Raw genomic sequence first — 135,714 nt, forward strand, 5'->3', positions numbered from 1 at the left:
AATTATATTTATTCATTCCTCTATCAATGAACATTTTAATGTTGCAATACAGGCAATAATACCTAGAACAATATCGAATATACAACAGAAACCCAAAAAATATTTGTTGAATGGAGGCAAGCTTTTAATTCAAGAAAAGCGTATATCTCAGGCTGACTGTTTTTTGCTTCAATTCTCCAGTTATTTGTTGTTATTATCCACCCTATCTGCATGCGTGGCAGGAGACATTTCCTGAAATTTTCTAACGGCTTTTTACTCAATACACTGAAAAAGGCTCCGATGTGGTATGCGCATGGGGGCTGGGGTGTGTGGATAGAGTGGGTAGAGAATGGACACAAAGAAACTTCAATGTCAAAATATGAGACAGTGGTTTCTATGGTCTGGAGTAGGGGAAGGTGGCAGTAGCAAGCATTTTAAATCCCGGGCAGGTCTGAGACTTTACAATGCAGGGCATGTCCGGTGCTACCATATCCGAATAACGAGACAGAGGAATATAAAGGTCTTTCTTCCCTTGTACGTTCTGAAAACTATAACCATCAAACGCCAGACGGTTGCCATGGGAACCAGCAGGGGGAGGCGGAGAGAAGATCCGCCAGAATTCTTGATGCGCTTAGAATGTTTCTTCTTCCGGTCCTCTGCTCTTCGCAACCGCCACCTCTCTCCTCGGTTCCCGCCCCCCGCCCCATTCTGTGGGCTCTCATCATTCTCTTCCTTCCTTGATCCCTTCCCATTCTAGGTCGCCATCTTGAGCCATGCGTCAAGATGGCGTCCCTGCTCCCAAGGAACAGCCCTGGCGCCCCACCGAGGCTGCGCACGCACGTGCTCAGGAGCGGGAGGGTGAGGCGGTGACGTCCAGACGCTGCCCCGCCCCCGGTAGACGCCCCGCCCCTGGTCCCACTCCTCCTTCCTCCCACCGGGCGAACCCGGAAGTGGAGGAGGAGGCGCGGCGGCGGCGGCGGTGGCCGAGCGGGCAGGCGCTGGCGGAGCCCAACCCGGGAGCGCGTCTGGGGTTGGGGGCGGGGGGCGTGGCTGAGCGCCCTGGGCAGTCAGGCCCGGACTGGGCGGGGGAGGCCATGGCCTCCGCAGAGTTGCAGGGGAAGTACCAGAAGCTGGCTCAGGAGTACTCGAAGGTACCCATCGTGGGCGGGGAGTAGGGGGTCCCCGGCCCTGCGGCCTCGGGTTGCCTTGGCAGCTACTCGTCGGGATGGAGGGGAACGGCGAAGGGGGCACGCGAGCGTGCCCCTCCTTTCTGCCTTCTCTGTCCACCATTACCATGCCTCCACCTGCAACTCCCAGGAGATGGGGCCCGGCAGTGTCTAGGTCCCTGTGCGTGTCTGCGGGAAGGAGCAGGAGTTTGATTCCTCCTTCTCACTAAACTAGCGGGCTTGGTACTGGGGTGTCCGAATGCTGGCTTCTGCCTCTGGTGCTGGTCGGGAGGGGAAGGGAATGGTAAGGACCAACCTCTCTACTGCTGCTTCCTCAATTTTCCTAGCCCAGTGATGGGAAAGATCAAGCTTTCTTCCTTCTCACAGGGACGAGATGAGGATGAAGAGATCTGTGTGTCCCCAGTCTGTCAGCTCGGGAGGGTAGAGAAACCATTCGTGTAAACAGTTTCACTGGGGATGGGTGGTTACGAATGTATTTAGTGCGTTGGCAAGATGTTGTCTGGAGATGATTTTGAAAGCTTGAGTGCTAGGGCTGTGTCCTCCAGGGTGCTGGGCAAGAACACCCAGGTGCTCAATACATGTTGAATTAAGCAAATAGGGACCTGCCCCTTTGTCCTATTCATGGCATTCTCTTTTGGAACCCTTTTCTTGGAAAAGGGCGGTGCTGCTTCTAAAGTGTTGCTGCCTTAATATTCTAATGAAGTTATAAAAGAATCTCACAGCCTTGTAAATTGATTCAACAGTCATTAAGCTTAGTTTTCAATGATCTGGCATCATGGGAGTGCTGGGAAGACTTAGCCTCCTTTTGACAATTTGGAAAAACAATTTGGACACATTTTTTTCCCTTAGGGTTTCATTTAACACATATTCAGCAAGGTAAAATGAACTGTTGTTTGAAAAATAAAACCTTTGCCTAAGCATATACACTTACGTCTTTTCACCATCAATTGGGAGCCTTTTGAGATACTATACTTATTCCCGCGCTGTGACCATTGGCAAAACTTCTTCTGTTTACTTTTGGAATTATCTTAAGAGCCTGTAGCACAATGTCAGTGATGGCAAGTTTTCAGCCTTTGAAGAAATATTTTCTTGTTTGAAAGGGTCAGAATGATGATGACCCTTATGATGAAGGAGAGTGGGTGGAGAATGGCAATACTCAAAGGTGGCTCCACTGTTTTGGGTGAAAATGTTTTATGAGTATAGAGTAAGGGGACTGATTTTCTTCTCCAGAGAACAAACAGTCTCAGAAGGCAATTCCAAATGGCAAAAGAAAGTTCTAAAAATGTTTTAAGCATGACTGCATTGCTGGAATAATTGTATAGCCTTCCAAAAGTATTAAAAACTTTGAAAGATTTTATTTATTTCTTTTTTGGGTATATGTGCTTTTTCGTTCAATAGACATTTATTATGTGCCTCCTGTGAATAGTCGGCCAGGGTCTGTTGAGTGAGGCAGAGTTCCAGGTTAAGGAGAATCCTTTCATAGAATGTTCAGATATTGTGCGTAAATATGATACAGTACGACAAGTGTTAGTTCAGTGGGAACACGAAAGAGATGGAGGTTAAGAGTAAAAGTTACTTAGGTTGGGAAATAGGGAAGAGAGAGGGTTAGTAGCATCCCAGGCAAAGGGAACAGTCCATGTTTCCAGTCATGAAAGCATAATAAGGTACATGGCAGAGAGGTGAAGTATGGTTGGAGAGTTCATTTTGACCTGATCATCATAAAGGGTTGTGGATGTCAAATAAGTTTGAACTTTATCTTTTGAATAATAGATGTCAGAAGTTTTTTTTTTTTTCAAGATTTTATTTATTTATTTGACAGACAGAGATCACAAGTAGGCAGAGAGGCAGGCAGAGAGAGAGGGGAAAGCAGGCCCCCTGCTGAGCAGAGAGCCCAATGCGGGGCTCGATCCTAGGACCCTGGGATTATGACCTGAGCCAAAGGCAGAGGCTTAACCCACTGAGCCACCCAGGTGCCCTGATGTCAGAAGTTTTTAATCAGGATAATGACATTACTTGTAGGAGGGGAACTGCTAACTACTTGGAGGATGGATTGAAATAGGGAAAGATGGGTGAAAAGAAGACCAGACCATAGGCTGTTGGAATAGTTTTGGGGAGTGTAATACAGGACTAAATAAAATTAGTGACTGTTAAGATGGAGGGGGGGACCTAGATTTAGGACCTAGGGTAAAAGTACCTTTTTAGTTACCTCTTTTAAAAAAAATTCATTTGTAAAGAATTTATTTATTTTTGAGAGCTAGAGTGTGTGCGAGAGTTGGGAGGGGCCCAGAGGATGGAAGAAAGAATCTGAAGCAGGCCGGCACTGAATGCAGAGCCCCAGGCGGCTTGATCCCATGACCGTGAGATCACGACCTGGGGAGAAACCAAGAGCCGATTGCTCAGCCAATAGGGCCACCAAGGCACCCCTAATTACCTCTGTTTTGAGTGCCTGCTTTGTACATAGCACTAAGCTTATGAAGAATATAGTGTATGAGGAACTCATCCTTGTGTCTTATTCTGTGGGATGTGGTGAGTGAAGGGAGACAGAAGAGTTGACCCTGCGGTTCTGAGATGAAGGAACAGGACTACCACTGACAGGAACATGAGCCAGTGTAGAGCAAAGGGATGTATTAAAGGTTAGATGCAATTATAGAATTATAGAATTTTAAGGTTGCAAGGCACATTAAAGTTACCTTGTTCATATAGTAGCCTGAGGTGGTGTTGGGGTAACTGCTGAACATTTTTAGTGGAGATGAACTGGCTAAAAGTCAGGACAAAGGCCAGAGCTTTTGGAATACTACCTGTGACAATAAGTAGTTGAACTACAGGAGTTAATCAGGGTGGAACCCTTTAGGTAGACTCTTTGGGGAACACCTGTGGAAAGGTGTGAAGGAAGGACGAGATGCTAAGGAGACTGTAGAAGGTCTGCCAGGCTTGAAGTTATTTATCTGTCAGATAGGGCTAGATCATTTTTCATCCTTTTAAATGCAATGGGATGGAAATTTCAGAACATAAGAGAACAGAGATTGGTCAAAAGATTTCATGTGCTTATTATTCTCTGTCAATTCTAGTGCTGAGCAATTTCTAGTTAAGATCTGTGCTACCTTCAGCCCTGAGCCTGTGGAAGGGACATACATTACCTTCCCTGGTGCAGAAATTGTGGGGTAATATTGAAATTTTCCTTATTTAAGATACAAAGACAGTAGAGTTCCTCCTAAACAGTAAAAGGAGGCTACATATCCAGACAGTAGCAAGCATGATCCCTAAACAAAGGATATTTGCAGACTTCTCTTGTTCTGATTTAATGCAGATCTCAGTCTGTTTTCCAGGAAGGAGCTCATTTCTTGCTTAAGAACTATGGTCATAATATTCTTTCCTCCCAAGAAGGAAAAAAATGGCCCGAGGAGCTCCCATTTAAGAGACTGAAAGTTTAGTTAGATAAAAGATGGGTCGTGGGAGTCCAGAGCAGATGAGAATTTCTGAGGCATACGTACTGGTAAAATGTAAAGCGTTATGGAAAAGCCAGGAAAAACAAGAGATTAAGTTTGGGCAATTTGGAAGTCATTGAAGGCTTTTGAAACTTCAGGTTTAATAAAGTTTAATAAAGTTAATAAAGGTGTATGTAGTTGGTTTTCAGAGGTTTATGAAGGTAATTGGTAAGCAATGCAAGCTGCTTCTTTGCGATGTGAGGGCAAGCTAATCGAGACCTCAGTTACTACACCGTAGATTAAGAATCAAAGATCGCTTCTTACATGCCGTCTCTTTCACAGTCTGGTCTTCTTCTGATGCTCTCATATATTTCATAGGGTGGAGAGGCTAAGAGCTCTGAGTCCTGGCTCTATTTGATTTCAGCCTGCTTTCATTGCAGTAGCTCCTGCACCCCTGCCTGGCATCATGTTATGTGTGTAAGCAGGTTTCAGGTTCTTTTTTCTTAGTGTTTGTTTTACTCTGGGCCAGTGGTTCTCAAAGTGTGTCCCCTGGATCAGCATCATCAGTATCTGGGAACTAGTTAGAAGTATACATTCTCAGGCCCACCTGGGAATCACTGAATCTGAAGCTGGTGGTCAAACCCAGCAATCTGTGTGTCACAAACCTCTGCAGTGATTTGGATGCACACCAAAGTTTGAGAACTGTTGCTGAAGGCATGTTATCAGTACATTAGCTTTTGCTCCGTTAATCTTTTCAAAGCTCTTTTGGAGGCAGTAAAAACAAGTGGGAAAGTCAGATATCCAGTGTTTCTCTGAACAGTTTACTTTGCAATTGATGCTTCTTTTAGTGATGATGGAGATTGCCTTTGGGAGCTTTTTAGATCTACACTCTTAGGAAATAGCTATTCATATTGGTGAAAGGTTGGTTTTGACTTGGTGTGTTTGCTTTCTAGATAATGAAGCTTGGTGGAACCTGGTTAATTGTCCCTTCCTGTAAGAGAAATTGACTCAGGAGCTGGATTAAAAAAGAGTATCATTCGGATTAAAATCTAGTATCAGCCTCCCCCCACTCTGTAATTTGTAGAGTTTAACTACTAAAGTTTGATTGGAAAATAGTATTGTGTTCAATGTTATTCAATGGAACTTCCCATGAGAATGAAAATGTTCTGTATCTATGCTGTCCTGTAGGACAAACCACTGGCTGTGCAGTACTATTGAGCACTTCCAATGTGGCTAGTGCAACTAGTGGACAGAATGTTAGATTTTATTTAAATTTAAATTTAAATAGGCACATGTGGCTTTTGGCTGCCCAGTTAGAAAGTGCTAGCTTAGCCCCTGGATCAGTGCATCACAGACACAAAGTGTCTCTGTGACTCACCTGAAGACCTTGTTGAACGGCAGATTCTGGTTCAGTAGGTCTGGGGTGGGGCCCGAGAGTCTGCTCCCAGGTGATGCTGTTGCAGCTGTCTGCAGACCACACTTTGATTAGTCAGGCCTTAGAAAAGCTAGGGGTGTCTGTCCTACTCTTCCTCTTAAGTCATCCAGTTACTGGTAAGGCACATAGACTGCAGGGGTTGGGGTGGGGTGTTGTCCTAATGAATTGCCCTGCATGGGAGCAGGAACAGGAGAAAGGGTTCCATTTGAGGGCAGGTCTGAGAGAAGAAGGTTTGCTTCCTGTCTCCCTGATGGAATAACTCCAGCCACAGCTGAGAGCCTACAGGTATTTATTTCTCCAAATGATTGGAACCATGTGGTCCTACTGGACACCAAGAATCCTCAAAAAACCTGAGCCTAAATCGCTGAAGACCACTCTATAGGCTACTCTACATAAGTCTGGTTCCAGAACAGTCAGGCTTATCGCAAAGCTATTGCTCTAGGGACAGAGAGTGGGGGCGAGTCACCTAGGATCTCTCCTGCCGCTTTGACAATCTGTGATGGGATAACGGGTCCAACATTAGAGATTTATTACCTTCAGTCACAGACTGTTGGAAGAGTTTGTAGTGAAAGAGAGATGAATCACATACACATATTTTCTCATCTAATCCCCAACGGTCTTCTGTGTTAGAACCAGTCTTACATGACTGTTTCCTACAATGGACATTTTGACATTTTACAGGTTTTACAACTCTATAAAACAAACTATTAAACATAGAAGCTTTTCTTCATTACAAAGTAATGTGTGCATTATACATCCCTAAGCCCATCCTAAACCTCACCCAAAGCCCAATTCGAAGCTTCAAAATAGTGAAATCATCTACAGATCTCCGCTTCAGAATCTCTGGCATGAAACTCCTTCCGATTCTACCATTTTCAGTATTCCAAAGTGCTGGGTATACTGCTTGGCCTTTCTACCTACTTGCTTGTACCTCCTCCTGGACAGGGGTAAATGACTTGTAAGCTCTATAGTACCAGGGAGTAGTGGCTGGAGTTAACCTGTCACTGATGCAGAAAAACCTTGGGGAAAGGTCAGAGAGGCACTGTTAGAGTAATGAAGCTTTATAGTTGTGTGATGCATTACCTTCACATGCCTGTTATATACAGTATGTAATTTGATTAGCATTTATTGAGTGCCTTCTCTGTCTGTGGCTTTGATCTTTCACTGTGGGCAGGAAATACAGGGAAGTGGGCGGTAGTGTCTGTCATGAGCTCCAGTTTTATTGGTAGATGGGAGATGAGCACAGAAGTGAAACATAAATTAGTAAATGTAAAATTTACTTTTTTTTCTGAACCTGTAGAACAGAGGTGCTCCAACTTTTTCTGTAAAGAGACTGTTAGTAAATACTTATGGCTTAGCCATACATTTTCTTTTGCAATTCCTTGTCTCTGTCATTGCAGCTTAAAAGCAGCCGTAGACAATATGGAAATGAGTGTGGTTTTGTTCCAGTAAAACTTTAAATTAGGTAGGGGTGCCTGGATGGCACAGTCAGGCGACTGACTCTTGGTTTTTGCTCAGGTGAAGTCATGATCTCAGGGTTGTGAGATCAAGCCCTGTGTCAGGCTCCAGGCCCAGCCCAGAGTCTGCTTGAGACTCTATCACTCTCTCCCTGCCACCCCCCGACCCCTGAGCGCTTTCTCTCAAATAAAGAAATCTTTAAAAAAAAATTTTTTTTTTAATTAGGTAGCAGGCCAGTATGGGCCATGGGCCCGCAGGGAATTTAAATAGTAGTAAGTACTGCTAGTTATCTTGTATTGTCCCTTTTAAATTTAAGCTCTTGGCACTTCTTTCACTTCTTTCTCTCCTCCAGATCCTTTAGTACAATGCCTTACCCCAGGCAAGTTATAATGTTATCTGTTATTCCTTTGATTCTAGTCTAGTAATAAAAGTTGTTTCCATTCCTGGGGCACTTTAAGATTTAGAAAGTGCTTGGACATGGGTTTCTTATCTGGTTCTCACAACAACGTCAGAAGAAGGAAGATAGGTTAGATGTATTCACCCGTGTTATAGACTATATAACTGAGGCTCAGAATGGTTAGTGAATTTTTCAAGTTTAAATTGTCTACTAAATGGCAGAGCAAGATTTGGGTCTTCTTTCTCTTGTGGTAGTGAACTGTATCTTTAACTTTCTAAAAATAGAAGAAGCTCACTTTTTTAATCTGTCTTTCGCTCAAGCTGTTGAATATTCTGCGGTATTCCTCCTTTTAGATTCTTAGCTAAATTTTCTATTGAGTTACACATACTCAGTTTAAGGTTTAGTATTTAAGTATTCCTATTCTTTTGGCACAGAGGAGGGTCATTTCTGTTCTCAGGAGACAGATCTGAGTTAGAATTAGAAGCAGATTTTTTTTTCTTTTAAGCTCACAGATAAAGTCATTCCCTTTGTTCAGTTTCTCAGAGCAGAACCTGGTCTTTCTTTCTTTTCTTTTCTTTTCTTTTTTTTTTTTTTTTTGAGATTTTATTTATTTGTTTGACAGAAAGAAAGAGACATCACAAGTAGGCAGAGCAGCAGACAGAGAGAGAGGGGGAGGCAGGCTCCCTGTTGAGCAGAGAGCCCGATGCAGGGCTCCCTCCCAGGACCCTGAGACCATGACCTGAGCCGAAGGCAGAGGCTTAACCCACTGAGCCACCCAGGCACTCCCCAGAACCTGGTCTTTCATGGTCTCTGTACTGAACCTTCAGAATATAAGTCTGTAGTATTGCTTTGGCTACATAGGACTTGTATATTTCTACTTGCATGCTCAGCGTTATCCTTGCAGAGAACTTTCTTCTTCCTACAGAAATGGATTTTATCTTTCGAAATCCTGCAAGTGGTAGTTGGATTCATATATACATACATACATTTCATGTAGCTGTAAAATTCTTGATTTGTATGCTTTATTTAAAATAAAGTTATACTTCAATTAAAAAAAAAAAAAAGCCCACATCCTACCTCTTCAAAGACTTTCCCAACCTCTCCAGCCTACTTCTTTTCTCATTTATACATAGCTTTAGAAAATAGTAACCAATATTGTCTAATGGCGCTATGACTTTGGAGTCAAATCTGCTGGGGTCTGAATCTCAGCATTGCCACTTAACTTCTCTGTACCTCAGTTTGTTCTTCTGTAAAGTGGACACAATTACAGTACCTACTTCCTAGCGTTGTGAAAATTAATGAGGTAATATATGGAAAGCACTTAGGACAGTGTGTGGTCTATGATGAGCTTTCAAATGTTAACTGCTATACCAACTTCTGGATTGAGTCTTCTTAATTGCTTTCATACACTGCCTTAGCTGATGCTTCATTACAAGTCTACCATTCCTGAGGCTATTGTGGGGGATGATACTTGCATGACTAATATTAGGTGCAGTGTCCTGCTGGGTATGTTTAATGCCCTACACTTTGATTCTCTATAGAGTTCTTATTTCATAATTAGTCTGATTATATGTATTTTACAAATAAATGTGTGCCAGAGTTTCAAGGAAAATGGCACACATGGTACCGTATTACTTATTATATTAGTTTTTATTAGTTTATTGTATTAATACTCAGTATTAGTTTATTGTACTAGTTTTTATTTAAGGAGGAGACTTGGTTTTACAGAAAGAACCATATTCTGGTTGGAAGTCAAGAGATCTGGATTTCAGTATTGATTTGGCCACTGATTATTATTATGTCATTGGGCAGCTCAGCCTCTGTGCTTATCTGGAAGATGGCAGAATGATGATATCTTCTATCCTCTTCCATGCTAATATTTTCATTCTCATACATATGTGAGAACATAGTTACTCAGTGTAATCATTCCTATGAAGTAACGATAAGTGATTTCCTTGCTACAGGTGATTGCTTTATATTAAAAATTAACTATTGCTTCTTCTGTTTTCAGCTTCGGGCTCAGAATCAGGTCCTGAAAAAAGGTGTTGTGGATGAACAAGCGAATTCAGCTGCTTTAAAGGTATGAAACAGGATATTTGTATTGTGAGGGTTAAGTTAGTGTTTGGTGATACTCAAAGCAAAGGATTCAGCTAGTTTTCTGTGTTAAAAAGTCCCAACCATGACACTGATTCACTAGGGTTAGGAGAAGGTAGTAAAGTTTTTTGTGTTTAACTTTTTTACTTCCTTAGATATGAATGTGATGCACTCTGATTTCCTTAGCTAAAAATCACAAAAAAGAATTATATGACTTTATCTCCTGCATTTCCTCACAGCCTCTCTTTAGCTAAATTCATGGGGATTAATGGAGTTTCTTATCTGTCTTCATCACTAGACAGCACTCTGAGGGGGCCTATGTCATATTCATATTTATATGCTCAGCATTCAGCAGATGGTTGTCCTCTAATGAGTGAATTTGAAAGTGGGAATCATTTAGTGCATTAATCTTGCTTTTGGATTGAGCTATTTAATAATAATAACCTGTGTAAATCAGGTTACTCTGAGTGATACATTTTATCATCATTTACTAACTGAGAGGAGAAATATGATAGGAATTGAAGAAATTTGTTTCTGCCTTATACTGGTAGGCATGTCATAAATACTGCTTGTGATATTTTTAATTAGATAAATTAACTCTAGGATACAGATTTTGTCTTGGCCTGTTTCCATTAAATATACTGTTTATGTCATTCTTCACCCTCTGCCTTGCTCCCTGTTGAGACAAAAGGGATTAGGATTCCCTTTAATCATACCTCTTTCTGGAATAGCCCCTAACCAGTGACCTATCCAGGGTGATTCCACTCAGGTAACCCAGAAATATGTCCTTTTACTTAGCCAGTGTTGCACCCCCACCCCCCAAAGAACTGTGTCTTGAAAGTGCCCCCCCACTCAGGTGCTCTTGCACATATTTGGGGCTGAGGCAGCTCAGAACAACATCCCATATTTCCAAAGCTCCTAGTGCCAAACCAAGATTATTAAAAATAAGCTTATTTAGAGTCAGGATTTGTTAGTCAAGTTATTATTTAGCCTAAATCATTGAAGAAATAATCATTATCTCTTAACGATGTTTAAAACCTATGACTGGGAAAGGTATTTCCTAGTGTGTCTTAGTAGCCCACTCTGGGCATGTGACAGCATCCCGTTGCTGGTTGTGTTTGATTAACTCTGCGATGGTGGCAATGGTGGTGACATTGGTGACGGCAGGTTCTATTTATTGAGTTCTCACTCTGTCAGGTATTGTGCCAAGCACAATTATATCCACTCTTGTCAGTTGGTCTTCACACGAGTCTGTGAGGGCAGATAACATTATCATCGTCCCTACTGCAGAAACTAGGTTTTACAGAGAGGTTGAGATAGCTGTCTTCTGAAAACGGTGATTGGTTAATGGACTTGGAGCATTAGTCAGCTGGGATGAATTATAAGGATGTAAAGAAATTACTCTTTGTTTTATTATTCATTGAAGTGGTCATTACAGTTCTAGTAAGAATGGCAATTCGCTGGTTTGGTCAATGGGAAGGTTGGTATATCTTCTGTTACAACAGGCTTTTGATGGATTGGGTTTGTCTCTTCAGTGAGTTGTTGGACATAGTAAGCATTCATTGATTTGGATTTCTTTAATTTGAAATACATGATGATTTGGATATGGGCTGGGTCTATATGGCTCAGCTCCAAGCAAAAATTAAGGGCTTACTAAAAAACAATAGAAAAGAAAACTGTTTCTCTACTTAATGGAAACATTTTTCTATCCTTCTGGCTGCTCTCAACATGTGGATAATGTCAGTGGCTTGCTGACACCAGTCTTTGCCTTTTGGGTTGCTTTTCAATATACTTCTATCACTTTGTCATTAAAGCTTGACCTCATCTTAGCTTTGCAGTGGTTTTTCAGTGAAAGTAATATAACTACAGTTCTTTAAATATACAGTAGTAAAAGTATATATATATATATATATATATATACAGCAGTATATAGTCATCTGGTTTGATTATCAGTGAACACAAAGTTGTCACAATATTGTAAGTAAAATATAGTAAGAATAATACATTTTTTAAAAATAGAGCAAAACTAAGTATTTCTTTAGTTTTCTACTTTCTTACCTCATTATAGTGTAAACGGTACAAAATGGGCAATAGAAGATACATTGTTTAGGTTTTAGATCTTGTTTCTATTTTTACTTTAAACTTTTAGGTGAATTGATGTAACATCTAAAAATATTTATTAGGATAATACTGATTTTTATCTTTGATAAATCAGAATAGTTTAAAGTAGAATTAAGTGTAGTGCAAGGGTTTCATTTGACTGACTTAAATTGAGGGAGGATTTATTGAAAAAAATGAATGTAAATAAATTGTTTCCCATTCTTACTGAAGGGCATCATCAATGAGTAGGAGTTTCTCTTTCATAATTGAAATTTATAAAATTATCGCCTTAGGCATTATGCCTCCTCACTGCCATACATCTATATAACAACATTATGGAACAACACAGAGTTGTAGATATTTTACTTTAGGTTGATGACTGTCTGTTGCTTCAATGTATATGCTTTTTAAATTTTATTTTTAAATTTACTTGGTTTGGTCAAAAAAAAATGCTTTTGTCACAAAACAGAGCTAAAGACATGGGAACTGGCATGATAAACATACAGTGTGAATTCCCTAAAGCAAGAGGTTTTATCATATTTTAGTGAAACAAAGATAATTTCTTTTCATTTTTTGAAACCTTAAGGCTAAATTATAAGGAGTGGTCTGTTTTCACTTTGATTTAGGAACAACTGAAAATGAAAGATCAATCATTGAGAAAACTGCAGCAGGAAATGGACAGTTTGACATTTCGAAATCTGCAGCTTGCCAAGAGGGTAGAACTACTTCAAGATGAATTGGCTCTAAGTGAACCCCGAGGCAAGAAAAACAAGGTAGGTCAAATAAAGGCAAGTTAGGGAGGCCTTGTCTGCTAGGAGCAGACATCTATAAGCCATCTGGGCTTTAACAGAACACTGCCCCTACACATTTCCTACTGTTCCATAACTGTGCCTGGATATTGGGTTAAGGAAGAAGACACTATTATCATACGTAGTAATATTAGGGCATTTTTATACGAAAGTGACTTTTGAATAATTTGTTAGGAGCAAACATGCAAGTATTAGATTTAGTGTCTGAGAAAAGTGAAAGGACTATCTCATTCTGGTCAAAATTACTGGTATCTTTCAGTTATACTGAGTTGCCCTTAACTCAAGGTAGGGCAAATAAAATGAGAAACAGTATTGAAGTGTAACAGCTCATGTGAAAATAGCAATTGAAATACTCATTCCTTAGGCTTTGTAAGTTTCCTGCAAATATTTCTTAGTATTTATTTCTATGAGGCTGATTTAGTATTCTTATCAGGTCATGTAAAAATAACTTTTCCCATTATGGTTGATATAGAGAGACATGATTCTCACTCCATAAGATGGATGGTTTGGTACTTTAGAACATTCTGTGATTAAGAATTTGTGTTTTTTTTTAAATGTGGGGGTAGTGATTGAATCTTAAGTCTCGTGTGTATATAGAGCAGCACCCAGCAAATGTGTGGATTGAAGTAGTAAAGTAGAAGGTAGGAGGGAAGAAGAAGGCATGTAGTAACTCTGAAGCAGCACGGTATGGAGGGAAGAGCACAGGCCTTGGGGTTAAGCCCAGGCTTGAATTCTTCGTCTGCCATTTTAGCCTCAGTTTCTTCATCAGCAACATGGGGATGATACTCTCAGTTTTTCTGAGTATTAAATGGGATCCTATAAAGGTGGCTAGGACAGTATTTGCCATATAATAGGCAATCAATGTAATTCTGTGTTAGTACCTTTTCATATACATGTCCCCTGTATGAAAGAGTTCTCTCTAGAGTGGTAATTTTCAAAGAAGTGGAGAACAGAGAGGGCAAAAACAGGTATGTATTAGAATCAGTTGGGGAATTTTGTCAAAATACATGTGCTCTGGAAAGTCTGAGACCCCAAGGAATGAATAGCCATACGTACTTCAGACATGCTCCCCAGGTTAGTGAGATCCTCCCCCACTGCTGTTTTCACAGAGGCTTGGGTATATCACTTCTGAATTAATGCTAATTAAAGTTTTCCAAATTTGAAAGCTCTAATGACCCAAAATGCCCAGAATATGCCATTTGGCTGTCTTCCTTGTGCAGCTCTCTTGTCCCAAACATGTTGGAGATTTAATGTTTTTATTTATTTATTTACTTAATTACTTATTTATTATTTATTTATTTACTTATTTTAAAGATTTTATTTATTTATTTGATAGAGAGATCACAAGTAGGCAGAGCAGCAGGCGGGGTGGGGGGAAGCAGGCTCCCTGCTGAGCAGAGAGCCTGATGAGGGGCTGGCTCCCAGGACCCTGAGACCGTGACCTGAGCCGAAGGCAGAGGCCCAACCCACTGAGTCACCCAGGTGCCCCTATTTTTTATTTTTTAAAGATTTATTTGAGAGAGAGAACACTCATACAACCCGGGGAAGGGGGAAGGGGCAAAGGGAGAGGGTGAGAGAGAATCTCAAGCAGACTCTGCTGAGCACAGTGCCCGTCGTGGACTTTGATCTCATGACCTGATATCATGGTCTGAATTGAAGTCAGGAGTCGGCTGCTTAACTGATTGAGCCACCCAGGCACCCCTGTTTTGTTTCATTTTTAATATAGCTACTCCATTTTCAGAGGGTTTTCTAATCATTGGTTCATCCTGTATCAGTAAGTAACTTCATTTTAAGTGAGGATTGAGGGCACAGGAAAGGCAGAGAAGGGTGGTGACTGATGTCTGAACACAGTTTCATTGTTAGTCCATCCTTGGAATAGTCTCAGCTCTTGTATTCTATGAAAACAAATGTTCATTATTGGCTCTCTAAAATAGTGCTATTCTTCTATGTAGAAAAAAATTAATATTGGTAAAAAAGTAAAAGGAAGGTTCTTTTCATTATTTTGAGCTTTTTCCTTCTGTTTATTTATAGTATCTTTTTTTAATATGCTTACCTTTTTTTTAAATTAGAAATTTATGTCAACTTTTGCATGAATTTATCATTGTGAATTCTAATTAATTTGTTACAATTTCTTAAAGGAGTTTAACAACTCAGACTCATGGAATTGCTTAAACTGATTTCCCAAACCAAAAGGTCAACTTGAAACAATATATTTTTTTATTTTTCTAAATTTAAATTCAATTGATTAATATATAATGTATTTTTTTAAATTTAATTTAAATTTTTCTCAGTGTTCCAAAATTCATTGTTTATGCACCACACCCAGTGTTCCATGTAATCCATGCCCTCCTTTTTACCTACCACCAGGCTCACCCAATCCCCTACACCCCTTACCTGCAAAACCCTCAGTTTGTTTCTCAGAGTCCACAGTCTCTCATGGTTTGTCTCCCCCTCCAATTTCCCCCAACTCACTTCTCCTCTCCATCTCCCAATGTAACATATAATGTATTATTAGTTTCAGAGGTAGAGGTCAGTGATTTATCAGTATTATGTAATACCCACTGCTCATTATATCATATGTCCTTAATTTCCATCTCCCAGTTATCCCATCCTCCAGCCCCTTCCTCTCCAGCAACCCTCAGTTTGTTCCTTATGATTAAGAGTGTCTTATGGCTTGTCTCTCTCTCTGATTGAAATGATATTTTTTAGCATATTTTCATGGCTAGCTTTCTGGGCCTGCAGTGTCTTCCAATAGAACTACTCCTGAATTCATCTGCAAAGATTAATGAGCCTTATCTGTTTATTCTCTCTCTCTTTTTTAAGCTTTTCTGCCCATTCCAATAGTTGCAGTTCTTACTTGTGTCAAATGGGAGAAGTTAAATGATGGATTGTATACCTTTTGCAGGATTGTTTGAGAATGGTGCACACGTAGAAGAGACAAGCTACTAAGGTGATAGAGAATCTGTGTACCTTAGGATGTTTCTCTAAAGGATGAAAATTATGTGGACATAACTTATTCTTTCCATCAGAAAAGTGGTGAATCTTCTTCTCAGTTGAGTCAAGAGCAGAAGAGTGTCTTTGATGAAGATCTGCAAAAGAAGATAGAAGAGAATGAACGGTTGCATATACAAGTGAGAACATCTTTCTGTTTTCCCCATGAATTAAAAATGGGTCGTATGATCTAGAATGTGGAAAAACCAATGCAGGATAGAATGTTTTGTGTATGTATTGCAGTGTCTCCTGTGGTTGTTAGGTATATATGTCACTGTTATTGATTCATTTCTTAAATCTCATTCATATCTGAATCTGGATGTGTATTTTGAAGTATGCATTTGTTTAGAGGACTACAGAATAACTCAGCTAACAGTACAGAAATATAGTAGGCACTGTTCATTTTATCTAGAAAATGATTAGTTGGATCATTTAGATAGGGGCTTATCAATAAGTAGTGTTTGTTTTTAAAATTCTTACTGTTCAGTTGGTTTGTATTTGTTCACCTATGTGTTCGTGTGCACACCGTGTCAGTTTGTATGCCTTCCCCCAGGACAGGTTCTTACTCATGGCAGGAGTTCAGATATTTATGAAATGTTGAATAATCAGTGTTTGCCTCCCAACATCTAGCATATTTAAGAGTCATAGTGTAAGATCTTGGACTGTGCCTCCTAAATTTTTTGTGAAATGGTGAGCATAGTCAAATGGTAGAATATAAATACACATTAATTCTCAGTTTAACATTTTACAAATGTTAAAAAAGTGAAAAAAAAACTTTTGAGCTGCATTTTGTGTTAAGTATTCATAATTCTTTTCTTTTTAAAGATTTTATTTACTTATTTGACAGAGAGATCACAAGTAAGCAGAGAGGCAGGCAGAGAGAGAGGGGGGAAACAGGCTCATTGCTGAGCAGAGAGCCCGATGTGGGGCTCAATCCCACGATCCTGGGATCATGACCTGAGCTGAAGGCAGAGGCTTAACGCACTGAGCCACCCAGGTGCCCCAAGCATTCATAATTCTTAATTAGCACTGGATTCTTTTTTTTTTTTAATTTTTAAAAATATTTTATGTATTTATTTGACAGACAGAGATCACAAATAGGCAGAGAGGCAGGCAGAGAGAGAGGAACGGAAGTAGGTTCCCCACTGAGCAGAGAACCCGGTGCGAGGCTGATCCCAGGACCTGAGATCATGACCTGAGCTAAAGGCAGTGGCTTTAACCCACTGAGCCACCCAGGCGCCCCAGCACTGGATTCTTATTAAGGAAAAGAGTTTTACCTGTTTTAGGGATAACATTTATTTGAATTTTGATTATTTAATTATGGAAGTTCGCATAGCAGAAGAATTATGCCCTGGTCAGTTGAATTCTCTGTGTGCTAGAAGTTGTTTGAAAGAAATCCTTGAGCCTGAGAGGAAGGAAGTGTAGGCTTCGGCATCGATCTCCTGTGTTCATATCTCGTTTCTACAACGGGCAGGTTGAAGCTTTGGTTTCCCATGTGGAAAGGAGGATAACAATAACACCGCCTCTGACATACTGTGAGGATTCTGTGAGATCATGCCTGTGCAGTGGGTGTTGCGTAGTGAACATATGGAACCATGTCAAAATTGCTCAATGAGCAGTCACTGCTATTGTTTTTCTCTCCATTTGTGTATATTTGGATATTGTGAGCAGAGGAAATGATATTTTCTTTTCAGTTTTTTGAAGCCGACGAGCAGCACAAGCATGTGGAAGCAGAGCTGAGGAGTCGGCTGGCCACCCTGGAGATGGAGGCGGCCCAGCACCAAGCTGTGGTTGATGGCCTGACACGGAAGTACATGGAAACTATCGAGAAACTGCAGAATGACAAGGCCAAACTAGAAGTAAGCCCCACTGTTGGGGAGAGCATGTTAGGAGATAGGGTTCTTGTGAATCTTCTGTGTACTTTATGGAATGCACAGTTAGTCGTTCAGGGGGAGGCTGTTGCCTGTGGTGTCTCCTAAGTGTGCCCTCATCTATCGCCTGAGCCATCTGCTTTTCTTTTTCTTCTAAAATTCAGGTAAAATCTCAGACTCTAGAAAAGGAGGCCAAGGAATGTCGGCTTCGAACAGAAGAATGGTATGTGGAAACATGAATTCCAAGGGGCCCCAAAGTAAGAATCAGAAGACCTGAGTTTTGGTCTAGCGACTCCTCCCTCTTAATCTCACACTTGAAGTGAGCAAGGAGCATATCATCTCCAGGGTCCTCCTCAGTTCTGTTATCTCTAAGGCCTGACACACTCTTGGTCAGATGGCTTGTGCATGAGTCCTCAGCCTGGAGATGGTGTCCTGGGGCTCGAATACTGAGGACTGGGTGCTTTCTGTTTCAGGCTACCCTGAAGAGAGCTTTCTGAGAGTTCCAGGCAGGAAAACTGACTCCTTTTCACTGTGCCAGACTTTTAGTGGTATATTTTGAATAAAATGGAGGCTATGGGATCTAATTTGGAGATACCTAAATCTTAAAATTCAAATATGATAAATCGATGGGTGGTAAAAGCATACTCCAGCATTTAGTTGATAAATTGTCATAATATTTTAGGTTTCAGTAGAATCAGTCACGTGAATTTTTTCAGTTTAGTTGCATTGGTAGAATTACATGGCATGGTTTAGATGTATACCCATGCTCATAATTGAATTAAAACAGAAAAATTACCAGATTTCATCTGATATAATACTTAAAAAAGAACTTTGCTGTGATACTTGAACAAACACTTATGTCGGCACATAAGAAAGATAAAATTTATGATTTTGAAATGGCTTTGAGATTACTTTGTACTTGGGGAAATAAACTGACAGGATTGTATTAGATACTGGGACTGTGATAAATTCTGACAATCTGAACAGAAGTCTCAGGGGCTTCAGAATTGAGGATTACTATTTTCCTTATCTTCATCTTTTAATAACTATCCACCACCAAGAGTATCCCGGTGTCAGGCACAAGTCTCTGGAAGCTTAATACCAGCTGTTGTGGTAACAAGGAAGTGAGGATCCCCTGTCTGACTGGTGATCATGTGGTTTTTTTTTTTTTTTTTTTTCTTTCAGTCAATTACAGTTAAAGAATCTTCATGACGATTTGTCAGGTAGATTAGAGGAATCCTTATCAATCATCATGGAAAAAGTACCTTTTAATGATACAAGTAGGTATTCCATTATTTGCAACTTTGAACCTCTCTCTGTGGTAACGAACTAATTAAAAAAGTTTTTAATCTATTTGGCAAAAAACTTCATTGGCTCAAAAGGAGGTTGCTTTCTTTTTGTTCTTTTTGATTGGCTATGGCCCTCATATTTCATAGGGAGGCTGAGTCCAAAGTCAGCCTTCTTAGAAAAAGCTCAAATCCACATTTTTTTATTGCACGTATTGAGCATATCCCTAGGTTAAAAACCAACCTGCACATAAAGTACCTGAAAATTTGTATAAGAAAAGCTGTTCATGGTGGGGAGAGTGGGAAAAGGCGGTGGGAGATGGATCTTCTCAGCCTGGTATCTCCCGCATGGTTGGTGGTCCCCACTGATAGTTAGGGAGCTGACTTGGGTAAGTCCGGCTTCCTATTCATCCTGAGAACGGTCTGGTAATTTATGGACCCAAGAGCAAGAAAAAGAACTTAAAAAAAAATCAACTTACATGTATAATAGATGCCAGTTTTATAAATTTAGAGAAAAATAAATCTTGAACGTTGAAAACAAAGAATATGTTTTATTTTATTGGTTGGAATTTCAAAGCTTATATTCAGGTAAGTACAGATTTCCTTTTTTACATTCACATGATTAAAATTTTTTACTTCCTCTAAATTTTTCTTCCGGAAGACCTAAGAAAAGAGGAAAGAAAAGACACCAAAGAAAAACAGTTTAATCTAACACTGAAATCAGCATATGTCATTATTATATCAAAGCTTAAGTTCCTCTGAAAATAACACCTAGATTAATGTAATTAAGTTTCTAGATTAATGTAAAAAGAGCTAACATACTTTGATCTACTAGACTTGAAATCTTGGCATTTCGTTTTCCCTTTAATCCTTTTATCAATTAATCATCAGGTTCTAATAATTTCCTTCTGGATCTCTTTTGGATTTATCTTTCCTTTTCCAGTACTAGTTGTCACCCTGCCTTAGATCCTTATCATGTCAGTGTGGGTTACTTTTAGTTCTGCAAAATTTAGAGATCATGTGCTGAGTGCCTAGATGGATAGGGAGCACAAGGTATATAGAAATTTCTAAGACAAAAAGCTGTACCCTAAAGGAATTTCTAGTCCAGGAGGGGGAGAGATAATGTATAGAAACATCTAAAATGTAAGCTAACCTGTTCAATAAAGAGACTCTTGAGGTTTCAGAGGAAGGACAGTTTACTGCTGGAGGAGTTGTCTGGGGCAGTCTTTTGGAAGTGTGCTTTGAGCAGGGCCTGGATATAGGAGTAGGTTTTATTGGGCAGAGATTCAGGAAAACAAACCAGGGAATTAAGTGGAGTGTGGTACGTGGGATACAACGTACTGTTGTGGTCTGAAGAGCAGTAATTAGCTAAGTGTGACAGGAGGCTAGAATGGGTGGAGGTAGGCAAGTTCTCAAAGGGTGAGTGGGGCTAGACCCTAGAGTTGTGGGTCAAGGAGTTGGGACTCAATTCACAAGATGGTGGAGGGATTGAAGCCTTTGATCCAGGGAATGTCACGATGAGATCTGTGCACTCACAGAATTAGCCTGGCAAGAGTGTAGACTGTGCTAGAATGGGTAAAGGGGACCAAGACTGTTCTGATGCTAGTCCTGGTGTGCTGTTATGAAAGCTGGAGACTGAGCTGTCAAGGAGATAGATGTAAGCAGGCAAGAGAGCCGAGGAGGCAGTGTTGAGGGGGAAGATGTGGTGCTATTGACAGAAATCAGAGAGGCAGAGGAGGGGCAGGTTTATGGGAAAGATGATGAGGTTAACTTTGTTGTTTAATATTCTGACAGATACGTCAGTGTACATCTGTCTTTCTATTGGGGTACACATTTCTAAGTAAAAGCCTAGACCGTGGAGAGAGATTGGAGTTGACCCCGCTGGGATGGATGGGTGTTGAGAGTGGTGGGAATGAGGTACAAAGTGCAGAGAGGTCCGCACAGCATCCTTGGGGAGTTCTCCCTCACAGGCCTCAGGAAGGAGAGGGACTGACGTGGTGGGGGTGGTAAGGAGCCGGGGAAGTGAGGTGACGTGGAAGCCGGGGAAGGGAGTGTTCAGTCTGGGTGGGGCTGGACAGTTCTAGCAGTGCTGTGGGGAGCTCAGAGAGGGTGAGGTGACGGTAAAGGCAGCTGCTTTGGTGACTCCATGCATGGTAGAGGTGGATGGCAGATGGCTAGCACAAGGGTTAGAGGTGGATGGGTGCTGAGAAACAGGCAGAGACATGCTGGTATTTGAGCAGGTGGGAAAGGATGGGAGCTCAGCGGAGGATTCAGTGTGAAAAGGAGAAGAAGTTACTGTGGACGTAGAATTTTAAAAGCTGCAACAAATGCTTTTTTTGAAGGTAATTTTGAAGGTATAGGGAGAAGGAGGGGTGGTTGATGGATTAGGGCCTGAGAGACCAGAAGGAGCTATTGCTGGGGACCCAGGGGGAAGGTTAGCTGAGGACAGGATATGGGAAACCATGGATTCTGAGGTGGAGGGTAGGAAATTTAAGAAGCCCTTGTGCTTTGGCTCTGGTCTTCCTGGCATTGTAGGACGATGCCACCCTAACCGTGGGGCAGGAGAGGAGAGGAAGAATGGTATTAGGGGCTTAAAATGGAAAAGATTTGGAGCTGATGCCTTGGGAAGGGACACAGCAATGAAGTCATGTATTGTGGCATAGCCTTGAAGCCCCCTTAAGTTTGGTAAATTAGGTTGTCATGGACCTTGCTCTCCTTTTATGTTAGCAAGAGCATTCTTGGAAAAGATGGACTGGTCTGGGAATGATAACAAGTAAAGCCCAGAGAAGACTGATAGGCAAGTAGACTGACTGTGAATGGGAGACCAAGCCCTTGGTAGAAATGGGGCCATAAGAGAGAACTGGCTGAGAGCGGCATAGGGACTTTCAGAGTTGGATTTTGGCACCAGTTTCTTTCTGACTTAGGACCTGGCAGAAGAGGGGAGGTTTGAGTGGTTGAAGTGGTGTGCAGACATTAGTAGAGATGGAGGAGGGGACTGAAGTTTGAGGCCAGGTGTTGGGAAGCTATCAGAGCTTGGGGACAGAGTCTGGGGTAGAGAGGAGGACTGTGATAAAACAAGGAAGCCAACCCAGAAGAGTTAGAATTGAGTCATTGGGATCAGCAGTAGCAAGCCGTGGTAGACTGTCAAATATGGTAGTGTCATGAAAACCGTGGTATTTTTGGATGATTGTTATGGCAGCTGTGTGCAGGGATATTTTAGAAGGGAGCATGACTGAACATGGTAAGAACGTCATGGGCCTTTCTAAGTAATCCTGATAGGCCTCAAGTTTTCGAAATGGTTTCTTAGAAATAGAAACTCTGGGTTGGTTTGTTTGTCCTAAAAATTTGGGGGCCCCTGCCTAGCTCAGTGTGTAGAGCATGTGATTTGCTCTCTGTGTTGTGAGTTCAAGCCCCACGTTGGGCATGGAGCCTACTGAAAAAAAAAATTGTAAGTATTACTTTATCTGAGAAACAACTGGTTCTGTATAAATTCCATTATTCTCTCACACTATGCTTGTGGCTTTAATCATTTCAAATTCTTATGTAAAGCTGATTTTGCTTCAGGGCATTCATTATTTTTCAGTTACACTATTTTCCTGTAAATGTAAAATGACTTAATGTGGATCCATTTTTGTTTCGTAGAATATAGTCACTATAACGCTCTGAATGTTCCACTCCACAATAGGAGACATCAGGTAATGATGATGTTTTTATTTTCAGTGGTGTGTATGTCAGATTTCTCAGGTACAAGAATTTATTGTTTGGGCTTGTGTTTAGTGCACTAAACCATTGTGTTTAACTTTGGCTTCACTTTCTCATACATTTTTAAAAAAATTATGTAACTTGCTTTTTATTGAATTCGTAAGTCATACAGTTTTTTGCTTTCATCTGATACCATTAGAACTGAATTACGGGATGTACTTACTTTGTGAGCCGTATCTTTCTTCTAGGTTGGTGGGCCTTGCACTTACATGGTCTAGGTTAAGTGGAGGAGGTCTGCTTGCCCAAACTGGTGGTTTTCTCATTTCCTTAGATGGGAATATTAAAATCCAAGTGGGAGCAAATGAATTTAAAGTCAGGATTAATTATACTAGAATTGAAATGTTTTCTCTAAAACCAGACTTATGAAAGTTGCTTGAGAAGAGTAATTGGATAGTTGACTTGATATACTTTTCATTTAAAAGCTGAAGATGCGGGACATTGCTGGGCAGGCCCTGGCTTTTGTTCAAGATCTGGTGACGGCTCTTCTGAACTTTCACACCTATACAGAACAGAGGATTCAGATTTTTCCTATTGATTCTGCCATTGAGCCTATATCTCCTTTGAATCAGAAGGTAAATTTAACTCAGTATATTTGTTATCTGCCCTGAACAGGTAGGAAGACATGTTCTTTCTTTTCAGACCACTGCTATACATCAGCCAAGTGCTGTGGGGGACATGGAAGAAAACCAGAATTCACGAGTCTTTGACCTTAAGATAAAATGTGGCAAACATGGAGATTTTTAAGAAATTAAATACTGGAGAAATGTGGGTGGTAAGGCCAGTAGGGATATGAGGTTGTCAAGGAGGGGAGATTGCTGTTGGTGGTAGTGTCTGGGAAAGAGTCTTTGGGGATTTGAATGGGCTTTGACAAATGAGCAAGATTTGAAGAGGAGAGAAATAGGATAGGTGTTTTTTCCTCCAGAAGAGGGCAAGACATGAGCAAAGTCACAGAGTAGGAAGGTGTAACAAAGTAGGTGGGGGTGGGGAGGGAGTGGGAAGCAAACTGTTTTGGCAAGAGTGTGAAGTCTTTGAAGTGGAGCGATGAGAGGTCAAGTTGCAAAGGAAAAAACATGGCTCCAGGCTCTGGAAGCCCCCTAAGGTCGGTCCAAGGCGCAGACTCTAGCTTTGTATGTAGGATGGGGGTCTACTACAGTTTTTTGACCAGGGTGTGACATAATGGGAAGTGCCATTTTATTGTTGGAAAAGCTAATTTGCTGGCATTTTCTCCCTCCCTGTTTGTACTCACTGTATAACTTTTGTCATTGGGTATGTTTAAAAGCAAAAAAAAAAAAAAAAAAAAAAGTGTGGTATAGTTGACCTTTCCTGCTGGGGTATGGAGTGGGAGTGAAACTGCTTCTCTGGTTGAGCTTTGGGGCATTTTCAGGGTGTGTGAAGTTTAAATAAGGAATAAGAAGAGGGTTGGCTGTCATTCCCTTTAGTCCATGTGCTTTTTTGGGGCCTGGCAAATTTTGCTCCTTTCTTTCCTTTTTTCTCCCCAACTAGTTCTACAAAAGGATTTAAAGTAACTTGCAAGACCACGTTTAACTGAAAAGGCAAAAATAAATAGTGTATTAATTCTGTATTGCTGTGTAATAGATTACACTAAAACTTAGTCATTTAAAACAACAGACTTTTATTATCTCAAATAGTTTCTGTGGATCAAGAATTCAGGAGAAAAGTATCTGGGTATCTGGGGGACTTCTGGCTCATGATCTTTCATAAGCTTTCAGTCAAGAATCTGACTGAGGCTGTATTCATCTCAAGACTTGACTAGGGTGGGACATCTGCTTCCCAGGTGGCTCACTTACACAGCTGGTGAGTTAGTGTTGGTTGTTGGCTGGGAGCCTTGGTTTCTCATTGAGTACACTTCTCCATAGGACTGTTGGAGTGTCCTCAAGGCAGGGGTTAATGTCCCCTAGAACAAATGATCTAAGAGAGTAAAGCCACAATGCCTGTTATGACTTAGCCTGGGTACTGAATACCATCCCTGCTACCATGTTGTGTTGGTCACAGAGCCCAGCCCTGAAAGAGTGTGCAAGGGTACTACACAAAGCCAAGAACAGCCAAGGCAGGGATCATTGGGGCCATCTTGAAGGCTGGGTCCCACAGGGAAGAAATTGAGGGATCTTGCCATCGATTTATGCTCTAAGTGTCCCATAATGTGGCATTCTGAAATGAATATGCCACTTTTCCTACTTAGCTGATAGCTTGTTTTTGCGTTATCATGCAGTGTTTTCAAGGTTTGAATAGTGTTTATGTCCATGTATTCAGTAAGTACCTAGTAGAAGAGCAAAAGCTATGCTCTGGAGTCAGACTACTGGGGTCCAGCCACTTTCTGTGTCCCCTTGGGCAGTTTATTTAACCTTTCTGTGCTTCAGTTTCCTGATATTTAGAATGGAGGATAGAGTACATACCTCACAGGTATGTATGTTTGAGGATTAAGTAGATAATACATGTGAAGTACTAAGAATAGTGCCTGGCACATAGTAAGCACTCGATAAAGGTTAGTTCTTATTATCATTATACCTTACCCATAGGAAGCCCTCAGGAAGTGCTTGGTTTTCATCAGTTTTGATTGGACTCCCTGACTCTATTGAAATTCATAAACAAACTTTGGGCCTTTGAAATGCTTTTTAATTTCACTGTGGGGAAAAGTTTTCAGATGACTTGGGTAGGGAAAACAGTACTGCAGTGTTTTAATATAAAAGTTATATTTTCTTTTATACTTCCTATAATATCAAAAAATATATTTTACCCAATACTGGTTCTTTATCCCTTTTTGGAGTTTTATTTTAGCTTGTTGCCACATTATGCCCACACAGTGAGAATCAAATATGTTAATCTTGCCTGAAACACTTCATCACTTTGAAAAATTCATGTATTTCTCAATACTTTACCTTTGGCCTATGAAAGGTTCTGTGTGGTTTTTCTAATAAGTCTTATTATTGAATAGGTCTCTGTTATTCTGAGATTCAGAAACTACTTGTTAAAAGATGACCAGAACGTTTAGACTTGTTCATAGAATCACAAAGTAGACATCTATGATTGAAGGCCGGAGAGATCAAGTGAATTGCCCAGGGCCAGATACCTATAGTTTGTAGTATGGCCAGTTGAATCACGTTTCTGCATAATGAGATCTTATATTTCTATACTGAGAAATCAAAATTTGAGCCATTATACAGTACTTTGATAACTGAGATATTTCACAAGTGGAAAATAACTTTTTAATTTTAAATTGTCTAAATCCCTGTAGGATTTTTTTTCTGAATTTATTCTTCATACTGAATTAGTTCTTTATAAATACTAAGGTATTGGTGACAGTTATAAAAGTTTTTTACATCCTCATTTTGGTGGTAATTATATTCCTAGAATTTGTTAACCCTGAACATTGTACACAGTAAAAATAAGAAGCTGTCCTCAATAGACTTTTTTTTTTTTAAATGAAGCACATAATATAAAAATCTTTCATACAGTTCTGACTTTTCTTTTCTTTTCTCTTCTTTTCTTTTCTGAGACCTCTCTAGAGAAGCAGGTGTTTAGGGAAAGGCCTGTTGGTGCGGGTTGTAATGCAGTGTCCCCTTGGTGTGTCTTCCCACATTTGGTTGTTAATGATGTCACCCCTCTTCAAGTTACTTCTTTTGGAAGTAATTCTTTTGGAATGAGATGGGGACTTGGGGAATTGTATTTGGGACTGTTAGAGGTGAGCATCCCTGTTTTGTAAAGGCCAAACCTTTTCCTAAAAAAACTTTTTAGAAAAAGTTTCCAAGAGAATTTGCGTTTATAACTCAGTGAGTCCATTTATAAATCTGTGAATACTTGTTGTTTTTCAGTGATGTAACTCATAGTTCTTTCCCTTCTGTGTAGTTCTCACAATACCTTCATGAAAATGCGTCCTATGTCCGCCCTCTTGAGGAAGGAATGCTTCATTTATTTGAAAGTATTACTGAGGATACTGTGACTGTCCTGGTAATTTTCTTCTGTTTTACTTCTGAAAGTGGAAGCTCCTCTTTGTCAAATAACACTATTAACCATGAAATTATTTTTCTTTTCCAGGAGACAACTGTGAAATTGAAAACTTTTTCAGAGCATCTAACCTCTTATATATGTTTTCTTAGGAAGATTCTTCCTTATCAGTTGAAAAGGTACTTACCTTTGAGGCCAGGAAGCTTGGGGAGTTGTGGGGTGTCCCCTGACTTGTGCTGGTGTTGAAAGAGCGACGTGTGCCCCTTGTGAGCTGCCTGATCATTCTATACCACAACCAATTTGGACTTCTGTGAGAAAGGGTCATTTAATGGCTTGAGCAGCATAAACTTAAATTTAAGAAAATGGAATTGTAGTGCACCAGTTAGGATTTTTTGAGTAGTTCTATAGCGTGGTTACTGCTCTAACCACTTAATGCCGTGAATCAGTATTTTCAGTGATTGTCAATAACACATTTACTGAAAGAAATCTTTCAGTTTTATCCTTTTTGCCGTTAAACACCTAGACGGGGGTTATAGTAATTAGCTTCTACAATTGGATCAGTAATCATTAGGTTTCTTTGAAGTGGTATTTTCTTGTTTTTATTATTGGTGATTTATTTAAATAAGTTATAAGCTAAAAACTTTATCTGCTCCAGCCCTCATAGAAGGTATCATTTGGTAGCCTTAAATATTCTTTGTTAAGTATTTCTGGAAGGAAAAGAGAAAATAATCCATATAACTGGAAATTTGATAATATTGCTTATATGTTTTGATACTTTTGGTCTAAAATTATCAAGACCCCTAATTCATCTAAATCTTTTCATCCTAAGATTTAGCCTTTAAAAGAAATTTAAAAATAATACAACTGGAACGTAAGAGAAGAAAGAACATATATGTGTTATAATATATTGTAAGATAAGGTTTAGAAAATATGTAGATGAGTAACTTATAGACATTGAAAATGTACAAGTAATTGTGGTTCATAAATCTTGATAAAGCTAAAGTAATAGATTTTACCTTTTCAAAAATGTAAACTTTCATTATTTAAAAAATGTATTATGTGTTAAAAGCCATTTTATTTCCTAATTCTAACCTGACAAGGTATTTTGTTAACCAAATTTTATGATTTGTGGATATGACAGAATTTTAGGAATCAGGGAATTAGGACTTAAACTAATAATTATGAATTATAATTTCATTCGGATTAATACAGTTTATAGTTCAATGTAAAGTTTTTGAAAATTGACTTTAGAAGTTTAACCAATAAATTGAATATATCTTATTGATTTGGCTTATGTTTAAGAAGAATCTATTTGAGAACCATTGCAAAGGTAGTTTTTGCTACTTGAAACAGTTACGCATTTTTATTTTACCTTAATTTATTTTTTTCACTGTTACATTTTTAGAAACATTGGATAAGTCCTTTCTTAATTTTAGATTCCTATTCTTGGGATGTTTTGTCCTCTGCCTCATCACATATTTATGTTTTTAGGCAACTTTTCATCATTGGTTTAAAAACCACTTTAATTGACAAGGTGACATGTTCTTTTTAGTAGTAAGTGGGCTTAGTATTGAATGAATAGCTGTCTGCTCTAAAGTAGAGAAAGAGAAGGAACAGGATATGATTATCATTCCTGTGTTAATAACGTTCCTAGCTTTATATAAAAAGCAGTTTGCTTGATTTCCGGCACATTTTTAATAAACACTGTTAAGAGTCCACGTGTTTTTTTGACCTTATAATTGTTTTCCCAAGTAACCCTTTAAAATAGAAAATGAAACACTGTATTATATTATATGACTATTAGCCATTGATTTTTTTTTTAAAGATTTTATTTATTTATTTGACAGATGGAGATCACAAGTAGGCAGAGAAGCAGGCAGAGAGAGAGGAGGAAGCAGGCTCCGCACTGAGCAGAGAGCTCTATCCCAGGACCATGGGATCATGACCTGAGCTGAAGGCATAGGCTTTAACCCACTGAGCCACCCAGGCGCCCGTAGCCATTGATTTTTAGATTTGAGTGTATAGATTGTTTTTTTCCGTCTGTTTGGCTTTTACAAATATATATACTAAAAAGGTTTCTTTAGGAATTCAGTGTATGAAATATTTTTCTCTGCAAATTTTTTCTTCTTTCTTTCTTTTTTAAAGATTTTATTTATTTATTTGAGAGAGAGAGAGAGCACAAGTAGGCAGAGAGGCAGGCAGAGGGAGAAGGGGAAGCAGACTCCCTGCTGAGCAGAGAGCCCAAAGGGGGGCTTGATCCCAGAACCCTGAGATCATGACCTGAGCTGAAGGCAGAGGCCTAACCCACTGAGCCACCAGGCGTCCCTTTTTCTTTCTTTCTTTTTTAATAAAGTAAGTTCTATGTCTAGTGTGGGGTTTGAGCTCATGATCCTGAGATCAAGAGTCCCATCCTCTGTTTAGGCACCATTCCTCCAAAAAATTTATTTCCCTCAAAGTATTTTCAAGGGAAGTAGTTTTGTGCTGCTCTTAGGATGGAAAGACAATGGGCACCTGCCTTTGTTTGTTTGTTTGCTTTTTTTCTGTTTGGATCTCTGTTAGTCATTTGCAACAAACAGGTGTATATATTGTGGTCTAGAAAATGGAACCTTATAAATGAGATCAGTTTTATTTTTTTCCTGGAAAGTCTCACTTTGGATATAGTTGTTTGAGAATTCAGGTGATTTAGTACAGCTGTTTGAAAATCATTAGGATGCTCACTTTTGAAAAATCTGCTCATTCCTAGTTTAGAAGAAGAATGTGAATCTTCTCTTTGCACATCTGCATTGAGAGCCAGGAACCTAGAGCTGTCTCAGGACATGAAAAAGATGACAGCTGTGTTTGAGAAGCTGCAGACTTATATCCATCTTCTTGCCTTGCCAAGTAAGTTTTTGGTTGTTCATGGTTCAACTTGAAGAGCTTAGAGTAAAAGAAGCTGGAGAAGGGAGTTGTTCAGCTTCTTTGAATAGAAGAGTATAGGATCTGGAGTCAGAAAAACTTGAATTCAAATCTTCCAGCCCCTTTCACATTTATGATCTTCGGCAAATCACTTTACTTCTCTGTACCTGTTTTCCCCCATTTTTAAAATGGAGGTAAAATAATTATTAAGTTAAATTAAGAATATACAATATTAGGCATTGAAGACATGCATTAAATATTAATTCCCTTTCTCTCCATCTTCTTTTTTAAATGGAGAGGGACAAAGCATAAGAATTGTAGCAACTTTCCAGCAAGTAGCATAGGGTAAGGAGGTTTGGAAGTAAAAATGTCTTTTGTTTCGTTTTGCTGTAACTTAGAGAGAGTATTTTCAGGTAATAGAAAGGATCTTGGTTTTAAGAATGCTGTGATTTTTCTGGTACTGTCATTTGTTTTCTTGTAACAGCTTTAATGTGGTATAATTTATATACCATTTAATCTACATTTAAAGTATAATGTTCAATGGTTTTTAGTATATTCACAGATATGTGCACCATCACACATCAATGTTAATTTTAAAATATTTCCATCACCTTAAGAAGAAATCCTATATAGTTTAGCTATTACCTCATTCCCCTATTCTGTCCCTCCCTGGCACGAAGCAACTTCTGATGTACTTTCTGTCTATAAATTTGCCTATTCTGAACATTTTATATAAATGGAATCATATAATATGTGGTCTTTTATGACTGCTTTTTTTCACTCAGCCCAATGTTCTCAAGATTCATCCATTTCTTTTTATTGCAGAATAATACTCCATTATATATCCCACCACATTTTATTTATCTGTCAGTTGATGGATAGTTTGTGTTGTTTCAGCCTTTTGGCTGTTATGAATAATGATGCTATAGATAATTGTGAACAAATGTTTGAGTGAGCATAGCCTTAATTTCTCTTGTGTATATACTTAGGGGTGGAATTGCTGGCTTATATGACAACTATGTTTAACTATTGGTAGAACTGCCATACTGTTTTCCAAGGTGGCTTCCCACTAGCAGAGTATGAGTGTTCTGATTCTCCACATCCTCACCAGCATTTATTATTATCTCACTTTTTGGTTTTACCCATCCTAGTGTTATCTGACTTTCTAAAGTGGTATCTCATTGCAGTTTTGATTTGTATTTTCCTGATGTCTAATGATGTCAAGCATCTTTTCATGTCTTTATTGGCCTTTTTTTTTTTTTTTTAAGATTTTTATTTATTTATTTGACAGACAGAGATCACAAGTAGGCAGAGAGGCCGGCAGAGATTGGGGGGTGGAAACAGGCTCCCTACTGAGCAGAGAGCCCGATGTGGGGCTCGATCCCAGGATCCTGGGATCATGATCTGAGCTGAAGGCAGAGGCTTTAACCCACTGAGCCACCCAGGCACCCTTTATTGGCCTTTTGTATGTCTTCTTTGGAAATAGGTTTATTCAGATCCTTTCTCTATTTCTCAGTTGGGTTATCTCTTTATTATTGAGTTTTAAGTGTTCTTTATACATTCTAGATCAAATCCCTTTTTGGGTACATGATTGACAATATTTTCTTCCATTTTGTGGATTATCTTTTCACTTTTTTGATGGTGTTCATTCCATAACGAAAGTTTGTTATTTTGGTGAAGTCCAATTTGTCTTTATTTTATTGCTCATGCTTTTGGTATCATATCTAAGAATACGTTGTCAAATGTGGGGTCATAAAAACTATTCCCTATGTTTTCTTCTAAGAGTTGTATAGTTTTAACCCTATGTTTAGGCATTTGATCCATTCTGAGTTAATTTTTGTATCTGGTGTGAGGTATCTTTCGCATACGTTTATCCAATTTTCTCAGCATCATTTATTGAAAAGACTATTCTTTCCCTATTGAATGGCCTTGGCACACTTGTTAAGAATCAGTTGATCATAGATGTATGGATTTTTTTCTAGACTCTCAGATTTATTCCAGTGATCTATGTATCCTCTGTCAATACTCTACTGTCTTGATGACTTTTGCTTTGTAGTTAGTTTTGAGATCAAGAAGTGAAAGTTCTTCTACTTTGTTCTTCATTTTCAAGATTATTTGGCTGTTATTGTTCTCTTAACAATTCCATATGAATTTTAGAATCAGCTGGTTAGTTTCTACGAAAAAATCAGCTGGGATACTTTATTGAATCTGTAGATCAGCTTGGGGAGTTTCTGTGTCTCCCTAAAAGATACATGAAATTCCACCCCAGTATCTCTGTATGTAACTTTATTTGGAAATGGGATCTCTGCAGATATAATCAAAATAAGGTGGGGTTCTACTAGTTTAGGGAGAGCACTATTAGTCCAGTGACTGCCATCCTTCCATCATTGTAAGGAGAGATTTGGAGACAGATGGAGTCACAGGAGAGACTCAGGGAGGCCATATGAATATAGAGGCAAGAATTGGAATAATTCTGCCACAAGCCAGGGAATGTGTGGGGCCAATGGAACCTGGGAGAGGCAAGGAATTCTTATTATTTATTATTTTCCTTATTAATTATTATTATTACTCCTTATTAATTATTATTCTCCTCTGGAGTCTTTGGAGGAAGTGTGGCCCTGTCAGCACTTTGATTTCAGACTTTTGGCTTCCAGAACTGTGAGAGAAGTTATCTTCTGTTGTTTTAAACCACCACCTTTGTGGTCCTATGTTATAGCAGCCCTGGCAATGTGGGAGCATTGCCATCTTAACGATGTTAAATTTTCTAGTTCATGAACATGGTATATTTTTCCATCTAGGTAGACCTTCTTTAATTTTATTTTGTAGTTTTTCAGAGTAAGCACGCTGATGTTGTTTCTCGGGGCTCTTCAGCCTTCGGCATGAATGTAGTCGCCCTGGGGTGACAATGGTTTTGCCAGGGTCCTTTCCCTATTTTGTTTCTTGATCTCACCAGGGATAAGCTCCACTGACTGCTGGCTGACTGATGTCTTGTTTTTAACAATGCCTTGGGGGCGTAAATTGCTCCACTGTTGATCCAGTTGAATTTGGGCTTCTTTATGGCTATAGTTTTTGAGATCAGTGTTTGAGGTTTGTTTTGACCTCTGGAGGGCTCTTCTTAGCTGTTTTTTCCCCTCTGGTAAACCAGGCAGCCTATAGTTTAACTTATATCTTTAATGAATCTACCAGTTTCCTGTTAACTGCTTTCCCCACAAGCTCCGTTATTTTTGAGAACACGTTTAGACTTGAACTTCTCCATACTCTATTGAGAATGAAATCAATTCCTTTGGGAACAGATTCAGAGTTTTCTGTTTTAAGGCCTGTGCCTCCCTTGGGCTAAATCTGTGAGCCATGGTTGTGGTGCTGGAGATGGGGACAATGCTGCACTTCTGAGTAACACTCTTGATTTAGTGGCTGAGTGCTGGTGGAGCTGGGGTAGGGCCACAGCCTCCAGTCTCCCTGGCTTGCCCTTTCTTTGTGGATAAAATGAGCTGGGCAAGGGTATGGAGAACCCCAGTTTCTCAGCAGTGCTGGGCTCATGGTAGAGCCTCCATCCCATGAGTTGGGGCTGCGTGGAAGAACTCTCACCTCTCTGTCATACTCAGCCCGAACTTAGCTTTAACAGGTAGGTGGGGACAGGAGGAGAAATGCAGCCCTCCAGTTATGGGAGAGTTATATTCTTGGCCTCACCAGTCTGGAGTGGGATTTCCAGCTCACTGAGCTGGTGAGGGGATTGGGGGAATGGGTCTTTGTTCAAATACCACAGATTCTGGCTGTTCTTAGAGTTGTTAAAGATTTTTCCTTTTTTTTCCCTTTGTTTTTTAAAGATTTTCTTGATAAATGTTTCTTCATTTGCTGTATCTACTTAGGGTCATTTCCAGAGTCTTAAATGGTTGTTTTTAAACTAATTTTCAGGGGTGCCTGGTTGTCCAGTCAGTTATACGTCTGCCTTCTGCTCAGGTCAGGCTGGGATCGAGCCCCACATCTGATTCTCTGCTCAGCAGGGAGTCTTCTTCTTCCTACCCACCTCTCCCACTCCTCCACCCCTCTCATGCTCTCTTTCTCTCTCTCTCTCAAATAAATAAATAAAATCTTTTTAAATAAAATAAAATAAAATAATTTTCACCAGTTTTTTGGGAGGCATTGGTCTGTGGAGCTGCTCATGTGGTCATATCAGAAGTAGAAGTCTGAATAATGATGTTTTTAGTGAGGTTCAGCAAATAACATGTAGGGAAAGAAGAAATCGAGAAATGTGCTCTGTAGTAACAAGGTTGAAATTCACTAACTTTTTTTTTTTTTTAAGATTATTTATTTATTTATTTGACACAGAGAGAGAGAGAGAGAGATCACAAATAGGCAGAGAGGCAGGCAGAGAGAGAGGGGGAAGCAGGCTCCCCGCCGAGCAGAGAGCCCGATGCGGGACTCTATCCCAGAACCCCAAGATCACGACCTGAGCCGAACGCAGAGGCTTAACCCACTGAGCCACCCCGGCACCTCACAAACTTTTATTTCAAAAAGAATCATAAAATATGTAATCCTACTTAACAATTTAATTTTGATTCTTAACTATTAAAAATATTTGTGGATGTGGATAATGCAAATCAGTCAGCTGTGACTATATTTATCATCGTTATATCTGAATGTGTCTGCAAGGATTTCAGGACCCATTATTTCCAGCACATCACAGGCAGTCTTTATTCTCTCTGTTCCCAAAAGTGGAAGAGGGTGGGCTGTCAGTTTTGCAGGCGAAGAAGTCTCCTAGGGAAATGCTTAGGCTTGTGATTTTGGTTTCCTAGGTACAGAGCCAGATGGACTCCTTCGGACAAACTACGGTTCTGTCTTAACAAACGTTGGTGCTGCTCTGCATGGATTTCATGATGTCGTGAAAGGTGAGGCTTGAAAAGGACATCAGTGAGCTGAAAACCTGCATCTTATTTTCTCAGCTCTGCCCAAGTGAGATTTAAACAAATACTGCCAAGGCTAATAGACCCCAGAAAAAGGCTTAGTAGCATTTGGCTTCTGTTGAAGTGCACAGCTCACTGCCGTCTGCTTTTTCCATCTGCTTCATTTCTGAAGGTAAACAAAGCGCTGAAGAGAAACCCTTGTGCACAGTACTTTAGCCAAAAATGCATTGCACTGATTGCAGGCAGGTGTGTGAGTTTTATCAAGCCAGACGTGCTTATTCAGAGGCATTTAGCAAAATACTTTGCATTTGTTAGAGCCCAAGCATGAAGGAATTGAGGAAATCGGGGTTTAAAGTTCCAAGAAAGAATGTACTAACTTTTCACCATCCTGTGCATTTTTATGTTTAAAGTGCCCATTTTAAGCCCTGTTTTGGTCAGGGGAACCTTGAGAAGTGAAGGTCTGGTTTTATGCTTTGGCTGGTGTTTAATTGCTATAGACTAAGAATAAGTCGGCTGAAGGACATTTCATATGCTTCTTAGCTAACTGATTCTGAGTTGACTTTTTAATCTATAGGTCTGCACGGCTTCTTGGTTTTTTTCTTTCTTTTCCTTTTGAAGACAGTTGGTGCAGGGGAAGGAGGAAAGGACAGAAGCAGTTATCAGAAATAGCCCAGATTAATAATAGCCTAGATTATTCATTGTGGTGTGGAGGTAACGATTGTGGACCTGTTACTAGTTTCACAGAAAATAATTCTAAAAACTTACGAGTGTTGGAAAGCATGTACAAGTTGGGTATATTCAGGCCCTTCTGTAGATTGGCATGTAACCTCTGGCACTGGGAATCATTCATTCTTACTGCCAGCAGTCTCACCTGGCACCACCTTACCATTCAGTAAGGTGAATTTCACCACCCCCTTAGTGCCTCTGCTTGTTTCTGTCCTTGCAAACATAATGTAAAGAGAGAATACTGGGAAATAGGAAGGGTGGTTGGCAAGATTATGGGGTCCCCTTGCTAGGTTTACAGTTCAAATTTGTCTTCTTACCTAGCTTGGAAGACAGCTGTGTATCTCTCAGGGAGACTCAGAGTGAACATCAACTGGCATTAACAGAAGAAGCTTTGTGATTTCAAGAACTCTCAAACCTCTTCCCTTCCTGCTTTGCCCTGAATAATTGCTTGATCTGAGGTAGGAGGCAGGGAGGCAGGTGTCAGTGTAAAAAGAGAGCTAGAGATTTATAAACATGCCTATCCTACATGGATTTAAAATAGGTATGAGTTAATCTTTTAACAAGGGAATTCTAAGTGAGAACTGTTGATTTTTAGTCTCAGGTCTAAAGTAGGTAAACTCATAGGAATCATAAAAAGAAACCCCAGGGTGCCTGGGTAGCTCAGTTGGTTAAGTGTCAGCCTTCAGCTCGGGTCATGATGGGATGGAGTCCCACATCAGGCTTCTTGCTCAGTGGGGAGCCTGCTTCTCCCTCTGGCTGCTGCTCCCCTTGCTTGTGCTCTCTCTGTGAAATGAATAAATAATCTTAAATCTTAAAAAGGAAAAAAAATATGGCCTAGGTCACATGGTTTCTTTGTTTTTTTGGATTTAAAAATTAATGCTAAGGAACACCCTAAATAATTGAAATATTTGGACTCAGTAAAGAGTTGGTTCAGGAGAATTATTGCTGTCAAACTACAGTGGCCCTGCTCCAGTAGAAACCACATCAGTGTTCATAGTACTATATGACTTTCATAAGTATCTCAGTCAGTTACCAATCACCTAAAAGTACCTGCCAGCCGAGTTGTATTAAGCTTTGTGTACTTGCAGTAAAATAGTGACTACAACTTTCTGTGGTGTGTAGAAAGAGAATGTCTGTGTTAGGGGCTAGCAAATTCAATATATAAAAATGTTCAGTGGGGCGCCTGGGTGTCTTAGTTGGTTAAGCAGATGACTCTTGATTTCGACTCAGGACATGATCTCAGGGTCCTGGGATCAAGCCCCTTGTCGGGCTCTGTGCTCAGTGGGGAGTCTGTTTGAGTATTCTCTCTCTCCCTCTCCTGTGCTCTCCCGCTCTCTCTCTAAAGTAAATAATTAAAAAAAAAAAAAGTTGTGTTCCACTTGAATTTTTATTCACTTTTTTTATTTTTATATAGAATTTTTATATAGAGGATAATCATTTATTTTTAAAAAATATAATAGTAATGTGCCAATATTGGTTTCTGTGCTGTGAGAACTGTATTATAGTAATGTAAGGTGTTAATAGTAGGGAAAACTGGCTAAAGTGTATACAGAAAGTCTCTGTAACTTTTCTGTGAATCTAAAACTATCTTAAATTACAGTTTATAGATATATGTATATATCTATATTAAATAAATAAAACAATTCACCAGTTTTAAAATTTTAGTAAAAATACTTTTATTCATAAGATAGTGATTTTGTGTTAAAATATCACGATCATATCAGGTTAAATCTGAAATGCCATTTCTTTCTAACTAGTCTTATTTCTTTTTAGTTATCCATAGTCTAAAATCAACTAGATTCCTTGATTCTGAATAAGTGCAATTCTCTGCATACACACCTGTTATAAAAATTAATTTTCGTATTTTGTGATTTATTTTTAGCTTTGTTGGTAATGATAGTTCATGCTGTTGTACCTGAAGTATTCTAAAAAAGGCAGAGGAGAATGAATTGTGAACACTTTATTATTTAGAAATATTACCTTTCCTCATAAATCAGTGTTGTCTTAAGAATTCTCCCATTATCCCTTATTTCCAGGACAAAATCATTTTTTCTCAGAGACCCAGAAAACCCCAAGCTTAGTAGTTTGGCCAGCTTCACCTACTGCAATTTCTTTTAACTTTTTTTATATCTAAGTCTCTCTCCTGTGCTTTCCTGACTGCAGGCTTTGTTGTAATATTCTGGGACTGGGGGCAGTGGCCTGTGAAGCCAGACATGGAAATGTTCAATCCTGGCTTGGCTGTGTAGACCGTTGTCCATGTCAGTTAGGGTATGTACTAACAAACTAGCTACGGTCCAGTAAGGATTGTGGGACATCGTGCCTCTGTTGGTCATTCTGTTCCAGCCTCATGATTAGCCTATAGGAGTGTGAGATAAATTCTCATCTGTGCCTGCCCAGACTATCAAAACAGCATTTTTAACTGGTAAGTACTGGTCAGGGTCATTTACCGAGCACTAGAAGAAGGGCAAACTCTCTAATGAGGAGGGATCATCAGCCACAAGCTGGTGGTGGGAATAGAGACACCAGGATGGTATTAAGAGACTCACTTGTCTCTATTCTTTCCACGTGATTTTGTGACCTAAGTGATATTCAGGATAATCCTGATAGAGTTGGGACCATTTTTTTTGTTATTATTCAGATTTACTGCATAAGTCTCTAAGAGTAGATATGAAAAGTTAACGGGCTGGTTGTGTGCAACTTGTGTATGGATAGTAAGAGTTTTCATTTGATTGCTTTTATAGATATTTCTAAACATTACAGTCAGAAAGCTGCAATAGAGCATGAACTTCCAACAGCAACACAGAAGCTCATTACAACTAATGACTGTATTCTGTCATCATTAGTAGCATTAACAAATGGAGCAGGAAAGGTGAGTTTATAATTTATAGTTTATCTGGTTTATAGTGTCATTAAATTTAATTTAAGTCTTGTGTAAGCTCTTTTTTTTTTCCTTGAATGACATAGGAAAATTAATCTGTAAAAGGATTTTGGAGTATCAGACTTTTTTGTAAAATAAAGTTGTCTTCCTTCTCCTTCTCCCTACCCAATATTTAAAACAATATGGGAATGACTGTTCAGCATTTGTGATGAGTAAGTAGATCACTCACAGTTTTTTTTTTAGGGAGATATTGATGATCAGTATACATCTTTGTGTATATCAAATGTCTCCTTTATAGAAATTGGGAGCATATATAAAAAGAAAAAAAACCCAGTAAAACCTTCATTAAGACTTTTTTGCTCTTAGTTTTTTGTCACATTGCTACTTCTGTGATTTGATTTCTTTTTTTTTTAAGATTTTATTTATTTATTTGACAGATAGAGATCACAAGTAGGCAGAGAGGCAGGCAGAGAGACAGAGAGGAGGAAGCAGGCTCCCTGCTGAGCAGAGAGCCTGATGCGGGGCTCGATCCCAGGACCCTGAGATCGTGACCTGAGCCGAAGGCAGAGGCTTTAACCCACTGAGCCACCCAGGCGCCCCTGTGATTTGATTTCTTAACAAGTACTTTTTTTTTTTAAAGAGTTTTATTTATTTATCTGACAGACAGAGATCACAAGTAGGCAGAGAGGCAGGCAGAGAGAGGAAGGGAAGCAGGCCTCCCGCCGAGCAGAGAGCCCAACACGGGGCTCGATCCCAGGACCCTGGGACCATGACCCGAGCCGAAGGCAGAGGCCCTAACCCACTGGGCCACCCAGGCGCCCCTTAACAAGTACTTTTAAGGTGACTTCAACACGTGTCTTTTCATAGAACCATTAATATTAGATAATGATTATTTGGATCATTAAATACTTAATTATTATCATAAACTGACCAAAATGCATTTTTTCTAAAAATTCTATCTTGGATGTTCTGATTTCAGCAGTTGTTATATTCTCAATACTGCTTTACTGATTTAGATTTCTCTGAGAACTACCCATATATGTGTAACTGGAAGGACTGTATTCAGACCTATCTTAGCCCATTTATTTCAGTGGATGCATCCTAATTTCTCAAGGAAATTTCTCTGTGTTTATATGCCAGTATTTTTCTGACTGGTTGTGGTTTTTTTTTTATTTTTTATTTTTATTAAAATGTAATGTATTATTAGCCCCAGGGGTACAGGTCTGTGAATCGTCAGGCTTACACACTTCTGACTGGTTGCGTTTTATAGAAACATTTTTTTTTCAGGTAATTAAGTGAATCAGAAATGATCACAGATCACATTATATATTCAGTGTCATCTTTCCCAGACTCAGCCTGGTCTTTGTGACACTTTGCTAGAGCTTGGGGCCATCATTAAAAGGTGTTACTTTTAGGTTCTGTCAGCTCATGGATCTGTGCCTACAGAGTTCCTCAGCCAGAAGACCATCGCTGCGGCCCCTTCTTGAACACTTGGATCTACAGGCATGCCATAGCTTCTGAAAATAATTCTAGCTTTGATTAAAGTACGGAAAATTTTGGAAAAAAAACTTTGGCATTTTAGGAGTCTCCACATTTTTCAACTTTTATGAAAACTCTGAAATATATAATACCTGGGTCCTTCACAGCTAATTTTAGATTAGCTTTACCTGAAACCTTAAAATGTCTCAAGGACAGGTCTACGATCTTCATTCTGAGATTTTTGTAAATGGTTTTTAACTGAAATAAGTATATGAACTAATGTTAGTTGGTGACAGCTTAATACTTAGCTAATGTGATTCGATTAAACTAAAATTTATAGTTTATACTTTTTAAAAGCCCTGTAAGAAAATGTAATGATATATGCATATTGAAGAACATTTAGAAAATGTAGAAGTATCAGAAAGAGGAAAGAAAATAAACCTTACTGTATACTGCAATGACCTAAAACGCAAACCCTGGGTATGTGATTTTCCATGTCCTTTACAGGTGATATAAGACTTAAGACCTTTAGAATCCTTTATTTTCTTGAATACTACCTAGAATAGAATTTCATTTGATATAGTAAAATGATGAAAAATAAAACCTTTCAGACCATTAGTGATTCACTGCTTACTTTTTGGTCAGTTTCTGCCAAGGCTTAGGATGTTTTGTTCTATAAGTCACTTCTTATTTATCGAAATAGGATATGCTTTAATGTAACCAATACTTTAATTTTTCTGGCTAATAACCTTCTCAGACATTTTTATTTATATCACCATTTCATACAGCACTGTAGATTGAAAGTCATGGCTCAGTCATGGATCTTCATGGCTGCTGACACAGATTTAACACAAGTTAAATCTATTAATAACAGGGTCTATTAAATTGCTAGTCTTTATTATATGTGTATATAGTCTTTATTATATATGTATTATATTATATGTGTAAATCACAAATTGAGATTTACAGAATTAAGTTTAAGCAAAGTGAACATATTCCAAGGTGCTATGTCATGTCTCTTGTTGGAATTTGAAAAATTCAAAGTTAAAATATGAATAGAATGTATAAATCCAAACATGGATATTTTGAGAATAGTAGCAGAAATTAATGAGGTAAATAGCTCATAGACATGTACAGAATAAACCAGAATTAGTCTTGGTTTTCAGGAAGAGTAGAAGTTGTTTACATTAAGACCTATCAGTAGTCTGGTCTCAATCTTTTTACCGATACTGTCTTTTTATTACAAGTCATTGGTATTTATTTGAAGTATTCTCCTCAAATAAATAAATGTGGGCCTTGGGGCAGGTGTTGAAATTTCATTTCCATTCTCAGCACCTTTAACTCTGCTCCAAACACTGTGAGATATATATGTTAGATATATTATTGGAAAACAAAATCTATCTTCTCGTCACTCTTGATTTAGATCGCATCTTTCTTCAGCAACAACGTGGACTACTTCATTGCATCTCTGAGCTACGGGCCTAAGGCAGCAAGTGGCTTCATTAGTCCTCTTTCAGCTGAATGCATGCTGCAGTACAAGAGAAAAGCTGCGGCCTACATGAAGGCTCTGAGAAAGGTTTGTGAGCTGCTGTTGAATTTGCATCAGAGGAAAAATCAGAAATCATTCTAGAGAATGGCAAGAGTCTTTGCACAGTTCATGTTGTTTAGATTTTACACAAGTCGGGGCACAGGTGGTTGGTGGGTACTGGGGGAGGTCTTTGGGAAGGAGAAGGTGACAGAGACCCAAACTTCAATTAACATGTGATCTCTGCATAGCCCATGTTGGACTCATGTCCCCAGGTGCCTGCTAGGAATATCTAGAATGAGGTAGCCAGGTAGCTAGTAAGTATCCAACCTCAGAAATCTCAAAACTTACAGAAACATAAAAAAATGGAAGCACATTTATAATTGTTTCCTGAATATAAAAATACAAGGTCACTGCAAAAAGAAATCAGAAGGCACCTGATGTGATGAACACTGGATGTTATATGTAGCTGATAAATTATTGAACACTACATCTGAAACTAATGATACACTATGTGTTGACTAATTGAATTTAAATAACTTAAGAACATTGGGGAGGGTATGTGCTATGGTGAGTGCTGTGAAGTGTATAAGCCTGACTATTCACAGACCTGTACCCCTGGGGCAAATAATACATTATATGTTAATTTAAAAAAATTAAAAAAAATAACTAACTTAAGAAAAAAAAGAAATCAGATGATACAGTAGTACATGAAGAAGAAAATTATAGTTGCATCAAATCCCACCACCCAGATGTAGCTACCATTAACTTTGTTAGAGTATCTCCAGATCCAAAAAAATTTTAGTGCATGTGTGCATACACATAGGAAACACACATGTATATGCTATAGAAAGCAAAGTGTATCTGAATATATACAGTTTTATTTATTTATTTATTTGAGTGGGAAGAGAGAGTGCATGAGCATGGGGGAGAGCCAGAGGGGCAGAGGGAAGGGGAGAAGCAGACTCCATGCTGTGCAGGAAGCCCGACCCCAGGCTCAATCCCAGGACCCTGAAATCATGATCTGAGCCAGAGCCACACACTTAACCTACTAAGCCACCTGGGTGCCCCATATACACTGTTTTAGAATCTGTTTTTTTCCTCATAGTGAATTGTAGATATAAAAATTGTGATTTTTATATATTAAATAATATATGTCTATAACTATAAATTGTTATAGTATTTCATTCTGTAAATGTGTTATAATTTAGCCAATGCATTGCTTGTGGATATTTAGGTTGTTTTCTATTTTTCACTGTTACCTGTGGAGTTACAGTAGATATTCTTGCTCCTGCAACTTTGTGCATTTGGTTTTTACCTTTTTCCCTTGTTTTTTAAACTTTTAGTTACACATAATGCATAATAAACACATTCTTATATTATATTAGAACATTACAGATTAAGTACAGTCCCTAATTTTACTTTCTCTAGAGGTGACTATAGTGTTTAGTTTGGTGTATAACCTTCCAAAATCTTGGAGCATTTACATACATCCATATAAACTTAAAGACAATATACAATAAATAGAGTTTTCTTTCTTTTTAAAACCTAAATGCATGTTTCATTGTGCAATTGTGCAACTTCATTTTTTCATTTAAAATATTTTAGGGGTGCTTGGCTGGCTCAGTTGGAAGAGCATTCAATTCTAGATCACAGGGTCATGAGTTTGAGCCCCACATTGTGTGTAGAGATTACTAAAAAAATAAACTTAAAAAAAATTAAGGGGCACCTTGGTGACTCAGTGGGTTAAGCCTCTGCCTTCGGCTCAGGTCATGATCTCAGAGTCGTGGGATGGAGCCCCGCATGCGGCTCTCTGCTCAGCAGGGAGCCTGCTCTCCCCCTCTCTTCTGCCTGCCCCTCTGCCTACTTGTGATCTCTCTCTCTGTCGGATAAATAAATAAAATCTTTTAAAGAAATTAAAATGTTTTAGATATATAGAATTGGTAGATCACTATGTTGTATACCTGGAACTAATGTAAGATTGTTCATCAGTTATACTTTAAAAGAAATGAAAAAAAAGGAAAAAAAAAGTATGTTTTAGAGATGTATATCATTACATATGGTGGCTGCTATATTCCTTTTAAATACAGCATAGAAGTCTATAATATGGTTGTTCTGTGGCTGATTTAGGTATTCCCTATTGCTAGGCATTTAGGTTCATTCCAGTTTTTTACTGTTATGATAATACTGCAGTGGGTAACTTTGTAAATGCCTCAGGCATATGTATGGAATATTGAGTAGTAGAATGTTCTAGATCATGTGGTTTGCACATTTTGGATTTTAATATTTATTGCAAATTGCCCTTAAGAGTAGCTGTACTGTTTTATATTTCTAGCAATGTATAAGGCTACCTATCTCCCTATGTTTGTCTAATTAATTATGTCTTTAAGATTAATTTTCCAAAATGGAATTGCTTAATCAAAGTCTGTGAATCTTTCAAATTTTGGCACATTTCTTCCAGACTCCACTTCAGAAGGTTACCTATTTATAGTTTACCAGCAGTAGAAGTATAAATTTAACCCATGAATTTAATATTTATCCATCTCAGAGACAAGAGCTTTCTTACTGTTATTTTAATTTGCATTTCTTTGCTTATTGAAGTGGAACATCCTTTCATAAAGTTATCGTTTGTATTCATTCTGCCAGTTCTCTGTTCATTGTTGACCTATTTTTAGATAGGTGTTCCTAATTAGGGTTGAAAGAGTTCCCTATTATACTAAGAATTTTATTTTATTTTTTATAGTAAAATTGTTAATCCTGTGTCTTTGTTGGAAATATTTTCCTTCCAGTTTGCTGTTGTATTTTTTTTTAATAGAAGTTTTAATTTTTATATCAGTGAACCAGTCTTTTTCTTTATGGTGGTGATTCTCAGCTAGGGGTACTTTTCTTTCTTTCTTTCTTTCTTTTATTTTTTTATTTTTTTTTAAAGATTTTATTTAATTTATTTGACAGAGAGAGATCACACAAGTAGGCAGAGAGGCAGGCAGAGAGAGGGGGGAAGCAGGCTCCCTGCTGAGCAGAGAGCCCGATGCGGGGCTCCATCCCAGGACCCCGGGATCATGACCCGAGCCGAAGGCAGAGGCCTTAACCCACTGAGCCACCCAGGTGCCCCATCTTTCTTTTTTTTAAAGATTTTATTTATTTATTTGACAGAGACAGGAAGAGAGGGAACACAAGCAAGTGGAGTGGGAGAGGTAGAAGCAGGCTTCCCGCTGAGCAGGAAGCTCAGTGCTATGTGGGGCTCCATTCCACGACCCTGGGATCACGACCTGAGCTGGAGGCAGTTGCTTAACAACTGAGTTGCCCAGGCGCCCCTAGGGGTACTTTTCAGGATTACGGAAATGTTCACTTATATTTTCTTCCATTATTTTCATGGCCTAAATTTTAAAATTCAGATCTTTAATCTATCTTGGATTCATTCTGATATAAGTGTAAAACAGGGAATCTAAGTAGTTATTTTTCTAATTTATTTACTGGTTGTCCTTACAGCATTTATCCAGTCCGTCCTTTCTCCACTGACTTAGAAAAAATGCACCATTTATCACATAATATATTTTTGTCTATGCTTTTGTCTGTTTCTAGATTTTTTATCATCTTTCTTTGTTTTGCAAAGTTTTATTGGGGATTTAATTGGCATACGAAAACTGTATATTTGAAATATATAGTTTGATAGTTTTGTCATATGTCTCCACCCTTGAAATCATGGTCAAGACAATGCCCCTTAGTAATCTTTACTCCTGCCTCTCTGCCCCATCTCCTGACAGTCTGCTTTCAAAAAAAAAAAAAAAAATTGAGATGTAAGTGACAATACAATATTATATAGTTTCAGGTGTACAACATAGTTATTCAACATTTATATACATTATAATGTGATTACCAAAATATCTCAAGCTACTGTTTGTCACCATACAATGTTGTTACTTACTATTTATATTCCTTACTGTGTATTTGTATCCCTGTATCTTATTTATTTTATAACTGGAAGTTTGTACCTTTTAATCCCCTTTCCCTATTTTGCCCATCCTCCCCCCACCGCCCTTCTACCTGGCAACCATCTGATTTTTCTCTATATCTCAGTCTGTTTTTGTTTTTTGTTTTTATTTTTTAATTTGTTTTGTTGTTTAGATTTCACATAGAAGTGAAATCATATGGTATTCAGTACAAGTCCTTACGGTGTTAGTGTAGATTATAACCGGAATTACAGGCCCCTCTTCATTATTTTTCTTAAAAAAAGTTCCTTGTCGGGGCGCCTGGGTGGCTCAGTGGGTTAAAGCCTCTGCCTTTGGCTCAGGTCATGATTCTGGGGTCTTGGGATCGAGCCCCGCATCGGGCTCTCTGCTCAGCGGGGAGCCTGCTTCCCTTCCTCTCTCTCTGCCTGCCTCTCTGCCTACTTGTGATCTCTGTCAAATAAATAAATAAAATCTTAAAAAAAAAAGTTCCTTGTCCTAGTAGTAAAGGAAATTATGTTGGCATATATCTGAATTTATTACTGAACCCCATTTAGCGTTCTCATTTGTGTAGGTAGGATCAGGGAATGATATGATCTTTTAATTGAATTCTTATGCTTTTTCCATAGCCCCTCTTGGAGTCTGTGCCTTACGAAGAAGCACTGGCCAACCGCCGGGTCCTACTTAGCTCTACAGAAAGTCGAGAAGGCCTTGCACAACAGGTATGGCGCCTGGCGAATCATGCTGCTTGTTAAAAGAGGATAAATGTTGAATCCCCTGGAGAAGGCTTTCAACACAGAACAATTTAAAAGGCTGTATAAGTAAACATGTAAAATTAATGGTTTAACACATGCTAAAAAGCACTATAAACATAATTCACTGGAGAATGTTTCTTGATACTCTAAATAAGTCATCTTGATTCAGTTGGTGGTGTAATTGCCACTAAAGTAATACCAACACACTTGGGACACGGTGATTCTTTTTCTCTAAGCACTAGATTTAAATGTCGGGAATAATAAGGCAAAAAAAGGGGGAGGAGCTAGAGACTCTGAGTTATTTTTATTTCCTAAATGATCTGTAATGAAGAATTTCCCATATTAAGTCAGTCGGTCAGTCGAATTTGGGGGCTAGGTGGCGGTGGGAGGGACTAACTTTTCCAGAAGTTGGTGCACACTGACACTGGTTTAGCTTTTGCCAGAGACTTATTCTCCTCAACAACAGGCTTGCTTTAAGTTTTGGAGGTATTTATCTTAAAAGAGAGTACAAATAAAGTCACCTGAGACTTTATTTTATCTGTGCTGACACGTGTCACTTATCTTTTCGACATTAGTATGCCAGGATGTTGAAACTGGAAATTTAATTTAGAGAGTAATTCCTGAAAAACAAAATTCCTGGAATAAACAATAAAATGGAGAATACTTTAAAAATTGAGTTTCAGTTTTCTTCTTATTTTATGTAAGGAAAGTAAAGGCTCAAAGAAATTAGGCACCTTTTACCCAGAGTAGCTAGTAACTGGGGAGAGCTGTCTGTTTATTTTCCCACTCTGCCATTGACCAGCTGCAGGCTAGTCTGATAAGCTCTCTGGGCGTCACTTCCTGCCTCTCTGCAATGAGGTTAATATCTGCCTTTCTGGGTCATGTAAGGATTAATTGAGCCGAAGGGAGGCAGTGTGATACAGTGAAAAGAATCAGAGTTATGAGCCAGACAGATGGAGTCCCAAATCCTTGCTCTGCCGTTTGCTAGCTTAGCAGGTGGTTCAGCTGCTGGGAGCTTTAGTTCTGCTCTGTGAAAAATGAGAATTGAAGGACTGTGAGGCTTCAGTGGAATAATGACAGGAAAGTACTGTGAACAGTGTCTGCTACATGGTAATTGCTCAACCATGATAGTTGGTAAAGCATTTGGAATTCACTGTAAGCTTGCTTTTATTTTCATGTAATTCTCAAGCTTTTATTTGTCCTGAGAATTAGTTTTTTAAACTTCTTGTTAAATGGAGTATAACATAGTTTAAAAAAGTATACAAATAATTAATGTATAGTTGATCCTTGAACAATGTGGGGGTTAGGGGCATTGATACCCCATGCCCATGCAGTCAAAAATCCGTGTATAACTTCTTATTCCCCAAAAACTGAACTACTAATAGCCTACTGTTGACTAGAAGCCTTACTAAGGGCATAAACAGCTGATTAACACATGTTTTGTTCTTATGTATATTATATACCACATTCTTATAATAAAGTAAGCTAGAGAAAAGGTGTTATTAAAAAAATCATAAAAAAGGGGCTCCTTGGTGGCTCAGTCAGTTGAGCAGCTGCCTTCGGCTCGGGTCATGGTCCCAAGGTCCTGGGATCAAGCCCCGAATTGGGATCCCTGTTGGAGGGGAGTCTGCTTTTCCCTCTCCCTCTGCCTGCTGCTCTGCCTACTTGTGCTCTCTATCTGTCAAATAAATAAATAAAATCTTAAAAGAAAATCATAAGGATGAGAATATAGATTAATAGTACTATATTATATATGTTGAAACAAGTCCTTGTGTAAGTGGATCCACGTAATTAAAACCTAGGTTGTTCAGGGGTCAACTGTATAGCCCAATGAATTTTCGCTAGTTACTGATGTAACTAGCACCTAGATAAAATTTTTTAAAAAAAGAACATTTCTGTATGTAAGGTATACCTTTAAAAAAAATTTCCAGAAGCCTTCCTCATGCCCCTATTATTCTCCTTGCCCCCAAAGAGAACCATCATCCTGTGTTATAATACAGTAGATTAGTGAAAGTTTCAATAAATGGACTTTTCATTAAATGAGGTTTTATAATATATATTCTTTTAGGTCTGGCTTCTTTAGTCCAACATATCTGTCATGCTCATCATGTTATATGTAATTGTAATCTGTCCATTTTCACTGTTGTTTAGTACTCTTATTCTTTTTTCAGTCTAGGAGTATTTGGGTAGTTTCAGGTGTTTGGCTATCCTGGTGCTGCTGTGAGCATCCTTACACGGGTCTTCTGGTAAACATGCACACTGTTCTATTGCGGATACACCTGGAAGTAGATTTGCTGGGGCAGAGGATAGGATGTTTTCAGCTTTAAAGATCCAGCCAAACAGTTTTTCAAAGTGTCTGTCCCACATTCTAGTCCTCCCAGCATTAGATGGTAGTTCCAGCTGCTCCACAAACATGCCCATCTTTGTATTTTCTCTCTTTTTAATTGTAGTCATGCAGGAGGTTTTAAATTGCTTTTTCTTGATAGTGACATTGAGTACCTTTTTTTATGTTTTTAATCTTGTTCAATGTCCAAGTCTTTTTTTTTTTTTCCTATTTTTTTTACTGGGTTGCCTATCTTTTTCTTACTAATTTCTAGAAGTTCTTTATATATTCTAGATACTAGTCCTCTGTTAGATACATGTTTTGCAGATGCCTTCCATCTTATGGCTTTTCTTCTCACCCTCTTAATATCTTCTGAAGAACAGAGATTTTTAATTTTACTCTCCTCTCTCTCAGTTTCTTGTTGTGCTTTTTGTGTCTTGTTCAGTATTTCCTTTTCCCTGTTTAACAATCAGGCTTTTTTGTTTTTACTTCTGGGAGGTAGTTCGGGTTGAAGTTCTGTGAAGCCTTTCTTGAGCCACTAAGTTTTATCTGCATCGTCCTCTAAGGTGCAGAACTCTATTGCTTTTCAAGGTTCAGCAGAGTTTGGAAAAGATCTCTAAACTGGAGCAGGAAAAAGAACATTGGATGTTGGAAGCACAGTTAGCCAAAATCAAGCTAGAGAAAGAAAACCAGCGGATTGCGGATAAGCTGAGGAGTACGAGCAGTGGGCAGGGGCTCGGGTTGGCCCAGGAAAATGCCACTGGGGTGAATGCGGCAGGCCGGGAAGAAGCCTCAGCCAAGGCTATGCTGGAGCCTGCTCACAGCACTAGTCTGGTAAGTATCTTCTTCTTTTTTAATGCCAACCGGTAAGGGCTTAACGTAGTGTTTGATGTTAACTATTTAAATTATATGTCAGTGACGGGCCCCTCAGTGGCTCAGTTGGTGAAGCATCCGAATCTTGATTTTGACTCGGCCATGATCTCAGGGTTGTGGGATCGAGCCTCGTGTCAGGCTCTGTGCTCAGTAGGGAGCCTGCTTGAGATTCTCTCTCTCCTCTCTGTCTGTCCCTCACTGCCCCCACCTCTTAAATAAATAAGTAAATGAATGAATAAATAAATAAATAACATGTCAATATAAAACAGGTATAATCCACATGTCCTAGGAAGAGCAAGTGGTGAGCAGGATGCCTCCTTCAAAAAGCTACTAGCTTTTGCGTGAGACTTGCCCATGGTGAGGACTGTATTCCTGGAAAAGGTCTAGCAAGTAAAATTTTAAGGTGATTCTGTTTTCCATAGAAATATTTGTAATATGGGGTTATGTTTCTGACCAAGGGCTTGAATGTCTTCCTTTTCGTAGAAATGGCCACAAATACCATTTTAAACCAATTACATAGTTCCTAGAAAGTATACGGCTTTACAATGTATATATAAAATACATAAACCCATCAGGTTATCTTATAACCTTTTCTTTCTTTCTTTCTTTCTTAAGATTTTATTTTTAATTTATTTGACACAGAGAGAGAGAGAGAGAGAGAGCGAGTGAGAGCGCATGAGCAGGGGGAGGAGAGGGAGAAGCAGACTCCTTGCTGAGCAAGGAGCCAATCCCAGGACCCTGGGATCATGACCTGAGCCGAAGGCAGACACTTAAACAACTGAGCCACCTAGGTGCCCCTACAATCTTATATTTCTTGCCTTATTTTTAACTGCAGTGATTTAGAAGGTGAAGAAACATCAATATTGGAGCTATTAATTACTTCAAGTAACTTCAAAGTTACTTTAAGTTTTCTAATTGTAATATTCTGCCTACAGTAAAAAAAATTAGAAAATCAAGTAAAGAAGAAATCAGAGGGGAAAAACCCCTCATAATCAGAAATATGCCTTATTAGGTACATTTTTACAAGTCTTTCTTGAAGATCTTGGGGTGACCCATGGTACTTCTGTCCTAAGGCTTTTGACATTACCACCCCCCACCCACGCCATAGCTCACTGATGCAGTGAAAGGGCAAGTTATAGTCCTTTTCAGATTTACCTTGCATCCTATTCAGGGCATTCCTGATAATGAAACATACAAACCAGCTTTTATTTCAAGATGTATATAGACCCTATTGCATCTTATAGTGTCAGAAACTCAGTTTATTAATAATTTTCCTGGATGTGGTACTGGTATTATGATTATTTAGGAGAATATCCTAATTTTGGGAGATAAATGCTAAAGTATTTAGGTCAGGTATCCTAATACATGCAATTTACTTTCCAACTATTCAGGGAAAAAATATAGATATAGATAGATAAACCAAATATAGCAAAATGTTAGTTATTAAGTATTGGTGGTAGATATATAGATGTTTCTTAAACTTTTTCCTCAACTTTCTGTATATTTGAAACTTTTCTTAATAAAATATGGGGGGAAAATTAAAATTTTTAGAAAAGCAAAAATACATAAACCAAACTTCTCAGGGTTTTGACTGGTGTAGACACTATGCTCGCAGGATGATCCTGTGGTGACCCCCTGATCCCAGGTCTCAGTCCCAGACACGGGTCCTGCACATTGCCTCTGGCGAGGGCAAGCAGACTATCTAGAGGCACATTCAGGGAAAGGAGGGTGGCACAGAAGAGGTAACATGAATGGGTTTCAAAAGTCAGTAGGAGTTCAAGGCAAGAGAAGAGTATTTCAGGCCAGGAGACAGGTATCACCACATAACCCTCCTTCTGTCCTGTATGAGGCGGATTCCTGCCAAAAACAGCCTGAGACCATTCAGATGAAAAAGCGATGGTGTTTTCTGCCTTCTTGATATTGCTCCTTTTCAACCTTTTTTTTTCTTTCTTTTTTAATTTTTATTTTATGCCCTTGTTTTCACCTGCCCCTAGTGAACTTCACTGAACGAAGTATGTAGCTCTGTGTATCCCTCCTTTCTCTCATCTTCCTTTTGGGTGTCAGGAACAAGTCTGTGCCCATTTTAAAATTAACTGACTAAGGAAGCTCATCTTACAGGCCCCCAGAAGATTAGTTTGGTTCCAGCATCTTGGGACTGAAAAGTTGTATCAGATAGATACATTATTTCTAACCCTATGGCACTGCAATGGTTGAATGCATAGTATTTGTCATTAAAATACCTAATGGTATAATTTGAGCTTTCAGGCACCTGCCAGTTTATCATGATAAAATATGGCAGTAATCTTAAGAAAGGAAAAGCACAGAATAATATAAATTTCTGTTTCTTGCTGGAATTAAAAAGCATTAGTAGAATTTGAAATATATGTTTTATGTATAAAGAGAGTACATGCACACTGTAGATAATTAAAAACTACAGTAGGGTAAAAGAAGAGAAAAGTTGACATGCTGCTGAATACCCAAGCAACTACCGTTAACATTTTTCCTACAAAATTTCACACATGGTTGATATTTTGGTATATAAAATTTCAAACCTTCTAGGGTAATGTGAATACACAAACATTTTGCTATTATTAGAAATCTGTATAAACTTAGTGGTTGATTGCATAGTATTCTACTTAAAATATTCCTTAGTTTACCTGTAAGTGGACATTGTTTATAATTTTTACAGTTTTAAATAGCATCTGTTTGGATGCATAAGGCACTTTCTGCATCTCAGGTGATGTCTTTGAGATGTATTCTCAGCGTTGGAACTTACTAGGTCATAAAGTACAAATGTTTTAGAGTTTCTGACCTTTTAATGCCAAATTGTTTTCTAAAAAGGCCGTATTAGTTTACACTCCTATTCACATCATATGAGAAAATGTTGAAATTATGAACATTAAGTTTTCCTTCCATTTATATGATCCCATTCATTGGTGGGTCCGTGTGCTGTAACATTCTCAAACCGTAACCCGGGAGTCAGGGGATAAGGGGGAGGAGGCAGAATGTAGATGTACGCTCAGAGTTCCTTTTGCCAAATGTAGTCATATTTGAATATATAAAATTAAATGATTGGCATGTTACCATAAACAGTTTTTAACTAAAAGAGAAAGACTAATTGCTACTTCTGCTTCAGTGAGTAGAAAATTATGGTTCTTTAAAAAAAAATAAGACTTATAAACGATCCTTTTTACAGCTAGGTGGGCATGACATTCATTAGCGTGTACTCTGTTGATACACAGATCAATGTTCAAAGTAATACTCTTGAGGAGATGATTTAGAATCTGTGAAAAGTGTTTATCAGGTGTCCTCTATGAGTGTATCAGAATCCACTGAAACTGAGTTTCCATGGTTCCTTAAGTTACTGTGCCCAAGCACATGCCTTTCCACTTTGGATAATAACCTGAAATCATTATTCATGACTATCTGTTATTGAAATCTTAATCCACAAAAGCAATCTTTAAAAAACTTGGCAGAACCCTAACATGTCTGAAATTACATTTTCTTTTTCCTTAATTTAGATCTGAAATGAATACTTACTAATGTCAAAACATTACATCAAAAGTGTATTTCTTCTTTCTCCTTTTGAACTTTCAGCAGAGTGTTATTTGTGTTTTCTGTTTGGAATGTTCAGTTGTTATGGTCACAATAAAACTGTCTTTACCCCTCCTTGGCTACTGCTTTGGAAATAGGCATAGAAATGAGAAGATGAGTCAGAGCTATTCTTCCTCTTTCTCTTCCCAGGCAATTTGTTGGGTTTCAGTGAAAAGGACTACAGCATTTCAAAAGGAAATAGTGATCATTATCCATTACTGCCTCATGATGGAAATAGGGAATGCAGTTAGCTTTCTGTAGGTACAGCCTCCTGGTAATAGAAGACTATGCAGGTCATCTTCTAGGTCTGCACTCCCAGTGCACTTAAAAACAGTGTGAACTGAGAAGAGAAAATATTACAAGTGTTGGAGCTATTGTGTTGGAAGTCAAAACAGTCTGTTCTAAAGCTTTTTTTCCTTTTATGTTCTAGATTGGGATTTTAACCAGGACATCTGACAATGAGGTAATATGTGCTTGGCGTCACGTTTGTTTGTAAATATTTGGCTGTGTGTTTGTTCACAAAATCCTGCAGAAGTCAGCTTTGTCAAATTGTGTTCTGACAGTTCTAGCAAATGTGGAGTCAGTGTTTTTCTCCTCCATCCACAGGTCCATGTTGCTTTTCTTGCTGGTTCTATTTTAACTGTCACCAACAAATTATAGCCTGTTTTTGTAATCGCCTCGTTGAATGACTTGGCTTGGCAGTTTGACAAGGTGTGGTGGGAGCCTGGCCATCAGCTTGGCTGGCATCCTGTGTGAGGCTTCAGGCCTCCCAGTGGGCAGGCTGGGGAGCGGGGCTTTTCAGGGCCTTGACCAACAGTGTGCTTGCGAGTTCTTTCCAGCCCTCAAGTGAGTGAACCCAGGTCAGATTTGGCTTTTGAATTTGGAAATATTATAAAATGTAACTTTATAAATAACCTCTTAAGGAACACTGAAGTTCTTCAGCTTTCCACTCAATGTGGCAAGCTGATAAATATAGTTCCAGTAGGTTGGTAAGTTATTTGATTTCCTTATTGTCTTTTAGTTTAGGTAATCTTGAACTTCTATATATATTTTTAAACTAAACTCCATAGTGCACCATTGCTAGAGTAATAAACTAGAAGAAACATTGGTCTGGGACAAGGGCCGTAAACTGTTCATTATAGAAATAGTTTAATTGGTTAATGTGTTTAAGAATATTAGAGCTATCTTAACATAATTTGGGGGAAGAAAAGAATGTTTGGCTTTTAGGGGTTCCCCTGCCTTCTTCCACTGAGAGGAGGACATAGGTGTCAGAAGGATGGAGATTTTGAAAGCCAGCTTTGTGGCTCATCACAGTGGGATGGAGGGACATGGCCACAGAGGTAGTGGGCCTCCTAGTACTTCACTGCTGCTCTGTTCTTTTGAAGCCATAGCCTTGTTCTGATATGAGCAGGCTGCTGAATAAAAGAAATTTGGAATATACATTTACCTGGTTTGTCTCAAGTTACTTTGAGGGGTAGGGAAACTATGACTTCTATCAGATTTAACATGAAGATGTACAAAATGTTGCCTTTTTTTTTCCTAGAGTGATGGTCGTCTTTTCTACGAAGTGCTTCATTTCACTGGCATTTGTTTATTTAGCTCTGTGTGCTCTGTTTAGGTTCCAGATGTGGAATCTCGTGAAGACTTAATTAAAAATCACTACATGGCCAGGATAGTGGAACTGACTTCTCAACTGCAGCTGGCTGACAGTAAGTCAGTGCACTTTTACGCTGAGGTGAGTGGAGAGTGGATTAGATTTGGTGGCTTTTCCCAATCCAGGCAGGAATTAGGGCACTGCCCAGGTCTCCTGCTGTTCACTGGAAGAGAGAGGTCTGTGTCTGTGCATCCCTGTGTTGGAATTTATATTGATTGGCCTATATCCAAACAAAAATCTTCATTTCAACAAATACAGGACTGATTTGTCCTTTCCAGGTTACTGAAAGATAGTTGAGAGACTTCTAAGTCGCCTTTCCTATGGTCACATCACAGATACTTGGAGCATTAGTATTAGTGATTATTTGTTTTAGACAATTATAGGCAGGTACACATTCACAGGTCAAGGAAAATTCATGCAGAGAAATTAAAAAGCAAAGTACGCCTTGTTTTTCTTTTTTAAATACTCTTCAATTTCTAAGTGGTAGAAATGAGTTTCTATGAATGATGAAATTAAAAAATGTAACCTTTTAAAACCTTTGTTACATAATCTTTTTTTTTTTTTTAGATTTTATTTATTTATTTGACAGAGAGAGATCACAAGGAGGCAGAGAGGCAGGCAGAGAGAGGGGGGGAAGCAGGCTCCCTGCTGAGCAGAGAGCCTGATGTGGGGCTCGATCCCAGGACCCTGAGTCCACGACCCGAGCCAAAGGCAGAGGCCTAACCCACTGAGCCACCCAGGCACCCCTAATCTTACCTTTTGTTATATTTTCTTCTTTACCAAATAATTCATTTTCTTAGGTGAATTAGAAAAACACTATGTAAGACACTCAATAAAACCATACACAGTTTGTTAATTACAAAGGAGAAAATGAAGGAGAAAGTATAGAAATCAGAGTATGAGACAAATGGTAAGACAGAATCGCTGTCACTCAACATGTTAGAATACCCATAAGGTATCTGATTTAAAACTTTAAAAGATCAGTTACAGATGGCAGACAGAGAATTATATTGCCTTAAATTGTTAAAGAAATTGAGAAAGAAAAGGCAGCACCCTTTATTGGGACTGACTTTGTGATTTTCTCCTGCACTGCAGACACGGAGAGCCCAGTTGCTGGAAGTGAAGAGGGGCCTTGCTACATTTTCCCTGAAATAAATGATGTGTCTAGCTCCGTGTTGCTCACAAGCCTCCATTACCTACCTGTTTGGTTAACAGCTGGTAGGGCTGTAGAGAGTGGGCAGCACAGCAAGCTGACTGACCTACAGTGGAGCCGCCATAGTGCTGAGCTCCTGAGCCCCGGAATTGTGTTCTTGTCTGGGTCCCTAACTGCCTTCTCAGTTAGTGTCTCAGACTTGATTGCCATCGCAGTGAAGACCCATACCTTGCAAAACTCTCTCCCTCTTTTTCAGGTGTGGTGTTGAGCACATGGTAGATGTTTGGTTAATAGATGGTGGTTGATTTGACTGGCAGAACTTTCCTGAAATTCTCTTATGAGGAATGAAATGAGTAGTTGGGGAATATCTGAGGCTCTTTTATTTCCAAGAGATTTGCTTATCTTGGTAAATGTGCTGCAAGAATTTCTACATTGTCCTAGTTTTTCCTTGTTTATAAACAGGAAGTGGTGACCCCTCCATGTGACTTTATGGGAATAGTTAGTCTGAGTGTCTGAATGTCGACACAGCATTCAGATGTGTCTCAACAGGTCCTCCTTGTCAGTCGCATGCATGGCCTTATCAGAAGTTTAGTGAGCCTTTTAATGGCACACCGTCTTTGAACAATAGTGAGAAACAGAATTTTTCTTTTTTTCTTCTTGATCAGGTCTGTCTCTGGAGAGCATAGCTTTGGTAGAACCCCAAAGAAAGGAGCTTGGATCTTTGCATTCCTGCCCTCACTTTGTTCTCCCCTAGAGCCTAATCTGTAGCCTGGGGCTGTAAAGCTTTTATTGTTCTGTAACCCTGTCTCTAATAGAGGACTTAAAACACAAGAAAAGTGCGTTTAGGATTCATCTTGCATGGTCAGATGCCACTGACAACTTTTGAAATAACCAATTCTGTTCTCATCCAATGTGAGGATAAATGAATCCTGGGTAAATGTATAAAAACTTCTTAAGGGGCGCCTGGCTGGCTCAGTCAGTAGAATGTGCGACTCTTGATCTTGGGGTTGTGAGTTCAGGCCCCACGTTGGTTGTAGAGAGTACTTGATAATTAAATCTTTAAAAACAAACAAACAAACAAGTTTTTTGTAACCACGGGTCATCAGGCTAGAGCTAGGAGAAACCTTGATAGGCTTGAGTTAGTAGACATTTTTCCTTCTTAAAGTGGTGAGAGGGGGACCATATCTTATGCGTACTCCAGTGTGTGGTACAGGCCTGAAGTGAATTTGGTTTGGGGAAATGCCCCCTGAGGTAACAGGGTGTTTTCCAATTTAACAGTGCCGAGCACTCTCGAAGAGACTGGCCTTGGCTGAAAAGTCTAAAGACGCACTGACAGAAGAGATGAAAGTAGCCGGTCAGAACATCAGCAGACTTCAGGTGGGTTCAGAAGTGTTTCCTACATGGGGTTAATACTGTTTTCACTGGAAGTTCTGGGGCCGCAGAGTCAGCATTTCCTTTCCAAAATAGTGGTGTTCACCCTCTAGACATACATTTTTCTAACTACTTTATTTCTAACTCATTTTAAAGTAATATCTTACTTATGTCAGGCAAAAAGTTGTATATTGCTTATTTCTCCAACTTGATTTTATTTTAAATAGCTTTGTAGTCAGCATTTCCTAAAATGATACTTATGTACCCACCCCTGGCCTCCCTCCCATCCTTAATCCCCGTCATGGTGGGCTGTACTCTTGTTCTGTTCACGTGACTCTGTTCCTTCTCTTTATTGTTTCATAAAATGGACCTAAACTCAAAGCTTGGGCTGTAAAATATTCTTCCTTACTCACTGCTTTGTTTTAAAGCCTAGTTTCCAGAAAACGTCTATTAAATATAAACATGATGTAGGCGGAGAAAAAACACATTAGCACAGTAACACCTGCTTCCTCCTAGTTTCAGATTAGTTTATCAGATTAGCTAGGGGCACAGGATTAGATTTTAAGAGGCTGGAGAGAGCAGATAGATGGGAAGACAGACAAAGGTGCTTCTCCCAGGGAGGGTCCTGGCCTAAGGGCTGAGGGCCATGAGCCAGCAGGTACTGGGCTGGTGGGAATGTGCCCCAAGACAGACTTGCCCACCTCACGGAAGGCTCTGGAAAACCCGAAGGGATTTGGAAAGATAATGTAGCCCTCTTGTTTTTTTTGTGACGGTTTTATACCTGATGTAGAAGGACAGTCTTTTTGCACAGAGATTCAGAGCATATTTTGAAGGCTGAAAAGAAGAAAACCTTTCCCCCCATTTGTTTTAATTTTGTGTTCTTATTAGGCCAGTGGCTTGTTCTTCATGTTAATTGATCAGACAGGCCATCTTGATAGGTTGCTTTTCTCAAATTCCTTCTATAAATTAAAAAAGCTTTAGAGTGATGTGACTAGTGGGCTTTTGATTTTTCTTTTTTTCTCTCTGCTCCTTTGCCATTTAGGATGAGCTGACAACTACCAAGAGGAGTTATGAAGATCAGTTAAGTATGATGAGTGACCACCTGTGCAGCATGAACGAGACATTGTCTAAACAGAGAGAAGAGATTGACACACTGAAGATGTCCAGTAAGGTAGGGGAGGAGCGGGGGGCGGGGGAGTCTCTCTGCAATATAATATTTATTTATTTATTTATTTATTTATTTTTAAAGATTTTATTTATTTATTTGACAGACAAGAGATCACAAGTAGGCAGAGAGGCAGGCAGAGAGAGAGGGAGAAGCAGGCTCCCCGCTGAGCAGAGAGCCCGACGCGGGGCTCGATCCCAGGACCCTGAGATCATGACCCGAGCCGAAGGCAGAGGCTTCAACCCACTGAGCCACCCAGGCGCCCCTGCAATATAATATTTAATATGTAATGTATTTAATATAAGGTATTTCATTGCTGTGCATTTCAGGAGCAAAGGTGAAGAGATTCAAAGTGTTTTTATTTTATTTATTTTTATTTTTATTTTTTTTAAGATTTTATTTATTTATTTGACAGAGAGAGAGAGAGATCACAAGTAGGCAGAGAGACAGGCAGAGAGAGCGGGAAGCCGGCTCCCTGCTGAGCAGCGAGCCTGATGTGGGGCTCGATCCCAGGACCCTGAGATCATGACCTGAACCGAAGGCAGAGGCTTTAACCCACTGAGCTACCCAGGCGCCTCTCAAAGTGTTTTTAAATGGTTTTTCTTCATATCATTTGTCCTCTTATTTAAAAGTGAAATTCAGTTTCTTTGACCGGGTTATAAGTTGAGAGAAGGTCTGACCTCTGAGGCCTAATACTATGTCCTTTGATTTTTGGCACCTTTGGCATTTCTGCTACTGTTTTATCATTTAGGGCGACTTTTAGGAAGGTTATGATGGGGATTGTTCTTTTTTTTTTTTTTAAGATTTTATTTATTTGCCAGAGAGAGAAAGTACACACAAGCAGGCCGAGAGGCAGGCAGAGGCAGTGAGAGAAGCAGGTTCCCTGACGAGCAAGGAGCCCGATGTGGGACTCGATCCCAGGACCCTGGGATCATGACCTGAGCCGAAGGCAGCGGCTTAACCAACTGAGCCACCCAGGCGTCCCTGTTCTTTTTTTTTTATATAGGAGTCTAAAATGGTGCTGTTGAAGAATCGCCTTCTTTAGCAGATTTATTTTCATATACATCCATATAACCTAGGAATGTCTTGTTCTTTTCCAGAAATTTCTTTTGATTTCATTTCCCATAAAGCCACAGCTCATCCAGGCTGGGGTCAGTAGGTAATGGTAGTTACCTGTATGTTGAAGTGTGTATCTGCATAGCCTCTGTCTCTTGTTGTAGTGTAGTATATGTGCTCTTTTACCAGGACAGGTGGGCTTCAGGAAGCCAGGGACTAGGTTCCATGCATCATCTCAGATGCTTTGCACATTTTGTAACTCAGACAGTATGTACCAGTGCCAGTGGGGATTTACTGTCTCTAACCTGTGCTCTTTGAACTCTGCTGTTGCCTTTCATTGACCTAGCAGCCATGTATTGAGTTCCTTCTCGGTGCTGGGACTGGGACGGAAATAGAGCTAAATACACTATAGCTTGATTTTAGCATCGGCTAGTGGTGGTGAGGGCAGCGTTCTGCTCAGTTGGTGTCTCCTGGAAGATCTGTCTCGAGAGTGCATTGGAATCCACATTGTGTAATACTGTTCCCTATAGTTTCATGATCTTCATTGGCCTTTCGCTACTTTGGAGAGAGCAGGAGAGTGTCTGTGAACCTTTCCTGGGGCATCTTGTGGTGATGTAGTCAGACAGTGTGGTTTTGATGATGGTTCTCCAATTATTTGTGCTTCAGGAAATGAGATTGGAGGTGATGAGTGGGGGAGTCAGTCCTCTTGAATCTCGCCTCCTGCAACTGCTGTGGCCTTTTTCTCGATGTCCCAGCAGGGCAAAAGCTAGTTCACAGGTTATATTCCTCGTCATGGTAGAAAGCACATACATTAGTTTGATTAGGAGAAAGCCTGTTTTAGCAGCTAATGTTTGGAAAGAAGGAACAGTGCTTATGGGGAAGCTTTTCAGACCCTAGAGCTGCAGAAGCCGTTTTGTTCTGAATTGAGAAGGTTTTGTATCGAGTCCAGTAAAGTTCATTGTCCCAAAGGAATTTGTATTGCAGCTACTTTAGAAATTAAGGAATTTTCAAGTCCTCTCAGAACTTTGTAATCTAGTCCTTAAAATATCTGTCATTAATAAAACACAGAGCTCGTTTATTCTGTTAACTTTTTTATGATCATTCCGTGATCGCTGTATTTTGCGCTCTCCCTTGCCCAGTTTGTTAGTAATTTAGATTGTTGGGGCATCATCTTATGGCAGAGATGAACATGGTCTCCATTGGAGGCCAAGTGCGTCTTGGAACCATTCGTTGGCCTTCATCTTGTTATTAAAGCTTGTGTTCTGCAAGCATTAAGCACACACACGACAGAAATGTATTTGTACCTAACAGTTAAGTATAGGAGTCGAGTTATAATGTTTTCTTAAAAAATGAAATTCTCCAGAAAGAAGAGAGTTACTACATAAAGCTCGAAAGTCCAACTCTCAACATGGGTGGGGGGCTGGGAATGAGTGAAGACATCTGTCCTTAGCTCATTTTCAGCCAGGATCTGAGCTTCCTTTTTCAGATCCCTGCCACTGGGTGTTAGTTGGCACATACTCAAAATTAGTATCTATTAAGACCTATTTAGAAGGTATTTATTAAGCAGTAAAGAAACTTGTTTAGGCTAAACATTTTTATTCAGGATCTGAAATCAGTAAACTCCTTGTCTTTGGAACAAAATGAATATTTGAGGTTTGTTTTCTTCCTTTGTTGCCAATCCTCAGCCTCAGGGGGATAGGGTCCATGGGAATAGAGAGTGGGGGGAGTTGAAAGTAACAGACTGCTTTTTGATTAAAAGTTAGCAATGCAGGGTTATCAGCTGTTTTTCTTAGAAGCTAAAGTTTTCCAAAGTGAAGTATGGCCTTCCAGACCATAAACGAGGAGTTATTTTTCTAGATGTCTGTGTTCTTATTGTTGATCTTTTTCTTTGCACAGGGAAATTCTAAAAAGAACAAGAGTCGATAGTTTACACATAGATGGTTGGCGACTTCTTTCCAAAGCTGCTACTGTTGCACGGAGCTACAGGACCCAGACCCCTCGTCCAGTGTCCAGTGCGGGCCACCTTCAGGAAGTTGGGGTGTTTTTGGACCTAGTAAACTAGTCAGTGTTGTAAATGGCCTTGAAACGTTTAAAATATATTTGTAACCAGTAAGGCAAATACAGAATTTAATGTTGACTGTAAAATGGAGAACAATACATGTACCATGGATATTGTAGGTTTCCTTAGGCTGTTTTTACTGTGCACTTTTTAAAATTAGGTTTTAATTTCAGTATGTAAGAACAACAAATATTTTGTATATTTTCAAACTCAATTATATGGTAATGGATTTGGTATCTATGGAATAGATCTATGTTTCTGGATAATATGCTTAAATTGTCCAACTGTCATTACTTCTTGCTATAATTGGGAGCAGTCTCTGGATTCTTTTTGAAGACTTACTCAGATTTTCTCTCTCTCTCTCAGAGGGGGTGGGTCTTGCAGACTTAACTTCAGGTCTTGTAGGTTTATTATCATTGTCTTCAGCTCTTCAGTACCTTCTCTGTGTTGGAATAATAGCTTAAAGAAATTGATGTCAATAAATTCGTACTTCTATCAAACTTCCAGGCTATGAAAATTTGATAAGGGAAACTGAAACCTATTAAAGTATCTTTTATAAAAGTTACAAAATCCCCATGGACTTAGATATAACCTTTCTAATACCCCAGATTGTCACAATTGTCTGGTCAATCCTTTATTAAGGCTTTGAGATTTGCCTTAACAGGTACCTGCAACCATACTTCAGGCTCCCCTTGGTTTAGTTTGTCAACATTGTATGATTTCAGTGTCAACCTCAGGGGGGCTTCTCCCAGCATTCCCTAAATATATTGCTCCTTTCTTCTCAGCTGCTTATACCAGCCCATTCCACCCCATGTTCAAGTCCCCAGATTTGCTCAGGTGTTCCTAAACCCCTTCTCCCCACCTCTCTACCTGCTGGATCTCCTTTGAGCCTCCTCGCTAGCCAGTTGCTGGTTACCCTCCAAAATGCTTTATTCCGCTCTGAGAGCTCATCACCAGCTTCCCTCTGTGCTCAGCACAAAGGCCAACTCTTTGGCCTCTGCCCCATGACCTCTGCTGCCTGCTGAGAGACACCCAGTCCTCATAGTAATGAGTGTTGGGATCCTGCCTTGGGGACTCTGAGTGAATCAACTCAGTCCCATTCTGCTCTACCTTTCCAGGCTCGGCCCCTTAGCCCTTTCTGTTCTTGTGACCTGCTCATTTCCAGTCCTTTAACAGTTGAACCAGCTGTTTTCACTGATCCTGAGCCCCCAAGCACTGTGAGGAAAAGATAAATGACCATCTGATTTGCTCCTTATAAACTTAGGCTTTCCAGCTCCTGCCAGGCATTCAGTGTTCTGTGACAGTCCTTGTGGAATTTCTAGTCTGTTTCTATGCCTCCTTTGGAGGGTTTGGGCCACAGAAGTCCTTCTGGTGACTGCCTTATCCCTCTCCTTGCCACTGCAGCCAACCTCTCAAAAGACATGTCTCTTCTCTCTAGGCCTTTTAGGGCATGGAAAGTGCAAAGTGAGAGGTGATTCTAGTCTAGGAACAGAATTGGGACTTAGATAATTGCCTGCAGTCCATGTAGGAGTGAAACAAAAAAGGAAAAAAAAGTCTTTAATCATGCACTGCTTCCTGGGGAAGATGGAGTTTTCATAACTTACTGAAATGACACATCCTACTTTTTCCTCATGATGTACTACTGCCTGCTCATTGTTGAAAATTTGGAAAATGAGGAAAAGTATCAAGAGCGTACATTTCAGTAGAGATTCAGCTATTAACATTTTTGTTTATCCCTGCTTTTTTCATGCATGTGTAAAGATGTATGTTTTTAATCAAAATTGGAATTATATGAAATTCCAAGTGAAGAAAAAAAGTTCTTTAATAGGAAGGGGATAGTGGTTGGTTAGCCGGCTGCACAACTCAAGGGGGCACTGTTCACAGCTTGGGAAACTGATGCACAGCATGTGCTTGTTCTTTCATTTTAAACACCATCCCTGATCATCTTTGGGAGGAGGAGTCAAGATGGCGGAGAAGTAGCAGGCTGAGACGACATCGGGTAGCAGGAGATCAGCTAGATAGCTTATCTAACCATTGTGAACACCTACAAATCCAACGGGAAATCGAAGAGAAGAAGAGCAACAATCCCAGAAACAGAAAATCGATCACTTTCTGAAAGGTAGGACCTGCGGAGAAGTGAATCCAAAGCGACGGGAAGATAGACCCCGGGGGGAGGGGCCGGCACCCGGCAAGCGGCGGAGCGACGGAGCACAAAATCGGGACTTTTAAAAGTCGGCTCCACTGGGAGACATCGCTCCAGAGGCTAAACTGGGGGGAAACCCAGGCGGGGTCAGCATAACCCCAGGACCCGCGGGGTCACAGAAGGACTGGGGGTGTCTGAGTGCCGCAGAGCTCGCAGGTATTAGAGCGGGGAAGCCGGCTATAGCGACAAAGCCGAGGAGTGAGCTCTAAGCCCAGGGTTACCTTGTGCCGGTCAGGCTGGGTGGGCTCGGAGCGCGGCCGGAGGCCACAGAGACGAAAGCGACCCGGCGCTTTTCTCCAGCTCCAACAATTGACTGCTTTCCTCGAGGCGCGACCGCAAGCCAGGGAGGCGGGGCTATTGGGCGCTTTGCTCTGAGAGCGCACTGAGGAGCGGAACCCCAAGCTCTTGGCTCCTCCGGGCCGAGAGATTGGGAGGCCGCCATCTTCATTCCCGTCCTCCGGAACTCTACGGAAAGCGCTCAGGGAACAAAAGCTCCCGAAAGCGAACCCGAGCGGATTCCTTAGCCCGGCCCCTGGCAAGGGCGGTGCAATTCCGCCTGCGGCAAGGACACTTGAGAATCACTACAACAGGCCCCTCCCCCAGAAGATCAACAAGAAACCGATCCAAAACCAACTTCAGTCACCAAGAACAGCGGAATTCCACAGCAGGAGAAAGCAAATCCTACCTGGACAAAATGACAAGGCGGAAAAACTCACCTCAAAAAAAAGAACAAGAGGCCGTACCGAAGGCGGGAGACCTAATCAATACAGACATAGGTAGCATGACAGATCTAGAGTTCAGAATGACAATTCTCAAGGTTCTAGCCGGGCTCGAAAAAGGCATAGAAGATATTAGAGAAACCCTCTCCGGAGAGATAAAAGCCCTTTCTGGAGAAATAAAAGAACTAAAATCTAACCAAGTTGAAATCAAAAAAGCTATTCATGAGGTGCAGTCAAAAATGGAAGCTCTCACTGCCAGGATAAATGAGGCAGAAGAAAGAATTAGTGACATAGAAGACCAAATGACAGAGAATAAAGAAGCTGAGCAAAAGAGAGACAAACAACTACTGGAACACGAGGAGAGGATTCGAGAGATAAGTGACACCATAAGACGACACAACATTAGAATAATTGGGATTCCAGAAGAAGAAGAAAGAGAGAGGGGAGCAGAAGGTATATTGGAGACAATTATTGGAGAGAATTTCCCTAATATGGCAAAGGGAACAAACATCAAAATCCAGGAGATGCTAAGAACGCCCCTCAAAATCAATAAAAATAGGTCCACACCTCGTCACCTGATAGTAAAATTTACAAGTCTTAGCGACAAAGAGAAAATCCTGAAAGCAGCCCGGGAAAAGAAGTCTGTAACATACAAGGGTAAAAACATTAGATTGGCAGCGGACCTATCCACAGAGACCTGGCAGGCCAGAAAGAACTGGCATGATATATTCAGAGCACTAAACGAGAAAAACATGCAGCCAAGAATACTATATCCGGCTAGGCTATCATTGAAAATAGAAGGAGAGATAAAGAGCTTCCAGGACAAACAAAAGCTGAAAGAATTTGCAAACACCAAACCAGCTCTACAGGAAATATTGAAAGGGGTTCTCTAAGCAAAGAGAGACCCTAAAAGTAGTAGATCAGAAAGAAACAGAAACAATATACAGTAACAATCACCTTACAGGCAATACAATGGCACTAAATTCATATCTCTCAATAGTTACCCTGAATGTTAATGGGCTAAATGCCCCAATCAAAAGACACAGGGTATCAGAATGGATAAAAAAACAAAACCCATCAATATGCTGCCTACAAGAAACTCATTTTAGACCCGAAGACACCTCCAGATTTAAAGTGAGGGGGTGGAAAACAATGTACCATGCTAATGGACATCAGAAGAAAGCTGGGGTGGCAATCCTTATATCAGATCAATTAGATTTTAAGCCAAAGACTATAATAAGAGATGAGGAAGGACACTATATTATACTCAAAGGGTCTGTCCAACAAGAAAATCTAACAATCTTAAATATCTATGCCCCTAACATGGGAGCAGCCAACTATATAAACCAATTAGTAACAAAATCAAAGAAATACATCGACAGTAATACAATAATAGCAGGGGACTTTAACACTCCCCTCACTGAAACGGACAGATCATCCAAGCAAAAGATCAACAAGGAAATAAAGGCCTTAAATGACACACTGGACCAGATGGACATCACAGATATATTCAGAACATTCCATCCCAAAGCAACAGAATATACATTCTTCTCTAGTGCACATGGAACATTCTCCAGAATAGACCACATCCTGGGTCATAAATCAGGTCTCAATCGGTACCAAAAGATCGAGATCATTCCCTGCATATTTTCAGACCACAATGCTCTGAAGCTCGAACTCAATCACAAGAGGAAATTTGGAAAGAACGCAAATACATGGAGACTAAACAGCATCCTTCTAAAAAATGAATGGGTCAACCAGGAAATTAAAGAAGAATTGAAAAAATTCATGGAAACAAATGATAATGAAAACACAACAGTTCAAAATCTGTGGGACACAACAAAGGCAGTCCTGAGAGGAAAATATATAGCAGTGCAAGCCTTTCTCAAGAAACAAGAAAGGTCTCAAATACACAACCTAACCCTACACCTAAAGGAGCTGGAGAGAGAACAACAAAGAAAGCCTAAACCCAGCAGGAGAAGAGAAATCATAAAGATCAGAGCAGAAATCAATGAAATAGAAACTAAAAAAACAATAGAACAAATCAACAAAACTAGGAGCTGGTTCTTTGAAAGAATTAATAAGATTGATAAGCCCCTGGCCAGACTTATCAAAAAGAAAAGAGAAAGGACGCAAATAAATAAAATCATGAATGAAAGAGGAGAGATCACAACCAACACCAAAGAAATACAAACAATTATAAGAACATACTACGAGCAACTCTATGGCAACAAATTTGACAACCTGGAAGAAATGGATACATTTCTAGAGATGTATAAACTACCACAACTGAACCAGGAAGAAATAGATAACCTGAACAGACCCATAACCAGTAAGGAGATTGAAACAGTCATCAAAAATCTCCAAACAAACAAAAGTCCAGGACCAGACGGCTTCCCAGGGGAATTCTACCAAACATTTAAAGAAGAATTAATTCCTATTCTCCTGAAACTGTTCCAAAAAATAGAAATGGAAGGAAAACTTCCAAACTCATTCTATGAGGCCAGCATCACCTTGATCCCAAAACCAGACAAGGATCCCACCAAAAAAGAGAATTACAGACCAATATCCTTGATGAACACAGATGCAAAAATTCTCACCAAAATACTGGCCAATAGGATCCAACAGTACATTAAAAGGATTATTCACCACGACCAAGTGGGATTTATTCCAGGGCTGCAAGGTTGGTTCAACATCCGCAAATCCATCAATGTGATACAATACATTAATAAAAGAAAGAGTAAGAACCATATGATACTCTCAATAGATGCTGAAAAAGCGTTTGACAAAGTGCAGCATCCCTTCCTGATTAAAACTCTTCAAAGTGTAGGGATAGAAGGCACATACCTCAATATTATCAAAGCCATCTATGAAAAACCCACCGCAAATATCATTCTCAATGGAGAAAAACTGAAAGCTTTTCCGCTAAGGTCAGGAACACGGCAGGGATGTCCGTTATCACCACTGCTGTTCAATATAGTACTAGAAGTCCTAGCCTCAGCAATCAGACAACAAAAAGAAATTAAAGGCATCCAAATCGGCAAAGAAGAAGTCAAACTATCACTCTTTGCAGATGATATGATACTATATGTGGAAAACCCAAAAGGCTCCACTCCAAAACTGCTAGAACTTATACAGGAATTCAGTAAAGTGTCAGGATATAAAGTCAATGCACAGAAATCAGTCGCATTTCTTTACACTAACAACAAGACAGAAGAAAGAGAAATTGAGGAGTCAGTCCCATTTACAATCGTACCCAAAACCATAAGATACCTAGGAATAAATCTAACCAAAGAGGCAAAGAATCTATACTCAGAAAACTATAAAGTACTCATGAAAGAAATTGAGGAAGACACAAAGAAATGGAAAAATATTCCATGCTCATGGATTGGAAGAACAAATATTGTGAAAATGTCTATTCTACCTAAAGCAATCTACACATTTAATGCAATCCCTATCAAAATCCCATCCATTTTTTTTAAAGAAATAGAACAAATAATCCTAAAATTTATATGGAACCAGAAAAGACCTCGAATAGCCAAAGGAATATTGAAAAAGAAAGCCAAAGTCGGTGGTATCACAATTCCAGACTTCAAGCTCTATTACAAAGCTGTCATCATCAAGACAGTATGGTACTGGCACAAAAACAGACATATAGACCAATGGAACAGAATAGAGAGCCCAGAAATAGACCCTCAACTCTATGGTCAACTAATCTTCGACAAAGCAGGAAAGAATATCCAATGGAAAAAAGACAGCCTCTTCAACAAATGGTGCTGGGAAAATTGGACAGCCACATGCAGAAAAATGAAATTGGACTATTTCCTTACACCACACACGAAAATAGACTCAAAGTGGATGAAGGACCTCAATGTGCGAAAGGAATCTATCAAAATCCTTGAGGACAATGCAGGCAGCAATCTCTTTGACCTCCACCGCAGCAACTTCTTCCTAGGAACATCGCCAAAGGCAACAGAAGCAAGGGCAAAAATGAACTATTGGGATTTCATCAAGATCAAAAGCTTTTGCACAGCAAAGGAAACAGTTAACAAAACCAAAAGACAACTGACAGAATGGGAGAAGATATTTGCAAACGACATATCAGATAAAGGGCTCGTATCCAAAATCTATAAAGAGCTTATCAAACTCAATACCCAAAGAACAAATAATCCAGTCAAGAAATGGGCAGAGGACATGAACAGACATTTCTGCAAGGAAGACATCCAGATGGCCAACAGACACATGAAAAAATGCTCCACATCACTCGGCATCAGGGAAATACAAATCAAAACCACAATGAGATACCACCTCACACCAGTCAGAATGGCTAAAATTAACAAGTCAAGAAATGACAGATGCTGGCGAGGATGCGGAGAGAGGGGAACCCTCCTACACTGTTGGTGGGAATGCAAGCTGGTGCAACCACTCTGGAAAACAGTGTGGAGGTTCCTCAAAAAACTGAAAATAGAGCTACCCTATGACCCAGCAATTGCACTCCTGGGTATATATCCTAAAGATACAAACGTGGTGCTCCGAAGGGGCACGTGCACCCGAATGTTTATAGCAGCAATGTCCACAATAGCCAAACTGTGGAAAGCGCCTAGATGTCCATCAACAGATGAATGGATAAAGAAGATGTGGTATATATACACAATGGAATACTATGCAGCCATCAAAAGACATGAAATCTTGCCATTTGCGACGACGTGGATGGAACTAGAGGGTATCATGCTTAGCGAAATAAGTCAATCGGAGAAATATAACTATCATATGATCTCTTTGATATGAGGAAGTGGAGATGCAAGGTGGGGGGGTTTGGGGGGAGGTAGGAAAAGAAAAAATGAAAAGATGGGATTGGGAGGGAGACAAACCATAAAAGACTCAATCTCAAGAAACAGACTGAGGGTTGCGGGGGGGAAGGGGGACGGGAGAGGGTGGTGGGGAAATGGACATTGGGGAGGGTATGGGCTATGATGAGTGCTGTGAAATATGTAAACCAGACGATTCACAGACCTGTACCCCTGGGGATAAAAATACATTATATGTTTATTAAAATATAAAGTCACCATGAAAAAAAAAAAAAAAAAACACCATCCCTCATTATGTCGTATCATTGTAAGCAATACTGTTCACCTTTCAGGCTGATAAAACTGGGTTCTCCAGTGCTTTTGATAAGAAACTAAGTCTACCATAAGTTAAACTAACAGATACTTTTAATAACATGACCACTTTCCAAATTCATTATCTGTTAAAACAAAACAAAACAAAAACAGCATTAAACCTGGAAGTTGCTTCCAGCTTTTATAAGCCTTCAAACTCCTCTGTAATTTTAACATATGAAGAGAGTAACTTGGTTGGTGATGGCTAAGAAACCATCTGGCAGAGCCACCCTGATGAGAAGGTGTCTGTTCTGTGCTCAGCTAAGGGCCATGTCCTCGGACATGTCAGTAGATGGTTGCCTGTGCCTTAAATTTTTAAGCAGTTTAGTAATTAGCTCCAAATTAGGAAATTAACTGGCAATGAAAGCATTAGAGCAGGAAAACCCATTATAGCTCTCCCAGATCTTTGAAAGAAAAGGCTATTGAGCTTCAGAATAACTGTTTTCCTAAGGAGAGGATTAAAAGAATTGACTCCTGGTGGAAACTGGCTGGGGGCTGTTGCCTTGTTTGTGGGCACAGGGGTCTCAAAGGCACCTCCCCAACTTTGAGCCTTTGTTTTACCAGGAGCTTTAACCTGAACTCAACCCTACTGCTCCCTAAACACTAGTGGAATAGCTGAGTGGTGACATACGGTAGGTCCAGGAATAGAAACCAAACAGTTCAGTTAACTAACAAAGAACAAAATGTCACTCAGGGCTTGCTCAGATGCTAAGGAAGATTCACCCTCTCTTCAGCTTTCTTTTATTTCTTCAGAACACCTGTTCTGTTAAACTCTCAACATACCTCATGCAGTCATCATACTGCGTGTGGTCTCCCTGAGCAGCTACAGATGCCGCGAGGCACAAGCCATGCTTTTATCCGTACTTTCCCACAGTGCCTAGCAGCATGTTTTGTAGCAGGTGGCCCATAAATACTAATTGGATACATTTCAGGAAGCAGGCCGAGAGACTGGCCAACTTTATAACTCAAGCCACAGCTAAGAGTGTCCCATGCCCAGAATGAAGGATAGCCAGCTTTGGGGCATTCATTCTGATGTAAGTGATTATTCCCGTGACTGTCATTGACTTTGATTGACATTCTCAGCGAAGATGTGTTTATCTCTGGAAATTTCTATTCAAAGAGTATTCAGGTTTCCTCATGGAAAAAGTTGTTTAAAAATCTTGTGTTCTTCAAACATCAGGTCACAATGCATGATGTATGTAAAATGGTGATCCCCACCCCCACCATTTCATTTTCACTTTTGTTGAAGCCATCTACAGAGTAATATTTTTTTGAATATAATTTTCCAAAAGCCCTCCCTCTCTCTTGAATGAATGTTGTAATATAAAGAGATTTGTAAAGTTTTTTAGAGAGGAATGTTCTTATCAAGCTTTTAGGGCTAAGCTTGTCCTAAATCTGAAATCCTGACTTTTCCCAACCATGCCCCTGCTGGCAATTCTGCAAACTGGTTTGAATTTATATTAATGAATCCTGACTGTTTCAGCTGATTTGAGTTTTGTGGAATTCCAAGTTAAGCTACTAGGTCATATCTGCAGACACTTTGGGGACCCTTTGTTAAACAGCATGGAAGTTTTCAATGATTTCTGTGAAAAGGCTGCCAGGAAAAGAAAAACTGTTGATAAAAAGGAGAATGAGGGGGCGCCTGGGTGGCTCAGTGGGTTAAAGCCTCTGCCTTCGGCTCAGGTCATGGTCCCGGGGTCCTGGGATCGAGCCCCGCATCGGGCTCCTTGCTCAGCGGGGTGCCTGCTTCCTCCTCACTCTATCTGCCTGTCTCTCTGCCTACTTGTGATCTCTCTGTCAAATAAATAAATTAAAAAAAAATCTTAAAAAAAAAAAAGAGAATGAGTTAGGCTGAGAATCTGCTTGTTACAGAGCAAGGAGAAGAACAGGAAGTGGAGTAAAATGGGCTAACAGCTGGTGGTGGAGGGCTGTGGTGGCTTAGCTAGTGAGACCAGGATGAGCTGTTTACCACCAGATTTGGATACAAAGGGGGTAATGCCAGAAAGGAGTCTTTGGAAACAAGTGGTGGAGTTATAAGAAAGAAATCTGCATGTGTGAAAGTGGCCCCCCTTGGGGCAACCGTTGAGTCACACAGAAAGGGGAGGGATAGTCCCTTGTGAAAAGATAAGCAGTTTCAACAAACTATATTTGGTCTTTAGAAAATCATGGGCTTGAAACGCGTCAAAGTTTCCAAAGAGATTTCTTTCGCCAGGTGGGCAACCTACTAATCAAAGCCATACTACACTTACTCACAGGTGGTTGAAGTAAAAAGGTGCACTCAGAACTCTATTTAAATACAGTGACCATTGCCATTTGTCAAGTGTATTGTTTCCTGTAAGAGTCCTTTCTCAAGCTGTTACCTGGGCATTTCCTGAGATGGGCTGGCCTCTGCAGAAGGCCTCTTGGCTGGCTCACAGGACAGGAGGTTCAACGTGGAGATTCAGCCAGAATGCTTAGGGTCAAGGCACCTTTTTCTTCCCTTCCTCTGCTTCCTTCTCCCTTTCTTCTTGCTTTGTGCCTCTCTCAGCTCCTTACCAGAAGGCTGACTTGGGGTCATTACCTGTCTGGTTCCACAGAAGACTCTGAAAAGCTGCCCATCAGTTGACTTCCTGTTTTCTCTTTTGCCCTTCTTCAACCCTTGACCATCACTGAGACAGTAGCTGGAGGAACTAGGGAAAAGAGGAGGACCCAGTTCCTTTTTCTGTTCGTTTTAAACCTAAACACAACTAGAAATTTTATCTGAGAATAAAAGTATCCTAAATAGAACCCGGTGGTGTGACTTCAGGCACCCTTGTGCCCTGTCTGAATGTGGCTTCAGGCTGGTGGTTGAATAGGACACTGAATATCTTTTCGGTCTGACCAAGGAACTCCACCCAAGGTCAAAAACAAGCCTAAATGAGCACTTACAAGAGAATCCCATTGCTATGCAAAGGCAAGCAGGTGTCATCGGGGTTCCCTCACTCCGTCCCTACCACCCAGGCGTGGCACTTCAGGTTCACATGTTCACCAGGACCTTCTAACTCCTCCCCTCTGGTTCTTTCTTCCCAGATACTTCAGTCACTAAGCTTCAGTCGCCATTTTGAGTTCACAGGATTTACTGCTACCCACTCTATTCCAGGCTCTGGGAATAAGAAAGTGAATAGGACACCACCTGAATCAAAATATTCCTTTGCTTTAAAATGTTCACAGGTTTCCTATTTTCTGCTGGTTCCACCTTCCCATCCGAACAGTTCCCACCTCTTCTAAGCTTTCCAGTCTTGCCAGTCTCTTAAGCACTAGGCCCAGGGCCTGGATTGGCCTCTTTTCTCTCCATCGAGTCTGTTCAAATCCAGTCCAAGCCTCCCATCCTGGGCTTGGACATCCCTCCAGGATAAAAGGCACAGGCAGATCTCCTGTCATTCTGACTGGCTCCCAGTGAGTCAGCTCCACTTAATGCAAGAGGCTGAAATGCCAAAGGACTTGCTTTGGAGTCAACTCCTAGCAGGTGATGGAGTACGGACTAGAAGCCACCCTCCAACCTCTCCTGGGAGGACAGCTTCCCTTCTCTTCTGTACTCTGCAGGCAGCACACAGGGAGCATCTGTCAGTAGTTACCTCCTGCCCCATCCACACAGCCTGGCCCTTCACAGGCCATCCAGTGGCCTCCTCCTAGGTACTGACTCACCCAGGGAGCTGAGGTTCTGTCTGTACCTTTCATCTTACCTTGACCAGGGCTGGTCCCACCTGAAGGGAAAAGAGGAGGCACTCAGTAGAGGCTTCAAAAGTGATTCTTTGGTTCTCCTAATCACAAGAGAAAAACCAAACAAAATAAACAAAAAACCTCTCAATGAAGCAACATGGAAAACATGACCACAGAGATTCCCCTACCGCCCCCCCCAACCCCCCGCCCCCCGGCCATCATCCCACCATACCACCACCCAGAGATGATGACAAAGGCCCAGAAGGTGCAGGTTGGCTTCAGATCTGCCAAGGGTCCCAGACATCTACTTCAAGGGGGGTGTCCTATACTCATATACTGTATGTAGCTCAAATAAATTCCTCCCCACCAACTTCTGCGGTAGGGAGCATGCTCTCCCTGACCTGGGGGCCCGAGGCTCAAGGGAAGGAAGACGCGCCAGAGGGAAGAGAATGTTGAATCAGACACCAGAAAGACTTTGGGGGGAATCCAGGGCAGGAAAGAGGGAGTGAGGAGAGAAGGGGGACCGGCAGGGAACGGGGCAGGGGTGGGGCAGCGACGGGAGTATCTGCGGAGTGGCCGCCCCCTCCCCGCTCGGCCACTCCTGCTGGCTCCGGGCCCTCCCTCTCCTCCTCCTTCCCGCTTCTCAGCCACCCCCTCCCCCTCCTCCTCCCTCTTCATCTCCCCCTCCTCCTCCCCCTCCTCCCCCTCCTCCTCCCTCTCCTACTCCGGTGTGGATGGCGGCGGCCAGAGTCGGAGCCTCAGCGGCGCTGCCCGTGAGTGACCAGCCCCAGGGGACAGTCGGGGAGGCATGGGGATCCCCCTTTCTAGGGTGGGGCCACCCCCACTTGGCTGGGAAAGTTTGCGGGCGGGAAGCTCAGGCGCCCCCGGGTCGCGGGCATCTCCCGGGCTCCCTGGGCGCCCTCAGCTGGCGTCCCATCTCCCTCCCTCCGCCCCTGTCGCCCCCAAAGGTGTCCCAGGCGGGCCTCGGCCGGGCTTCCCCTCCGCACCGCTGCCCTGCGGCCGCTGGGACCTGGGTCCGGCTCTAAAGAGATAGAAAACTCAAACAGCAAAGAAAAGAACCCAGACACGCTTCCGAGGGCGGGGGCCGGGGGCTTGTACAAACCCGCGCGCGGTCCGGGCCTTCCCGACTTGAGTCACCCTCCCTCGGGGGCTCTGGATCCCCCCACCTCGGGACTCTCACCTGCCTGGTTCCTGGCTTGGTTCTTCTCGCTGCTGCCCCTCCCCCGCCCCTTCCCTGCGAGGCTCTGGTCCCCCAGCCTCCGGCCACAGCTGGTGTCTCCATCGCGGCTGTCCCCTGTAGCTCTAGTAGGCGATGACCCCAGACGAGGAGCCGCAGCCGCGGGGGCCCCCCACACTTGCCCCAACATTTCCTGCAGGAATTACGTTCACTGGGATTTGGTGTTGGGTCCCCGGGACTCACAAACTCTACCTTGTGGGTCCAAGAGGAAATTAAAATATATCCCTCCTTAGGATTTTACTATTTCTGTCGGTTGGACAGTTTCGGGTTTTTTGTTTGTTTGTTTGTTTGTTTTTTAGCCTTTCCAACTCTCCTTTCTTCCAATAATAATGTCACTTTATGTACTTAGCCTAATTCGGAAAAAAATTAAAACCCAGGAAAAAATTAAAAGAGGAGATTTTTAGAAAAGGAATGCTGGCTAAAAATAGTGAGCAGAACCTGATCTTTGGAAAATAAGGACTTTATTCCACACTTAAGTGTTGTGGGAGATGGGAGTTCAGTTCGGCTTGTTTTCAGACTGCCCCAAACAGACTGTTGGCCTCCCCCAGGCCAGAAGTTATAATTTGCCTGACAGAAACCTCCGTGTTTGTTGGCATTCCCCAGCCTGGCGTGGGCGCTCTGCGTGTCTCTCCCGCTCTCCAGCAGGCTCTCCATTTCTCTCTCACCTCCCCCACTCCCGCTCTCTCATAAACAGTTGCAATGTCAAGGCAGTGGGAGAGGCGAAAATGAGCAGGACCACAACGAAAAAAACAACCTCCCTTTTTTCATTCCTGAGGCTGTTGCTTTAGCTTGCTTATGATTGGATGGAAGAATGTTTAGTTCATTTGTGTGGTTTTAGGCCGGTTCTCATTATGGTTGAATCAGTGTTTCCATGACAGGCTTAGTTCTCTGGGTGTTTAGAAGGAGCTTGTTAATTCTCAGATGGGTCTGGGCAGATCAAGTCTGGAATCTGGAGGGTTTTTGTTTGGTTCTGTTTTCGGAATAGAACTGGGTTGATATTGCAAGCCTCTGCCGACTCCCTCCGAACTGGAGGGAGATGCGAGGGTGCCCAGTTGAGGTTTGTGTCCATATGACTAAGAAGTAAGAGTTTTCCTGAGAAGTGAGTTGTGTGAGCAGGATCACAAGGGGTATTGAACTTTTATTATTTTTAGGGAGAAAGCTCTCCTCAACAACTTTAGCCATTCCTGTTTCCTGTATGAGCACTAAATGTGCTTGTAACAAATGTGTTAGATCAGGTGCTGAGCAACCTGTCAAAACAGGGCAAGGTATTAAACTATTTGAAAATAAAGATTTCTTTCTTTCTTTCTTCCTTTCTTTATTTCTTTCTTTCTTTTTTAGATTTTTATTTATTTACTTGAAAGAGAGAGCTCCGGCATGGGTGGCAGGGGAGAGGGGAGCAGAAGGAGAGTGAAAGGGACAAGCAGACTCCCCACTGAGCATGGAACCCTGCTGTGGGGTGGTCCATCCAGGACCTGAGATCCTGACCGTCACCATGAACCCTGGAAATAAAGTTTTCCTTTAAAAAAATTTCTATTTTAATTGGAAATAAAGGAGTTTAGTTTAAAAAGGATGTAATTCATTTTTCTCCACTGATTCAGTTTGACAGTTCTCCATTAGTTTGAGTTAGTAAGGTTTTGTGATGGTCTCAAAACGTCGTTGATAAGGAACTGTTGTTGACTTTCATTCCAGTAGAAAGCCTGTTATGTTTTGAACTGGTTTGGCCCTGTTGCTTAGAAAAACAATGCACTCAGATAAACATCTTTTGTCTCTTCCTCTTCCTGAGATTTTTTTAATAGAGTATTTAATGCTCTAGAAGTTGGCCTTATGCTGTGGGGAAAGAAATTGCCTTTTAGCCTCGTTTAGCTTTTGTGCCACTTCAGGGAATCTTGTGGAACTGGGTGGTTTGCCCTGTAGCTCAGTAGGCTGATCTGTGTGAGGGCTACGATGCAGGCCAGTAAGGGGAAGGCCTAGGAGCAGGTCATCTGCGTGGTAAGAAGAAGCTGCATCCCCAGTTAGCCAATAGGAAACAGCCACTTGTCATCTGGAGAGGTAGATGAGTTGCAAATACATGAAGTGTGAGGTCTGCAGAGTGGAAGGAGGGCAGGGGTTGTTAAGAAGTAAAATAACCCAAACGATGTGGGCTTTCAAAATCATATTGTACGAGAATACTGAATTACATAGAACATGCTTTGGGTATGGTGTTAAATTTTGAAAGCAGGTTATGAAATAGAAAGCACTGTAATCTCACTCTTCGCAAATACATCCAGAAAATACTGGAATTAGACACATCCAAGTGGATAGTAGGATTAGAGGTGCTTTTGATTTTTTTTTTGTGCTTGCCAGTATTTGTCAGATTTTTTCAGTAGGAATAGCTAACATTTATTGAGTATAAAGCACTTGCCTATGGTGTTTCATTTTAAAACTCTGTGAGGTAATGCTGTTCTTACTCTCATGAAACAATTATTCTTATGCAACTAAAATCAGAGATGTAAATCGCCAGGGTCGTATAGCCACTACATGCTAGAATCCAATCTTGAATTCAGGTCGGTGCCCAAAGTCTATACATCTCAATCACTACTGTCTGCTGTCTCCCAGCCATGTACTCTTCGTAGGATTTTAATTATAAGGAAAAAAAAAAAAACAGAAAAGGGAAGGCAAAGTATTTGTGCTTTAGTGCAAACTGATATTTTGGTTAATTGTAAAATGTCTCTGTCTTCCCTTTTTTCTGTCCTTCATTATCACTTCTCTTTGGAAGTCCTTGGGAATTGTTCCAGACTTAGCCAGCAGTAGCTCACTTGCCCTTGGGAGCCAACTGTACCCACAAAAGCTATCCCAAATTCACTGGAAGCTTCCCATACAGCCTGGAGTTCTAGGAACCCCATGGGATTCAGGGCAGTCCTGGTAGAAGGCAGGATTTTTAAAGTAGATCAGGCAAATTATGTCTTCAGAGCTCTGTCAGTATGGGCTTTCATTGTTCTTGGCATTGTCAGGGGAGTGTGATGGGTAGGAAGACCCAGGGGAAGTTCCCAGGCTCCCATTTGCCTATGCGTTACATGAATGTCAGGGTGGATAGGTTGAGGATTTACCGTGGAACAGGAAAGAAAGAGAACAACTTTTTTTTTTTTTTAATATTTTATTTATTTATTTGACAGAGAGAGATCACAAGTAGGCAGAGAGGCAGGCAGAGAGTGGGGAGGAAGCAGGCTCCCTGCTGAGCAGAGAGCCCGATGCGGACTCGATTCCAGGACCCTGAGATCATGACCTGAGCCGAAGGCAGAGGCTTAACCCACTGAGCCACCCAGGCACCCCGAAAGAGAACAACTATTACCTCTTGGTGCTTATTACTATAAAGCACAATAAGCTATTTTTTTTTTTAAGATTTCATATATTTATTTGACAGAGAGAGAGAGATAGTGAGCGCCCAAGCAGGGGGAGCAGCACAGGGAGAGGGAGAAGCAGGCTCTCCACTGAGCAGGGAGCCTGACTGACCCTGGGATCAAGACCTGAGCCAAAGGCAGGTGGGTCATGAGCCCCACAATAAACTACTTTTTGGAAGCTTGGCTATGTGGGTGATCTCATGCATTGGCAAAATGAATTGGTTTAGTGGAGGTGGAAATATTCAGTGTAAATGATTCTAGGGGTAGTCTGGGAAAAAATGCCCACATCTGTAACAGCATGTACCCTCACAGCAGCCAGGCCCCCAGAGGTCATCTTATCCATCCTCCTCCTGGAAAATACCTAAAGATCCCCAGAAGCTTGGACCTTCTTTTTTTCTTTCTTTCTTTTTTTTTTTTTTTAAACACATGGTCATTCAAAGAACACACCTTAAGTAGGAGGCTTTATATCTTCTCTTCTTCAAGGAAGAGATTCTAGAAGGCTGATGCTTCTAAATAATTGTTGGGAAAAAAAATGGAAGAGTCAAGGACTTCTTTCTCAGATTATCATACTTGGACCGATGTCCCAGATCTTGGATCCACTTCACTGCGTGGGGAAGGTCTTTCTGGTCTCAGGGTCAGGAATGGCTCTTGCGAGCAATTGGCTGTTTCGTCTTGTGGATGCTGTTGAGTCCTTTAATTGACCGTTTCTCATTTCTTTTTGGCCCATAGGTTAGTGGCCTGCTTTTAGCATGTCTATAGGGTATCATTAGACACCTTGTATTTTCTGCCTATACTCTTCCTGCAGTCCCACTTTTCTCACCTACTTTCTAGGCACCCCTCAGAGATAACTGCAGATTTGGTCCTGGACCACTGCAGCAAAGTGAATATTGCAGGGGCTCCTGGGTGGCTCAGCTGGTTAAGCATCCGACTTTTGGTTTCAGCTCAGGTCATGATTCCAGCTCAGGTCCTGGGATTGAGCCCTGCATTGGGCTCTGCACTCTGCATGGGGTCTGCTTAAGGTTCCCTTCTCCCTCTGCCTCTCCCTCCATGCTCTTTCTCTCTCTCTCAAAATAACTAAATATAATCTTTAAAAAAAAAAAAGTGGATAAGGCAGTAAAGGGAGTCAGATGAATTTTTTGGCTTTCCAGTGCTTAAAAATGTTATGTTTACACTATACTGTACTTTATTAAGATACAGTACCATTACTTCTAAAAGAACAAAGTACAAACCTTAATTAAGAAAATTCTTTCCCGCTAAAAAATGCTAACCATCATCTGAGCTTTCAATGAGTAGTAATCATTAATCACAGATCTCCATAACAAATGTAATTATAACGAAAAAGTTTTGAGGGGCACCTGGGTGTCTTAGTTGGTTGAGCATCCAACTCGGTTTTGGGTCAGGTCATGATCTCATGGGTTGTGGGACTGAGTCCCACATCTAGTTCCCTGCTTAGCGGGGAGTCTGCTTGAAAATTCTCTCCATCTGCTCCTCCCCTCACTCTCTCTGTCTGTCAAATAAATGAATAAATCTTAAAAAAATAATAATGAAAAAGTTTGAAATATTGTGAGAACTACCAAAATGTGACAAAAGGACATGTGAGCAAATGCCATTGCAAAAATGGTGCCGACAGACTTGTTTTATGCAGGGTTGCTGCCAACCTTCTATCTGTAAAAATGCAGTATTTGCAGGGTGCAATAAAATGAGGAACACCGGTGCATTGTTTTGTTTTATTTATTCAGTGCAGTTCGGAGACTTCTACTTTGGACATCCCACTTCTTCCTCCTGAGTTCATTTTTCTTCATGTGAATTTTGAAGTTCTTTCTTGAAAGGGCTTTGGTAAACTTGAAAGTATTGATATTCCTGAAGATGTCTTTATTTTGCTCTTACAAAGGAGAGTTTGAGTGTAGAATTTTTTAGACTCACGATGATTTCCCCTGAGTACTTGGAAGATATTACACCACTGTCTTCTTGCATCTGTTGCTGCTCCTACAAGTACCAAATAACCTTGGGCAAGTTACCTAATTTCTCTTAGTCTCCTCGTCTATTAAATAGATAACAGTATCCACTTCAAGGATAATTGGGAAGAGATAATGTATGAAAGTGTTAGAATAGTGCCTGCATACAAGGGATCACACAGTAATTGCTAGTGCTGACAATTACTTTTATATTTTTTTCAAAAATTTCTTGGCTTCCTTGGAAGCCAAGTTCATATAAACGTTAATTTCTCTAGTTGGACACAAAGACAAAATCATGTTGGGATTTTTTAAATTGAAATTGCGTTCACATTATATTCCAGGGAACTGATACCTTTACAATATTAGGTCTTCCCATTTTCTCCTTTTATTCAGGTGGATGGTGACTTGTGATTTTCCCCTATAAATGTCTTGAACAACTTCTGCACTTGTTTCCTGTAGGTTTTGTTGATATATATATATTTTAAAGATTTTATTTATTTATTTGACAGACAGAGATCACAAGTAGGCAGAGAGGCAGGCAGAGAGAGGGGGAAGCAGGCTTCCCGCTGAGCAGAGAGCTCGACACAGGACTCGATCCCAGGACCCTGGGATCATGACCAGAGTCGAAGGCAGAGGCTCAACCCACTGAGCCACCCAGGCGCCCAGGTTTTGTTGATATTTTAGATGGTATCTTTTTTCTTATTATATTTTCAAATTGGCTATTTGCTGGCTCACAGAAACCTTTCTGATTTGGGGATTCTGGTCTTATATCTAGCATCCCAGTTGACTTCTCTCATTAGTTCTAAGAGCCTATTTCTAGATATTATGGAGTTTTCTTGGTAGACGGTCACCAAATGATACTAATTTGTCTTTTCCTTTTCATTCCTTATGATACCTTATGATCTTCTTCTTGTCTTATTGTATTGGGAAGACCCTCCAGTACAATGTTCAATAGTAACATTGATAGCTGACCAGCCAGCATTCTAATTCATATCCATGTTGAAAGAAAGACTTTGTGGAGAAGTTTCTGTTCCCTTTGATCATGGTGATGGTGTTCTCCCTCTGTTGGGCGTGTGTGTTTACGTGTGTCTCTGACAGTGCAGACAGATTTATACTGAATGATTCTTTCTACGTGGCTGGCAGCATCACCTGGAATGTTGTTTGATATCAGCAGAGCCTATTTATAGGAAATGTTTAGGGAAATCTTATAAGCATATCTTTCCCATACCCTCCCAACAAAACCTATTCATTTAAAGAAGCTAAATCAGGGGCGCCCGGGTGGCTCAGTGGGTTAAAGAAACTAAATCAACAAACATCCTTGGCCTTGCCCCCTGGTCCTCTCATCAGCCCTTTGTGATAATGGAAAAGAAGTGGACTCTGGAGTCAGGCAGATCTGGGTTTGAGTTTAAGCTTTGCCACTAACTAGATGTGTGGCTAGCTTAGTGTGTTTGGGCTGCTATAACAAAAGGTGATTTCTCGGTTCTGGAGATTAGCAGTCCAAGGCGAGGAGGCCAACGTGGTTCTGGTGAAGACCCTTTTCTGGGTGGCAGACAGCCTTCTTACTATGTGCTCACATGGTAGGAGGGATGAGAGAGCCCTCTGCTGCCTCTTCTTCTAAGGGCACTGATACCATTCAAGAGAACTCCATCCTCTTGACCCAGTTACCTCCCAAAGGCCTCATCTTTTGATCCTGTCACCTTGGGATCAGGATTTCAACATTTGAATTTTGGGAGGGAACACAAACTTTCAGACCATAGCAGTGCCCTTAGGCACATTCCTTTACATCTCTGAGGCTGTTTCCTTCTCTATAGAACAGCGATAACAAGAACCGCCTTAAAAAGTTGTTCTGAGGGGGTGCCTGGGTGGCTCAGTGGGTTAAAGCCTCTGCCTTTGGCTCAGGTCATGGTCCCAGGGTCCTAGGATCGAGCCCCACATTGGGCTCTCTGCTCAGCGGGGAGCCTGCTTCCTCCTCTCTCTCTGCCTACTTGTGATCTCTGTCTGTCAAATGAATAAATAAAATCTAAAAAAAAAAAAAAAAGTTGTTCTGAAAAATAAGTGATATAACAGGAAATAATAGGGACCAAGTGGTTGCCGTAAGTTGAAGCTCACAGGTGGTGGTCTCCAGTCATCTCCCCTCGGCTGCTCTATTTCTTTCAAATCAGGATTGTCCTTCAGACAAATCAGAAAAGTTTCTGGGGAGAGGGCATCCGTATACCTCCTAATAACTTGTGTTTTCTTGGTAATCAATGTAGATTTCTCTTGGGTAAATTTCCTTAATACCTGGAATCACCAGTTTGATTTTGCTTCTGCACCAACAGTTGCCCTCCCAGCCTGTTGATGGACCTTACTATTATTGACTATCCATGTTGTTCCTTTTAAGCCATGCCCTCCTAACCACAAGTATCTTTCTTTGCTTTATTACTGGTGTTCCTGTCCTTCTGAAGATAAAAACTCCTTATTTCCTTATTGAAGATAACATTTTATTTTATTAAAGATTTTTATTTATTTATTTGACAGAGAGATAGACCACAATTAGGCAGAGAGGCAGGCACAGAAAGAGAGGGAGGGAAGCAGGCTCCTTGCTGAGCAGAGAGCCCGATGCGGGGCTCGATCCCAGAACCCTGGGATCATGACCTGAGGTGAAGGCAGAGGCTTAACCCACTGAGCCACCCAGGTGCCCCGAAGATAACATTTTAAATGCAGAAACCACAGAGAGAGTATATAAGAAGTGAATAACAAAATGCCTTCTGGGACTATGTTTTCCCAGGAGGGATCATGAAGTTCCTGAGCAATTAAAGGGTCATTGGGGGTGGGGGAATTGATAAGGAAGAGGCAGCTATAGTGGGCAGAAGAACAGAAATGCCCTTCAGAGTTTCATAAGACCTAAAATCTGCCTATTTTACAGCGGCATTTATCTGGGCCCTGTGGAGTCTGTACTTGGCCCAGAGCTTTTCTGCAAGTGTCTTATCAGGAATAATAATGATAGCAATGACTGTTCTTAAGTACAGGAAAAGAGCATCATGAAAACAAAACATAACTGGAATTATGGGGATGTGCTTCCATAGAACTATTTGGAGCACAAAAATAACTTTTCCATTGCAGACCTAAGCCAAGAGTTTCATGGAAGCAACGTTGAGCATATAATTTAAAACAGCCATGGCCCAGAAACTCAGACAGGACTGTCACACTGGCCTCTGTGCATCCCTTGGAGAGTGTTTTTCCCTAGCTCAGGGTAACTCATATTCAGGGCCAATTTGGAGGCTCTAGAAGACAGTAATTGATGCTACAAACCTTGCTTTTCTTGGCCTCAGTTTCCCGTTAATACCAACACAGAGAAATGTTTCAGTCTCACATCTTTCCAGCTGAGAACCCCTTGTGCAGCTCCAGGCCTGTTGCTTGTCTGTGGCCTGAAGCAAAGCCTCGTAAATTTCGTGAACATACCCCTGGTGGCTGTGGGTTCCCTCAGTGGAAGTCGCCTGGTCATGGTCATTGTAAGTAGCACAGTGGCTACTTCCCAGGTGCTCCTAATTTTCAGAAAATTATCTTCAGGAACAACAACAACAAAATAGGGGTTCAGGCGTTCCTGGGAACTGGGCAATAATGTCAGAATCCTCCAGTTCCAAGAAGGCTCAGACTTGCCTAGATGAGCGTTTTTCCTCCCATAAGGAAAGAACTTGTTATTTTAGGCTTCCAATCTCATCCTCTTTATCATTCTTTTGACTCTAACTCCCAGCAGCAATGGCTCTGTAGCGCACGTGATGGGGTTTACCCGGGTTTAAACAGCCCCAGCTTGTCAGGATCTGCCTGCTTCCCACCCACACATTCCCTTCTCCTGCCAGATGTTCTCTGTAACTGCTCACACGTGCCCATCGGCTGGCACACGTGGGCTTCAGCCAGCCTCGGCGGGGCGCCCTGCGGTACACAGCACCAGTGTGGCCTGCGTGTTGCCCATCTGGCCAGCGGGGGCGCCTTCCCGGAGTCCCAGGAGAGAGCACTGCAGGGGCTACCCCAACGGCTCTCTGCCTCCTGGAGAATCTCACCGCCTGGGACAGATGCCGGCTCCTTTACCGGCTTCCTAGCTGGTCTGAGCTCTTTGCCTTCCATTCTTGTGAAGACCTGTTTGGGTTTTTTTGTTGTGTGTTTTTTTTTCTTTTTTTTTAAAGATTTTATTTATTTGACACAGAGAGAGAGAGAGCGTGCATGAGCACAGGGAGCGCAGAGGGAGAGGGAGAAGCAGGCTCCCTCCCCCCGCCCCAGCAGGGAGCCTGATGCAGGGCTCAATCTCAGGACCCTGGGATCATGACCTGAGCTGAAGTCAGACCCTTAACCGACTGAGCCAGGAGGTGCCCCTGTATTGTTATTGTTGTTGTTTTTAATACCATCCATCTTAGAGCTTTTCTGCTTGTTCTGTTTCTGACTTGTTGCTTGCTTGGACTTGACTCATGTGTGCTTCTGAGCCCCCACCCCCTGCTGATGTACGTCGGGCATGCCGGCAGCCACCACTTACTGTTTGAGGCTCCTGCACATCAAGAGTGGTCACGGAGCTACAGCTCACATTGCTTTTCCACCAGGCCGCAGTGGAGAATGGTGATGATGATGTCATTCTGCAAAGCTTTGGGCAACTGGCCCTCGTGCCATGAGAGACGGACATGAAAGGCAGTCCCTTCTCTCCTCTCATATTTCGCACTTTAAAACTAAGTGTGTGCAGGCAGGATCCATCACGTTCAAGCCTGGTTTCTTTCCTGCATTCTGACTGTCACCTCCTGTCTGGTTCCCTGCCTCGGATCTCCCTGCCTTCCAGTCTGTCCTCCATGGTCGGAGCTTTCTTTCTAAAATTCTGTTCTAAACCTTTTCCCTTCCTCTAAAGTCTTTCATGGAATCCTATTGCCTGTAGGATAAAATCAACCCCCTTGGCATATACAGCAGGCCTGTGGCTTCCTCACCTGTCTGCTTCTCTCACGGTGGCTACCATGGTAAGTCCTGCCTCCAGCTAGGCCCGGCCACCTGCAGGATCAGGCTCTCTCTGCTCCCCTGTTTTTTTTTTTTTTTTAAGATTTTATTTATTTGACAGACAAAGATCACAAGTAGGCAGAGAGGGCAGGCAGAGAGAGAGAGAGGAGGAAGCAGGCTTCCCGCTGAGCAGAGCGCCTAATGTGGGGCTCGATCCCAAGACCCTGGGATTATGACCTGAGCCGAAGACAGAGGCTTTAACCCACTGAGCCACCCAGGCACCCCTCTGCTCCCCTGTTTTTGAGCACACACTCACTCACTTCTCTCCGGTCTGCTCTGCCTGATTAATTCATATCAGCCTTCAGGATTCAACTGAGAAGCCCGCTCTTCCTGAAGCCATTTCAAGCTACCAGGGCTGGTGGTTCATTCCCTTGCCACGTGGACATACGCATACCATTACTCGCAGTTACTACCATCACTCTCCCCTGTCTTAAGTAAGCATCAGGCTGTGGGTCCCCATAGTACCCTGCATTAGCAGGACGTGGGAATTGTCTGTGCTGGATAGGGGGTGTGCTGGGGTAAGGGACTGTGGCTGTTTTCACTTGTATCAATGTGGTGCACGGTGTTAGGGAGGCTCACTATGGAGGAGCATGAAAGGATTAATTAATCCATACACACACTGAGTGTTCACACACATCGAGAGGTCGGTCCCTAAGAGAAGCTTAATCCAAATCTCACTGAGATCATTTGCAAAGCACATAGTAGGTGCTTAGTGAATGTCTGTTGAGTCAAAGAAAGAATGAATGCACATACACGCATTCATTCAATTTACCCCAAAATGTACTGAGAAGAGAGCCACAAGAGAACTTCACTTCCTCTTGACTGCTGTGGAAGGAATGTGGGACTGAACAATCAAAGATGAGAGCTTCTCTTCCTGGCTGTGTTACCTGAGTGAATCCTTTTACCCCTTTGGCCCTCTGTTTCCTCCCCTGTCAACTGAGGTGTTAGAATGTTTACTTATTTATTTATTTATTTAAAGATTTTATTTATTTATTTGACAGAGAACAACAGCAAGAGAGGGAACACAAGCAGGGGGAGAAGGTGAGGGAAAAGCAGGCTTCCCGCTGAGCAGGAAGCCTGATGCAGGGCTCCATCCCAGGACCCTGGGACCGCGACCTGAACTGAAGGCAAATGCTTAATGACTGCGCCACCCAGGCCCCCCTAGAATGAATATTTAATGCCTATGAACATTCTAGATTCAGTCCTCTTTAGAAGGCCTAAAGTCAAATGACCAGCTGCTCTCTATGAAGTGGCATGAATTTGGGACTCATTTTTTGGTCTCATTGTGGAGAATGTTCATGACAAGCCCTTAAGCAGCGGGCAGAGGGGCAGAGCCAAGACCCTCTTGGACCAGAGTTTCCCCAAATTGGGTAGGAGGAGGCCAAGACCTAGTCGGAAAGCAACCATAGCTAGGGAGTCATGGCCAGGATGAGATGCTCTGAGTGAGGCAGGGGCAGCAGTCATATCCCATGGTACTTGGAGGTCAAAGCTGGCCAGAGATCACCAGGAATGAAGCCTTGAAGGGGCTCGAGCATATGCTTTCAGAGGTGTGTTGAAAATGCATTCCCTTCTTAGACAAGCCTGTGGGAAGAGCTCGGACAGGTGATTAAGACCAGCTGTCTCCAGTTGTCTGAGGATGGGTCCTCGCCAGTTTAGACTTAGCCTGTGTCCCTGCAGAGCACAAGATGGAAGCTAGGAGGAGGTTAATTTGGGGTTAATAGGAGGGAGAAGAGTTTAATACTGTCCAAATGATAATGAGATGAACTCACCTAGAAAGTGATGTGGTCTCTGTTACTGAAAGAGGTCAGGCAGCAGCTGGATAATTTCTCCGCAGAGATGTTGTGTTAGAGATTCTTTACTTGTGGAGGTTGGACCAGATGACATTCAGAGTATTTTTTGATTCTGAGAGAGCCTTTGCTTCTCATGTCCTCCCCGAATCTTGTTTGGGGACACACTTTCAGATTTCATAGCCCATCCTGCTGTGATATGGTCTCAGCACACCCCGCTGTCCCGGTGACCAGCCTTTGGGAACTCTGCAATCTTTGAATGTCCCCCTTAAAGTGGAGCACTCTGGATTGGTCGTCATGGGCCAGGATGTGGCCTGACCAGAGCCTCTGGGGCATTACACAATTTTTGACGGTAGTGGGCGTATGAATTGCTCATCTCTCTCCTCACTAGGAGCTGAGCTGTGGAAGCAAACCTCCGTGAGCCTCGGCTTCTGGTAGGTCTCGTGCCACTGCAGGTGGTAGACAGACTTCACTTCCTTCTGTCCACTCTTCTCTGCCGGAGTTGACTTCACATGTCTCTGTGATGGATCTTCCCATCCGGACACGGACTCTCAGGCTTGGGGGTTACTTTCTGTACTGGGAATTTCCGTGGCATTCCATCTGGGCCTTCTCAAGTGCTTCCCATTTCACTCCAAATGTCTTCTTGCTCGGTTTTTTGGTTCCTGGTCCCCCTTCCTGTTCCTTTCCCATCTCTCCCCTCTCAGCTCTCCATGCCCTTTGAATACTACAACATTTCAACTTGTGCAGTGTTTTTCTTTTCAGATTCTTTGCCTTCTTGGCATCCTGGTGAAAAGGAATGCTGATGGCTTGTCAGTTCCATTGTGCATATGAAGACAAATGCCCAGCGAGGTTAAGTGATGCGCTTAATTTCCTGGCAGGGCCAGAGGGGCAGGAACCTGGTCCGCACCCTCCAACCCCCCTCGTCCTGGAGCTCCTGCTGCATTTGCTCATGGCATTAGAGTCCCAGAGAGCATCATGCTATGCTCTGTGTGTGGTCATTGTACCAAAGGAGTTTACCCGGGGAACAATCCCAGGCCTCTAGAGAGTCATAATCAGAGACCACACCGAAGTCAACAAACAAGAGTAAAAAGAATAAAAGAATTTACAGAGTGCTTCATAGTTTTCAAAGACACTTCTGAGTCCTTCCCCTTATGTGATGCTCCCCAAAGCCCTTTGAGGTGGAAGAGCTCGGGTGAGCCTCCTTGTGCAGGGGAGGGTCTTGGGTGGAGTCCAGGCCTGAGGTAGGGGGAGGAGGTCTTGGGCAGACACTGGCTCCTGGTGCACAAATTTTCCCGTTGTCTTGCTCCACGAAAACCAGGAAAAGGGAATGAGTTGTTTCCCTCTGGAGTTATAGACAGTGGAGACCTAGGTTGCAGAGCTAGGTAGGGTTCTGGGCTTGGCAGCTGGCCCAAGAAGCAGCCTCAGGCCATTACTGGAGGTGGGAGCTGGGCCACGTGGCTGGGGTAGGGGCAGTGGGGCAGACTCTGACCCTGGCAATCAGGCTGGCTCTGGAAATCCCACAGACTGGAATATAAGGCCAGGTGGGAAGGGAGAGTGCAGGCCAGGAGGGTTGTTTGGGAAGATACAGGTGAGGTGGGCTGCAGAGAGAGACGGCCTTCTCAGATCTGGTAGATACATCAGTGGGGATTCTGCCATGCAGACAGGCACTGCTCTCACCAAATGTGAGTCTTGTTATAATCTTCGGGATATTTGGCCATTTCTGGCCAGCAAGCACCTACTGAACGTGAGAAAATCCCTAACATTTATAGTTTGGTTCTTCTTACGAGGACTTCCTTTGTCTAAGTATATATTTATATATCTGCGTATCGATAGCTCTGTCATTGCACGTAAGTTATTCTTGTGAAGCGCATAACCAAACCATGGCAGTACCAAGTATTTCCCGTCATTTATCATTATGAAACTGAGACCCGAAAAGGTTAATTAGTTTGCTTAAAGCCCCACAATTACTTAGAAGCCGAGCCAAGTTTAAAATCCGTGTTTCTTGAACTCTTTTATGGGTGCTTATAACTGCTTTCCCCATGGTAAGCAGTTTCTGACCTTCAAGGTGTAGGCTTTGAAGAGAAATAGAGAACAACACCTTTGTAATTAATGCTCGGGGTTTTGCTTTATCTTTAAAGGCTGGTAAACCTAAATGCAGAGTCGAATCATAATGTGAGCCCATTTGGTTTCAATCCCGGGGGGCATGGGTATGGTTGTTATTCACTCTTTAAGTCAGCCAGAAACAAGTCATCTTCCTAGATTTGGAATTAACGTCTGTGCTCTGGTGCATCCTGACCTGTGGCCCAGTGGAGCAGTCCAGCAGGAAGAGAGCATTGGGCTTCCTTGGCAGAGTGTCTGTGGGTGAGAGGGGAAGGGTCCTGGTTCAGCCAGCATGGCTTCTCCTGTAGTAAAGGAAGGTCGCTATCCTAAAGCTTCCAGGGCTCCTATCTGTGACTCAGCTCCCCTCCCAGTCCCCCACAGCCTGTTAGGGTGTAGATCTGAGTCCCTCCAACCCATCCTGCTCCTACAATGGGCACACGAGGCTCTAATGCCCTGGGCCCTGGGAACTGAGCTTGAGGAGCTGAGCAGGGCGGATCCCTGAAATACCTCGTCCTATTGGCTCAGCCTGATACCCAACACGCCCTTCCCAAAGGCCTTCCCTCTCTCAGGTGGAAGTCCAGGGCTGCCTGGGTCAGGGTGGGGCTTCGATGGAGATCCTGTACTTCCCGGGAAGCCTGGCCCTGGCTGTGGAATTTTCCCTGTCAGATCATCCTGCCGCTGCTACCTCCCCCTTCCAGTTCCAGCCAGAAGCAGCCTTTCTGCATTTTCTCTGGCCCAGTAGTTGGCCTGCAGGGAGCCGGTCAGAAACTCTGATATGGCCCAGAACCTGGCTTCAGTGTCAGGAACATTTTTCACTTATCCACCAAATGTTTATTGGCCTATCAGCCTGTGCCAGGGCATGGGGGGGTGGGGGGACCTGTCCAGCCTAGAATGGAGGCCCCAGGAGACACCCAGCCTGCTGTAGTGAGTGCTACTGGAATTGCAGCCTGGATTCCTGGCTGGTCGCCTACTCTGAAGGTTAGTGCCCTGTGCTGTGTGTTTCCGACTTTCCAGCTCCTGACGTCTGCCTTCAGAGCCTTCTTCTGCTGGGCCACGGCTGCTTGCCCACTGCCCCACATAGTATTGCTGTAGAAGCACCACTCAAAGCACCACTCCATATCCTTGCATTGATGGATGCATGGATACACAGCCTGGGGTATACGGTTTTCAGCCTTAAGGAGGAAGGAAATTCTGGCATATATTTCAACATGGATGAACCTTGAAGACGTTGTGTGAAGTGAAATAAACCAGTCACAAACAGGACAAATATAGTACAATTCCCCTTACATGAGGTCCTTAGAGTAGTCAGATTCACAGAGACAGAAGGTCGAATGGTGGCTGCCAGGGGCTGGGGTGGGGCATGCATAGGTCGTGTTTAATGGGGAGGGACTCTCAATCTGGGAAGATGGAATGTTCTGGAGATGGATGGTCATGATGGTTGCACAACCATGAGGTTGACTGTACTTAATACCACAGAACTGCACTCTTTAAAGTGGTTAGAAGGGTAGCTTTTATGTGAATGTACGTTTTACCACACAAAAAAGTGTAGAGGCTTAGAATCGTAATTTCATGTTCTCTCTCCTGGTTCTGTGGGTTGACTGGGCTCAGCTGGGTGGTTCTTGCTTAGAGCTTCTCATGTAGTTGTAGCCCGATGGCGACCGAGGCCAGAGTCACTGAAAACTCAAGCGGCTGGGTGTCTGCGACATGGCATGTGTGGCTCCCCTACCTAGCCGGGGCTTCATATGTGGGGGCTCAGGGCTCCCACAAAGCAGGAAGGGCAGCTTCTGGGTCATTTCAGGCCATGGCCAGAATTGTCACGGTGTCACTTCTACCACCCTGTATTGGTCTGAGCAGTGACAGGCCCACCCAGATCCAAGGGAAGGGGAAGTAGAGCTTCCCTGGCTCCATGGCATTCCAGAAAAGCATTAGATGGGGGATATTGTTTTGGCCATCTTTGGAAAACTTCTATCCTGAAGCATGGTTGCAGGAGACCTAAAGAGTTTGGATAGGAAGGGGTCTTCAGGAGGCCCGTGCTTCTCCGCAGACCTCTTGTTGGAGAATTCATCTGGTTAGATTGTTAGAGTTTGAATCTTCATAAATGGTTAGGACTTTTAGAAACCACTTGCCAGCAATGACTTGTTTTAACTTACCGAGACGGAATGAAACGGAAACGGGCACAAAACCTCCCAAGCATCAGCCTCTTGGTTTCCAGGCTGGGCAAACGGCTGTAGGGACCTCACCCAGAGGGACGTCTCTTGCTGTGAGCAGTAGTAGGAGGGGCTGGTGGAGAGATGGTATGGCGAGAGAGACCCTAGGGGTATCCAGTGGAGGCCTGCCTGCACCTTGGAGCTGGGTGAGCCCCCTGTGCTGGGCTGGACCTGTCAGGAGCTTGTGGACCTCGCTGGGCAGCAATGTACAGAGGCACCTGGGGGCTCTGTGAGGACACCGGGTGGTGGTCATTTTAATGGAGACCCAGAGTCGAGATGAAGGAGGCCATTCTGCTACATGTTCAAGCACCCAGGCTGATATGTAGACGTAGTTTTGTGTTTTTTTTTAAAGTTTATTTATTAAGTAATCTCTACACCCAACATAGGACTTGAACTCAGGACCCTGAGATCAAGAGTCTCATGCTCTTCTCACTGAGCCAGGCAGGTGCCCCATGATCTGTAAGTTTAAATATCATCTACCACCCCTCGTTGAGAATGTCAGTGGACAGATCTGTTCATTCCCATCTACTTACATGTTTCTAATTAGACTTTGCTGTAAGTGCAGAATTCTTTGTGAAAGCATCTAGTGGCCTCTGAAATGCAATAAAGTTCACAAATATTGTGCACGCACTCCCCGCAGACTGAGAGACACAAATATTATTTTTGAGAGTGATGTCTGCATTTGAGACTAAGAGCCCAAGTAAATGTTGACCTTCTGTACTTGTTACATAAATAACACTCTCATAAGTGATTTTTAAAATCTTAGAATTACTCCTGTGGCTCTGTCAGTTAAGTCTCTGTCTTTGGCTCAAGTCATGATCCCCGGGTCCTGGGATGAGTCTGGTGTCCAGCTCTCTGCTCAGCGGGGAGCCTGCTTCTCCCTCTGCCCCTCCCCCTTGGTCGTGTTCTCTCTTTCTCAAATAAATAAAATCTTGAAAAAAAAAAAAAGAATTGCTTGGGCTTTTACATATGTATACACATGTACATTCGTGGAATTCCTGGGAGTGTGAGGGTTGAGCAGACATGCTTTTGTTCCGTGTAAGTCAGTGGTTCCTGCCTGTGTATTTGCAGTGATATGGACGTTTCCAGGTGAGCTTGCTGGTCAGCAACAGCCCGGGCAGGCCGTCGATAAACCAAAATGTGTTTGATCTGAGGCTTGCACACAGCCTGGATCACCACTGATGTCACCTCCGGCTTATGACGTCTCTGCTGACATCACCCCTGGCTTATGGTCCAGTATGGGGAGACCTGTGCCTAACTGGGTTTCTGTCTGCTCAGTGGGGTGGATGAGGCCGGGCGGGAGGCTGTCCCTTAGCTGGTGTTAACCGGTACATGACCAGAATGCACAGAAACATGGGCAGCGGGTTTGGTCCCCTGTGCCTCATCTGCTGCCCGGTGGCTCTGCCCTAGCAGATGTCCCCTCCTCAGGGAGTTTCCCTGCCCCCGAGCCAGGGCTGTCCTCTCCCAAAGCCCCAGGGCTCTTTAGCTCAGGAGGGTGAGCACTTTTGTCTTTCATTTGTTGTTTCCTCTGGTCTTTACTACCCCATTACAAGCACCTTAGGAGCAGGAATCTAGTGATAATGGCCTCTCTTTAGGCACCTGCCATCCTACAGACGTGACTTTATTTAGTGTCACTAGAGGCCTGGCTCAGTTTGCTCCAACTGGCATGACAGGAAACCCCAGCCTCTGGGGCTTAAGCAGCAGAAATGTATTTCTCGCAGGTCTGGAGGCTGGAAATCCAAGAGTGAGGTGTTGGCAGGTTTGGTGGCTTCTGAGGCCTCTCTCCTTTCCTGTGTCCTTACGTGGCCTTTTCTCTGTGTCTTCCTCTCTGGTGTCTGTCTGTGTCCTGGCTTTTTGTGAGGACAGTGGTCAGGCTGGCTCAGGGCCTCCCCTGGCGGCCTCATTTCCACAGAATCAACTCTTCAGAGGCCCTCCAACTACAGTCACGTTCTTTAGTATGGGGGATTAAGGCTGAATTTGGGGGAAGGCACGTGTCAGCCCAAAGCAAACACTAGAGGTTAACTCATATTATTCCTTTATTCACACCCAAAGAAACAGAAGCTCAGGGAATTCACACCACCTGCCCCCCGTCACACACTGGTCAGTGGTGGGGCCAGGAGTCACGCACCATCTCTCCAACTTCCAGAGCCTTCTTTCCCCACCACACAATCAGGTCTTCCTGGTTTCTGCTGTCTGCCTGGTGTTTCACCCAGGACCCAGGACTTAGAAGACAAGGTAACTATTTGCTAAGTGAATGCGCAGGGGGCTGGGGCCCGCACATTTGGCAGAAGGGCCCCAGAGTCCAGCAGCCAAGGATCAAGGTCCTCCGTCTCTCCCAGCAGGTGATGGTCCTTGACTTGTCAGACCATTCCAGTCGTGGGGCATGATGGGCGTGTGGGAGGGACTCACATTCTAAAGCATTAAATATCCTTTCTGGGCCATTTAGCTACAGCTTCTTCTGAAAACACTAAAAGTAATTACATGGTAATTAAGATAAATTACTTGACCAATTTTCATAGCAGAGTGGTTGCTATTGGTCCCTCCTCCCCCTTTAAATATTTAAGTCTGAGAGAGATTCTCTTTAGAGTCCTTTAAACTTCCAGGGCTTTCTGATTATCTTCAGGAGGGCCCCTGGGCCTGCAGAGAAGAGGGGAAGGAGGAGATTTGCATGTTTAAGATGTGCGATCTGAGCCAGGGCCCCCTTGGGCTGACTTTATCCCACATCTTTTTCATGGTTCCCTTTGAGAATGCAGAATCAAAATCTGGGAGCCACCCCCTGCAGTCACCACAGCGCCCTGCACCCCCGCCCAGCCCTGGGGGCCCCTCAGGAGATAATGCCCTTTCTCATCTCCTACTCTTGAGTGCCTGGCTCTTCCCACTGGAGAGCCCACAGGAATATAAATACCAGAAGGCAGCCCTGAAAGCAGGCCTTGTTTGCGCCCTCGCCTGCACGAAGGCTGGCTTGTCTGCCTTCTTCCCCTGGCCCGCGGCGGGCTGGATATTTCAGAGAGTGGGAAGTCCTAGGGCCCTTTAGCGCTCCTGAGACATGAATGGAGATAGGGTTCAAAGAGGGGGGCTGTTACTAGGGCTGCCAGGAACCAGTCCACCTGGGAGACAATGCTACCCCAGAGCTGCAGAAACCCAGGAACTGGGGCCTGGGGGTCTGGGTGGCCAAGATGGGGACCGCTGAGCCCAGCCTCTGCCTGTGGGCCCCAGCATCTGTGTTCCCTTTGCTTCCATATGGTCAGCCTGGCCTCACCCCCACCCACTGCTGAAATTGCACCCACCACACCACTGCTGACCTGGTCACTAAACCCAGAGGCCTCTCATCTCGGCTGTCCCTGACCTCTGTTGCTCTTCAAGGCCCCAGGAGGACAATCTTTCCTGCCTTGGGGGTTTCGGTACCTCCTGGTTTTACCTTAGCCTCTTGGATGTGTCTCACTTTCTCCCCTTTTTTTAACGCCTCCTAAAAGTGACCAGTCCTCAGCTTTGGATGCCTCGTGGCCTCCCCTGTTCTCTCCTGCCTTCGGCTCTCACCTAGCCTAGGAAGACACCTGACTCTTCATGGGTAGCCCCTGGTGGTTTTCTCTCCAAGTGCTGTCTTGTGTTTCTAGCTCCTTGCTAGGTATTTCTACTTGGATGCCCCTCAGACCGGACCGATGTGTGTGGCCCTGCCTTCTTCCTGCTTCTCCAGTGGCCCCTTGTTTCTCAGTGCCAGACTCCCCCCTTTTCCTGTGTCCAAGTCCTGTCAAGAAGACTTCTCTCCTGTTGTGATTCCTGCCCTGGTATCAGTGTGATGCAGTGGAAAGAGCATGAGATTTGGAGCCCAAACAGGGTTCGATTCTGATAGCACCTTTTTTGGGTGCCACTTCAGGCATGTTGCCCAACTTAAGCATCCAATTCATTGTCTACAAAGTAGACACACACAGAAGGGTGGGACGCCTTGTGTGGCATACTCCACTCACTGACCTTCTCAATAAGGAGCGAAGTTTCTCAACCCTGGTGCTACTGATCTTTGGGGCCAGATCACTATTCATTGTGGGGGCTCTGCTGTACATGGAGGGGTGTTTAGCAGCACCCCCGCCCCATCCCCGACTAGGTGCCAGGAGTACCCCCTACTGCCCCGTGTGACAACTGAGCGTGTCTGCGGACATTGCCAAGTGTTTCCCTGGGGAGTAAAGTCATTCCCTGTGGGGAGCCAGCCGGAGAGAGCCATGCGGAGTCTTGGGTGTGGGTGACGCGCGTGGTCCCAGGTTTTCACCGTACAGTGGTCAGCCCCACGTAAGGAAAGACCACGTCATTTTTGAGCAGTCTTCCCTGATTACTTTCGACCTCTCCAGGTGCTGTGCCGACTTGCTTAAGCAGTGCGTTTCATTTCACAGCTCAGTTTAGCACCTTGGTTTTCTCTTGCCGGACAAGGGAAGATCCTCCAGGCTAGACAGGAAGCCTGGGGCCCTTGCCGGTGTCCCCTTCAGGCCTGATATGGCCTGCTGTTCGGCTGGGGGCTGCTAGCAACGGTCATTGCTGAGTCAAGAACCGCTCACTTGTAAGCACTGTGGTACCATCTTTTTGAGTGCCTATGAAGTAGCATTTTACTTACTAACTTAGCATTAACTTATTTGGACCTTAGGAAGTAGGTGTCATTCATTTTCACTTTATAGATGAGGACGTTGAGGATGTTAAGTAACACGCCTCGGGGCCAATAAGCAGAGGAAGCCAGCGAAGAGGCCAGGTGACTTTGTACCTGAGAGGCTATGAGCTAGACCTCTGCGCTCCCCTGCCTTTGTGGGTTGGGCCTTTGCTGTGACTAAAGGACAGGAGCCCATGAAGGAGGAGTGTCTTTTTTTTTTTTTTTAAAGATTTTATTTATTTATTTGTCAGAGAGAGAGAGAGGGAGAGAGAGCGAACGAGCACAGGCAGGCAGAGTGGCAGGCAGAGGCAGAGGGAGAAGCAGGCTCCCTGCTGAGCAAGGAGCCCGATGCGGGACTCGATCCCAGGACGCTGGGATCATGACCTGAGCCGAAGGCAGCCGCTTAACCAACTGAGCCACCCAGGTGTCCCAGGAGTGTCTTTTAACTGTGGCTCAAGAGGTCCCTGTCGCACCATCTGCAGGTCATCGGGACCGAGAGCAGCCATTTAGGCCAGGCAGACGGCTGGCTGAGACCAAGTCCCAGCCCTGTGTCCAGCACCAGGAAGACTCTCATTTAGGTGGTTTCCTTCCTTCACACCTTGGACAAGACTTGGCTATGGAATGTGCTGGGTGCTCATTCTTACCTAAGAGAACAGCCCAAGAATTCAGCACCACTCACTAAGGTGGCAGATGAGAGGCTGAGCCCAGCCCTGTAGCCCCACACAGTGTCCTCCCTGACCCTCTGTAGTGGGAGAGCAGGGTAGGTAGAGGCATGGTCATGTGCCAGACAGAATGGACACCCAGTTCTAGAAAAGGGTTTGTAGCAGGTCTACCTATGCTAAAGCAAACTGCAGAGTCTGAGCATTTTCCTTTCTTCCTGACTAGAGAAAGGAAGGTTAGAATGGGGAGACAAAGGAAAGCAAAGGAAGGAGAGAAAGAGAGAAGATACACCGAGTACTCGTTATGTGGCAATTTATATATGAGGCAAATATTACCATTTTACAGATGAAGAAACTGAGGCTCAGAGACCTCGGCTTAGCAGGTTTCCATAGCATTTATAACATGGACATGAACATGGTGTGCCGACTCCATAACCATGTTATGGTGAGAGGCATAACATTTGGAAATGAGCATGGCCCACCCAGGCCCAAATCTTTGGGTTCATTCCTAGGACGAGTCTGTTTGGGTTGGTGTCCGTTTATACAACTCTCTACATTTAGAAAATGGAGCAGATTATTAAAAGAAGGTTAACAAAAGAGCCGGGACCCAAATTTGTCCTGAAGAAGTGGAGGTTAAATCCATAGGGGAGCTGTGGCACAAGGGAACCAGTGCAGATAGCATTTAAAGGCACAGATAGGTTGGGCTGCGGTTCAGTATTTTACAAATGGTATTTCCTGTCGCAGAGCTGAACTAAACAGCACACATGGTTGTGATTAAGTAGGACGGGCTGCGGACCGTCTGTGGTAACCACGCAGGCACTCCACGTAATGGGGGCTTCTGTGACCTAAGGTGAGGGTGCATGCTGCAAGGGTTTTCACCACACCTAAGGCTTTCTGTTGCCTTTGGATCCTTTCGGTTTCAAAAGTTTGGATGCCCCTTTAAAGGGAAAAATTGTATAGGAAAGATATTTTAAACTCTCGCGTAGCAAACCTTCACTGATGCATTCTGCACGCAGGGCCGTCCCTGACTTTGGCTTTGTTTCCCGGACGTATGTCCCAGAATGGCAAGGAGGGTAACTAGATCGCAGACCTCCAACCAAACAAGAACCACAGGGAGGCTTTGCAAACACGGCCCCCGTCTGGCTCCAGCGGTGCGGTGGAGGAGTCCAGCCCTGGGAGAGTCAGAGAATTCCTTCTTTGGGGGACAGCCAATGGAACCACACAGATACTGGCACGAAGACATTCTTTCTCTAGATTATGCGGCATTGTTGTGTGGCGCAAAAAAGGCACAGGCATAAAAGGACTACGTCCAGCCCTTTGCAAAGGCAGGAGCGTTGCTGAGGGTCCAGATGTGATCATGAGGCTCGAGTAGGAGTCAGCCTGACGGTGAGAGTTGGGTGGAACTAACAGCAGGAGGTGACTGCTAGGTGCCTATGATGCTTTCCTGAGCAGGACACCCCTTCCACGTCCGTCCTCCCCCAGCATCTGGCAGCTACAGAGAAGCCAGAGCCGACTCTGGGTCCATCTGAGACCATCTGAGAGGGTGTTGTTCTCCACAAGTGGGGATGGTCTTCAGCTGCAGATGAGCAGGAATGCTGATTCGACCACCAGATGCATCTAATTTGATTTGGATCACTTGCAGGAAAAGGTAGAGCTTCACATCTATGCTCTGACTGGTTTCTGAAGAGAAGCGAAGGAGATCTGCAAAGAACAGCAGGAATAGACCCTGGAGAGTAGAGCGGGTAGGGTGGCATGGGAGCTCGACGAGGGGCGTTGCATGAAGTTTGGGGAATTCGGCAGTGTACACCAAGACAGCCCTAGTACTGGAAGAGAGGGTGGCACCTGAGGGTGTGTGTTGGGCTGCAAGGCTGGATAACCCTTCATTGCTTAGGGTGATGCAGTCGAGAAGGGACAGGAACTAGGACAGGCTGAGTTATGAAAGCCACTCTCAGAATTGACCCAAATTGCTGCTGAGCTGTTGTTCTTGAGCAATCATGGGGAAAACTGTCTCCAAGTTTGTCTTTCCCTCAGCCTGATGTTCCGGCGGCAGATATGTGCGGCGGGCTTTGTGGAGAACTCGCCTCTTTTCAGGTGAGAACAGCACCTTTGCAGCTTGGAGAGTTCCTGGCTCCAGGAGCCCTCCGTAGTGAAAGGGAGAATGGTGGGAAGTGTTCGGAAATGAGAATTAGGACACCAACACCAGCAGGTCGCTGGATCTCTTAGGACCTCTTGGGTGGTAGGTGGAATGGAGCATGGGCTCTGGGATCAGACAGATCTGCCTCTGTTAGGCTGGGTGACTTTAGGCAAGTAGCTTAACTTCTCTGAGCTTTATTTTCCTCTTCTACAAAATGATATTATTACCTAACGGGGTTGTGAGGATGAAATGCACACATAGCCCTTAGCATACCGACAGCACATAGCAAATATTTGATGTTTGTTGGTGTGGTTAATTGAGCAGAATACCTCCAATTTCTGACTAACTCTGAAATGCAGTGGTTCTTTGAACTGAAGAGGGCAGTATAGAGATTTCCTTTATGGGAAACTGAAAAGACTATTTAAAATTGCTCAATCAAACATGCATTGAACTGCCTGGTGATGTCAGACATTTGTAGACAATGTGGAAAATGCCCTAACGAATGAGACATAGTCCCTCTCTGAAAAAGCTTCACTCAGACTCTCAAAAAATATCTGAATTTTTCCTACAACAACTTGGTGATTTTCATCCCCAGTTCTTTTTGGTGAGATAATTATTCCATCTAGTGCTGCCTTTTCATAAGGCTTATTGCAAGCAATTTGCAATATTTCTAATAATATTTAAGGTGTTGCTATTTTTGAAAGATTTACTTTTTAAAACAATTTAGAAAAGTTCGTAATCTCCATGATACTCTTATAAAAGAGTTCCAGGCTGAGCTCTTCAGTGAAAGAAAGAGGGGGAATTCCATGATTGTGTGTAAATGCAGACTTTCTTATGTTTGCTGTGGCCCACGGCCTGCCTTTGCTGATCCATTGTTTTGAAAAATGGGGTTAATTATTTCAGGGCTTCCCTCAGTATCGTGGGAGCTGTTAAACTCTGGGTACATCCAAGACAATGTGCCAGGCCCTGAATGCCACCTGTCGCATGGGTTGAGGTAAAAGGTTGAAAACCACTGTCGGCCTGTATCACCCTTATTCCCAGTGTGAGTAGGCATGTGGGCTTCCTTTTAATTTGTTCTTGAGTTCAGTGTACTCTGATGCTACTTTGAAAATGGGCAGCTCAAAAAGATGTCTAATAGTTTAAAGAGAAGCAAACACTCCTCTAAAAACCTTCAAAACCTGGAGATTGATTTCTAGCAGCTTCCACCATAATACATTTTTCTTTTCTGTCTGTGCCTCGTTGGGTCTCGGTGTCTTGCCCTGTCTCTGAATTTAGTCCGACATCGTCTTCTTAGAGTTAGCAGGATAATGCCGACTGACTGAAAACAGACCTCTGGAAGGATTAGGGCATGTGGGGTGGGATGCAATACACAGTGGAGGAAAGAGCCACAAAATCCAACCAGAGGAACCTCTACTTTGGGGAAAGGCCCTTGGGGACATCGTGCCAGGGGCCCTGGATTTCCAGCTCTGCACTAAGTGGAACCTGGACTTTGGACAGGGGGCCTGGGTACTGTGTCTACTCTGGATTGTCGTGAATTTAAATGAGATGTTCCCTGTGACAGGACTCTGTAAACGGTAGGACTTCGGGACCTCCGGAGGCACACACACATATTGAGATCCCGCCCCGTTGGCATTGCCGAAAACATCCTGAGGCTGAGTAGGTGATGCTGCTTGAAGACTTTGGGTTCGCGTGTCTTGAAGGAGGTGGGGTGAAGTTGCAGATGACCGAGGCAGGACACGTTCTTGACCTCACTCTGGGCTTTCGTATCCCTTTCTGAGAGCCAGGGGCCCTCGGACGGACTGAGAGGCTCTGGAAAGGATGTGGCCTTCTTTCCCTGCTGAAGGAGGGGGTGAATTAGGAGGGGAGGGAAAGCCTTAGATGGAATCGATTCTGGTTGTTGACTTGGGGAAAACTGATGGTGGGGGCTTTGAGACTAGAATAGAGAGATGAGGTCATATGGAAGGAGAAGGCAGCAGAGGTCAGAGAGAAATGAAATGAGTGTGAAAAGGATTGATAAAGGAGGGCAGCAAGAAGGATACAGGGAAACACACCGGCCCTTGACCTCGGGGAGCCAGACTCTTAGCCTCTCATTCCAGGAGCTGCCTTCTAAACACAGACAAAGAGTTGGGCTCCTCTTGGGCATGAGACAGAATCCTATTTGGTTGTGTTAAACTCGCATTACATGTGCTGAGTGCGTCCAGTGGAAGAGCCCTGCAGAAGGGGGCAGAGTACACTGCATAGATTTTGTGTTTAACATAGGGGATTTTTTGCAAGGTGTGCTTTTTAAAGTTCAAGGGTCGCTTAACAAGTCGTGAAATTGATTTATCTGGTTTATGGTAATTACTTTTGTTTTTTCATAAGAAGCAAAAACTCTGAAGAAGCCAGTATCCGTGCATGAAATTCTGAAGCTACCAGTGAAAAAGAGATGAAGGAAAATGTTTGGTGTAGGTCAGAATAGGATTCCATCTAAAGCGGGCTGATTCCTTCTCTTGGTTTCTTTTAAATAAAGCCGGCTAACATAAATGTTTACATGCATCTCTCACCCCATATGAAGAGTGATTTTGGCTGGATTCCTTCTGAAGAGGGTAGGATAGGACGGGTCAAGAAATCCTGTGGCTGATTTCCTCCCTCAGAGCCTGTGGGCCGTGTCCCCTGGAAACATGGCTCTGCCTGCTTTGAAGGGAAAGTGCTTTGTGGCAGATCCGGCCCAAGGGCAGTGACAGTAAAATGCCCTCCAGAGAGAGCCAGCTGGCCTGGACTGCCGCTCCCTGTGTTTGGTGCCCTCAGGAATGTGCGGATTTAGCAAATGACAACACTGAGCGTGCCCTGTCCCCAGTGGAGCCCCAGGCTTGCTCTCTCTATAGAGGCTGGCTCTTTTCCAAGCTTGAAGGATAGCACTGGTTGAGCCCTCATTATCCACGAGGGGAAACGAGCAGGCCAGCTGGAGGGAGACAGATATGCCTTTCTCACGGGCTTTATTCCAGCAGGGTTTGAGTTTTCATATCATGGAGTTTTACTCTGTTAGTTTGAGAGTTTGGTCAAAAATCCCAGTGGTAACATAATTACTGCTTTTGAAAAAAAAATGTCAGTTGGATATCAGCCACCACAGAAGTATTTCTGAGTGGGAAACGACCCCTAGATGATTCTGCTCTCATCACTGCATGTCCGGAGGGGCTTTGCGCACAGCTAGTGGGTGACAGACCAGCACCCAGCGTCCTGGGTGCCCAATTCCCAGCTCCGTGCTATGGCCCGTACAGCTCTTTGCCTCCCCTGTCATTAGAATCATCTCAAGAATTCAGGTTGTAGTATTATAGGATGAAGTGACCTGTGCTCACATTCTGGTTCTTTCCAAACTCAAGTCTATATCTGAGAAAAATGATCATGCAGAAACTTAAATAAAAACTTATTATTCATAATAGCCAAAAATTAGAAATAAACCAGATGTCCATCGCCTGATGAATGATGGATAAACAGAATGTGGGCTGTCTTCACAATGAAATATTATTCAGCTACCCAAGGGAATGAAGTACTGATACATGCTATAGAGTGAATGAATGTCCAGACCAGGCCAATTAAAAAAAAAGTGGATCAGTAGTTGTCAGGGGCTTGGGCGTGGTGGTGAGGAGAATGAGGAGAGTGACTGCTAGCAGCTTTGGACAATGACTCTAAACCCAAGTAATCTCAGTTATGGGGGCACCTTGGGTGGCTCAGTCAGTTAAGCCGCTGCCTTCAGCTCAGGTCATGATCCCAGGGTCCTGGGACCGAGTCCTGCATCGGGCTCCTTGCTCAGTGGGGAGCCTGCTTCTCTCTCTGCCTCTGCCTGCCACTTTGCCTGCTTGTGTTCTCTCTCTCTGACAAATAAATAAATAAAATCTTTAAAAAAACAGCAACAAATTTTTAACAATTTTTTTACACTCAACAAATTTTTAAGTGTACAGTACAGTATTGTCAACTATATGCATACTATTTTACAACAGCTTTCTAGAACTCTCATCTTGCAAAGCTAAAACTCTTTACCCACCAACAGTCACACCCTTTTCCCCTCCTCTCCCTCCCGGCCCCCCTCCCCAGCTCCATCATTCTCCTTTCTGCTTCTGTGCATTTGACTACTGTAGATACCTCGTGTAAATGGAATTATATAACACTTGTTTTGGTGACTGGCTTATTTCACTTAGCATAATGCTTTTAAGATTCACTTATGTTGTAGCCTGTGCCAGAATGTCCTTCCTTTTTAAAGGCTGAATAAGACTCCCCATATGCCCATATATCACATTTTCTTCACCCGTTCATCAGACGATGGACATTTGGGTTGTTTCCACCTTTTGTCTACTGCGAATAATGCTGAAAGGAAAATGAGAGTGCAGATATGTCTTTGAGATCCTGTTTCAATTTTGGGGGGTCCAATTCCTTAAGTGGGATTGCTAGATCATCTACATGGTAGTTCTATTTAATTTGAGGAAACTCTATACTGTTTTTCATTTTACATTCCCACTTCATTTTGCATTACATTGCACAAGGGTTCTGATATCTCCATATCCTTGTCGACACTTGTTATTTTGTGTTTTTTGTTTGTTTTTTGCTTTTCTTTCGTTTTGGGTGTTTTTTTTTTGTTTTTTGTTTTTGTTTTGTTTTTTGTTATGACTATCCTAGGTATAAGGTGATACTGTGGTTTTGATTTGCACTTCCCTGCTGATTAGTGATATTGAACATTGTTTCATATACCTGTTGTCCATGTATATGTCTTCTTTGGAGAAATGTCTATTCAAATCTGTTGCCCATTTTTAAATTTTCTTTTTTTTTGGGGTCTGTTTTTTGCTATTGAGCAGGCATTCCTCATGTATTTTGAATATTAAACCCTTATCAGATGTATGGTTTGCAAATATTTTCTCCCATTCGGTAGGTTGCCCCATCACTGTTATTTCCTTTGCTGTGTAGATTTTGAGTCTGATGTAGTCCAATTTGTCTGGTTTTGCTTTTGCTGCTTGTGCTTTGGTATCCTATCCAGGAATTCATTGCCAAGACCAATGTCATCGAGGTTTTTCCCTATGTTTTCTTTTTTTTTTTTTTTAAGATTTTATGTATTTATTTATTTGTCAGAGAGAGAGAGAGAGAAAGCACAAGCAGGCAGAGGTAGAGAGAGAAGCAGGCCCCCCGCTGAGCAAGAAGCTCCACACAGGACTCGATCCCAGGACCCTGGGATCATGACCTGAGCCAAAGGCAGCAGCTTAACCGACTGAGCCACCCAGGCGTCCCTCCCCTATGTTTTCTTACAGGAGTTTTATAGTTTCAGGTTTTGTGTTTAAGTCTTTAATCCATTTATAGTTGATTTTTGTATATGGCATAAGATAAGGTTCCATTGTCTTTTTTTTTTTTTGGCATATGGATATCCTGTTTTCCCAACACAGCTTGTTGAAGACACTGTACTTTTCCCATTGTATAATCTTGGCATCCTTGTTGAGGATCATTTGATCATGTGTGTGGGTTTATTTCTAGGCTTAATACTCTGTTCCTCTGGTCTGTATGTCTGCCTTTATGCCAGTACCATACTGTTTTGAGTATCATAGCTTTGTAATATGTTTTAAAGTCAGAAAGTATGAGGCCTTCACCTTCGCTTATCTTTCTCAAGATTATTTTGACTGTTCAAAGACCTTTGAGATTTCATGTGACTTTTTGGATTGTTTTTTTCCATTTCTGCAAAAAATGTCATTGGGACTTTGGTAGGGATTGCATTGAATCTGTAGATTGCTTTGGATAGTACGGACATTTAAATGATATTATTTCTTCCAAACTGTGAATGTAGGATATCTTTTTATTTGTGTCTTTTTAAACTTCTTCCAGCAATTACTTTGCAGTGTAAAAGTCTTTGCCTCTTTTGTTAAATTTATTTCTAAGTATTTTATTCTTTTTGATGCTATTGTACATGAGATTGTTTTCTTAATTTCCTTTTTGGATTGTAATTGTTTATGTATAGAAATGTAATTGATTTTTGTTGATTTTGTATCCTGCGACTTTGCCAAATTTGTGTATTACTTCTAACTGTGTGTGTGTGTGTGTGTGTGTGGGTGTGTGTGTAATTTTCAGGGTTTTCTATAGGTAAGATCATATCATTTGTAAATAGACAAAATATAACTTCTTCCTTTCTGATTTGATGCCTTTTATTTCTTTTTCTTTCCTAACTGCTCATGTTAGGACTTGTAGGACCGTGTTGAGTAGAAGTGGTAAGAATGAACATCCTTACCTTGTTTCTGATATTAGAGGATAAGCTTTTAGTTTTTCACCATTAAGTATGATGTTAATTATGGGCTTTTCATAGATGGCCTTTGTTATTATTTTGAGGTAATTTTCTTCTTCCTAGTTGGTTGGCTAGGTGTTGAGTTTTGTCAGGTGGTATATCTGGGCCTATTGAGATGATCATGTGATATTTATCCTTTGTTCTGTGGATATGGTATATCACTTTGATTGATTTTCATCTGTTGAACTGTCCTTGCATCCCAGGGATAAATGCCACTAGATAATGGTGTATGATCCTTTTAATCTGCTTTTGAAGTTGATGCAGTAGTATTTTATTGAGTATTTTTGCATTTGTATTCATCAGGGATATAGTATTTTTCTTTGCTTGTACTATATTTGGCTTAGGTATCAGAGTAAAGTTGGGCTCATAAAATGAGTTTGGAAGTGTTCCCTCCTCTTTAGTTTTTTGGACGAGCTTGAGGATTGGTGTTACTTTTTCTTTAAGTGTTTGGTGGTGTTCTCCAGTGAAACCATCTGGGCCTGAGCTTTTATTTTTTGGGAGGTTTTGACTACCAATTCAATTTCCTTACTAATTATAGGTCTGTTCAGATTTCCTACTTCTTTATGATTCAGTCATGGTAGATTGTATGTTTCTAGGAATTTGTCCATTTCTTCTAGGTTATCCAACTTGCTGGCATGTAATTGTTCATAGTGGTCCCTTATAGTCACTATTTTATTTCTGTGATATAAGTTTAATGTCACATCTTGCATTTCTGGTTTTGAGTATTTTCTTATTTTTTCTCAGTCTAGCTAAAGGCTTGTCCGTTTTGCCAATCTTTTACAACAAACTAACTCCTAGTTTCCCTTTTTTTCTACTTTATATTCTCTTTCATTTATTTCTGCCCTAATGTTTATTCTTACTTTCCTTCTCCTAACTTTGGGCTTAGTTTGTTTTTCTTTTTCTAGTTTGTTGAGCTGTAAGGTTAGGTTGTTTATTTGATACCTTTCTTCTTTTTTAATGTAGGTGTTTACCACTATAAACTCTACTCTGTCTGCTGCTTTTGCTACATCCATCAGATTGGGTATGTTGTGTTTTCACTTTGATTACCTCGAAATAGTTTCTCATTTCCCTTTTGATTTCTCTTTGGCCTATTGGTTGTTCAAGAATATGGTGTTCAATTTCTACATTTGTGAATTTTCCAGTTTTCTTCATTCTTTCTCCTGTTGATTTCCAGTTTCATTCGGTTGTGGTCCGAAAAGACACTTGCTATAATTTCCGTCTTCTTAAATTTGTTAAGACTTGTTTTGTGACCTAACATGTGATCTATCCTGGAGGATATTCTGTGTGTGCTTGTGAAGAACAGGTATTCTGCTGCTGTTGTGTGTTGTGTGTTGTCTGTTTGGTCTATTGTGTTGTTCAAGCGCTCTGTTTCCTTACTGATCTTCTATCTGGATGTTCTATCCATTATTGAAGGTGGGGTATTGAAACTCTGATATTATTGTGTTGCTATTACTTCCTTCGGTTTTTTAATGTTTGCTTCATGTATTTGATTGCTCTGATGTTGGCTTATTTATATATACTTGTAATTGTTATATCTTCCTGGTGAGCTGACCCTTTTATCATTATATAATGTCCTGCTTTGTCTCTTGTGACAGCTTTTGATGTAAAATCTATTTTGCCTGATACAGTATGGCCACCCCTGCCTGCTCTTGTTTCTGTTTGCATAGAATGTCTTTTTACATCCTTTCACTTTCAGCTTAAGTGTGTCCTTAAATCTCAAATGAGTCTCTGGTACACAGCATATGGTTAGATCTTGTTTTTTTTTTTTTTTTTTGTTGTTGTTGTTGTTAATCCATTTAATCATCAGAAGTGTTATAATTCTTAAGAATTTCTTTGAACTCAGTTAATCTGTAAATCTGGTTGCTTTTATTTATTTATTTATTTATATTTCGAACTTCTGTTTGTGACAACACTTTCTTTTATTTTTATTTTTTCAAGTAAGCTCTATGCCCAACCTGGGGCTTGAACTCACGACTCTAAGATCAAGGGTTGCATGCTATACCAGCTGAGCTAACCAGGCACCTCCCCGCTCCCAATTTCTATGAAATCTAAGTATTTCTCGGAACTAAAGTAAGTTGGATTTCCTCCCCATTCTCATTTAATATTCTTCTTGTCTCTTTCTCCTTTAACAGACACAGCATATCTGATTCATAGACAAGACCACAGTCTGTTTCCAAAGATGTGTTCCGCAAACCCAGGCAACTGGGTCACATTTGATGATGATTCTGCCTTTCAGTCTTCTCAAAAGTCAAAGAATTTACCTCTGGAGAATCAAAGCATCTGTAGGCCCAATGGACTTAAGCTGAACCTTTCTGGTGCTAAGGAATTTCCCAGCAGACCTTCCTCTGCCAACAGTACCCCTCTCTCCTCTCCCATCATAGACTTTTACTTTAGTCCAGGACCTCCAAGTAATTCTCCTCTTTCTACACCTACCAAGGACTTCCCCGGTTTTCCTGGCATCCCCAAAGGAGGGACTCATATGCTTTATCCTATCCCAGAATCATCCTCAAACAGTCCATTTACAGCACCAGGAGCAGGCTCTTCTGTATTGTCTACTAAACCGACCTGTTTATCCCATGCTTCCTTACCCAGTGACCACTCATGTACACATCCAGCTCCCAAAGTGGGTATTCCAGATGAAGTCGGCCCTCCCCAGGCTGAAACCCTAGGGTTCCAAAATGATGCCCCCCAGTTTCAGTATTTTCGGGAGGACTGTGCTTTTTCAAGTCCATTTTGGAAAGATGAAGGCAGTGCTTCCCAGTTTGCCTTTGACTCTTCAGGAAGCAGAAAGATGTACCCATCAAGAGACAAAGAGATGCCTCTTGATCAAAAAAGCTTAAATCAGGGTTCATTTAACTACATCTGTGAGAAACTTGAACATCTCCAATCAGCTGAGGACCAAGACTCATATGGAAATTTGTCTATGCAGTGTCTATATGCTGAAGACACCACCTCTTCCTTTGTCCCCCACACACTTTTCAGGAGTCAGCCAAAACCTGGATGGTCTTTCATGTTGAGAATTCCTGAGAAGAAGAACATGATGTCTTCCCGTCAGTGGGGACCAATTTTTCTAAAAGTCTTACCTGGGGGAATTTTGCAAATGTATTATGAGAAGGGGTTAGAAAAACCATTTAAGGAGTTACAGCTCGATCCACATTGCCGGCTTTCTGAACCCAAAGTTGAGAACTTTAGTGTAGCAGGAAAAATCCATACTGTGAAGATTGAACACGTGTCTTACACAGAAAAAAGAAAATACCACTCTAAGACAGAAGTAGTTCATGAACCAGACATCGACCAGATGCTGAAGTTAGGGTCCACAGAGTACCACGATTTCCTCGACTTCCTGACTACCGTGGAGGAGGAGCTAACAAAGCTGCCACCTGTTTCAAAACCAAAAAAGAACTATGAGGAACAAGAAATTTCCCTGGAAATTGTGGACAACTTTTGGGGGAAAATCACTAAAGAAGAAGGAAAATTGGTTGAAAGCTCTGTCATAACTCAAATCTGTTGCCTCTGCTTTGTGAATGGGAACACAGAATGCTTTTTGACCTTGAATGACCTTGAGCTGCAAAAGCGAAATGAACGCTATTTTGAAAAAGACCCAGAAAAGAAGGGGATTGATATTCTTGACCATCATTTTCATAAGTGTGTGAAAGCACAAGAATTCGAGCAATCAAGAATCATTAAGTTTGTACCGCTGGATGCCTGCCGGTTTGAGCTGATGCGTTTTAAGACTTTGTATAATGGGGAAAATCTTCCCTTTTCCCTCAAGTCCATGGTGGTTGTCCAGGGGGCCTATGTGGAGCTTCAGGCCTTTGTCAACATGGCCTCATTGGCTCAGAGACCATCCTGTGCCAGTGCCTTGAGGTCCTGTGACAATATCATGATACACTTTCCTGTCCCGTCACAGTGGATCAAGGCCCTCTGGACCATGAACCTCCAGAGGCAGAAGTCCCTGAAGGCCAAAATGAATCGCCGGGCATGTCTGGGGAATTTACATGAACCCGAATCTGAACCTGTTATACAGGTCACTGTGGGGTCAGCAAAATATGAGAGCGCCTACCGGGCCATCATATGGAAGATAGACCGGCTTCCTGATAAAAATTCAAGTAAATATTCAACACCCTGAGTTGACTTACTCGTGAAGTAACTGAAGTGTTTTCAACCTCCTCCTTGGGTTGAAACCAGGCTGAGAGAAATGATAACTTCAGTCCCCTGGGGCCACGCTTGCATTGCCTCCTGGGAGGTGCAATATTTAGTCGGGCAGTGGATTTAGTGTGTCCTCTGTGCCTATTTCTAGCGGATGAGTTTAACTTAAGAAAAAATTTTTTTAATACCATAAAAAAATACTCTGAGCTCATATTTTCTTGTGGATGGTGGCACTGAGGGAGGATTCCTTGCTGGACTTTTTGACATTAGCCACCAACCTCAAATGTTAAAACTATTGCTCACAGAGCTTTGATTCCCTAATTAACCTTTAAAGATCTCTCATGCATTAATATACCTGAACGTTTTTGTATTCTCAGCCAGTACCACATTCTCCTTCGGTTTTGCTCCCTGCTCTTTGAAATAAGACTGCCTTTTGTTTTTACCCAAATTGATTTCTTTAGCTGGTTTAATTTGGCCATCATGACTAGCTGTTTCAGAATTAAGTAGACACAACCCAAGTATTAAAAATTCAGTTCATTTGCAAAATGTTTGCAAAGAAAACAACGAATCTAGAAGTTCAGAACTTTATTTTTATTAAATTTTTAGAGGATTTTATTTATTGATTTGACAGAGAGAGAGTGCACAAGTAAGGGGAGTGGCAGGCAGAGGGAGAGGGAGAAGCAGGATCCCCACTGAGCAGAGAGCCCGATGCGGGGCTCGATTCCAGGACTCTGGGATCATCACCTGAGCTGAAGGCTGACGCTTAACCGACTGAGACCTAGAAGTCCAGAACGTTAAAAAGACAGTCCTGGCACCACTTTTATTTTAGGATAGTAACTTAGTCATGGGTGTCTATAATAAAGCAAAAAAGGAAATTTTGAAATTAAGGCTGCTCCCTGTTTTAGTTCAGTTATTTCTAGTAGAACACTGCGTTATGGGGGGCGGATTTGGGGATCTGAGTTGATGCAGTCACTCATTCAGTCAAACATTTATTGAGCATTTACTATAGCCAAGTACCACATCAGGTGCTGGGGCAAACGATGAATAAGGTTCCATTCCTCCTTCTAAATAGTTCACAGCTGGTCCACAAACAGCACTGAATTTCGTGTAGGTACAGGCTCTGGGCTTGGTGCATGGGAGACACAGGTGCCAACCTGCTCCCCGCCCTCCAGGAACCTAGCATCCCAGCAGGGGAGGCAGATCTGGCAGCGGGCACATGAATGTGCTGTGGTAGTGTGCTGTGTTATAGGCAGGAACAAACACACAGAGCAGGGATTCCAGAGAAAGGAGGGATAAACCGCAGGGGGCACTCGTAAGTCTTTGCGGAAGAGGGGATGGTTCAGCTTGGTGTGGAAGAATCGGTAGGATTCTACCAGGGGTAGAAACGGCAGAAATAGGCCTGTAGGTCGGGGGATCCTAGTTAAGTGTTGGGAGTGAGGAAGTGGAAGGGAAATAAACAAGCTCATGAAGGACCATGTGAGCCATGCTTTGGGGTATGGAGTCCACCAGGCTTCTGGAGTGTTTTCAGGCACCACTGTGACAGAATTATCCCTTGTTTTCGGAAGTTAGGTGTACATTGCGGAGACAGACACAGGGAAGCTTGACGGAGAAGCAAGGCCAGTGGCAGTGGGAGCACTAAGAAGGGAGTGAAGGATGGTGAGGAAACTCAGAGGAGGCGCCCTCCAGACGAGGACAGATTATCTGTGGGCACAGGGGACGGGAGGGATGCAAGGAGGTCAGGGGCTCTGGCTTTGCTGACTTGGTGGGCCATAGTGTCATGAGCTGAGATAGCTTGGGATCCTCTCACTACTGGTTTTGAAATCTGTTTCCCTGCTTAGGCAGCACGTTGGAGTCCTTAGAATCCTTAGAGCTTTAAAAACATCCCAATGTTTGGGGCTCATCCTGACCATTCAGACTCTGTGGGGTGAGGCCCGTGTATTGGTCCTTGTAAGAGGCTCTCCCACGCAGCCTGGGTTGAGAACTGCTGGCCTGGGAGCTGTGCTGTGAAGCCTGTTATGGTCCCCAAGGCACAGGTCATTCCTCCCTGCTCTGTGTATCCTGTGTCTCCTAGAGCTCTTACTGCCTCCCACCTGTATTTACTAGCAGCCGAGCTCACCAAGAACAATTACAAGAGTGGATATTCCCAGAGAGGCTGGCCTTCAGGAATTCTTCTGGAAGACAGTCATAGGACCAGGCCTGCACAGAACAATGTTTTACAAGCATTCCAGTCAATGGATGATACTGCATGGAATAATTCCGTTGGGATCCAAGATGCTTTGTTCGGAGCAGATCTATGGGCCAAAAGGTCGAGGCAGAAGGCAGAGGGCTGTGTCAGGTGGAGTCTGGGGGCCAGGGAAGGGCTGGGCCAGGGCACCTGGGTTCCTGTGGCCTGTCCTGTGGTTTCCCCATTGTGGGTGGGGAGAGTAACGCAAAGAGGGAGAGGGTGCCTAGCAGTTTGCCCCTGGAGGAGAATGTAGAAAGAGTAAGGTCAGGGCAGAGAGGACATCTTTATCCTAAGACAGTGCTTCTGAAACTTGGGAGTGCACTTGAACCACCTTTAAAAATGTAGACTGATTCAGCAGGTGAGGCGCCCAAACGGTTTCCCACGCTGCTCAGGTGTTGCCAGTGCCACATGCGTGGCGGAGCCTTTTCTTTGAATGCATCTCTGTTTTTCTATACAGTTCTTCAATTGATTGGGTGTGTAAAGAACAGGTTTTTTTTTGTTTTTTTTTTTTTTAAAGTCTTGAAGACATTACCCTTTTTTGGGGCGCCAGGTTGGGTCAGTCAGCTCAGTGTGCAACTCTTGGTTTTTGGCTCAGGGCATGATCTCAGGGTCCTGATATTGAGCGCTGAGTGGGGCTCCGCCCTCAGTGCGGAATCTGCTGGAGATTCTCTTTTTTCCCCCTCTCCTTCTACACCCCACCCTCTAAAACAAACAAACAAACAAATAAATGAATAAAATCTTTTAAAAAATTACCCTTTTCATGCAAGTTTCTGAAAAACCAGTACAGTTAGAAAAAAATTTTTTAAAATAGAAACTGAAAGAGAATATATGAAATACTCTACTATGCACATCATTTTTAAAAAAATGTTACGCCTTTCCTCCTGTGGATTTTTTTTTTTTTTAACTCACGACCTGACAACAACACCTGAGCTCCAGAGTTGGTTGCTTAGCTTACTGAGCCACCCACGCACCCGCCTCCTGTGGATTTTTGAGATTAGGATTGACTTTTTTTTTCACTTCCATGTGATTGTGAAGGAAGTGGGAAGGACTGCTGGCCCCCTATACGTCTCTCTTACCGGCATGCCAATGCTTAATATTCCTTTAACAGCGTGGGCAAGTTTTTTATTTTACAGCAAAGGTTGGCCTTGGTTAGGTAGCTCAGATAGCAAATTAGCACTAAAGTGTGAATGACAACAGAGAAACAGAGGAAACTTTCTCCAGGGCTGGAGTAGGAAGGAGGACAGATGAGAACACTGGTTAGCCACAGGAGGTGCAGGCACAGCCTAGAAGTAGAAAGGGGAGTGGGAGTTGGGTAGGGCCAATTAATAAATATATCTATCTCTACCTACCCATGTTAACAATTTTTAGATAAAGCTTGCTTTTTTCCATTGCTGTCATCAGTGCATTGGTGACTCTCTCCCCACTTGTGTCATCCTCCTTCCATTCATTCCCTCCAACTCTCAACAGTTCACTTTGAGATGTGAAATATTTTGGTTCAAGAGGGACCAGATGTCAACTCCACCAAAGAATTTGTGACTTGCTTTCCCAGTCCCAAGAAAGTTGTGAGAGTGGCAATTACCAAAGCCCAAGAGTGCCCCCTGCTGGAAGCCACTGAGATTAAATAACATGATTGACAAATATCCATTGAGCCTTAAATGTGCCAAGCATTGTGCTCAGGACAGACTCAAGACCTCTTTGCAAGGAGGTCAAAATCTAAAGGGGAGTACGTGTTTAGACATTGTAGAGTACTTCGAGTTTCTAAAATCCAGGAAAAATAGGCCAGAAAACTTGAAGGTGTTTACCAATTTTTTAGAAAAGCAGATAGAAAAAGTTTTGTTTCTCACGTTTCTGGAATATTACTACCTCTTTACCTTGAGTAAATTAGGTTGCAAAAGTTCCAAAAGAATTCTTTCCTTTAAAATGGGAATATCAACTTAGAGCGTCTCTGATACCATTTTCAGCTCTGAAAGTGTAGATTTCACAGTTCATTATCAAAATTGTAGTAATTAAATGATAATAGTGGATTTATAATCAAATAGCACTTTGCCCAGTAGTCCTATATAGTCTAGCATACCGTGGTCTAGTGCTCTCTGTGGGCCAGCTGGTTTGTTTGGGCCTCACGACGATCCTTTAAGGTTCATGTTAGCATCACCAATATCATCACTCCCATTTTCAGATGAGGAAACAGAGGCTCAGAGACATCAAGGAGCTTGCCTAGGATCACACAGCCATTACAGAGCAGAGTTGGGATTGGTCTCTGGGCCATGTGGGTCCTGTGTCTATGTTCTTAGCCACTGTGCCATAAAGGATGTAAGAGTGCCTGAGTTTAGTTTAAATAAATTTACTGCCTCCTTGCTGCAGACAGAAGACTAAGAAAGGGTAATAGATTTTGGAATCCCCCACTCTGTGTGTGTGTGTGTGAATAAAGTTATCACTTGCCTGCAGTGATCTGGGTAGCTTAAAGCACCTCAGAGGCCATGGCCATCCTGCCCTCCCTGTAAGTGGTGGAGATGTCTAATGAGCATCTGTTGGTTAATTGATTGATGACTTCTCAAGGCCTTTTACAGCCTTAGAATTCTATTAGTCTCTCTACAAGGAACAGGTTGTAAGGAGTGAAAGGCAATTTATCTTTTAAGAATTAGGTGAAATCCTTTAAACTCTTGCTTTTTGTGCCTCGAGCTGTATTCTGATGGAAATATTCTTTCTCAAGGTGTGGCAGTGGTAAAGTAATTTAATCTGGCCTTTCAAATAGTTGTCATCTCATACATTTATTTAAATAAAGATAGCTGTATTAGATATGTAGATGCTGTGGACAACACAAGAGAATCAGGAACTTTGTAGACTCACTACAGTGATTGCATTGGAAACATTTTTTACTCCATTGTAACATATGCACGTGTGCACACACAGGTTACAAGACCCTACTTAAAATCTTTGGGTACATTCAATATTCCTGGGTCTGGCACCGAGCCCGGCCTAGCACAGGGTATAGATGCTCAAAGCATGGCAAATTGAATTAAGTGGAAGCAAATATTAGATTAAAACAGTGGAAGCAATATGCCCATCTCTCAGTGTGCATTTGTTCTAGGCAAAGCTTTTGCGGGGGGGGGTGAGCAAGAATTACAGCAGTAAAAAATCATCTGTTCTACTGAAGAAAGAGTTCTTGGCCTAGAGTAGTTTCTAAAATGTAATAAAACTTGAATTAGTTCCACTTAAAAAAATTAGAATTTTTAATAACGTGACCCAGTTTGGGCTGAAGTTTACCTTTGCATTACCTATTAAGAAACAGAGTGGTAAGGAAATTAATAAGGTAAGACTTATTGTAAGAGCTTTTTAATTTACTCAAGGGAAAAGGGTTTTTTTTGCCAACATATCCTGTGTACATTATAGCCAATTAATGATGCTTAATACAAGTATTAGTCATTTAATTAAAGAAACTTAACATACTCTTAATTAAAAACACTTTAGGAGTTAATGTATATATAGTAATGAACTTGTACTTTTTTTAAAGCTGGTATTTTAAAAATGCAGATAGATTTCCACTAGTTGGTGTGAAAATTCACTAGTTGGTGAATTTTGATAGTATGTTATCTAAACAGAACTTACACTGCCATAGTGCTAATGGAATTGTATATTAAAGAGAGGGACGAGTGCTTCTTATGTTTAAGAGAAATGTTCAGTGGCCATTGACGTACTTTGGCCATTTGATTTTTTTCTTCAAGGTCCTGATCATCCCCATTGCCTGTCATACAAACTAGAACTTGGATCAGACCAAGAAATTCCCTCTGATTGGTATCCATTTGCTACTGTTCAATTTGGAATGCTGGACACCTGTGCCTCGAGGACAGAGGTCAGGTCTCTGGGGGTGGAGAGTGATGTCCAGCCACAGAAGCATGTTCATCAGCGAGCTTGCTACAACATTCAGGTACATCCTCGTACTTGGGTTCAAATTGAGGCTTCTGGAGCTATGACCTGATTGCTTGAGATGTCTGTTTTGCCCTTATCAATGACTATGTATGTGTGTTTATTTGACCTAGGAAAGAGCCCAGTCATGGAAACTTGATAGTAACCAGTGAGCCAAATTTCTCTCAGTTCTAGAAATCAGGAGCCTCAGTACATGGTGCTACTTAATTTTGCTCTCAATGAAAAATAGGGCATTAAAAGCAAATTCACATTTCAAAAGCATCTGTGTAATAGAATTATGTTAGAATAGCATTTCTCAAGGTGTGTTCTTTGGAATACATATAATGATTCAAGAAAAAAATAAGTTGGGGAATGCTGTGCACTAAGTTAATGCTAAATAAAGACTCTGAAAAGTTCTGCAATAAAGAAACTTGTTGGACTTAACTTAATTTCTCCCAACTCATTGATTATAGAATCTTGTCTCTTTGGGCATGTATATGTAGAATACCCATCAGTGTCTTCCAGAATAGTACTCTGTGGTGCACCCTTTGGGAAATGCTGAGTTACTCTATTACAACAATTTTAAATGTTCACCATTGGCTCTTCTGCATTTTTATGCCAGATGAGTTAAAGAGTGACATACACTTGCACCTATTTCTAAACTTGCTTTTCCTTCTCATCTTTGAAGTTAGTAGATACAGAGATAACCTCTGCCACAGGTTTCCCACAGTATCCTGAAGTGGTGTGATTATGACATCATTAACACCAACTGGTGGTTTTATAATACAGTAATATAAGTCAGGGTTTTTTTTTTTTTTTCTTTATTTATTTTGGACCATCTGTTTATAGGCCTATGTGTTTGGGTCCGGTGATTTTTTTTTTTAAACTATTGATAAAATTATTGATGGGTGAGTGCCCTTGTATGGAGCCCCTTTGGGACCTAGGACTTAACTCTTCCAGCAGCTGGAAATTGCCCTGCTGAAGAAAACTGCCTTGCCTCAGGTCACACACTCTTTCTGTGGATACAGGTGTATCAAGACCCTCTTGCCTCAGCTTGGGGTAACTCCACACCCCTCCTAGCTCCAGCTCACCCTGGGGGATTGGCTGAAGCCTTTATGGTGATTGCATTGCAGCCCAACTTCTTCTGTCTGCTTCCTTCCGTTCCCTTCCTTCCCCCCCAGGAGCCAACCCTGACAGTACTCTGCAGTATGCTTTCTACACACCAGTCTCCATCTCAGAGTCTGCTTCTTGGAGACCCTGACTGGTCACACTAGGTACAGAAGTATTACGTGTGACTGAAATATGGGTCAAGTACAATGGAGAATTCATTTGTCCCTCTTTTCCTATGCACGGGCTGTTCGAGTTTCCTATCGTTTTAGAGGACAGCCCCAAACTACAGAACAAAGTCTCTGCGGCTTTAGTAGCGTTTACTAATGCTTGCCACTTGGTGACAGTTTCAAAATGTTATCGTCCATTTCATAAGGATTTATTGAGCAATTTCAAAGTGCCCGGTACCACTCTGGGTGCCAGAGACACAAACATGAGCAAGAGACAAGTCCCTGTCTTCACAACACACACCTTCTAGCAGGGAAACAAAACGTTATTTGTAAACAGATAAAGAGTTTCCAAGAGGGACAGATTCTAAGAAGAGAATAAAATAGGGGACTAAGAGAATGATGGAGAGCATCCTTATTTCATGTGGTCCAGGAGGGCCTCTGTGATGAGGTAACATTTGAGATGAGATGAAGAAGATGAGGGGCAGGTAGATGGTTCTGTCCAGCTGGTTTACTAGCTTGTAAACTAGTTCATATTAATGAGAGGATTTGGGGTGGGTTATAAATCTCAAGTGGGCCAAAGGCTACAGATGTGATACTTGGGGGTATAATTGATTGCATGTCTGGCCAGAATTCCAAAGGTCTTATCAATATGTGTATTCTGTGTCTATTTTATAAGCTCTCTGTCTGACTTTGAAGGGGAGGAGAGTTTCAGTCCTCTTCAAGACTTGACCCTAGAGGGAAGGGTTTGGGGGGCTTTGTTGCCCAAGAAGAGAGCAGGCTGGCTCACTAGGAGCTAGCGTGAGACAGTGGGGGCGCCGTCTGTGTCCAGAGGAGGAGGTGGCTTCAGTCCCCGTGTCAGGTGCGAAGTAGGAGCCAGCAGGGTTAGTATTGTGTTGGTTACTGCCGCCATGTTTTGCTTTTGCATACAGGTTGAAATAGAAAAGAAGAGGATTAAAATCGATGGAGAAGACCCAGACAGAGCTGATGACTGCGTAACTCAGTAGGAGTAGCAAGAGGAAATGACGACCTACTTTTCAAATATGTCATTCACAGAAACCATACGCAGATCTGCTTCTGTGTACTGGGAGTGATTTCAGAATAGTGGGCCTGGGACAGGTCCAGTGGCTATGTTTCGAGAAGTGAAGACCTGAAACCGAACAATATTTTATGCTTTTGATAATGTTTGTGTTCTAGGGATTTCATCTAAAATGTGTCTATCATTTGTATGATGTTTTTGCTTCCCATTAAAACTCTAAGTTTTAATGTGTTACCAGACAGCCAGCTTGGTGAAAGGGTTTTGGATTTTTAATTACTCAGTGGCTAAGTGTTTTGCACTCTGGGTCACCTGGGGGCCATATTTATCATCTTCCAGTCCCCATCTCTTCTTGCTCTGTTAGCCCCTCTAGAGGGTGAGGCCGTCAAAGGAGACATAGTGGAAATACTCCATCTTTCCTCTTACTTGTCTCTGGAATGTGGCTAGGTGTGGGGTGATGCCAAAATCACAGGTTAAAGTGGTGATGTGGAAGTATCTGTGATTTTGAGTAATTTATCTTCCTGTGCCTGTACTACATTGGTGAGTAATCATCGACTGTATTTGGTACCTGTCTCCCCCCACCATGGTGTTAGCATTTTCAAAATATATTTGTATTCTGGTGTGTGTTGCAAAGAAGCTATTTCTGGGGATATACATATTTTAGTACAAGTCAGTAAGACATATTGCCTTTTGCTTGGAGAGATTCCTTTCAGAATGGAATGGTATTGGACACTAGTTAAAATATTTATGTATATTAGAGATGAATTTTTAAAGTTCATGAATATTGTCTCCCAAAAGTACAGACTCTAAGAATGTATTTTTGATAAAAGTATTATTTGTAATTAACACAAGCCTCTCTTGAGTAGAATTCTAAATCACATTATGATTATTTTATGCTGGTTCTGCTATTCTGGTATGTATGCTAATTCTGCTTACTTTAGAGTATTTCTCTTTAAAAGGTAAAGAAAATGAAAGACACTAGATTATTTTACCTGGATTTTTAAGAGGCGACATTTCTATTCAAAGTCAGGTAAATGCTTGGGGTTTCTTTTTCTTTTTTTTGCTTCGGGTTTCTAATAAAAAGCCAATGGCATTAGCAGTTATAATTCTGTTTATAATTTTCTTTCAGTATTTACAGTGAAAGGTAAGGTTTAGATTTATGAATTCTATAGTCTACATATTTTTTAGTCTGGAAAAACAAAGTAATCCTTGGGGTATTACTACACCTTCAATTTGTATTAAATCTTAAATATGATTAGGAGGCATGTTTCTCTATTTACCAGATTTGTTTCGAGTCAAAGCTGATGATGTAATAATGTTCTTCCAAACAGCATTTATTTGTTGGCACACAGACTCGATGTCACATGTTTTATTTAATGTTGTATTTACATTCATTTTTATCTGTTCAGGAACAGATTAAAACAAACACTTACGATGGTCTGTATCAATCAGTGGATTTTATTGCTCTTCATTATTATACCTTAAAGACAAAAGATGCAAAGGTTGGCTGTTAAAATGTGCTTGTTCTTCTTAACTTCACTTGATGCATTGGTCGTCATGTCACATGTTTGAGACTCACTGTGGATGCGTTAGGATCCTGAATCTATGTGTGTGTCATTTAAAAAAAAAAAAAATCCACTGTCTTTCCCCATCAGCTGGTGTGGCACAGTCTGGAGTGACTTCAGTCATGCTCAGAACAAATATGGAGGCAGGCTAGACCCAGTGCTGCTCTATGATCCTAAGGACGTCAGCTGGGTTAACTATTGCCTTTCCTTTTAAATCTGTTCTATGGCACCCTGCCCATAAAGAACTCAGGGTCTGATTCAGATGAACTTAATGAATATTTACACCTCCAAATAATTTCAGCAAAGGGTTCAGTGAATCACCCCTCATGTTCCACAGGTTGCCCAGTATTGATGGGTACCCCACTGCTGGGGTCATTTACTCAGCAGCCATCCAGCCTTCAGGAGCATCTCAAGATTCCGTGTTGAAAATATTAGTAACAAAAGGCTGACTGAAGCCCAAATTGAGTTTCTGCTGCAATGCAAAGGTTGATAGCATGAACAGCGGGGTGCTACAGCATAATTGTTAATTTGCACATCTATTAGGATCCTTAAATATTCATTACTTAGCATTAAATTAACATTCTGTGAAGGGAGGAGAGGCTTTTTAATACAATTCTTCTGACCTCAGAAATGGCAGAAGGTCAAATGTGACCATGGTGCTCTAAGTGAAAAATCTGGTAAAATTCATTTAGACTTACAAATTAAGAAGTGAAATTGCCTTTGTCAGAAAGTAAATGATAATCTTCAAAACAACCACAAAACCCCTGCTTTTAAGATTGGGAAGGAAGGAAGGATGTGAGTGAAGGAGGAGCTACTCCTTTTTAACATTTTAATTTAAGTACTTTAGATCCACTCTTTATGAGTTGGACTGTTTGGGGATCAGTTGTTTGATGGACACACTCGTGGAGTTCCAAGGAGTTGACCAGTCTGAGATGAGTTGTTCTGCCCTCATTGTTCTGATCTGGTTGCCTTACTAGTTGAAGGATCATATTAACCACATAAATGAATTCAAGGCTTGATGGTTACCTGATCAATTGTATAGGTCTGAATTTAAGTACATTTCATTTTTCTATGGGAAGAAAAATAGTTGATCCATTAAAAATGTATAAAATAATTACTTCCCAGCACATAAATAAAGGTTGGAATTTTTGACCTGATTTATACATTAGACAGTTTTAGGGTTTTAGTTTCCTTCATTCTGGAGCTGTACTTATGATACAGCCCTTTTTCTTACAAATTCAGTTAGAAGGCCTTCCTTAATAATAACTCAGCATTATTATGTCTTACTCAAAATATGATTTTTATGTTATAGCAATACAAATAGAGAACAGATTGAGCCTTAATAATCATGTAACAAAGTATTTTGTAGATTGCATATTGATTTTTTAAAATTAAAGATGTATTTCAAATGCTTCTTGCTGTGCAGTGGACTTACATCTTTTTTTGCAAGGTCTGGGGCTTTTTTTTTTTTCTTTCTTTTTAAGGCATGAATTCCATTTCAAGGATCTTAAATAATTGAGTCTCTGTCAGGCAAATGTATATTGCTTCATTATGAAGGAGTTCAGTGAATGTGACATCTTGGCACATCCTGGAAAAACAACACCATCAAACTATAATCTGTGATGTTAAAGGATGATTTTTAAAACAGGGTCTAGTCGTTACCTCGTAAAGAAATAATATGAGCATGTGTCCAAGGTTTTAGTTAACTCATTAGCTAATGAGGGAACTGGTAAGATGTTATAGCTGGTTTCGAGGACGATTCAAAGAGCAGAGACACTTAGAAGCAGTAAGGATTCTGAAATCAATTTACAAATAGATGCAGAATGGATCTATCCATAGGGCAATAATCAATAGTCAATTTGCCCTACCCCCACACAATTTATTTGCATTTGTATGGACAAAGATCATGTGCATTAATATCCATTCTCTAAAATTTACAGAGTTGGAAAATAACTCAAAGAAAACAAAAGGTGCTGATAACCTGAATAAATGAGCTAACAGGGTACCTGCTGTCAAAAGTCTTTGCCAGTTTTTCCTGACAACTGTATGCACTTTGTCCACAGGAGAATCCTAAGGAATTTTCAAACGTTGGCAACTAGTATTATAGAAATCATGTTTATTTAATGCAATTTTTTTCAGTTTAGAAAGTGATTTTTACGCGATTGTACAGAATATGTTTCAGATAAGGTATGTGTTGGGGCGGGTTGGTGGGGGAGGCCATAGAAGTTGGGAAGATGTATCAGCCAAAACCAACTTAACAACTTCTCTACCTGGCCTTTTTGTAAGAAAGCTGCCTTGTGTTGAAATTCAATTTTTATCTAGCTAGAGAAGTTAAATCTCCAAACTGCATCAGGAAATAAACTTCATGGTGGCCAGATCATTGAGCGCTGTGTTAGCCACTACTGGAATGAACAGGGTTTGGCTGTAGTTCTGCCGGAACAACTAAAGAATCAAATGGCGTAAACTGATTATATTTGTAACCAAATTCCTCACATTCCCATCAGTCAATTCTCCATCGCTTTGTCTCAACTCCACCTAGACTACCTTGCCTGTTGTGTGTGTAGACACACCCTGAGTCTACTAGGTTGTGCTGTGTCTCTCTCAGACCCTCTTAGTACTCTCTTTTACCCAGGCTTAAAGCACAGGGGCTGGGTATATTTGATGAAACCATTACAAGTGGCCAATATTTAACCATTCTTGATGGGAATTTCATGGGGCTCAACCTCATTCCCTCTGTATTTTCCCAGTTTACATGAAACAAAAGATTTTTCCGGTTATAACTGTATTAATACATTCCTGCTTAGAACTGGCGTCTAAATATAAATTTGGCTGTATATTATTAATTTTTAAAGCAAGACAGGATTGCTAATCAGAAAACAAATAGTTGAGTTACAAAGAGTACCTTACATAAAAGCCACAGGTAGTATTCTGCCTTTACAATCATGTCTGTAAGGAAAAGGAAAACGGATTAAACTAGTTAGTTCCTCCATCTTTTGAAAGATTAAAGTTAATTTCTCAGAGACTTTCCTGGGGATGAAAAGCAAATCACCATTAACATCTGGGGTTGCAACTTTCTCCTCGTCTTCCCCTCCTACCTGCTCCAGAACGGCCTGATAAACCTCAGGGGGGAGGACAGCATATTTAAATAATACAGTTGTGTTTGTTGACATTTTCCTGAAAAGCCCATGTTACGCTACCCAGAATTGCTGTGGATTCCGAGATGAAACCTGCGGTATACTTTTGAGACAGAAGAGGGCGCTCGCAGGCAAGCTGCTGCTACCCAGAGTTAGGAAAAAACAGCATTTGAGTTTGATGGTGCTTGTATTATGATTAATAAAAGATCTTGGGGGCATTTTGTAAAGCATTTCAAAGCATTGTGAGTCCAGTGGAGTATAATTAAAATTAATGCAGTAGACAAACACTTTAAGTATTCTTAATGCCCTGTCTAAAAATGCTGTTGAATACAATTTTACACAACCCAGAGATTTAAATATCATGCTTCTCTCTAAACATTTCTAAGTACTAAAAAGACAGGAAAATGGTGCCTGCCTTCTCAACAGATTTCAAACAATTTTTGTTTAATGAGAGTTAATAAACTCTAAATCTGCTTACTTTAAAATATTTATAAAATATTACAATTAATATATCCTGTTTGACTTCTGAGTTTTTAGTTGCTGTGTATCAACTGGCACATGGTCTGTAAAAAGCTCTAGCCCAGGATTGTACTTTTAGTCTGAGGTAAGCAAATATGTGCTTTTGGGGGAATATTCCATACCGCCTTGCCTCAGGGCCAAGCCTTCACCCTTTATAGTCCTCAGAAACCAGGAATGAGCATTGTCCTTTCAAGATGAGCTCTTTCATTAATCTTTCTGGATGGATGTTGTCAGTGTCTTATAAAGCCTGTTAGAACAATGTATTTCCAAAAATCCTACAGGATGAGTAGGTGTATGAATGTGGCTAAACACTTCAGGCTTCCCCAAAGGTGCCTTCCACACTCTGAGGTACAGATGGCTTGTTTGCCATTGGCTGCCTTAAGTGGTCACATTGAATCACCTAAAAATGCTGTGTGACCATTGTTCCAACTCACTGTCTTGTTGACTTTAATGTTTATTGTGTGCCTACTATGTGCTTACCTTTTTCTAGACACTGGGGTTAAGCAATTGCGAAACAGTGAATTCCTGTTCCTGTAGAGGATATTTAATAGTTGGGCAATTTGGACGATAAACAGATATTGTGCTGTGATCATTGCTGTGCAGGGAGGCAGGTGGGGGAAGCAACAGAGTGGTGAAAAATTGAAACCCATTTTGGTTTTCAGAAGTCCTCTGAGGAGATGACATTCTAGCAGAGACCTGAAGGAAGTGAGGAAGCTAGTCACCAAGATCTCCCAGAGGAGGGTGTGTCCAGCAGAGGGAAATGCTAGGGCAGAGGCACTGAAATCCGAGGAGGGCAGACGGCTGCTGGGTGGCGGTAGCAGATGAACAGAGGGCTGGTTGGGGGAGAGATCAGAGAGGTTGTGGGTGGGTGAGGGAAGCAGATCACACAGGGCTCTGTGGTCTTGGGGAAGGATCTGGATTTTGTTCTGAGGGAGACAGGAGCCACTAGAAGGTTTGTGCCGGTGAGTGACAGGAACTGAATTACACATTAAAGATGATTGCAAGGACGTAGAAGGGGGGTAGTGACAGAAGCCGCGTGTGGTTGGAAGGCTGTTGAAATAACTCCTGTGAGAGGTGATGGTGGCTAGAGTGGTGAAGGGGGATGACATGGCTGGACACGTCTGAAATTAGAGCCAGGTGTGTGTGCTGACCGATTGGATTGGGTTCCCAGTGCCAAGGGGAAAGGGAAACAAAACTGACTCCCAGACTTTTGGCCTGAGCAACTTAAAAAAGGGAGCTGTCTTTTATGGAGAAGGGGAAGAATGTTAAGGGAGAAAATTTGGGGAGAAAGATCAGAAATAAATGCTGGTTTGGTTGTGTTGACTTTGAGATGCCTATCAGACAGACAGCCAAATGGATACACCAGGCAGGAAAGAGGGTCGGGCCAGAGATGGGACGTTTAGAGACACTAATATTTAAAGCTGTGAGACTGGGTGAGACCAGTTAGGAGTGAACCATGGAGAGCAGCAGCAGTCTGAGCAGTGGGCTTTCAGACTCCAACATTTAGAGGTCAGGAAAGCAAGGATGATCCAGGAAAGGAGATGGAGGAAGAGGAGCTAGCTAGACTACGTGTAATCAGCTGCCTCAGATGCTACTGATCTTATAAGCTGAGGAGTAAGAATGGGCCATTGAATTTAGTAACGTGGAAATCATCGGTGACGTTGACAGACAACTCAAGTAGGAGTGGAGATGGTGAGTAGATGACTTTTTTGAGGAGATTTGCTGTAAATAGGAACAACGGGACAGTAACTGGTGAGGATGAGATCTTTTCAACACCCCTCCCCCCCTAAGACCAAAGTCTTGGTCTCGTTCTTAGTAGGGTCTATAGTCTTCATCTTTTTCGTCATTGTTTTCTTAAATCTGATTGATGTTGACTTTTGCTAAAATTTCCCTTCTCTTCCTCATTGCCAGTACTTCTCGAGAATAATTCCTTGTCAGCTCTCGGTCCTGTGTCATCTGAATCAGGCTGTTGTTTCAACCAGGCGTTCTGGATGCACTTAACATTCTTCAGAGTTTCCATTAACTATGCATGTGGTGTTGAAGGCATTACAGATTTAAAAATAAATTCAGCCATTGCTTTAATCATCTCTTGTTTTGCCTTAGGACTTTTCTTGGTTAGTTTCCACCAGCCAATGTTATTTCATGTTGGTATGGAGATCTCAACTTCAGATTTTGTTATGGAATTTAGAACAATTATGAATGAGTTGCTGGTTTCACAATCTTGTGAACACCCACCAAATTCCTCCAAGTCCCTGCAGGATGAAAACAACACAACTATTTATTCAGTAGTTTTTATATTTACCCAACAGTTCGTACTTGGGTTCTGTGTTATAGTCTGTTGTAATAAAATTCTATGTAAATTGTTGTCCAGTAACTAATACATGAATTTTAATAATACAGAAATATCTGCAGTAGGTACAATCTAGGCAACTGCTAATTTAATGTTTTATTTGCTTAATTCCTTCTTCAATTTTAAAATAATTAATGATTAAGATAGAAGAATAAACTTCAATTTTAAAGGTCCTATTACTCAAATACAATAAATATTTCATGTGTGAAGTAACCAAACAAAAATTTCCTCAGCAACAATATCACATCTTGCCGTACTCACTCTGTTTCACACCTGTATTTTTACTTATTCATTTTGTAAATTTATTTCTTTATTTTTAAGTAATCTCCACACCCCACATGGGGATCAAACTGACAACCCTGAGATCAACAGTCACATTCTCTTCTGATGGTGGGCTGAGGGGGCGGTGCGGCGTCTCACTGTTTTACTCTTTTAAATTTAAAGACACAAATAGCAATTCCGAATGGTCACACAGGATGACAAAAAATGAAGTCACTCAAGTTTTATTTCTTCTTCTTTATGATCATTTTGACTGTGAATTGATGGTTTACACCCAGGAATCTGTAATGCCAAAGGGAATGAAGACAGGAACTGCACACAAAGCAAGTTTGAATGACTCTGCACTGTTATGAATTCACAAAATGAACATGGGCATCTGAGTCCGTGAGTGTCTTGGGTCCAACTGTGTAACTGGAGGGTTTTCAAATTAACTTCTATGTAGACTACAATATTACATTAAATGCTAAAAAGCTAATATGAGGTGATTTGATGTTTACATATATATTATTAAAACAACAGTGGTTGCATGAATTGTTTAGAACACTATACCAATATGGAGTTGGGGGGGGCGGATGAGTTGTGGGAGTTGTCTTATTTTAGACATGGCTTAGGATTGCCAGCGTGTGGTGATAAGAGCAAGCAGACCGACTTTTAGTTGTTTTCATTCTTGTTTGTAAATTTTCTACGGACAATGCACATGCCATTACCTGCAGCCAGGACTGACTGCCCCCTCTCCCACCTTTGGTCTGCTCCTGGGTGGTGGATGTCTGCATGTTGGCAGTGATCCAGAAGCAAGAGGAAAATGGATGATGCCGAAGACAGAGAGAGAGAGAGAGAGAGAGAGAAATTGCTAAGATCATATCCCTGAGTAGACAGTAGGGATGAGCTCTTAGGTGCTAATGAGGGAGGGGCTGGTTTGGATAAGGGCATACGCAGTTCACCCATTGCAATAGGAGGGAAGGCAGAGTTTATGGGTACAGAGATGCAAGCAGGCCTCTTACTTTTTTAGTTTCTTTTCCAGAAATGAAATTGCATTCAGAAGCTTTTCACCCTTCCATGGAGGGTGGGTGTCTGTGACTCCCTTTAAGGGCCCTTTAGGAATGACTTTAATTTCATTTTCTTGAAGAACTGGGTTGGATATTTTAATTTATGTGTTCTTTACTGGTAATAATGTTTGGATAGAAACTATACTGTACCAGATGGGGAAATTCATGTGATTTTGGGACTGAAGATTGTTAATCCCCCTAATGGAACAGATGTTCTGACTGGGGAAACCCAGTTGTGACTACTGTAGAATATATTCTTTTTCTGCTCCCTGTCTCTGAGAGAGATGCCGGAGGTCTGTGAGTGGCTGCCTGGGGGGGTGGGAGCAGCCATGCTTGGCCTTTTGTGGGGCTTTATTTTGATATTTTCACACTGTTCAGAGAGAATTCCACCCGAAGGTCCTCAAGTGCCACGAAAAGGACAAGGAAAGAGCATCTTTGAACAGTGGCATTGTTAAATGCCAAGAGCCTGCCTCTCCAGTGGATAATTTTGAGACCTTCTGAAACACTTTTCAAAGGCTTTGCTAAGTACTCATTGTGGAAAAGGACAAATTCTATATTAAACTCACACTGGGACCAGAAGTAGCCTTGGGTAAAATTGTGAACGAGATGATGTTTGTCACCCTCCTTTTACTGCCCTTTTCCTGCCAGTGGATCTCCACCCCCTTCCGGTAAAGTTGCTCAAGTCACTTGGGGTCTTCCTCCTCTCTTCCTCTTTGCCTTCTGTGATTGAGCCCCAGGAAAGGATACACATCAGTAACTTCGATCTCGTTCTTCCCCGGGACACGGCCTCTGCTGCAGGCTTTCCTTTCTTTCTTCCTTTTTTTGTTTTTTAAAGATTTTATTTATTTATTTGACAGAGAGTGGGAGAGAGAGTGAGAGTGAGCACAAGCAGGGGGAGCAGCAGAGGGAAAGGAAGAAGCAGGTCCCCACTGAGCAGGGAGCCTGAAGCAGGGCTCAATCCCAGGACTCCAGGATCACGTCCTGAGCCAAAGGCAGATGCTTAACTGACTGAGCCACCCAGGCGCCCCAATTCTTCCTTCCCCCAGATATGTAACTAGTCTTCCGATTTTTGTGGCTGTCCTCCAGTCCAGGCTCCACGCTGCAGTCAGTGGGGAGCACCTGACCTGACACTGACCAACCAGCCTTAGCCTTGCCTAAACTTGTCTTGTTCTCTGTCGTCTGGCCAAACCGACCTGCTCTAATTTCCTCAAACCCACCACGTCCTCCCTCGTGGCCCAAGCTTTGGCTTGTACAGCATCCTCTCCTTGGGACACTCTTCCTATATCCCTTCCTTTATCCCTGACTCATTCCATAGTCTAAGTTGAGGGGTCCTAGTCCAGGAAGTCTTCTTGATTCTCCCTGTTGAAATTAGGTGCTCCTCATACATAATTTTAAGTACTAATCTCATTACATTGTAATTGCTTGCATATTTCTCTTTCCTCTCTCCCCATTTGGGATTTTCATTGGGTTGACTCTGCCTACAGTGATTTCCCATTCTCTGGGAAGAAGCCTCAGGAATGGTGGGTAGGTTATTTCTTGTATCAATGTCAATGCTATGGTGTTGATCCCTTAGCCAGAGTTTATCACCTGTATGTCGAATAAAAAATATTGAATGAATGAGTGGAGATATCATTACTTCTCCTATGGATAGTTTTATTTTTGGTCCCTATTCTCCCCCACCCCCTCAGTAGGATAGAAATTTTGTTTTATAGCAGTTTAATGATAACATCAAATCAATAACATTTAATGAATGCTTTCTGCAGAGGAGGTATTATGCTAGGAGCTCAGGGGGCATATTAGGATAATAACACACAGCCTCAGTCCTCAAGAAATTTAAAATCTATCACACTTAGAAATATATTTTTTCATAATAAACACACATATATCTTCAAGGGATTGAAAAAAGTAAAGTGTTTGTTTTAAAATTTGATTTAATCTTATTTTTGAAAGCTGCTGAAAATGAAGAGGAAGCACCTTTAGGCTTTTAGCACCTCTTCTGTGCCAGGGGTCATGTTTTCTCATTTAGTACCCAACATCCAATAAAGTGGTATTTTGGGTTGTGAAATGAGTGTATCTGTCTTTTGTTAAACATATTTTGGAACCATTTGGTAGCTTCAGAAGGTTTTTGTCTTGCATTTGAAATAACATCAGGCACTTAATTTCCTAGGCCTGCCCCATAAGGATAAAATGCAATTCTAAGTTAAAATGAAGAGTATCTGTTTAGTGGGTACAGAGTTTCAGTTTTGCAGGATGAAAAGACTTAACAGACACGGATGGTGGTGATAGTTGCACAACAGTGGGAGGGGCTTAATGCTACTGAGCTGTGTACTTAAGAATGGTTGGGGGGGTTGTGCCTGGTTGGCCCAGTGTCCCACTCTTGGTTTCAACTGAGGTCATGATCTCAGGGTTGTGTGATAGAGCCCCACACCTAGGCTCTGTGCTCAGTGGGGAGACTGCTGCTTGAGATTCTCTCCCTCTGCACCACCCCAACTCATTCACCCACACTCTCTCCTTCTCTAAAGTAAATAAAATATTTGAAAAAATGGTTAAGATGGCACATTTTATGGTGTGTTTTACCATAATTAAAAAATAAATTAGGTCCACCCTAGAGAAGAGAGCCTCCCTGATTCCTTGAGCCTTTTTAACAGCTTTCTTGATGACTAGGTCTCATAATATTCACCTGTTTTAACTGTACAATTCAAAGATTTTTAGTGCATTCATAGCATTGTGTAACTATTACCCACAATCAATTTTACAACACTTCCAAATCCCCCCAAAACTTCCTTGAGTCCATTTTCAGCCACTTCTTTTTATTCTTTAAAAAATATTTTATTTATTTATTTATTTGAAAGAGAGAGAGAGAGTGCGCAAGTGCACAAGTGGGGGGTGCAGTGAGAGGGAGAAGCAGACTCCCAGCTGAGCTCAGAGCCCAACTCAGGGCACCACCCAGGACCACGAGGTCATGACCTGAACTGAAGGCAGACCCTTAGCCAACTGAACCACGTAAGTGTCCCTTCAGTCACTTCCTATTTTCATCCCAGTCCCAGGCAACCATTAGTCTAATTTCTGTCTCTATATATTTGCCTTTTCTGAAACTTTCACATAAATAGATTTAAACAATGTAAGTTTTTTGTCTCTGGCTTTTTAAACTTAGTATCGCATTTTGGAGGCTCATCAATATTGTGTATCTGTGTTCATCCAGATTCATGTACATATCAGTGCTTTGTTCCTTTTTATTGTCAAATAGTGTTTCATTGTATGGCTATACTACATTTTATTTACTTGTTTCTCGTTTGATGGTCATTTGGGTTTTCCCCAGTTTTTTTGCTATTATCTACAGTGCTTCAATGAACATTCATCTATCAGTGTTTGTGTGGACATGTTTTCATTTCTCTCGGGTATGAGTGGGATGGCTGGGTCATATGGTAAATTTATTTTTTTTCCCCAGAAACTGCTGAACTGTTTTCCAAAGTAGCTGCACCATTTACATGTGTAGTTCTTGCCAACGCTGGTCTGTGCCTGTCTTTTTCTGTTTCTTCCCTCTGTTCTTTATTTCTCTTTTATTTTCCTGTTAGTTACTTGTGCACTTTTTTTTTAGAATTCCATTTTGATTTATCTATAGTATTTTCGAGTGTATTTCTTTGTGTAGCTTTTGCTAGTGGTTGCTCTGGGTATTACATTATACATACATGACTTATCCGTCAATGTTTTTCCAGTTCCAGTGGTATTTTGAATTGAAGAAACCTTATCTTTCTCTATCTTTCTCCATTGATAATAGAATTTGAGAACTATATAAGGCAATGTTACAGTTTTCGCCTCAACTGTGAAACACACTCAGAAAGGCAAAACAAGAAAACATTTAATCATTTTTTCTTTTCTTTTCTTTTTTCTCTTCTTTGACTCCTTCCTTCCTTATATTGTTCCTTTTGTTCTTTTCTCTTTTAAAAAAAATATGTTATTTATTTATTTGACAGAGAGAGTGACAGTGAGAGAAGCAACACAAGCAGAGGAAGTAGGAGAGGGAGAAACAGGCTCCCTGATGACCTGAGCGGAAGGCAGATGCTTAAGGACTGAGACACCCAGGCGCCCTATATTCTTCCTTTTATCATTTCCTTTCTATTTCAAGAACTTCCTTTAACCAGTCTTTAAGATTAATTTTGCTGGTGATAAATAATCTTAGTTTTGTTTTTTTTTTCATTTGAGAATATTTTTATTTTCCCTTTTTTCCCTGAATGGTATTACCACTGCCTTTCGGATAGTGAGTTAAACGTTCTTTCAGCCCAATTTCTTCTGGCCTTTATGTTTCCTGACTAGAAAGACACTTATATTTCAATTGTCTATTTTTGCCTTCATTGCTCAAATTGGGCTGTTGTTCTATTTTCAAGTTCACGGATTCTTTCTTTTTTCTCTCCATTCTGCTGCTGAGTCTTGTATTAGTTTCCTAGGACTGCCGTAACAGACTACTATGACCTGAGAAACGTATTTCATTCCTGAAATAACAGGAATGAATTGTCTCAATTTGACATTTTGTTAGAAGTTTGAAATCAGGGTGTTGAAATAGCCAAACTCCCTCTGAAACCTGTAGGGGAGAATTTCTTCCTTGCTTTTTCCAGCTTCCCAGTGTTTGCCCACAGTCTTTGGTGTTCCTAGTTTGTAGGTACATCCCTCCACTATCTGCCTCTGTTGTCACATGACTGCTTTCTTTCTGTGTGTCTTTGTCCTTCTCTTAAAAGGATCTTAACTAATTCCATCTGCAATGACTCTATTTCCAAATAAGGTCAGTGCTGAGGTACTGGGGTTTGGACTTCCACATACCTTTTTTTTTTTTTTTTAAAGATTTTATTTATTTATTTATTTGACAGAGAGAGATCAGAAGTAGGGAGAAAGGCAGGCAGAGAGAGAGGGAAGCAGGCTCCCTGCTGAGCAGAGAGCTGGATGCAGGGCTCGATTCCAGGACCCCGAGACCACAACCTGAGCCGAAGGCAGCGGCTCAACCCACTGAGCCACCCAGGCGCCCCTTCCACATACCTTTTTGAGAGATACAGTTAACCCATAACAAACCCATCCATAGAATTTTTTATTTTGGTTATTCTATTTTTTGGTCATAGAATTTCCATTTGATTCTTCTTTGTATCTTCAGTTTCTTTGTGGAGACCTTCTATGCTTTCATTTTGTGAAACTCATTTCATTTCAAAGTGGTCATTAAATTGCTTGCCTAATTGCTCATCAAAGCAGTTTTAGGAAGACTGCTTTAAAATCCTTGTCAGAAAATTCCAACACCTTAGTCATCTTTATATTGGTGTCTACTGATTGTCTTTTCTCATTCAAGTTGAGATTTCCCCATTCTTGGTTTGACAGATGATTTTCAGTTGTTTGCTGGGCATTTTGGTTACTATGAAACTGGATCTTCTTTAAATCTGTTTTGGCAGGTCTTCTGTGACACGAGGTCAGTGGGGGAAGGTAAGAGTTCCATCTTGCTATTGCCAGGTAGAGGTGAAGGGCCTGTTCTCAGCCTCTGCTGACACTCCAGGAGGGAGGAGCTCTCATTACTGTTGGGTCAGGTAGAAGTTCAGGCTCCCCACCAGGCTTCCACTGACATCACCCTGGCTGAGACAGGGAATGGAGCCTTGTCTCTCTTTCTCACATGGCCTCCTTGTCACTCTATGGGACAGGTCCCACTCTTGCCAGCAGGGCCTTCTCTGACACAGCCCCAGTGGGTGGTAGGGATGACTCATTATAGCTGGGTGGAGTGCAAGTCCCCACATCCCATGGGGTCTCCAGTGACATTGTGGGAATGGCTGTACCTTGTTACATGTGGGCAAGAGTGGACGTCTAAACTCCCTACTTTGCCTTCGCTGACAGGTGTGGGATGGAGCCAATCTTTTCTATGTGTTTGGCTGCAGTGGAGCAGTGTTGTTTAAGAATTTTCTGTCTTACTGCCCCTTTCCTGGTCCTTTGGCTAGAAAGAGAAGGCTGTTGTGCTTTTTGTGGTCTGTGACAGTTGGTGTTTCCGGGTTGCCCACTTCACCAGCACCCAGTTTGGGATATATGAGGCAAAAAAACAAAACAGGGAATTCACTGCTGTGCCATTCTCTGGGTTATAAAGTCCCTAACTGGTCTGGGCTCTTCTCTCTACCATTCAGGGTCTTCTTATGTTTGTTTTATATATAATATCCAGAGGTTTTTTTTTTTTTTTTTAAGCTCTATTTAGCAAGAGGAATAGGAAGAAGTGTGTCTATTCTATGTCTTTCCTGCCTCTCCTGATGTTTGAAGCACCTAAGGAAACAATATAGAATATTCAAGGTGCTGCCATTTACTTCTTACAAAATGAGACAAATTAGATAAGAAGAAAAGTACAGTTATTGTGGGAACAAAGCTGGTTTGTTCTCTCCAAATCGTAGTCTTAAGTTCAGTTTTATTTGTCTTTACTTCTATCTTCTCTAAGCAGAAATTTATGTTGGAAAATTAACTGGACAATGGACATTTTCCTTGCTAACATTTCATGTTCCTGTATGATTATACACGTTGTGATTTAGAGAATGAAAATGGAATCATTTGTTAGCTAGGAAATTACTCAATCCTTATCAGACCCTGATGAGACTGTAGAAAAAGTAGCCATGGGGAAAATTGTGTTTGAAGTCATCCTCCACACTCACTGTGAGTTAATTATAATCACTAATTTTCATATGTACACAATGTATACATCTCTTTAATATTAAAATATTTTGAAAGAGGCAACAATGTGATCATTAAGAGTTCCACTGTGTGTTAAGGTTACCAGTTGGCCATAGCCTAATGGCACAGTCATTTTAACTGAAATCATGTTGGGGTGGGGAGGGGAATTCATCATGGTGAAGCAATATATGATGTTCACATAATATAAGGTGATTTTGGACTACAAAATGGAAAATGTTACAAAAGTACAGAATGTAAATAAATCAGAACTACCAACATTGTAACCATTTCAAAGTTACAAGGTGAGATAGAGATTATCTGCATTTTCATTTCCTGGAAGATGTGAAGGATGAGACAGTCAGAGGAACACAATACTGCTGGGTTTAGTGCAGTGGTTGCAAAATGTTCAGAAACTAATTATGAATATTTGCTGTCTTAAGTCATATGCTCATAGACTAACTTGTATTTTTCATTACAGATTAAATATATTATTTAGAATCTGTACAGTTACTGAAGTGCCCTGTATTTGGCTGTAGAATTTAATATGTAAAAGATAATGGTCTTTTTCTAAAATACCTTTTGTAAGAAAATATTCTCACTCAGAGAAAGGACTTCACAGATCTGGTTTTTTCTCACAATAAGCAAAGTGAAATTGTTTCTTTACTCTTGTAGTAATATCACTGAGACCTCCAGGCAAAAATAATGAGAATATACAGAATACAAAGAAATTAATCTGATTATTAGATTTGTTTAAATGTTGCAAAACTGGTGTGTGTTATAGATGAAATATTATATATTATAGTCTGTAAACAAAGCAGGGCAAAATGAAAATCTGTTGCTCTGAATTGTGATGAGCTGCTAGGGAAAATCTTTGTGCTTTGTCGTAGGTGTAATTTCAAAAAACTGAGTGCTCAAAGAAGGACCAAACCTTAGCATTCTTTTTTTATCTTCTGTTTACTAACATAAAAAATCGTCACTGAAGATTGGCCTCGCTGAAGCTTGGAGATCTAGAAATTTCAATTTTAGCATCAAAAGTGTTTTGTGTGTGCAACACACTTCCCTGATGGGTTTGAAAAATTGAAAAAAGAAATATGACCATCACGTAACTATAAGAGTTTGCTTGTTTGATGATAACCTGGGGTCAATGCCACCAAATATCAGTCTATAAAGGTTCCTTTACATACATTTCAAATGCTTTTATGATTGACAAGAGTATTAAAAAAACTTTAAATGCTGAGATTACAATGAGGGAAAACTAAACCTTTGGTAGTCACAATCCAATCAGACAATGGGTCCTGTATTAGTTATCTCATGCTGTGTAACAAATTTACCCCCAAATTTAACTGCTTAAAATGGCATGTATTTATTATCTCACAGAGTCTCTCAGGATTGGGAATCATGAAATGCCTAGCCTAGAGGGTGGTTCTCTTGAAAGAATGCAGCCAAGCTGTCTGTCGGGGCTACAGTAAATAATCTGACCACCCAAATGGGGAAGGATTGATTTCCAAGCTTACTCATGTGGTTGTCTACAGGCTTCTGCTCTTTGCTGGCTATGGGCTGGAGTCATAGTTCCTTGTCATCCAGGTTTCTCCATAGGCTACCTGAATGCCTGAATGTCCTCAACAACATGACTGCTGTTGTCTCCCAAAGTGAGAAATCGGAAGGAATTTCAAGGAGGGAAGCCACAATCATTTTTTAAATAAGATTTTATTTATTATTTGACAGAGAGAACACAAGCAGGCAGAGAGGCAAGCAGACAGAGAGAGGAAGCAGGCTTCCTGCTGAGAGCCTGCTGTGGGGCTCAATCCCAGGACCTTGAGATCATGACCTGAGCCAAAGGCAGAGGCTTAACCCACTGAGCCACCCAGGTGCCATGCCACAGTCATCTTTAACCTCATTTCAGAAGTGATACAACAATACCTCTGCTTTATTCTTTGGCCATCCAGACAAACCAGAGTACAGTGTGGGAGGGGACAACACAAAGCTGTGAATGCCAGGAAGTGAGAATCATTGTGGGCCATCGTGGATGGTGGCGACCACAGGTCCAAAGCAGACTTATGACTTGGATTCACCTAGAATTCACCTAGAGGTTAAAATATACCTCCTCTAAAAGCTATTGTTTATTATCAGGGAAAAATTACATCTGAATCTACTAGTGACTATCCAGACAGACTACGAGGGGCAAATGGAAAGCTGCTGACATTTCTCTGCCAAAGTCACATAACCTCTCTGTCACCTGAGTCTACTAAGTATACTAAGCATTAACAATTCAACTCTTAGCCACACTTTTTATGGGGATTAACGGCAAAATTTAATTTCAAAAATGAGTATGATCTATAGTATAGCCTTGAGAAGGGTAAAATAAATAAGGGAGTAATATAAAAATATGCTGTAAGATGATTACCAATAATATGCTTGTAAGAATAAGGTCTTAAAACTTGATGATGAAAAGTTAGAAAACAGGAGACCTTTCAGGTTTCTTCTCAGTTTGAATAATTTAATTGGATTTTATAATATCAGTAAGAATCAGTGACTGCTTTTAGCTTTTCTATTTTGGGTGGTAGATAAGTAACTCTGAATACTTCTGGTAGTAAATTGCCAGGTAGAGATACAATCATTAAAAATTACTATATAAAATTCTCAGCTTTTTTTGTAAAAGAGATTTCAGATACTTTTTAATTTCAGAAAGTCTTCTAAGAGGCTTCATATAAATCAGCTGCTTGAAACTCACAAATCATAAGGTACCTGACCCAGGCAAAGCAAATACAGAGCAGTAGGGCATAAATAGCTCTACTGAATTTATACATACAAATAAACAGCCAATTTTAAACCTACTATGATTTTTAAAATCACTAAATAACCTAGCCATCTGGTTAAGTCAGGACCTATCTGCAGATTAGAAAGGCTATTTAAAAGACAGAGCAGTGGCAATAGATGACTTTTTCTTAAGACTTCACATTATCTATGCTTAGACTTACTCTCAGTCCTAGTCAAGATATGCTTCTAGATGCTCTACCTTTCAGGGGAGGGAGGGAATTATTGCAGGTCAAGAGATGGTGATTGCTACCTGAGGAGGAAAAGGAGACTGGATAGTGCCTGGTGCTGACTTTATTTTAGCAGTCGTTCTCCACCTAAGCTGCATAATAGAATCAAGGGTCTCTGCGGTGAGACTCAGGTGCCAAATATTTATTAAACTCTCCAGTTGATTTCACTGGGCGGCCAAAGCTGAGAATTTTTGTCTTGGGACAGTAGATCTCATTTCAGCGACCATCAGAATCATC

General features: G+C 41.7%; 2 protein-coding genes and 1 long non-coding RNA gene across 4 annotated transcripts; 2 read left to right on the forward strand and 1 right to left on the reverse strand.

Annotated features, from left to right (window-relative positions):
* Positions 1 to 920: 920 nt before the first annotated feature.
* Positions 921 to 61,677, forward strand: PPP1R21 (protein phosphatase 1 regulatory subunit 21). Its single transcript, XM_080812848.1, has 22 exons — positions 921 to 1,130; positions 9,893 to 9,961; positions 12,702 to 12,848; positions 15,914 to 16,015; positions 17,570 to 17,734; positions 17,911 to 17,969; positions 18,932 to 19,026; positions 22,675 to 22,727; positions 23,217 to 23,366; positions 26,659 to 26,760; positions 26,848 to 26,936; positions 29,501 to 29,637; positions 34,446 to 34,538; positions 38,021 to 38,148; positions 41,060 to 41,212; positions 45,738 to 45,830; positions 48,778 to 49,020; positions 53,084 to 53,116; positions 54,272 to 54,388; positions 56,739 to 56,837; positions 57,874 to 58,002; positions 60,949 to 61,677. The coding sequence occupies exons 1-22, from the start codon at positions 1,074 to 1,076 to the stop codon at positions 60,976 to 60,978; spliced, it is 2,343 nt and encodes a 780-aa protein (XP_080668974.1). The 5' UTR covers positions 921 to 1,073; the 3' UTR covers positions 60,979 to 61,677.
* On the reverse strand, positions 60,635 to 74,180 carry LOC308348645. Its single transcript, XR_013967367.1, has 5 exons — positions 74,072 to 74,180; positions 72,894 to 72,971; positions 71,553 to 71,861; positions 61,454 to 61,570; positions 60,635 to 60,955 (listed from the first exon to the last, which is right to left on the reverse strand). It is a non-coding gene; the product is annotated as an uncharacterized lncRNA (long non-coding RNA).
* On the forward strand, positions 73,593 to 119,843 carry LOC308348642 (stonin-1). 2 transcript variants are annotated; one of them, XM_080812847.1, is made up of 5 exons: positions 73,593 to 73,643; positions 86,649 to 86,691; positions 106,412 to 108,388; positions 114,375 to 114,577; positions 116,762 to 119,843. In XM_080812847.1, the coding sequence occupies exons 3-5, from the start codon at positions 106,459 to 106,461 to the stop codon at positions 116,834 to 116,836; spliced, it is 2,208 nt and encodes a 735-aa protein (XP_080668973.1). In that variant the 5' UTR covers positions 73,593 to 73,643; positions 86,649 to 86,691; positions 106,412 to 106,458; the 3' UTR covers positions 116,837 to 119,843. The 2 variants fall into 2 exon arrangements, with proteins under 2 accessions (XP_080668973.1, XP_080668972.1); XM_080812846.1 differs by lacking the exon at positions 86,649 to 86,691 and having other exon boundaries at positions 73,604 to 73,643.
* The last annotated feature ends 15,871 nt before the right edge of the window (positions 119,844 to 135,714 follow it).

This window comes from Martes martes (genome assembly GCF_963455335.1).
Source record: "Martes martes genome assembly, chromosome: 9".
Lineage (NCBI taxonomy): Eukaryota > Metazoa > Chordata > Mammalia > Carnivora > Mustelidae > Martes > Martes martes.

Coding starts and splice junctions, on each gene's coding strand:
- PPP1R21 (XM_080812848.1), top strand. CDS start 1,074: ATGGCCTCCGCAGAGTTGCAGGGGAAGTACCAGAAGCTGGCTCAGGAG. Junction 1,131..9,892: donor TGGCTCAGGAGTACTCGAAG/GTACCCATCGTG, acceptor TTCTGTTTTCAG/CTTCGGGCTCAGAATCAGGT. Junction 26,937..29,500: donor CTTCCTTATCAGTTGAAAAG/GTACTTACCTTT, acceptor GCTCATTCCTAG/TTTAGAAGAAGAATGTGAAT.
- LOC308348642 (XM_080812847.1), top strand. CDS start 106,459: ATGTGTTCCGCAAACCCAGGCAACTGGGTCACATTTGATGATGATTCT. Junction 108,389..114,374: donor GCTTCCTGATAAAAATTCAA/GTAAATATTCAA, acceptor TTTTTCTTCAAG/GTCCTGATCATCCCCATTGC. Junction 114,578..116,761: donor GAGCTTGCTACAACATTCAG/GTACATCCTCGT, acceptor TTTTGCATACAG/GTTGAAATAGAAAAGAAGAG.